The 144,179-nt window shown below is 41.4% G+C and overlaps 4 protein-coding genes across 6 annotated transcripts; 3 read left to right on the top strand and 1 right to left on the bottom strand.

The window, feature by feature from the left end:
* The first annotated feature begins 7,246 nt into the window (after positions 1-7,246).
* On the top strand, positions 7,247-41,080 carry znf804b (zinc finger protein 804B). Its single transcript, XM_082551940.1, is given in 6 exon segments — positions 7,247-7,343; positions 7,504-7,815; positions 30,342-30,479; positions 35,165-35,295; positions 36,155-39,899; positions 39,901-41,080. Coding segments are annotated over 5 exon segments (4,329 nt in total). The 5' UTR covers positions 7,247-7,343; positions 7,504-7,662; the 3' UTR covers positions 40,063-41,080.
* A 4,806-nt stretch (positions 41,081-45,886) lies between these two features.
* On the bottom strand, positions 45,887-73,974 carry LOC309717296 (uncharacterized protein). 2 transcript variants are annotated; one of them, XM_082551740.1, is made up of 11 exons: positions 73,698-73,974; positions 73,441-73,553; positions 73,174-73,320; positions 72,908-73,060; positions 71,742-71,851; positions 71,520-71,643; positions 70,383-70,475; positions 69,636-69,704; positions 63,293-63,346; positions 56,582-56,734; positions 45,887-47,759 (listed from the first exon to the last, which is right to left on the bottom strand). In XM_082551740.1, the coding sequence occupies exons 1-11, from the start codon at positions 73,885-73,887 to the stop codon at positions 47,583-47,585; spliced, it is 1,383 nt and encodes a 460-aa protein (XP_082407866.1). In that variant the 5' UTR covers positions 73,888-73,974; the 3' UTR covers positions 45,887-47,582. The 2 variants fall into 2 exon arrangements, with proteins under 2 accessions (XP_082407866.1, XP_082407867.1); XM_082551741.1 differs by having other exon boundaries at positions 73,441-73,550.
* A 175-nt stretch (positions 73,975-74,149) lies between these two features.
* On the top strand, positions 74,150-99,410 carry mindy3 (MINDY lysine 48 deubiquitinase 3). 2 transcript variants are annotated; one of them, XM_082551743.1, is made up of 16 exons: positions 74,150-74,236; positions 74,863-75,190; positions 75,501-75,580; positions 78,229-78,289; positions 78,398-78,604; positions 78,803-78,854; positions 79,533-79,647; positions 79,795-79,868; positions 79,948-80,027; positions 80,281-80,351; positions 82,614-82,694; positions 91,124-91,196; positions 94,660-94,732; positions 96,587-96,674; positions 97,537-97,608; positions 98,504-99,410. In XM_082551743.1, exons 2-16 carry the CDS (start codon positions 75,100-75,102, stop codon positions 98,651-98,653), a joined length of 1,368 nt encoding a protein of 455 aa, XP_082407869.1. In that variant the 5' UTR covers positions 74,150-74,236; positions 74,863-75,099; the 3' UTR covers positions 98,654-99,410. The 2 variants fall into 2 exon arrangements, with proteins under 2 accessions (XP_082407869.1, XP_082407868.1); XM_082551742.1 differs by lacking the exon at positions 74,150-74,236 and adding an exon at positions 74,243-74,375.
* Positions 99,411-101,376: 1,966 nt separating this feature from the next.
* On the top strand, positions 101,377-143,220 carry itga8 (integrin, alpha 8). The gene is made up of 30 exons (XM_082553081.1): positions 101,377-101,811; positions 102,087-102,217; positions 104,994-105,094; positions 105,805-105,928; positions 107,664-107,725; positions 108,180-108,225; positions 110,063-110,188; positions 111,495-111,539; positions 112,872-112,915; positions 114,284-114,340; positions 114,482-114,534; positions 114,620-114,825; positions 118,145-118,342; positions 122,590-122,635; positions 122,724-122,831; positions 128,039-128,094; positions 128,718-128,875; positions 128,996-129,127; positions 130,090-130,157; positions 130,680-130,827; positions 131,489-131,581; positions 135,273-135,352; positions 135,845-135,925; positions 138,145-138,250; positions 139,383-139,541; positions 141,073-141,189; positions 141,301-141,414; positions 141,531-141,632; positions 141,719-141,841; positions 141,929-143,220. Exons 1-30 carry the CDS (start codon positions 101,618-101,620, stop codon positions 142,016-142,018), a joined length of 3,168 nt encoding a protein of 1,055 aa, XP_082409207.1. The 5' UTR covers positions 101,377-101,617; the 3' UTR covers positions 142,019-143,220.
* Positions 143,221-144,179: the final 959 nt, after the last annotated feature.

Below are 144,179 nucleotides of genomic sequence, written 5' to 3'. Positions count from 1 at the left end.
CTCGACAAACGAGAAAGTGGAGCTCTTTGACCAAAATGAAATCTTTGATGAAAACCAAGCAGAGCACATCAGCACAAACAACTCTTACCTACTGTCGAGCACAATGGTGGAAGCTGATGATTTCTGCTTGTTTTGCAGCCATGAACTCTTCTGTATTCCAAACTATTTAAAGTCAAATGTGCAAACGTCTGTCTGACAGCTAAAAATTGGTCCATATTGCTTCAGTTTATTGCTGCCAATTCCTTCCTGCCCAATAAAGAGTCAAAGGTGATTCGTACAAATGTGGCTTTTGGGGTTACTTCTAATGAAACTATAAAAGAAACCAGACCTTAGATTAATAGTTATACTGGGGACATTTTGGGCTCTTGTTACTACTATTACTACTACTATTACCATTTTGATTCCTATGAAACCAAACATCACAGGCTCATATTTAACCATTTCCAAATTATTCAATTTAGAATAATAAAAGGAGAGCGAAATCAACATCTCTCTCTGTCTGTAGCAAAGGAAATTGGGGCCCAGAGAGAGACATCTCAAAGATATTTTTAAATATGGCCACGTTTTTGTTGTAAAGTTCAATGTGTTTCAGTCTTATTGCTGAAATTCTTAAAAGTTTTGCTTCAAGAAAAGGTGCTTCTCCTTTTCTTTGTCCAGTCTTTGTTAATCCAAAGGTTATTGATGGTCATATATCTGTGCCAGAGGATGGCCTGTCCCTGGATTTTGGAGGTTAGGTTATTATCTCCATAGCCTCCATGCTCACTTTTACGGTGAATTGAAAGGGTCTTTGCTTGAGAGTGACAGCTGCACAAAAGCCTAGAAAAAAAATAAGTAAACAAAGCAAATTCAAAAAGTATTCAGGACATTATCACCGGTAATATTGCATCAGTACATCATTATTGAGATGCCCCTAACTCTATTAATTTAAACCCTCTCCACAATTGCATGAAATGCCTAGAGCTTCGTTTAGCGGTCTGTCTGCAATTTAGATCAGAAAGTATCGGTCTATTAAGAGCATGGAGAACATCTTCTATTAAGATGTCTTTATGTTTATCTGAATTTCTTCTGGGTGCTGCAAGCGATTACCAACAACATACAGTGCGGTCAGAGCGACTCACAGATGATGGTGTGTCTCAGATAATAGCTCAGGTATGTCGTGTTCATAAACTGAGTGCGGCATTGGAAAAGAGCTTCGGCTTGCCTTGAACTGTGCAATATTTAGCTGTTAAAAGAAATCACCCTTAACCACCCCCTCTATGGAACTCTGGTCTTGTTTATACGAGTGGTACAGAAATGCTTCTGTCAGAATATTTATCTGCCTCCACACGTACACAAATTTTTTGCTCAGTATTTTCACACTGATGCCACGGTGGGTGTTTAGAGGAAACCCACTTCTGGTGTCCCACACACACAGACATACCACGGGCACACAGGCGCACACTTAACCAACACTGGATCATAATGCATTCAGAAGCAATCTCATCCGCTGTGCATAAAAGACAGCAATATGCGCCCAAAAGCTAACTGTAATATTTCAAAGGTTTATAAGGAGAGAAGAAAGCGAGGAGGGGGAAAAAAGACCCAGAGGCAGCAACAGGGGGAAATAGATACCACCACGAATTTGCCTTCTCCCTCTGCTTCTCTCTCTCTCTCTCTCTGTTTCTGTCTCACTCACTGTCTGCTACTTGCTCCAACTCCCCCACCCGCCTCCCTCCTCTCAGTATTACTGCATCATTTCCAACAGTAATGAGTGCACCAGGAGCAGGGAGAGAGCAGGGGAGAGGGGAGGTACTTCAGGGAATTAGAGTGTTTAAAATATACACATTGGCTTTCCTCTTGTGGGTGATCAGTGCAAATAGTCCCCCCCCCCCCCCCTTCCTGCACATATGCCCACTATTACCAGCAGGTAGTGAATCAGTGCACAACACCTCTGCATACTGTGCACCGTCTGATCCCCAGCATTACTGTTAACATTATTAATAACCGCAAAGAAGCTTGTTTATCAGACACCATTTTTAAGGGTTTGTATCACTGTGTTGCACTACATTATTGTTTAGGTTACACTGTTTTGCTTTCACTGGCACTATAAGACGTAGAAAATGCATTACTTAGCAGTGCTTAAGTGTGTAAGACATTAACTAAACCTTTTGCTAGAAGACAGCATGAAGGTAATTTCCTGTGTGAAATTGGTTTCTTTTTTCGTGTGTCAAGGAAAAAGTATTCCCAGGCAGTAAAGTGGTTTAAAAAAAACAAAGAAAGAAAAACACCGGTTTTAGTAATCAAATCCTTTACTTAAGTTAAAGTATGGATCTTTATTGAAAATATCTGATTACAAATAAAAGTCCTGCATGGCAAAAGAAAAAAAACACTACTCGAGTGAAAGAAAATAAGTGAAAGCAAAATGTAGTTAAAATATTAAAGCAAAAGAACTATTCTGGTGCCTGTGATTGGTACATTATTTTACTGAAATGACATCATTGGATTATTATTGGAGGAAGCATTAGTGTGTAAGCAGCCTGTTTCATTTCTAGCTGCTGGAGATAAAATTAGTTTGAGCTGCTTTATAAACAGATTTATTTATTTGTTTATTTATTTATTTATTTGAATACCAGATAAATCTAAGAAGTTGGGAGGACTAATGAGAGAGGAGAGCAGAGGCACAAAATTTGTTTTCATTTTATGGACTTTATGTCCAGTCCTTGATATTTTAATTAGATATCTGACCATTCGACCTTTTATTGAAACAAAACCATGCAAAAAGCTGAAAGGGCAAAACAAAGCAGCATTTGGTGAACCAACTCACAGACATCTGAAATGTGGCTTTCATTAACTACACACTGCTTCTTTGTACAATATCAGAAGCCAAAAAGGTGGGAAACTGAGTTTAACCATGTGTTGTTTTGTATTTTTAAAAGTTATTATAGCATCTATTATGTAAAAATGTCTATAGGGACTAAAACAGACTAATAAAAGACATGCAGATTTCTCTTAGTAGAAGGAAGAAGTAGCAAAAAAGAGTATAAATAAAAAGCACAAGTACCTCAAAACTGTACTAGAGAAACATAATTGGGTAAATTTACATTGTTACTTCCCAACTCTAGAAAGATCACACACTCTGGTTCATTCAGATTGGCATTAGACACATGTGAATGAACCAAGTGCGAATATCTGCTGGCATTTATGGTCATGCGAAAAAGAAAAGATTTCACATGACTGAGGAAAAAACGAAGGACATCCAAAGGAACTAAGGGGGTAAGTTGTTCCAGGTGCTGATAACCATTAGCTGATAATTAGCAAGTGTATCCATCTCTATAAAAGCAGAAGATTTGGCAGTTTGCTGGTCTGGACATAAGCTCACAATCATCCCAGAAGTGGATGTCTTAGCAGATTCATCCCAAGGTCAGACTGTGCAATGCTCAGAGAATCTTTTTAAAAAATAATCCAAAATCTACGTCTCTACAGGCTTCAGTTAGCGTGTTGAATGTTAAAGTTTGTGACAAGAAGACTGAACAAATATGGGTTGTTTGGAAGGGTTTCAAAAAGAAAGCATCTTCTCTCTAAAGAGAACATGGCAGCACAGCTTAGGTTTGCAAAGTTGCATCTGAAGGAAAACACAAGAACAGTGTCCTGGACCCCTGACAGTTGGTATGAGGTGCTTGTGCTGATATGCTGTCAGTGTGATAAAAGGCCAGTTTAGGACTGATTAATGTCAAACTTAGATATGTTTGGTACCAAACCAGGAAGCATATAAATTTGGGGGGTGTTTTAGGTTTTTCCTTATCCAATGTTACAAACATCCACTATGAAGGACACTTAAAAATAAAGCCTCATATCACAAATATATTTTACTTTGTTTTTCTGTGCAATCACACAACTGAGTGGATTGGTAGATAGGTATACTGGACACGTTTTGCCGTTCTGATTTTTTTCCTGTGCTGATTGCAGTATTGTTCTTGAAGACCCAGCTACATGCTGAAATGCATCGGTCAATTAAAAAACTTCAAGTGCTGATGGAACGAATGGCTGGAAAAAAGAAAAGAATTAAAGTGTTGAAATGGCCCAGTCAAAGTCCGCACCTCAACCTGATTGAAATGGGACCTTAAGAGAGCTGTGCTTAAACAAATGCCCACAAAACACAACTGAACTGGAGCAACATTGTTAAAAAAAAAAGAGCAGGCCAAAATACCTCACAGTGATGTGAGAAACTGATAAAATCATACATCATTAATGCTGCCGAAGGTGACTCTACAAGCTGCTGAATCATGGGATGCATATAGTTTTTCACAGGGCTGCAAAGACTTCTTCAAAAACTTTATTTTTCACATGACTGTATGTGTTCCTGGCGCCCAGTCAGTTTTATTGTCATTAGGGGGTTGTGTTAGTATTATGAGCAGAGGCAGCTGGAGGAGAAAATTGCGACAGCAGCATGATGTTTGAATTTAGACTGCAGAGGAGGTAAGGAACAGGTATTCTCATAGGGTTTTTTGCAGCCACATACTTACATACATGTTCAAACACTTACTGTTGACCCCAGGATGTTCAGAAAATAAATTGTTCACAGGGTTAGCCTCACAGCAGGAAATGAGATTCATTTGAATGAGCAGAAGAAACACTGCTGCGATAGGGAATGTGCATGCAAACTTGAACACTGGTGGAAAAAATTCACGATTAGCCAACACTTCAGAAATATTGCCTACATGAGCCCAAGTACATACTCCTTTAAAAAAGGAAAAAGCATAGGCAGACACAGACATGATTTATATCATATAATTATTTTACTGTCACCATGAATCACCAAGTTTATAAGAACAGACATGCACAAGACTTTATACGAAGTATTACACAAACTGAAACACGATTTCTGATAGATGTCGTTCATAAAGAGATAGAAAAATGTGAATTTAATGATTGAAAACCTTGACATAACTTAGATGCGTTATGTGCAAGCAGCCTGTAAGTCAAATCTAAAACATCTTCCATGGTTAGTGCTTAATCTGGAGACCAGAATGTGCCTCAGAGAGAATCAATAAGGTTTAATTTAAGTTTTGGTTTGGAAAGATTTTTGAATAAAAGTTGTGCCATAAAGAAGTCCCAAGGTTAGGTCTGTATCACAGAATGTATGGCCTCCCATTGCTTATTATGTTGATGCATGTATCAGATTAAAAACAGAGGTGGCCTGTTGTAACCAAAGATGAACCAAAATAGATTGTTTGCTTGTCTGCTGTTACTTAATAACACAAACAGACACCCACAGAAGCAAATCTCTGCCTGTGATACAGGCTTGCACTGGGTGGGTAAATGTAATTACCGATCTATCAGCCAGCCATGCCGCAAGCACTCAATTGACCATTATGGAGTTCCAGAGGACCAAAGAGCAGCATCACACTCTCTCGGACTATAATGAACTTAAACCAAAACCCAAGTGCATCTGAGACCAGTTCATGTAATAATGCTCACACATGTTCAGGAGGGCTGAGAAGTGCAAGAAAACTGGCCTCTAGGACTAGAAAGAAACTTATTGAAGAGGAAAATGAGTCGAGTGCAGAGCCACAACAGTTTGACAAAGAGTAAGAGGCTGCTGCGGACATAATGTTTGCAAATCAAGAGCACAAGGATCAACCACAGTTGTGTGCTACAAATATGTGGAAGCCCAGATGTCTCACAAAGAGTAGATTTTGCTGCTGCTTTTAAACTGAAAGTGAAAACGGATTTTTTGTGTTGTTCGGATTTCGTCATTACATATTTGTTGTCCTTAAAGCTTTACTTACCCCTGCGTTAATAACAGCAGCAACGGCAACAATATAAAGACTGTCAAAAGTTACACGATCAGCATCTGAATCTGTCGGTTTTATCATTTATTGCAAAGTAGAAGTTGCTTAAACTTCGTCGTGGGTGTATATTACCATCCACCCACACAGAAAACACGAAAAGCGAGCAAAGTGGACTTCACTTTTTTTAAACGCGTCCTTTGGTGTCCTCTTTAGTGTTTACCTCTAAAATCCAGAGCTGTCTGCAGCGCTCAGGGTTGATGTTGAGCACAAAAGGCACCCTAATCCCAGGCTGAATATGCATGACGCGCCGTGCACTGCTGTGGGTGTTCGCGGTTTAATTTCAGCACCGCGTTAAGGAACAGCGCCATACGCCGCTGAGACACACCGTGAGCCTCAGCTGCTGCTTGTTCCAGAGCTGCTCTTTGACGGCAACCGGCGCAGTTTGACAGGCCGAGCCGGGGAAATACGCTTTTATCTGTAATCAAATCATCAGCCCCGAGATTGCAAGTGAGAGAGATTTCCTCTCCCCACCAGACGATGCCAGGATCTTATAAAACCATGACGCTTTAACTTTCGCGCCTTCAGTGTGTGTGTGTGTGTGTGGGGGGGGGGGGGGGGGGGGGGGGGGGGGGGCATGAGAGGGAGAGATGGACGTCAACACGGGTTGCCATCGGTGGGTTTAAATCTTTAAATCACATGAAGGATATACAGTTCAAAATAGATTCTCCCATTTCCTTGTTGATGCGCACAATAAGAATTAAAGAAAAGGGAAGAGAAGCTGGAAAAAAGAGAAAGTGCGGGGGGGCTTCAGTTCGGAGTTACTCAAGCACAACATGCACTGAAGTGATCCCCGTCCATCCCAGACCCACGCGGACACGGACTGCATATTATAGTCTACAGCAGACAGAAATCCGGTCCGGTGCAGCCCCCTAGGAGAGAAAGCAGGCACACACGCACGCACATACAGATCGCGGGGGTGAGGAGGGGGAGAGAAGAAGAGAGAGTGTGTGTGTGTGTTTCTGAGAAAGAATCTGAGCCACTTCCACCTGCCTGTGCTGGAGAACGATAATAACAACTAGCTCTGCTCTGGATGGATTTACCGTCCCTCCCTCCAAGCATCGCGGAATTTCATTCACAAGACAGGTGACTGTAAACCACTCTGCCAATAAATATAGAGCAGAAGGGAGGGAGGGGGAGGTGTGTGTTGGGGGGGGGGGGGGGGAGACAGAGAGGTCAGATGTTTTCCCTTTCTTTTCTGTTGGAGGTGCGTGAAGAGAAGGCGCACCTGCGAGAGTGTCTGCTGCACTCTTCTTTACTGAGAACTCAAATTGGGGTGCCGCTGTTGCTGTTTGGCTGAGGCTGCCTGCACTTTACAGACTCGACCAGTGGACAGGGGGGGGGGGGGGGACGGGGAAGAGAGAGCGAGAGGAGGGGTGAGCGAGAGAGGGGGTGTGTGTGAAACAGAGACTGGATGGATCCCTCTCTTCCTCTGGCACTCCACAGGCGCTCATTCATTTATTTAAGCCTGGCCGACGACAGCATGCCAAACGCAGACTCCAGCATCAGAGCTCGGTCAGTAGGCTCTAGCATCCTCATCTATGAAACTGTCTCTCATTCTTTTTAGTCTTTTTGTCTCTTCTGTGTTCACGCATTTACACGAACGCGCGCATCTAAGAAGCAGGTACAGTCTTAATAAACAGCAATTCTCCTCTCTTGTCTTTTTCTCGCGCAGACAGAGACTTTCCAACAGAGGACAGCAGGAGTGAGACCCCCCTCCTCTTCTCGCACCGCTCCGACAACGTTCCTACCTGCACAGCCTCCCAGCAGGACTTGACTTGGCGCTCATCGGACACCGCCGACACCCAGGACCAACGTGGGAAAAAAAACATTTATGGGCCCCAAACCTCGCGAGGCCCCCGGGATGGCGTGCAGCGCGTGCTACTACCTGGTTATCAGCTCCACACACCTGAGTAATGGACACTTCAGGCGCGTCAAGGGAGTCTTCAGAGGACCTCTGTGTCCATCCGCAAACAGTGACTCACCGGTAGGACAGCATACAGGCTCTGACAGATTTCTCTAGATGTGTGTGGGTTTGAGCAATCAAGTTTGAAAGAGTTCAAGTGAAGTGTTTTTTTTTCCCTCTATTTTTGGAGATATGGGATTTATAACGTATGTAAAGTTAAGTGATGTCATAGGAAGTCCAAGTATAGGGAGGAAAATGTGTGTGTGTGTCCGTGTGTGTAAACTGTGGGAGAAACACTCAAGTGCCCAGCAGACCCAGCCGTGCTGTCATACGGTACTGAATAGGTGAATATTTCTGCAGAGGATGATAATTTCCTGAGCCTTAAGGAGATTTTTTGATTTTGGGGGGGGGGGGAGGCAGGAGATGTGAATATTTTAAGCTTAGGGAAAAAAATTGGTGTATCCAACCATGAAGCCATTGTCCCTCCTTGCCCCCTTCTCCCTCTCATGGCTATGGGAATTAAACGAATCAAATTACATTAGTTCTTTGAGGAGGAAATGAGTTGCCCTGACAAAAATAGGCCTAATTACCTGGGGAGTATTTGTACGTGTTTGTTTTCTCTCTCTCTGTATGTGTGTGTGTGTGTGTGTGTGTGTGTGTGTGTGTGTGTGTGTGTGTGTGTGTGTGTAAGAAAGAAAGAGAGAAAAACCAGTCTAGGCTTGTAGAGTATAGTTTCCTGACCTTTCCACGCTGCTCATGATTCCTTTGAGCCAAGAAACTGGCATTCAGTTGTAAACTGTCTTTCAGTGTATTTGAGGGTCTGTGCATGTTTGTGTGCACACCTGTATGGATAAAGGAATATGTGTAGTAGAAAGGGTTTTTAAAAAAAAAAAAAAAGAGTAAGAGTAAGAGAGCAATGAAAACAAGGCATAGAGAGAAGCAAAAGAAATGGCAGCAAATGTAAATATGTATGTGATATTTTAGACCGTGTGAATTAGGGTGGTCTCTGCATCTCCATATCTCTCGCCGTTTGTAGCCTACGTTTTGCGTTTTGTGTGTTGTACATCCAGGAGCTGCTCCAAGGGTCTCTGGTAATCACACATTATTCATGAGCTCTTAATGTGAGACGAGACAAACTGGCGGAGCTGATGACAAGTTTGATGAGAAAGGAGGAAAGGAGCAGCTGGTATGTGTGTATAAGTGCGTGAGTGTGTGTGTGTATGTGTGTGTTCATACTGAAGTCATTACCAGTCTGTCATGTTCGGCCCGCGTTCACTGTGTGATGGGAATGAGCGAACAGTGTTGAGCAGACACAGTCAGACTGGCAGAGATGGTGCAAGGAATATTCTTGCAAACTTTTAAACACACGGAAATGATTTCTGTGCGTCTGCCACACAGTTTAGATTCAGCATGCGCAGCACATGTTTCCATTTCTACAAATTAGGGCTTCTTCTGTTGTATTTGATCATTTCTCAGAACCCTCTTATCTTCTTGTAAGATCATTAAACACTCAGTCTTTATTGCTCCTGCAACAAGTTTAACCTCCTCCCAGAAATCACTCTAAATTCTCAAAGGAACTCTTACTTGAATTCATTTGAAGCTTAATGACTATTTTAGGCATGTCTATATTTTTAGACTAATGAATGCATAGGCTCCCGGGCAGCCATTCTTTTCCAAATTCGGCATGTTATGAAGAATCGTTGAACTACTTGTCACTTGTTTGGGATAAGTAATCCGTTAGAGTGTAGTATGTCTTTTAAAGATTTGTCAAACTTTCATGACACACATAGGATGAGCTTACAGTTGTTTCCCGCACACCAAAATCCGTTAGTATCCTCATCCTTAGCATTGAGAAAGTACGTGTGAAGCAGTTTAATACCAGATTATACATTGGGTGCAATTGGCCTAAGTATAAAGGATATATTGTATCCAGATATATGTTGTGTAATATCAGAGTAATTTAGAGGTTTCTGGAACAGTTCTGGTGCAGTTTTACCTTTTTCCAAGTTGTATGGAGGCGAGGAAAAACTCTAAAGAGGTCAAAGCTCCTGCAGTGGTTATGTAGTATATAGAACAACTTTACTGCGTGAATGACGCATATCACCTCCCAGGCTTCATTGGGGTTATTATGATAAAGGTTTAAAGCTAAGACATATCAGATGGTGGCAAGGATGTGTTCAAAGTTGCTAACTAATCAGTTTTATATGAATTGATGGACACGTGGGCTATGCTGAGATCTCTGCTATGTTATAAAGTAAGACTCAGAGTGAAAGTTAAAAGCAACATAATGTCTTTTACCTGCACCCAAGCACAGAGGCTCTGTCTGGGTGCCCAGTCACTCAGCAATAAAGACAAAGAGGTGCGCCTCTCTCCCCGAGCGACTGCAGAACAATATTGGAAACAGATTTGTCACGAGGTGGTTAATAAGATAAAAAAGTGGAAGTAAAATGTCATTAAAACGTGCTTTGAGAGAGCAGCACTCAAGCTGAGATTGGATACATTTCCACATTTAAGGAACAGATATCACATCACAAAATCAATAAGTAATAAACAACAACCCATTTGATTCTCTTTTCAATAAAATGCTAATAAGCTGTAGGTTTATATGTGTATATACAACAAACCTAAGCCATTATGATATTGGGAGTTTTCACCCTTTTGAAAATTCACATTAAAATAGAAACACACAGGTGCGATCCTGGCAAAATGCTACTTGATTTATACCATATGATAAAAGCAGAAACAATATGAAAACAGCAAAACTGCCATCATCATTTTATTATTCACACCTGGGATTTACCTGATGTGATACGGCATCATGGCTTCAGCATAAAAGCCCCATGATTATAAATAGTTGAACTGTTACAGTGAACCATCAAAACAGATATGACACTGAAAATTAGGAATCTCTACAGGCCACATTTCAAATCTGTAACCCTTCAAATATCATCAAAAAGAAGAAATCCCATCAAAGAAAACCATTCAAGCAAAAAACATGAGCAGCAGCTGCTCTGAAGATTCCCTTTCACCCGTAGTATACAGTAGATTCAAGCGTTCCTGACAAAAAAAAAGAAGAAAGAAAGAAAAAACATTGAATCCATAGCAGCTTACAGGCTTAACTGTAGCTGACCTCCATGTGAACAGACAGAGACAAGTAAAAATAGAAGTTAGAATTTTAATGAATACATTTTTTAGACTACAAGCTCTGTTTTTCAGGTGTTATTCATGGTACGAAGGACATCATTTACCTCCAAGGCCATGTCCAAACTAATGAACATAAATCTACATGTGGAAAGTTCAGCAAAACGCTGGCCAAGCATGTTTAGAAGGTCAAAAAAAAAACCTCGCTTTCAGATTTATCCATATTAGTTTAGACAAGGCTCGAGCCTGTCAGCATGATACAGAATCTGCGGTCGTGGTCAAGGAGTTCAAATGTGACTGCCTGCGTTAGGTGAAAGTTAGCCCTTCAGTCAGGAACCAGTGAATTGAACGCATCTCTTCAAGGTGGTTAAACATGCTGAGCAGCATCTTTTGCCCCCGTCCGTCCTGTTGTAGGGAACGCCACGCCAGGCAGAACAGCAGACGCTCTTTGATTTAGCTCAGATCAATTGACTACAAAGGATTTTACAGCTGGGATTTGTCAGGAGTAACTTCTTGTGTCTACACTTTGATAAGGCGGCATTAAGCAAACACTGGGTGCCAATCAATGCACACATTGCCCCCTTTTTTACCACAAAAAAAAGAATTGTGTTTGTTAAAATCCTTTTGTTTTGTTGCTTAGTTAGCATCCACACAGTGTAGCATGGGAGATCTAGATTGGGATTTTATTTATTACTACTTTATTGCTACCAATTAGTCACTGCGATAGGCCCCTTGGATGTTTCTAACTTTCGGATCCTGCATGTATATTAGTACTTAATCATCACTGATGAGTCACTCCTAAATCTCTTGTTAACACCTCAAAGGTTTTTTGGTTTTTTTGGTTTCGGCGTCAACATTGAGGGAGGACAGCAGGAGCGAAAAGGTGTGTGCAAAGAGGACAAAGTCATGCATGATGCTTCTCTCAGTTCCAATGGATCCAAACTGTCTTTCTCTCGCTTTCCTTTACACACACACACATACACACACATTCACGGCTATAATATTCTACTAGAAGTGGGGGTGGACTGTGTGTATGTGTGTGTATGTGCATACTTACTGTTCATCCCCTGAAGACCACTTTGATGTATATTTCACTGCCGTTGCAGGAAACAGATCACTGGCTATCCAGCACGGTGTCAAAGTGAGTGCCAATGCGGCAGTGTGTGTGTGTGTGTGTGTGTGTGTGTTTGTGACTCCACATTTGCTCCCCCCTGTTTTCATTGATTCCACAGGGAGCTGAACAGTGTTTATGTAAATGAGGTGGCATTTAAACATATGCCCCGAACAATTACCTTGAAACAACTGTTTAGCTGCACAAAAACAGTGCCGTGTTCAGAGCGAGCCAAGTGGTTAGCTTTAAATATTAAGCCATAATAAGGGGACAGAGGTGAGATGAGCCAGCCGGTTGGCTATTTAGCTTGCTAGTTTTCTCGTGGACGCTAATGCATTCCACAAGAATCTAACCCAGGGGCCTTAAATGATGATCATAATAGTAAGTGATCCAGCCTCAGTGTTAAAAGGACTCAGAAGAGAGGATCAAGGTGGTAATTGCGGTTCAGCAAATGTCAGAAAGAAAAAGAGTTAAACGTTAGCTTGAGATGAAGAAATGTCTGTGAGAAAAGCTCAAGAGCAGCTGTTGACTTGCTGTGTTGTCACAGCTGCGGAGTCAAGGCTCTCTTTGCTGCAGTCGCTCACACAAAGTCTAATGTTATTGCACACATACACGTGCACACGCACCAAGTCAGCCATTAAGTGGCATTAGAGCCGTTTGAGAGTGAGCAGGTGAGTGCTGCTGAATGTGAAAGTTCTGTATGACTGGACCATTCCTGCTGACCACTGCAAAGTGCTCCCACTGATCACCGCTAATGTCCTCCATCACAGTTTACGCTCAACACTCTGGAGAGTGTGTGTGTGTGTGTGTGTGTGTGTGTGTGTGTGTGTGTGTGTGTGTGTGTGTGTGTGTTGGAGAGAAAGGTGGATAATTGGGACAGATGGGTGAGATAGGATGAAAAGAAGGAGGAGGGCGAGCAGGAGAAAGAGACAGTTGGCATCGATTTTAACACTCTCTCAAGCCTTTATTGACATTTCATTTAGCTAATGAATTCATTAGTGCTTCATAGCATAATAACCTCTACTTGATAACCAGGATGATTCCCCAGAGGAATAGTGCTGCCTATACTCTGCTGCTTCTCTATTTTCTGGCTCTTCCAGTTTGATTCTCAGCTTTCTTCATTTTATTTTTTTTTATTAATCCACCTTAGCTTTTTTTCCTTCTACCCTGCAAGTTTCTTCCCTGTTTGTTTGGAATGCATTGTGTAGCTTGTAAATGAACCCAGCGTCTGAGGTGACATAACCTGCCAGTCTCTTAACAACAGCGCAGCGTGCCCTCAGGAATGGAGAAATGAAGGAGATGCAAGATGTTTGAGCATCCTCAGCCTTTATTTATCTGTAGGGGCCTTTGTGCTTCTACTCCTGTGTGCGCGCTAGCTTTGTGGCGCTTGTTCATTGGAGATGGAGATGATCTTTATATATTTTACTGACAAGTCTTTATTTGTGCATCTTTGACTTGCTACCTCCTGACACACACACAGATGTACACACACGCACACACAGCTTTGACTTGAATGAATTCAACGACCATTTGAACTTCCACAAAAAAAGTATTTTTCAATCACAAAACGTTTGATGATTCATCCCCGAGAGATTGTATTTTTACACATTTACAACCTTCCATTTGGACTAAAAGTTCTACCTGACCTCTTTATAATTTGGAAGAATTTATTAACTCCAGTTTGGGTCCGATGTCTATGGCTTCGAGGGCAAAGATGCCTGCAGGGCTGATTTAACCTGCAAGGGCTTTGCGTAGGAGTGTGCGAGCATATCTAGAGGGCAAAGAGTGGCTGAGCGTTTGGTAATAGTTGTGGTAAAAGAATAGCGAGGGCCTCTCGTGCTGATTTTATAGCCACAGGATGAGCAAGCATCTTTAAAGCACAGATCTTGGCATTATACGCATGTTGTGGGAAAGACACGAATTCTGTAGACTCATACGTGTCTGCTCACAGGCACAGCAGATGGCCAAGCTCTCATTCTGTATATTACCTGGGGACAGATGTTTGTCTGTGTGGTCATTAGTGATCACAGCTTCAGATAATCACCTGGAGACACACCAGCACATAAACACACACTCACGTACAATTAGTGAGTGTTTGATAATTACTGGATGTTTGATGAACCATCTGGAACAGCAGCTCAGGCGGAAATTGAAAGACACGCTCATAACAAAATCATACACACAAATACCCAAATCATAGTAATCAAACGTGTATCATTGAGCTTGTGCTAGAAAAAAAATATATATGTGAAATTGCAAAAAATAAACTAAGACAGGTGAGAGAAGAGAAGATGAAAGCATTTTTGCTTCACAGTCATTAGGATGTCACGTCTCATTCTGGGTTCGGTCTTATCCTCTTTAATTCCCTTGACATGATTTTCTCTGAAGTATAAACTTTGCTCCCCGCCCACCCTCCCTTTTTTCTTTTAAACTATAATTTGCAGCTAGCTTTTGTCTTCCCCTCTAACCATTTCTCTAGCCACTACCTTTGCTCTCAGCCCCTTCTCCCTGACACACCTCTTATATCCATCTCCTATTGCTTCTCATCTCATCTCTGAAGCCCATTCATTTTTTAGCAGGTCAAAGGTTCATCTGTTTAGGCGTTTGAATTGTGTGTGTATGCGTGTGTGTGTGAGAGAGAGAGAGACAGAGGAGGAGCGATAGGTATGCTGTGTGCGTGTTTGTGTGCATATCTGTGTACAGTATGCCTGTACGGGAGCGTGTGGGTGATGGGAGTAATATTGCAGTAGCAATATTGCTGAAAAATCCTTCAAGGGACGAAAGTGCAGAGAGGGTGCGCTTTATTTGATGGTCGGTTTCTCTGTTCTTCAATAACCTCCGTTTTACTCCTCTGCCTTTTATTCTGCCACTCTACCTGGATTCATTCTTTCATATAGGTGATGTAGCTGCAACTCGCTAAATACAGCCTGCATATTTGCATGTGCATTGCCTTACAGAAATTTGCACCTGCACTCTTGATTACCTGCGTGCGTTTTGGCTGCTGACACGGAGGCCAGGGTTAAGAGCAGCTCAGACAAATTAATTATCTCTCCTCTGAAGAAGGGATGACTCACTGAAAGAGAGGCTATGAACCAGCACCTCCCAGTTGAGCAGAAGCCCTGGAAATTCTCCCAGCTTAACGGGGACCAAGGGGCTCCTTCTGAATAAAGCAACTTGGATTTCTTTCACAGCTTGATCTTCACATCATTTTTTTTTCTCCACTTTTCATGTGCATAAGGGTGATTTATAAAAATAACTACGACTGAAAGAAATCGAGCAGGCACTTTGCATTTAGAGATCAAAGTGGCAGAGGAATTTTAATGCATATGAACAAGTTTTACTTCCCTGGATTCGTTGACATAAGATCAAGGCTTTCATGTTGTGCTTTGCTGTGCCTTGAACAGAATAGGCTGTTATGGTGCACTGCGATCTATGTGACTTATACTGGTGTACTGCTGGTACGCCAGTATAGTCACATAGATGGCTCAAAGTCATACCACATATTAAATTAACGGAGTGACTTAGATTACTGTAAAACATATGAAATTTAAAGGTTTCTCCATTGTCTAGAAAATAGGGATGTAGTGCTCTGCTATCAAGTTGCTATGATGGCACATGTACAATCGATCTAGTACAACATGGTTAGAAACCTTTACTTACTGAAAAAAGTCATTGTTGGGATCAAGGATTCAGAACGTTGAAAAGGGTATTACTGAGCTATTACCTTTCTTTTAAAGTCTCTGTGAACCTGATAAAATCATAGTACAAGCAGGGCAAAAATACATGTAGTATTATCATAACATCATATGAAAGTCCATGTGTGTTCATTCTTATGTGCTCTCATGTTTATGTATTACAGCAAATAGGACCTACTAGGACATTCTGATAGTGCAGTCGGTCATGCATCAGTAACAGTGCATCGAATTATATCAGAGTTACCTCCACCAGCAGCGTGAGCCATGATGCAGACACTAATAATTCATGCCGTTTGCTTGCGTCTTCATATCAACAGTGATGGAGCAAACAACCCGCCGTAATTATCATGAGCAGCTGTCACGGCGAGTGAGAGGAGCCGTGTGGAGGAAATGAAGGGGGATCCAAACGCAGGCAGTAGTGGAGAGGTGAAGGTGGTTTATTGAACACAAAATGAGGACAAACAGCAAATGGAGCTCGAACTAAACTATACAGGGAAACAGCTAAACTATAGCGCAGAAACCAGAACATGAACATGAAGCAGGGCGAGCAGAAGCAGACGATGGTTAACAGCAGGGTGAACACACGAGCGAGACACGGTGGTTACACAGACGGACCAGCAACTACAATGACGGAGGACACGACTTAAATACACACAGAGAAACACGGGAATTACACACAGGTGGTGGACACAGCTGGGAATAATCCGTAAGACGAGACAGAGGTAAAACTGAACACTCACATAAGACGCAGACCTTCACAATAAAACATCACACGCAGGCTCGACATAGAGAGACAGACAGGAAATGACATATGAAACTAAGCCCACATCTTAAACCCAGACAAACAGAAACATGGAACTCTCATAATAGACATCATATTCATCACCATAACACGACAAGAGAACAAGAACACAATCCCTGATGCAAACTTAAATCAAAACACAATAAACTCAAAATACAGAACCGTGACAGCAGCAGCATTCCTGCGTTTAGCAGATTGGAGATGGCAGGCGCTCAGCTTAGCATTGTGCAGAAATGCCCTGGCTGCGTGCTGCAGGGATGGCAGGATCACAGTGGTCTACGAGCAGCCTCCAGCTACGCACTAGGCCTTGGCTAACGGCTTCATGGGCAGTGTGCCTGTTTCCTCTGTCTGATTGTGCATGTATGTTTGGCATGTTTGTGTTTCAGCATTTTTGGACAAGCCGCCCCTGGGGTGGGGGGGGCTTTCTTACCCTTGCTGTGAGGTATATTCTTACCCTGTAGTACTGGATTAGTTTCAACAGTGAATGGGAAGACATGGAAACAGCAGGAGTGGAGGTGAATGGAGAGGGGAGGAGAGGAGATGAAGGGAAACCCTACAACGATGAGAAGAAATATGTTGGTGGAGTGCGTGTGTGCCTGCATGGCGTGGGTGCTCATCAGTTTCCCTAAGATTCCTCTGCCATATAACCCAGAGGCAAACTCAAACTCTGTAAGATCTATTTCTCTCTGCTTGTTTTTGTCTCCTTGTCTTTCACTCTCTCCTCTCCACTTACCTATGCATTGTTATACGATTGTTTAGCTTGAGTGCAAAACATGGTTGTCTTTCAGGAAAGGCAACACATGTTCTGTGCAGTCCATGGGATTTTGAGCATATTGTCTTTAATCACTGGGTATTGTAGGGTTGCAGCTGTTGAGTGCTATTGTCATGTACAGTATAACCTTTATGAATCTGTATTCACAGCTCAAATGAACTTGGCTCTTCAAGGTATGACACAAATGAGGTTTTTTGGGGAGGTTTTTTTGCAGAAAGCATTAAAAATTGTATGAGCCATGCCCATCAGAGAGCAAGCCAACATGTATGAACTTTGTGTATTTGGCTGTTTGTGGGTGTGTGTTTGTGTTTATGCGCAAGAGTGTGAAAAATAGCAGCGTGTGATTTATGTAAATGAGTGTCATCGGCCGAGGAGAAGGCAGAATTCCCAGGCCTGATGAGTGGCTTAATGATTCATCAGCCTGGCTGAGGCAGGCATCAATAATGGATGACAGAGTGGGTCATGCAGGATTGCTCGCCCCTTGATTAAAGTGCTCCACAGCTAAACGCCTCACTTCCTCCCTCTTCTCACCCTACCTTCTATAAGGATAAATACAGAAGTGTGCGGTACATGCACATGCACACACACACACACACACACACTTGTGCATGTGGTCACACACCTCTTCCTCAATCTCTTTCTGTACAGCTTAATGTCATCTCACCTCTCACATGCTTAATAAGCTCTCATCCCCTCCTCATCTCCACACTCTGTTTCTTTGGTCTTAATCCAATCATAGTGAGTAAAAGAGGCAGAGAAAGGGGTAGAGAGCGAGAACAAGAGGGGGGAAAGAAGAAGATGGAAAGTGCAGGAGAAAAGAAGAGAAAAGCACAAATTAGGGCTTTATGATTTGTACAGAAATGGAAACCTTCTCTCTGGAGATAAGACAGGAACATAAATGTTCCTTCTTTACCCACAACACACAGAGTGGAAGGAGCCATTCTGCCTCTGTCTCTCGCTGTAAGCTCTTTGTGGGTGTGACAGGACAAATCTCTGTCTATTAGGGGACATAAACCTCTAAACCCTGAGCTACACGGCCATACATACTAATGCAGCCGTACTGAGGGCTGGATACAAGTTAGGAATGATAGCACGGGACACCCAGAGAAAGAAATGAATGTGGCAAGCAGGATGTTGAAAGCAGAGAAGAGAGTCCTGACGGGATTTCAATCCTGGCCAGCTCCAGGTCTTAACTGCTACAAAATCATATAGCACAGCAAAACCAGCTTTCAAAAAGTTGGACTGTTGTGCATGACAGAGCAATTCACTCAGCTGGCGTGTAAGTCCCCAGACAGTCTCCAATTTCAGCCTCTGATCTGTAGTATCTCTAGCCATCCATGCACTCGCACTGTAATGTGCCAAAGAAAAGATCACTCACTTATTGGACACACTCGTGTTATCCTCTGATAGCACAAATGAGCCAACACACATACAGTGAAACACTCACCTACATGAAAACTTCAAAAGAATCCGGAAGCACAATGTCTGAAAGAAAGCAATCATTCCTCAGCGACTCTTTCCTCGCGCGTACTCGCCACTCATCTTTGCAAGTTTCTGACTTGGCGAGACTTAGTCGAGCATTAAGAGTAGTGCGTAATCTTCGATCATATTAATCCGCTCCTTTAAATCTGTCACTTCCCAAACTGATTACCTTCATCTCCTTAACTTGTCTTTCACTCTAATCTGTATCATCGCACTCTGACAGATTACAGCCCTTGTTTGATCCCTTTAACAGATCCTCCTCAATCCCCTTTGAAGCAGTCAGTCAGCTGCCTTGTCTGGAGTGTGATTGACAGCACACGAGTATAAAGAAAACGTGGGTGTGTGTGTCTGCTTTATGTTTGCAGGTCTAATAACTTAACAGTGCTGTATATCCATTTATCCATGCAGAGTCTTCAGTTGTGTCTGTAATTTAAATGTCAAGAGTGTATCGTCCATATATTTCTACTTTTTTTTCTTTCTGCTATCTGGGAGGAGAAAAAAAATTAATTTTGGAAGTGACATTTAGCAAGAGAGGAGAAAAGCCTAATAAGCCCAAGGTTTGAAAGACATATGACTGACAAGTGTTTTTAGTGCATAAAGAAGAACCAATAAGGAGGAAAAAATTTGGAGGAAGAAAAAATATAAATAAAAAAACTGACAGAAATGGTGGGTGGAGCAATCAGAGAGAAAACAGTGAAAGAATAAGAGATCATCACATCTCACCAGTCTATCCTTCTAAAGCTCTTCTGATATCATTTTCACCCCTCAGAGCAGCTTTGGAGAGAATCAAAGAGGAAAACAAGAGTTGCCAAAAAAAGAGACGGCACACAAAGCATTGACAATATACGCATTTAGAAACAGCAGAGACGACGGGTAAAGTTCAGCTCACCCACCATTGTTCTCACCATCCTTTGTCTCCCTGTAATTGGTATATGATTTTCGTTTTGATGTGCAGTGAAAGAACAGGAAGGGAATCTTTGTCTTTTTCACAGAAACAAATGCAAGTCCTTGAAGAGCACAGCGAGTAAGTGAGAGGTAGGATCATAAAAAATACATTCAAAGCCACAGTGGAGACCACAGTTTGTAGAACACCTGGGTATTCCAGGAATTTACATGCAGGCGTTCACGCTTTTGTGTTTGTGTCTCCCAAAGAGCGCAAATTGAATTCACAAAAATCCTAGAAAGCACCTATGGGTTATGTTTGTTCAAGTGGCGAAAATGTCTTAAGATGTCCTCTGCTTTTTGTGTCTGTAAGCTATGCTCTACCCGAGTGAATCAGTTTAACTCATGCCGCACAAGCCAGAGGCTAAGTTCACATTGTATTCAGGATAGTATGAACACAGAGAGATTGAGTGAGGAGGGTGGCGATGTTGAGAGGTGGACAGATTTTAAATGTGGGCACAGAATAGGATTGATCAATGGTAGAGCGCTTGAATAACTCCGTGAAAACAAGGTAGCCCTGTTGAATAGGGAGGAGAAATAGAGAGAGACAGAGGGGATGAGGGCAGGGAGGGGTGGACACATCAGCAGTGGGAGCTTTTTGGCCTTGCATTGTGATGGACAGGGAATTAAATTTTGATTGCTTGCTGAGTGATCGTTTGGTTGGGCCTTGTGACTAATCATAGATTTATGGCTTCAACAGGAGAGCACTGCAATTTGTCGATGCTACAGACTCCCTACTGTAGCCCGACACAAAAGCAGTGCAGCTATTTTGAGGCTTTTGAATAAAGTTCTTTTATTATTTTTTTTCCACTTCTTTTATGTTTGGGTGGTATTGCCTTTAAATCTATCAACAGAATATATATTCTTACAGATATGTTCAGACCAGTTTTTGCTTACAGCTGTAACATTGTTTAGAAATGTGTGAAAGCCAAACATACAGATAGACTGAAAGTATTTACATAGTAACAAATTCTAGGCTTTCTGATGTGCATTTTAATAAAACATAGACTGCAAAACTAGAATACTTGCTTCCAACTAGCTTGAAAGTCAAAATTTGCTATGGCCACTTTTATTCTTCAACACAGCCTGAACTCTCAAGCTTTTTTCATCATTTCTTTAAGTAGCTCTCAGGAATAGGTCTTCAGGCTTCTTGAAGGACTTTTAAAGCTTTTCTTTGGCTGTTTGCTGTCTTTTATTCTGCTCTTTGTCAGTATGATCCCACACTGCTTCAATTATTTTGAGGTCCGATGCCAATCATGACTGCAGGTGTTCCACTGTGTGTGTGTTTTTTATCCAGGTGTGCGTTTAGTGCAATGGCAGTGTGTTTTACATGATGCTGTCAACAATCAGGAGACTCTTTCCAGATGACATTGCATGATAGATCAAAAGCTGACAGTATTTTTTGTTGATTATTCAGTCCAGTTCTGACATATGACATAGAAACTGAACATTTAACAGTATTTCCTGAAAACCGTCTTTTGTCTGATCATTTCCTAATAACATTTACATTTACAATAATGGATTACACAGAGGTACGGAAAAGATTTCATCACAGCAGCTGTCTTTCTGAAAGAGCTGTAATTGAGTTTAAGGATATAATTCATCCACTGTTATCTTCTTCAGTGCCTTGCGCCAACACAATTCAGAGCAGCTATCTGAATGCTACTCCCACAGAGGTTGATTATCTTGTTAATATTTATACTTCTTCACTGCATACCACTTTAGATACTGTAACTCCTCTGAAAAAGAGAAGTACCTGATTTCCTAGTGTAACTCTCAAACACTCACCTTAAAGCAGATAACTCGTAAGCTGGAGAAATCATTTCTTCACAAATAAAATTCTAACCATTAGAGAAAAACTTGCTCATAATCATCTCACAGATGTAACATTATGTACAGTTAACTTCAATAATTACTTCCTCCAAACCATCAATGTGTCTTTCAGACCTCATTCCTACAAGACTGCTCAAGGAAGTCCTGCCATTAATTAATGTTTCAATCGCAAATATGATCAACCTATCTCTAATAATCGGCTATATACCACAGGCCTTCAAGTTGGCTGTAGTTAAACCTTTACTCAAAAAGCCATCTCTAGACCCAGCAGTCTTAGCTAATTATAGGCCAATCTCCAACCTTCCTTTCATATCAAAAATCCTTGAAAGAGTAGTTGTCAAACAGCTAACAGATCATCTGCAGAGGAATGGTTTATTTGAAGAGTTTCAGTCAGGTTTCAGAGCTCAGCACAGCACAGAAACAGCTTTAGTGAAGGTTACAAATGATCTTCTTATGGCCTCTGACAGTGGACTCATCTCTGTGCTTGTCCTGCTAGACTATTAGAACAATTAGAGCACGCTGTAGGTATTACAGGTACTGCACTGAAGTGGTTTAAATCATATATAATGAATAGACTTCAATTTATTCATGTAAACGGAGAGTCCTCTTCACACAATTATAGAGTTCCACAGGGTTCCATGCTAGGACCAATTCTGTTTGCATTACACATGCTTCCCTTAGGCAGTATCATCAGAAGGCATAGCATACATTTTCACCGTTATGCAGATGACACACAACTTTGTCTATCCATGAAGCCAGATAACACAAACCAATTAGTTAAACTGCAGGAATGTCTTAAAGACAAAAAGACCTGGATGACCGCTAACTTTCTGCTTCTTAATTCAGATAAAACTGAGGTTATTGTACTCGGCCCTGAAAATCTTGGAAATATGGTTCCTAGTCAGATGCTTACTCTGGATGGCATTACCTTGGTTTCCAGTAACACTGTGAGGAATCTTGGAGTTGTTTTTGACCAGGACATGTGCTTCTATATTCAACTTCAATATTCCTTCAATATTGAACAATTATGTAGGACTGCTTTCTGCCATTTGCATAATATATTCAAAATGAGAAACATCCTGTCTCAGAGTGATGCTGAAAAACTAGTTCATGCATTTATTACTTCTAGGCTGGACTACTGTAATTCATTATTATCAGGAAGTCCTAAAAAGCCTCCCATTGATCCAAAATGCAGCAAGAGTACTGAAAGGTACGAGAAACAGAGAGCGCATAATAATAATAATAATAATAATGGATACTTTATTGATCCCCATGGGGAAATTACTTGTTTTTCTCTGCATTTGACCCATTCACTCAGTGAAGCAGTGGGCAGCCCACTAAGCAGGCGCCCGGGGAGCAGTGTGTAGGGACGGTACCTTGCTCAGGGGTACCTCAGGGTAGCCGTTAAGTGGATTCGAACCGCCGACCTTCCGATCATGGGGCGACCACTTTACCTACTGAGCTATCCCTGCCCCTGCATTTCTCCTATATTGGCTTCTCTTCATTGGCTCCCTGTTAAATCCAGAATTTACAATCCTGCTCCTCCTATACAAGTCTTGAAAAATCTTACTGACCTTATACTACCCTATCCAATCACCCCATTAGAGCTCTTTGCTCTCAGACCACAGGCTTACTTGTGGTTCCTAGAGTATTTAAAAGTAGAATGGGAGGCAGAGGCTTTCGTTTTTAGGCGCGTCTTCTGTGGAACCAGCTTCTAGTTTGGATTCAGGAGACAGACACCGTCTCTACTTTTAAGATTAGGCTTAAAACTTTCCTTTTTGATAAAGTATACAGTTAGGGCTGGATCAGGTAACCCTGAATTATCCCTAGTTACATCGCAACAGGTCTAGGCTGCTGGAGGATTCCAGTGATGCACTGAGTGCTTCTTCTTCAGTCACCTTTGTCATTCACTATGTGTTTATACACCTTTCTGTATTTAACTATTTGTTATATTCATCTCATAAATAATAACATATCATTGTTGGGGTTTTCTCTGTTTTCTTTGCATTATTGTAGGGTGCCGTAAAATACTTACCCTACTTACTTACCTTACAATATAAAGCGCCTTTGTTGTCATTTTGCATTATATAAATTTCATGTGTAATTTGTCATACCTCAGCCTTTTCTCCTCGTTTCCCTTCCTTAAGAATGGGTTCATCCACCGTCCACTGAGATCATTTCTGACGGTGTCAGATGGGCCAGATGCATCTCTCAGGTCCTGTGTCAGGTCTTTAATGGATTTTTTTTTGTTTCTGAAGGACATGATTTTCAGATACTGTTTATCTGCATTAGATATTTTTTTAGGCCTCTCACTTTTTCTTTTGTCCTCCACTTCTCCAGTTTCCTCATTTTTCGTGCGTCTAGACAAAACAGAGGTTCATTGTTATTGTGAATATTACATCCAATGTGTAATTAAAACTGGAATTTTATCCTTTCCCATTTTTCCTCATTCAAAGTCCATAGAGAGACCATACAAATGTGTTGTATATATGCTATATGTGTGTAAATATTTACTGGACTGAAATAGCAACAATTAAAAATAAGAATCAGATTTAAGAGTAAACATAAATGTCCATGTCAGCTACAATGGATGCAAAGAAATTAAGGATTGAATCTATTCTTTGTTTCAGAAATGGCAACAAAGGGGGCAGGAGAAATAATCAAATAAAATCTCTCGCTATTATTTACTTATTCAGTTTGGTTTGTGCATGCAGCTCAGCTTAAAAGGTCAGAAGGAGCGGTAACAATTTGTTATACTTCACGGTACTCACTGATGATGTCATGGTGTAGAGGATTGTGCTTTAGATAGTTACAGTTTACACACACACACAAACAATGAAATATGGCACACCTGACAGAAGTTTACTGGAATACACATTGTGCTTTTATTTGCTGGAGTCTCACTTTGTGAAATATTTTAGCCTTTCTACTTTCTCTTTAACAGAAGTCGCTGGTAGTTTGAGAGATTATGAAACTCACTGGTACTAAAACATCTGTCCTTTTGGCTGTGAAAAAGCCCTAATGACCATATGTATGGTCAACACATCTGTGATTTTGGCTGTGGTTATTCCATCTACTTGTTTTGGCCATACCTCTAACTGGCAGTAACGATCTGGAGTAAACAAAGATATACAAACACACATACAAACAACATCAGACAGTTGCGCACAGACAAAAACACCGTAAAGCCTGGGCGTAGATTTTTCCACAGTAAATGGAAAAATGTTTGGGTAGCACAGAGCACGCAGGCATATTAAAGGCAGTCAAGGGAGATACATCGGGGCTGCAAATATCAGCTCATTAACGCTAAGCTATCCTGCTTGGCATGCATGTTTGTGCACAAAAATGTCTGCCACTGAGCTTTACAGGTCATTACAGTAATGAGTAATTTAGGCCTCGGGTCAACAACTGTCACCGGCTACCGAAAAAAATGCAGGAGTGTGAACGCATCTGACGGAAACACGTCACAGCTTTAGACACAGGTAGAGAGAAAAAAGAGTGGCAGATTAATGTAAATGATTTGAGAGAGCAGAGCGAAGCACAAGGCAAAAAAAAAAAAAACTTGCTGAATTATTTTTAATTTCATTTTTTTTCTGTTCATTGCCGTTGCTAAGTTAGGGTGATAATTATAGCGGAAGATAATTAAAGATTTAATTGGGCTTGATAAAACTTTTGGAATTGTTTATTGAATTGTTCTCAAAACCAGAGGTAACAATTAGAAGTTCTGTAAAGTCACATGTCTGTTTGTCATAGTTTATGCTTCTCACCTCGTCTCCTTTTCATCTCTTTACCGCTGAAACATCTAAAACCTCCAGAACAAACGAGAAGAAGAAAAAGATTTCAGCCAGTAAGAGAAAGAGAGAGAGCACTTTTGGATATCATGCTTCATATAGGCCATACACACATTCATGTGAATAACAAACAGGAGCATCAGCTGATAACATAGTGATCAGTCCTTTTATATAAGTCAATTAAAAGAACAACAGCACATTATTGAAAAATTAAAATATACTCTCTAATAGTAAGATTAAGGCATCATCACAGATGGCATGCATAAGCGAAGCGAAATTAGCAATAACGAGAAAACTGCTAATTGGCCTGTATTTTGTATGCTCTGTGTCTGCAGCTGCTCTGCGACGGTAAATTCTATAACAATAGTTTCTTCAAAGTTGGTCATACTCATCAAGTTTTTTACCATATTTTTTCCTCCACCCCCTGCAGTAGAAGTTCTCTTCAGTGGAAGTTAATATATATGAACAGAGAGAATCTGTTTCTATCAGTTCTGTGCTACAAGGCTCGCTCTCGCTCTCTCGTCGTGGATTTATTATGCATGCACGAGTGTTGTTTCGCCCTATTTTTTGGATTTCACACTGAACCGGGATTGCGATTAAAGCTCGTGTTGCAGTGCTGTTAACAATTATCACATCTGATCAGTTACATTCGAGTAGGTCCGAGCCAAAGTGCCTCATAATTTTGAGGAGATGCAAAATTTGCACTTGTTTTCCAATACTGTTCAAGTGCTCTCCACTCGGATTTGTATCTATTCCCGTTCATTTTTAAGCACACTGACGAATATACAGAGAAAGGGAGAGGCAGAAAATAAATAAAGTGAAAAAGTACATGAAATGCTTCCGAAATTTGCAGTAATACAATTACAATATTTTTATATCAACATCTCTGTGTTGGCTGTGTGTATATCTCAGGGTGTCATGTGGTAAGTGTAAACATATTGCTTTTTTATTTGGCCATTCCACTTCTTTAGTCAAATAAAAAGGTGTTTCTTATCAAATTTAGTCTACAGTTTTAACTAGTGGGGCACAAAGTAGGTGCCAGCTTCAACAAATGCCAATATCCTGACCAAATGTCCAACTGGGTTATTAACAAATAATAACTATGTACAACATAACATCAAATAGCAACTTACAATAAAGCCTATTAGAGCTCAGCACATGCTCACAATCTGAAACAGCTGGTGTTCTTAGCACACACCCTAAGCAGGGCCACCATTAGGGAGTTTTCCCACTAAAATGTCATTGCAGATTGGCGAGGGATAAAATCTGTGGTCCCCCTTTGGGCCCGGGTCCCCAAGCAGCTGTGAATAGGCACGCCTATTCACGAGACAGTGTGACTGGCTTCATCGCTCGATCCTTATCAAAAATGAATGTTTTTCCTTCGACCATGCTCCACTTGGAAACTTCCCTGGCAGTGAATTCATCATGTCCTTGGAGGAGGTCATGATCTCTCCGCATATGTCTCACCCAAACAACCACTTTTGTTTTACATTAGATCAAAGAAGTGAATGGCTCTCAAAATAATGTTACAGTATAGCTTTAATATAATACCAGCGCAAAAGCCTGTAACCGTTCTTCATTCTATCACTGAGTTGAATCTACAAGAATGTTGTTCAATATTTAATTACAACTTACAAGAAAGTGACCAGTGAGGAGGGAGAAACAATTTAGCTCGAGGGCAGCAGGCAGGGAATGAGATTTTAATTCTTTATTATAATGCATTTGATTAAATCATAACAAACTGTCACGTCAGTCACGCAGACAACAAATTGTAAACGACTACAGACTATTTCTCCCACTGTTTACCACGCCGAGCATAAAATGAAAGCTTCAAGTAAAGTGTTTTCAGCCCGAGTTTTCTTTGATTTTTCAGAATACATAACCACTCATACACTCTTACACAGACACCACATAAATTTGTTTTTTGACTCAAAATATTTGACTATCCTATTGAAATTAGCTCAAGTGGCTTTCAAAGAGTCATATTTAAGTTATAATATATTTCAGAGATATGCCACCAACTCCATTTTGTATTTTTAAAGGGTCCTAATTATTCTGCAAGAAGTTTCTCATTATGGCCTGCATGGTTTGCTGCTGTAATTCAGCTCAGTCAGTGAAGTATCCTATAGCTGTCTTTAGCTGGAAATCTTATTAATTAATTACTTGAAAACCTCATAAATTCATCCAGCTTCCTCTTTGTCCTTGACATGGTTCCACCTGAGTTCAATTCAATGTCAAGATGTAAGAGTTACATTATGACACTGATAAGCATATTATCATATGGTTCTTTGATTTATGGTGCTGTTCAGCAGTCTTGAAGGTCAACTCAGAGATGAAGAATTTAAAAAAAACAATGTAGTTACAGTTATTTAAAAATCATCTCCACAAGCCTCAGTGCAGCATGTTCACTGCTAATGAGCATTTTTTGATTTTATATACCATAGGAGTCATCAAAAAGAAAAAAAGGGGCAGTCTGAACTGTAATGATGGCAGTGAATCAGAAAAGGTGCTGCCACAGTTTAAATCTCTAGAACTCCCAGACGTTCCCAAAAGGATATTCATGTTTGGGGGCATTTTTCATGAATATATTGTATATCATTAGTTTGCAGTGCACATATTCTCAAATGCTGACAAACCACGTCTGTAAAACACTTTAAGCGTGACCTGTTCATTTCCACAGCAGCTCAAAGACATTAAACTGTGTGTCTGAAACTCTGGTCATGGTCCAAAACGACTCCTATTTGTGGCACAATTTCAGTTATAAAAAGGGATAAATTGGCACTTCTCCTACAAACTGTGGATAAGCGCAAAGAAAAAGAAAAAAAGCATGGAAGCTCACAGCTCTGCACAAACACTCACACGCATAATCATGCAAACAATCAATGTCCATTCAGGTCTGCAGATACATCAGTTGTGCTTATTCTGCAAACAGATTCATGCCAGTGAGGTAAATTGAGGTCTAGATTAATTTGGCACCAGTATATCAGGTTGACACATTATGTGTGACTGTGCATGCATAAGTGTGTGTATAAGAGGGGACTAACTATGTAGAGGTGTTTCTATAAGAGTGCCTATAGTGGAAACTTGTATGAGATGTGAACATTTAAACCAAATGAAAGCTAGCGCGCTTGATTTCAGCATTCAGAAGAAAAATGGGCAACCTCTTGCCAAGACGCTTCTGACATAAACAAATGGCCTCCGAGTTGGCCCACGCACGCACACTTAAGTGCACGTTTCGGCTATGATGCGTTCACACCTTTTCTCACGTCTTTCTATGTATATTTTTCTCGTTGTTAAAAGTAATTATCCTGACAGAGTCAGAGAGGTGAGAAGAAAGGGTTTGGGAAAGGCAAGCGCACAGAAATATACAAAACCTCTCATGTACACACATCCACTGACATTCACTTACACGGTTCCTATGTAATCTTGCATAAGCCATACAGTTGACCAATTCACAGCATTCATTATCTCAATCTTATCACACCGGCAGCGCTCAAATGAGCACTGCTCCGGGTGATTGGATCATTTTCTTGCAGTGACTTAAGCCCGCGAGGCAGATCAATACCATGCACTCTTGGAACGTCACAGGATCAATGTATATTAGTTACCTTTGTGTTGATTTTAGTATAGGAGAGTCCTACCACCCTGTCCTTCAGCCTCCCTTACCCTTCACACATACTGGATAAATTCCTGCACAGCCAGAGGAAGAGCAAGTTATTTTGCAGGTTAATGTATGTGAGTAGAGTACCTGGATGTAGCAAATAACGCTTAATGATGATTGTTACTGGCAATAATAACGCTGAGGTGCTTGTGAGAGTCTGTATGTGTGTTTGTGATGCAGGCAGGGGTTATTTCTCCTCTTGCCTGCACTCTTATCCTCCCCTTCTTTTCCTCTCACCTCTGTTCCTGTGTGCAGGCATATTACGGAAACAAATTGGGGCCAATAGACTCTGTCACTGCCTGACCTGGGACTCAAACAGAAAAAAAGAGGATGCCAGAAAGGGAGAAAAAGGCAAATAGAGAGGATGAAAGGGAGTGGGGAGTGTGAAGTGAAAGAGAAGAAGAGTGATTTGAAGGAGGAGCATAAAAAGGAGGGACGGAATAAGTGCTACAAAAGAGAGGGAGCGAGAGATAGAAGATGGACAGAAGGAAAGGAAAGAAGCAGAGAGAGAGAGAAAGAAGTGACAACCTCAAATTAAATTCCCATCATGTCAGTGTAGAACAGAATTCAATAGTGTTTATTGGCAGCCCCTAGCCTCAGGGAAATTACATTCTGAAGCAGAGCATGGCATGAATGCACACACTCCTCAACACACACACACACACACAGTCACACACAAGGAAGCAAACACATCTATTGTACACAACACTGTGCATGTATTCAGACCATAAAAAAGGCCCTCTGGCTGATGTGAGCATGCAGACAAGCGATTTACTCCCTAAGGTCCGTGTGCCATTTGCATAGCGGTTGTGTATCTGTATCTCTATCCATGTGCTATTTACCTGCATGTCTCTGTGTGTATTTGTCTGTACAAAAAGTCCAAGTTGTGCGTTTTAGATGCTTAGGGGTTTTTTTTGTTTTGGGGGGGGGGGGGGGTGTCATTTGTCAAACATCAGTTTCCTCACAGAGAGATTCAGACTATTTGCCATTTTAGCACATACACAAGTTTCTATTATAGCGGCTGTATTAAACGTGTCCCCCGGCTCAAGTTGCCATGAGCACAGGGCTTTGTCCAGCCTCCAGCAGTGGCAGCAAAGGCATCATGCATTAATGGCAAGCCGTTTAACAGTTTTATGCAGAGCACATGCGGAGGCTAATATTGCTGATTTCTCTGGGATGCAGATTTCCTCTAAATGGCTAACAATCTTCCATTCTTGATCCCCCCCCCTCCCCACTCCCTGACTCCTCTTGCTCTCTATCTCTACCTCTCTAACCCTTTATATCGCTGTCTGTTTATGCCTCTAGCTTGAGTCTTTCTCATTTCTCTTTCCCAATCCGTCCAACACGTTCACTCATTCTTTCCATCTCTTTCTCCAGGAATGCACGGAGAGGGCTTTGGGTTGCTCGGTGGAGGATCTGAAGGCTCTTTTCTACTGTGAGCTGTGTGACAAGCAGTACCTCAGACACCAGGAGTTTGACAACCACATCAACTCCTACGACCATGCACACAAACAGGTACACGAGATGCACACATACACACTGTGTAGGGACACAAAAACTAACACACGGGTTCTCTCTCTCTCTCTCTCTTTTTTCTTTTTAACCGTATTTTCTTGTAGAGTTTGGGTGTGTTAGTATTATGCGTTTTGATGGAAAGCTGCTTTACATGTCCATGTCAGTCTGCCCATTGGGCACAGTTTCTCACCAGGTAACAGTAGGAGTGTGACAACTGCATCATTTCTTACAAGCACACATACTGAGGTGCCACACTTCAACTTGAAGAAAGCACACAAGCAAACACAAACAGCCTATACGCACACACCCAGCACTCCAATTATATTTTAGATTTCCAGTTGAACAGGCTGATATAAAATTAAATAGCCCACATTGATCCAGCACAGGGTAATTGAAGTCGTAGCACCTAAAGCAAATATCCAAAGACGCTATAATAAAAACAAGATAATAATAAAAAATGAGTCTCTAGTATAAATGCTATAGTAGAGTTAATAAAGTAACTGTGGTGCTGTATATACTAGACATACACAGTAAATAAGTATTTTGCTACAACAAGTTTTATGTTTACAGATATTAATAAATGGGTCATTTTGTCTGACAATGTGCGTTATAACTTTGCAAACTGGGCATGAATCAAAAAAGGTAATATTAATGGGAATTATCGGAAAGTAAAAAGTTATTCACAAAGCCTTTCTTATTGTGTGATGGCAAATAGGGACATTGTTATGACCCAATAGAGTTGTCAGTGATCTGACAAATGTTAAGAACTTTATCCAAGCAGCATGTAAAAACCAGGGCGAAGTCCAAAATTTTCTTGTACTTTATCTTGTTTCAAAACTTCTAGATTTTCAAGCAAAAAAAAGGGTGGGGGGTCATTTATCTACCTATTGATTTTTATCTCAAAGAAGTCAGACTGTGCATTCTTTGAAATACTGTAGCTCAATAGCAATGCCAACAGATGAATACTCACTTATAGCACCTTTTGTAAATGATCACATTTCTAGTAAAAACTCTACTCGGTTTACAAAAAACACTCAATCGATTGCAATCCACACAGCACCATCACCACAGGCTAAACACGGAAAAAGTCACCAGCATCATCACTAATGGGGCAACTTTCACTGACTGACTGGCCGGCCCGCATAGCCGGAGTTTTCCCCTCGAAGCTGAGAGGTTTGCTGGATGAAGGTTTGAAGCAAAAACAGCATGTTGTTTATTTTCAGTTAACACATCAGAAGCTGTTCAAAATACATTTTTCAGATATAGTTTAGAGAAATATTTGCAGACAGTGAGGTTAAGATAACAAATATTGGAAAGTTCGGTGTTCTTGATGGTGTCTTAGTTTTGGTATGCAGCTGAGATTCTAGGTCTGTGTCTTTGGCTGGCTTTCATTGTGTTGCACATATCAGAAAATCACCGATAACAGAAGTAACAGCACACTAATTTGGTAATTTGGAATCTAATGTCTCTGTGAACCAAATAGGGAGAATGATTTAGCAGAGCATTAAAAGCAAAGCAAATCTCCTAATTTTAGAAATAAGGTGATAGTACAGTGTGTAGTATGAGTGCTTAAAAGGGTCTCCAGGAATTTCCAGGAAAATTTCAACATAGCTTCTGAGTTATTACTGCATGAAAAATAAAATGACTATTTTAAACAAATACAACACAGTATTGCAGATGTACACCAGGCTTGTAAGCCATAAATTCATGATAGAATAGTTCTTTTTTACCTCTAGGCCAAATCTCAGAGCTGTTGATTTGTATGTCACTGGTACATAAAAATGCATCTAAAATTCACTTTATTCCTCAGCTTGTACTTCCTCCAAAAAGAAAAATATTCAGTACCAAATAACACAGAGCTATTAGTCATAGCTTAAGTATGATTCCATTATTCCAGTTTGGACAAGATAAGGCCAATGGACCATTAGAAAAAGCCTCAGCAGCAGGTTTTCTTCTGCATTCTGCGTTCACATCCATTTTCATACACAACCTCCACTCTGGACTAACAAGCTGTAGGTTCTTCTGATAGCTCATTCTCCTACAGCTATCTGTTGTCTTGCCAAGGCGTACACTTGCACGCGCAAACATACAGACATGCACTTACCCGTGTACACACTCATCTTCAAATGCAGGCAATTTCTCAAACAAGCCAAGCCGCTTCCCACTTCTGAACACCCACACTATGTATCATGAAATAAACATTAAATAAGACTGTTCCTCCTCTGTCATTGTTCTTTGAAAATAAATTGAGGCAACTGCAGGCCAATGTTAATGCTTTGTTTTAGCCAGCGGCAGGCACATGAAACGAGCTGCATGAGGCACTGAGCTGACAGTAGCCACTGGCGCTGTAGGAACACACACGCGCACACACACAAGTACAGAAATGCATGTACACTCTGCCCACAGAGCAGACAACAGATGAAATTCTAGCTGAAGACAGTTTCCCTGCAGGAGTATTGGCTTTGGAGAATGGAAGCTGATTGCGTTTGCTCTGTCTTCTTTCGCTGTCATCGATTCAGGGATAAACATGTCTGAATACAGGGCTTTATCAGCATTTACTGCTGATTACAGAAATTGCTCATTACAACAGAATTACACTCCTTTTTAAATAAAAGGCAATCAGCCCATTAGCATGGCCACTCAAATGCTACCTAAGAATACATCATCCTTCATTCTAGGGCCCTAGTGGATATGAATCAACTCTGACTCAACCTGAGCACTCCTTAACACATCTAAAGGAATATTGATCGAAGCTTTGACAGACGCATTGCGCTTCACAGCACATAGCAAGGCTTGCATGTTGGAGAGCAGGAACATCATTTCCTGCAGTTGGGGACATGACATCAACTTTGAAGACAAAAGTAGCCACTTTTAAAGTTGAAGTATGTCTGTCCTGTGTATTGAGCCAAAATGGTACTGTGTGCAATATTTGATTTGTCTCTAAATATAGTTTCAGGTCTGCCTGCAGTAGGACATGGTTTAAGAGAGAACAATAACCTGGAAGAGTGCAAATGCGGCAGGAAGCAGGAAGTATTTATCCTCATATATTTCATCTATTACAGACTGCTCTCTCTCTCAGGCATTGCCACTGACATTTACAGTACAACAACTCTTTTTTTATAGCACAATGCAGTGCAACAAATTTTTCATCCTTAGGCCTGCTGGCTCCATTCACAGTTGTTCATTATGAATGCCTCCGTGCTTGAACAAGATTAATATTTCCCATAGAATACCATTGGCATCACAACGACTCAGGGCTTTTTGATGTACACTAGCATATGATTGCTCACATCTGCAGACATTCCACAAGAACTTAGATAGTGTCTTTAAGGAATACGAACCGCATGAGTGTTGATTCTATGGTATATACCTAATGCTGTCTTCAGTGAGCTGACATGGATGCTAAGCATTGAGTGATAATGTAAAAAGACACCAGCTTGTGCAAGACTCAGCTGGGATTAACCTGAAAACTGTCCGCTCCTGCACAGCATCTGGGTGTGAAAGAGAGTGACTGTATAAATAAATCTGATGCGTAAGAGCCTAATCTGATGCATGCGTGCGTGTGTGCATGTGTGTGTTTGAGTGTGACACATATTGCGTGGATGGATAAGATAATGGTATAACATAATCTAAAAATGAGTGCGGTGTAATCCTGTCGCAACTTGCACTACAGGATAAGAGTATATATTGTAAACAACAAATCTTGGATGCGTAAGCTATGGAGCAGCTGAGATTATGAGAATATGTGATTCAATAAAAAGGGGAAATAGGATGGATGGTGGTGCACAATACTGCAGCTATCCCCAAACTCCCGAGTCCCTCCTTACCCTTCAGACATGCACAGACAAAAAGAAAGACACCAGCATCCGTGCACATATACCTGCCAAGCATGGATAAAGAAGGGATTAAAGTGTGTCAGAAAATGGAAACTGGAGAGAGGCGCATGAATCATTGTTTCCCCAAGAGAACTGGTGCACCTATGGCTATAGACATATAAGTTCATATAAATACACACATGTGTAAAGCTGAACTAATTAATAATTATCCTGTAATATAATGGAGGTAAAGACCAACCAGTTTGCTTACAAAGTGCCCACAGACACACACAACACAAAAAGCAGTCTAGAAGAAAATGTCAGGCCTTTACAGCATTTAATCTTGTGCCTTTGTGTTTGGTAGTGTGTCATTCTAACATCATCAAACAAAATGTCTTCTTCCCTGTTTCATAGATTCAAAAGTACTTCTATTTGAGCTGTGATAACTAATAAACTGAATCTATGGCACACAGTAGGACTGAAGGGCGCTAACCAAAATGAAAAATGTTGCTCTAATGGTTCAGAAAGAGCAGCAGCATCATGAAACTGCCTATTCCGCTCATCTCAACCACACATGTAATCTACTATTCACTAGTTTTGGTGTTTGGTTTCAAGCTGTGTGTTGAAGGAAGGGTCCTTTCTTGAAGACTGAATGGAGTTAATTGGACATGAGGTTTGGAGGAGAACATCTGCAAACACTGCTGACTGATGTGTATGATCTGAAAGACAGCTGCCTGCAGAGAGCTTCCTAAAACTAACTCTTTCTTACTTCTCCTCTTTCTCCCACCCTTGCATCTCCCCTCTCCGTCCACATATGGATTCTGTCCCTCTCTCCATCCCTCTTTATCTCTTTATTGCCATTTCCTGCAGAGGCTGAAGGAGCTCAAGCACAGAGAGTTTGCTCGTAACGTAGCCTCAAAATCATGGAAGGACCAGCGCAAGCAGGAGAAGGCTCTTCGGCGTCTGCACCAGCTCGCACAGCTGCAACAGGAAACTCAGCGGTGAGTGGGAGGAGTGTGTATTCGTGCATGTGGCAGCATGTGTGTAATGAGACCAGGGGCAAGAGTCCTGGGGGAGGGGGTCAGAGTGCGTCACATCCAGTCAACAATTCGTAGGCTTGATGGATGCGTTCACAGATGTGAGAGCGCTCAGCTGGCTTAGCTAGGCCACAGGTCCACAGGTGAAGTAAATATATCATGAAGACACACTCTTGCTGACACTCGGAGCATCTGATTCATTTGTAGGTGGAGGACATGAGGTTTTAGTGAAAAATTAGCAGCAGAATAACCATGAGTAAATAAAATGAGCAAAGTGAATTGTGAGAGGAAACTTGCTTCCCGCCTTGCTCACCTAAAGCAATCAAAACAACTAATACAATAAGACAATACATCATGCAATAATCAACTTGATTGCAACTATTCCCTGTGCAATTAAATGTGTTTCCTATAATCAGGTAGCAATATGTGAACAGCATTACTGTGACTACCAATAGAACGCACCTTTCCTTTCCTTCTCTTCTTGCTTTCTTTCTTTTTCCTTGTTAGGTTATAAAGATAGAGTCTATACTAAAAATTTAGGTCCCTTTCCTTTTTATATACTCTGCCATCTATTAGTCTAAAACTCTATCGATTTCCATATTATTCAAACAATTAATGTTTTCATGACTGCATTAAATTTAAGAGTAAGTGTCGTAACAGCAGCTTTGAGCTGTGGTAGAAAAGTTTGCATTGTTGCATAACCTCACCCAAAAACGATGCCACAGTAAGTGGCTTTGTGTAAATCTAGAGTGATGCCAGGAAAACTTAGACAAGTATTATCAGCTAAAGTCACATATGCTTGTCCTATCACATCTCGTTGCAGAGTCCAAAGAAGGACCTATGGCCTAAGACGCACAGTCAGAGCTGTGAGTCAGAAGCGTGATAAAGATGTGACACAAAGAGACCGCAGCCCTAAGGACAGACCTGAACCCTTGTGCCAGCCCCAGCGATCCACTTCTACACAGCCCAGGACAACTACTGTCAGCTACCCGTCAGAAAATCTGTGCAACTCTGTTTCCCAAGTACCACCGGCCACTGCTCTAGCAGAATCCCCACTAGTGACTGAGACAGCCGATACAAACACTCCTGCAGTGAGCCTCCAGTCTTGCCACAGCCTGTATCCTCAGCTGCCTCTCTCTTCACAGGGGAGAGTGGGAGGCAGACTTGGAGTATCCTTCTGTTTCTCACGCAGGGGGCCTAGGCTGGAGCCTTCTGCCTCTGTTTTTTCAGACCTGGAGGAGGAGGAGAGAGAGAAGAGGGAACAAATGAAAGAAAGGATAAGGGGAATAATTGAAGATATTGACAGGGAAATTGAGGTAGCAGATGAGAGGAAACACAGCGCAAGTGAAAAAAAGGATAAGTCTGGCACTGACAGTGTCTTACCAAGCGACATGCACCCGTTCCCAAGAGAGGCCATAAAGGAGGAGGAACAGATTGAAAAAAGAGACTTCGTAAAAGAACACTTTCCTATTTCCACATCAGCACCTGATAATCAGAGTCATGATTCGCTGTTCTCAGCATCTCAGGTGACCGTATGGGGCATAGGATCAGCAGTAGCACACACGGATACCAAACACACAGAAGGCAAGTCAGAGGAAAAGCAAGAAACGGAGAGCGAGCGGGAGGCGAGTCAGGATGTGTGTGTGCTCGGGAAGGATGGCTCTACCCGTCTGAGATGGCCTGTCAGTTTGCTTAAGTTCACCAAGTCTCAACCACACATCTCCTACAGCTGCAACCCGCTCTGCTTGAACCTTCAACGGCCAGAAAAAGTCGCAGAGGATCTGAAGGACTCACAACAAAATCAGTTGTGTTCCCTTTCAGATGAATCAAAACTACGCGTACCAGCTATTCTTAAACCAGACACTCAATCGTGTTTACAAAGACAGATAAGACAAGAGTTGAGAGCACACAGGGAGAAAAAAGCTGCGGAAATTTTCAAAGCAGAGCAACATATCGATGTGGAGACAGAAGCACACCTGTTCCTAAAGAACAAAAACCTTTTATCATCAGAAAGAAGACCAGAAAAAGAACGATGCATGCTAAGTATGGAGAACTGCATGCGGGCAGCTCCCCATCCATTTGACCCCACTCATAGTGACAGCTCTGACACAAACTTCCAGAATCCTCTGGGAGGCAGATTAGAGGGTGCGAGAGGGATCAGGGAGAAAGCCATCACAGCCCTGAGCTGTAAATTAGAGTCTGTCACCCAGCCTGGCACACAGGAGATGTGCATCAGTCCATCCAGGTGTGAGTGTGGGAGTGAGACAATGTGCAAGTGTGCCAGTGCTCCACAGCCGTATGTGGGTGTCTCTGAAGTATCACACAAAAAGAGGAAAGCCAGCACAAAGAAACACAAGCTGGGGAAGAGAAAGATGGCTGAGAAGGAAAAAACTTCAGACAAGCGCCAATCAGCAAGGTGCAAAGTGAGGAGTGTTATCTCTACAGTCTCCACTGGAAGAGAGAGGAGAGGAGAAACTGGAGGGAGATGGGGAAAGAAAAGGAGGCAAAGAGAGACGAGGATGAGGAAGGTGGGGGGAGCAGGGAGCAGCTGTCTCCTGGGGAGATGTGAGGCTGAGCCAGTATCTGTCTCTGTCAGGAAGAGGAGGCCTCATAGGAGCCACAGCACTGAATGCCAGTCACAGCCAGACAGAGAGCAGGCAGAACACTCCAGCGTCTACTCCCATCTCAGCAGACACACAGCAGACCGAGACACCGAGAAGGAGGGAAAGCGAGACGGAGACGCGGCGACTTTTCCCTGGCGGTCTCACTTCTCCTTACATTCCTTCTCACCAGGATGTAACTCAAAGCTGTTTTGGGAAAGGGGTCACCATAGCAACCCCAGGAGTTTCATTGACTGCTGTTACCCTGACAACAGCTGCTGTAACAGCTCGATGAAAAAGCGAAAACTCCTCCACGGGGACAGGAAATTCATTCATAGTAAGAGGAAGAGTTTGAGGCATCGTGAATTCTGGGAGGAGAGGGGGAGGGAAGCACAAGGGCATTCAGGTGGCCGAGACAGAGGCCTGACTTCAGGTACAGAAGAGTGGGAGTGGATGAGAGGGGCCTGTCCTGGAGGTAGTGAGGAGGTGAGGTCAAGGACTGGGTGGAGCTCGAGGAGCAGAGCAGTGGAGTGGGATAAGGCTGCAAGGTTTAGCCCCAGTCCTAAGCGCTGGGGCAAAAGGCGCAGACATCTTAGCACTGAAGATGTCGACTGGGATAGATGGACATGGGGCAGCAGTGACAGCTGGGAAGACAGGGGGACACACAGGTCCACATCAGGCTCCAGGACAGGAGCTGACAGCAGAGACAGCCCGGGCGGTGCAAGGATATGTGCAGGCACCAGACGCTCAAGTTCAACACACTTCTCGAGCCCTGAGTGGTGGACAAGCAGACAGACGTACAGCTGCCAGAGTGTGATCAACACACAGGACAGCAGATGCCACAGCCCACGCTCTTGCAGCCCTTGTAGCAGCACCAACATGTCTGAGCTGAGCTGGGAGTGGAGCAGGAGTAGCACCTGCTCAGGAGTCACTATGGATGGGTTGACAGTTAGCTCCTGCAAGACGTCCTCGGGGGCTGCAGAGGCCAGTCAGCAGGCAAAAAAGCAGAGCAGCCTCACGTCTATTTCATCTGCCCTCTCCTCGAGCCCGTTCACACATTCATCTCCCAACAGATCCACTTTTTCACCGACAGTTCCAAGTGTCAACACACATAATTGTGACCGAAGTCTTTCACAGCTAAAGGATTCACAGTCTAGCCAAGGGCCCTCTGCCTCTGTCAACACGAGGGGCCCAGGCACAACCCTTTCAGCTTTATCCCCCAGTAAGTTACTGCTACAAAAACCATCTAGGTTGCTTCTGCCCCTTATAGGAAAACTACCTGCAATTCAGCGAAAGGCTCAGAAGAAAAAGGGGCTGCTTGAGAAGAGTCAGGAGAAGGAGAGAGAAGAGGAAGAGGAAGCTAAGAGTTGTGGCACAGATCCTGGAGCAACCACTAACAGTCAGAAATGCTCTCCAGTTGGGTCAAATCCCAGCAGCATGCCAAATGCCTGCCCATCACAGATTAGAACTGACGATGAACAGACAGGTGGAGAGACAGCGCCGATCAGCTTTACCGCTGAAGAGATGGACAAATATCGTCTCCTGCAAGAGCAGGCAAGAGAGCACATGCAGAAAGTCCTGGAAAACATACAAGAAAACACGGACAAAAACACGCAGGCAAACTACACACACAACCTGCAGACAGAGAACTGTGGGAATTCAGAGGAGCAATACTCATCTCCGCAGCCTCAAGCCCAGTTAATTCACACAGACACGATGCATAAGCAAGTACACCACACCCTCCAGGTCAGTCTCCCACTTCCACACGTCAACCCACAAGAGAACTTTAGTCAGCCCATAGCTCTGGGTGTCCCAAACCTCACCCCACTCGCACCATCTTCCCCTCTCTCGAATCTCCATCACATCATTTTACAGCACACAGGCCTATCCATGCCCCCTCACTCTTCCTCGACTTCCAGCTCACCCCCCTCTCCTGCCATCCACCCACAGCCAGTTCCACTTCCTCACCCCCTCACCCCTCGCCACCCTTCCCTCCCTCATCATGTTCACTTCGCCCCTTTCTCCATCTCCTCCCTGTTTCCCTCCATCCTGCTATCACATCCTCCCACCCTTCTCCTTCCCCAGTCGCCCACTTTCCACGCAACCCCAATCTCTCCACTCTCCCCAGTAGCTCTGCAACCTTTGAATCCACAGCCTATCATGGACAGATCGTGGCAAGTGAAGTTTCAACAGAAGGCGTTATGATTTTGAGAGTGGGTGCCGTGTTTATTAATCTTTCTTGGCAGCACTGGCTTGTGGGAGAGAGAAAAGAGGAATGTATGGTTTGAAGAAAGGCCTGCTATTTGAAATCGGGATGTATCAGTGCTTTTAGTAGTATCAACTCCAACTCTTATTGCACATATGCCTTCAGACACAGATACACACCGAGACACACATGCTCGTTCGCATGCATACACACAAACAGCCAAACTATTGACTGTTTTCAAATGAGAATTTGTTTCTCCATTTAGCCTTTGCTGTGTTTAAACAGACAGTGAAAGAACAGACTTTGATCCCTTGCTTTTTCCATCATTCCTCATTCACAAGCAAAATAAAGAGAAAGGTGCACCTGCTATTCAAAGACAAGCTAAGCTTGTGTCATCTTCTCTCTTTCCTTCTGAACCACAGACAGACCAGCTGCCTTTTGAAGTATCCTTCATGCCAGGGACAGAGACAGTGATAATACTCTCCCCTTATCTCCATTTCATACAGGTTATCTGAGTTAGAGAGTGACTTTCAGCTAACATAAATAACGCTCCAGTGGCCGGTGAATATGGCAAAGACATTTTAACCTTCTTGTGGACTGTATGTGCGGGTGTAAGGTAATTCTGATGACACACACTCATTCACAGCAGGAAGAACAACATCTAATTTCCATATCTGACACGTGTAAAGACCTGCTTTCTCTCTATAGTGTAAATATTCTGACAGTATATGATAATATTAGAATGATGAGAAACACCAAAATAAAATGTGAATTTAACCTTGACCAGTAGTACAATGCTTACCCCACACTCCATGGCTTCAGTGATAGACCTTTTACACAACCTTCCACGTGTGACATTAAAAACTGTTTTTTTTTCCTCCATGAAGCATTTAACAAATCAGTTTGTAAGACAGAAATGAATGAATCTGATAAGTTACAATAAAGTGTGAGTGAAAATAAATGGGCTTTCATGCTTTTTTTTTTCTCCCCGTCTCATTCTTGTTGATAAAGTCCAAATTAAGAATTAATACTGCATGGTTTTTCTGCAGTGGTTACATCTTTCATGCAAGCCTTTGTCAAAGAGTGCACATGGATGATTTTAAAATGGTACAAAATTATTAGATTTTTATTCTATCATAATGTTTTTTAGAAATGCAGCAATTTGTTGATTTGGAAAGCAGTTACTGTGTGTCCTGACCATCCCAGAGGCACGAAAGAAAAACTAATTGTGACTCTTTTGTCAGCCGTAGAAGAAGACTCGAAACATTCTGCACATCTTATTATCCTTTACAATTTTTTAAAGATCTGTTTATTCTTTAACCAAATTTCACCATCTAGCTGCTTCAAAACAACACTTTTTAAAAGTGTATATAGAAGAAAAAACTTATTTAATCACTAAAACAAGAATAAACACACACAGATGACTTTCTTACATATCTCGCCAAGGGATGCTGGTAACTGTTGCTATGTATTCAAGCCTGGTGATTGGTGATGTGTCAAAGCTGCTTGCCAAATAGTTGATCACTGCAGCGGCCGGCACTCGGGGAGCAGAACACAGAAGAGAACAGAGCGGTATCCAGATGGTCTATGGGCTTAGACTACCCAGAGCGCTTTGAGAGATTGGATTGATTTGCCCTCCGTGATATCAGTGAACACAGCCCAACACATGAGGGGGGCTTCAGCAAGGGGTGACATAAATACAGGCTCAAAAGCAATACACAAAATGTACACTTTCTGTCCTGAAGCGTTGGCTACAAATAAGTCATCTCTTGCAGAGATTCGGTAATTAGAGCATGGGTCTGCTTTCTCCTCCCTGTGACCCTTGAGCCTGTGTGTAAAGCGCGCGAATTTGGGAGAAACAGAAACCGAGAATCCCTATCTCTCTCCACAGGACCAGAGATCAAACAGACTGTGTGAAATATAGAGCAGCAATAATTAGCAGCTGTTACAGCATCAAACCTTTCTATCGCTACCTCTCCCTCTCTGACACGCACACTCACTATTACCCCATTCTTTCCCAGAGTTTAATTTGGAGACACTCAAATGTGCTGCAACTTCTGCGTCCTCAAATGCTGATAATCACAGAGATCATATAAAAGCAAACTGCTCCAGTTCATAACTCCGACTCTCTAATGGGGAAATCCATGAAAACAGTCGCACACAAAAGAACCTAAGAGGTGGAGATTGAACGCTAAACACAGCGTGTCATTTCAAAAGCCTATTTATCCATGAATAGCGAGGCAATAGCGGAATCTTCACATTATTATATCACTAGATTTTTAGGCTCCCACGCACACACTTATCCAAACTGGGGTCACATGAAAATTAGCAATCGCAATATCACTGTACTTTCTGTCAGTGACTGATTAAACCATTACCTAAGCCCCAAGATTCGCCCCCTGGTGTGTACATGTTTTGCTGCTGTGTGAGCACACACACACACACACACACACACACACACTCAGGAGTGTGAGTTGATTTATGATGGAGAGGAAGCGGTTTCTTCAGTCAATCGCTTCTGAGAATTAATGAGGAATAAAAACTAAAGCTGGCACTCGGTCAAAATACACCAGCAGTCACAGAGAGCTCACTGCTGAGGCAGGGTCGCCTCTATTGGCACTGCATTTGATTGTTAGATTGCGGGTAGGCTATAGATTGCACTGAGCAAAAAGAGCCCCTTACGGCTACTGAAATGCTCCATCGACCTAAATTGCAGTGTTGTATAAATGAGACACTTCCCCGTCTCTTGCTCGCTTCCTTTCTTTCCCTTTTTTGCGATCTCGCCTCCTACCCTTCTCTTTGATTCAACCAGGTCAGTGGGGCTGCCTTCAGCTCCCCCGGCTGTTCTCTGACTGTGCAGAAGGAAAGGCACCATTACACTTTGTCATCTCAATTCCCTTCATTCAGACCATATCTTTTACACGTTTGAATGCTGTTGTACTGCACAGACCTTTGCAGCGCAATGTGCTTTTGTGGTGTTATTATTACAGCGCCCTTCCTATTCCTCTTCCCCCCACAGTGACATTCATTAAAAGTTTTCCTTGTGCTGTAAAAGAGACTGTAATACAGTTTCTCTCCAATTTTCCCTCTTTTTACTGGATCTCTGTACACTCCTAGGTGTAGGTGTTATACTAACAGCAAGGGTATTATTCTAACTGTTTTATTCAACCACCAAATGACACTGAAGCAAAAAGGAAAATAATGTAAAGAAGAAGAAGAAGAGGGTAGAAATTCTCTTTTTCGTGAGTTGAATAGCGAGATGATCCTTTAATCACATATTTTATCATATAGGACTCTGAATTTTCTGTGATTTTGATGCATCACCTTGTTAGCTTTTGTGAGCTTTTGAACTTCCATAAAAGAGTACACTTCAAAGAGTAATCTGTCACCACTGATGCATAAGAGATACTGCTCAGACAGGTGTAATATATGGAAAGCTAAGCGGATCCAGGCTGTTTAGAGCTTTTACATCAAAAACGTTGCATTACTGTGTATAATTCTGAACCACGTAAAGCCAATTTATCATAGAGATTGCTAGTCTATTTTTTTGTGTTATTTCAATTATTTACTTTTTGCTTGGCTTTCTCGTTGAGTCAAAACTTGTTTGCGTAAGACTTGTATTATGTGGAAATGACTATGTGAATTTTGGTCTACAATGGATTTAAGGATTAGGGAAGGTGGTGGGCTAAGCGATACTCTAACATGTGGCACAGTCCCCCAAGGACATGACACTGTCAGCACATTGCTTACACTCATCTGCACACATACACACACACATATACACAGAGAGGTATAATAGGGTATAATTTAGGGGGCTGTAATAGTGAGATGTGATGCTCGGTGGTAAGACAGCATGCCTAATTCCTCGGTTATGTTATCTCTGAGAGACAGATGTTCCCACCAAAGATTACTATGCACACACACACAAACTGCGAGCGTGCAGAGATGCACAAACCCATTCAATCCTCAGACAATAGCAGCAGTGGGAAGAGTCTAAAATAGCCATATTGACCAAAAACACAGATCAATGATGAAGATGACTTTTCTGAGAGTTATTTACGAGAGTTTCTCCAGAAAACTAATGAGGAAAAAAGTTTTCCCTCAACAAATCTTACATTTAAGAGTCAAATAAATCATAACGGACATAACCTTGCGCCTCACTGAATATTTTAATGATCACACAAGTCCCACAAAGCTGTGGGGTTTGTGTGTCAATTCATCAGCGGGGTTTTCCAGGCCGTGCACACAGTTCATCTATTAGGAAACTGCTCTATAGGCGAAATGGTTTCACAGCAGAGGATAAAGGTCAATGTATTCATGGCTGTCAGGAAAACCCTTTGGTTAGATAACATCACTTGCATTACGTTGTTAATTCACAATTTGGATGCACAGCCACAGCGTTAAGAACATGATGGGGATGAAGGACGCACAGTTCCTGTCAATCCTAAAGTCAGTCGAGACGATTTTGTCCGATCGTCTTTGTCCTGCTTATCTGATTTTCTGTCGCCTCCTAGGCTCTTGCTTAGCATCCCAGAATATCCATGAGCCTCTCCAGCATCCCGAGTGCCCAAGACTCAAAAAGAGCAAAAAAACAGCAGCTTTGAAAGGGTGAACAAATTGCTTGTATACCCTAAACCAAATATGAGTGCTTAAGCGTGACTTCAAGGGGACAGTTTACATAAATGAACATGTGAATGTGCGTATAAACAGTCAAACTACCTCTCAAACTCTTTTCTCCTCTGAGCTTTGATCCCCCTCCTCCTGCTTCCGTTTAACTGGTTTCAGCATTAAGTCTCCAGATTCTGATAATTTCCCCCTTAATCCCTTCAGAGGAGCACCCTGCTTAACTCTCTAATTAAGTCAACGACACATTCACCAGCACAGGATAAGCAGCACACGCACACAGCTAGGAGTATCTAGCGATCTGATGCACGGACAACTGGTGGTTCCTGGATTGGGGAGTTTGTGTGTGTGTGAGAGAGAGAGAATGAGTGTTTGTGTGACTGTATTTCAATGATTAAGTCCCAATCAGGAGGTTGTTATGACAACACATGCATTTTTAAGCTGTTAATCCAGGATTATTCTCCCCTCCGCTCATCTCATTACCGTCGATTATTAAATAAATAAAAAAAAAAAGAAAGAAAGAAAGAAAAAACCCCACATACAAATGCACACAGACACACACCCTAATTATGGACTGGTTTCTCTGGAGATTGGAGACCTTTGCACTGTGTGTTCAAAGACATTTTTGCACACAGGTAAAAACAACTTACTGCATCTCAGACATTACCTATATACACAATGAAGCGATCACACTTCATAGATAAAAAGGTATGGCCATATATTAATAGAAGTATGATTATTACTGTATTTTTGGCACACTCAGAGACCAATTCTGGCCTTTCAGAGAGGAATTTCCAGCCAGAGCTGGAAAGAAAGCAAGCAAACAGTGAGTGTCCTTTACCGGTGATTGAATGTGTGTCCTTGTGTAGTATCTGCACACCCCTCTCTCAGCGAGAGAAAGTATTCCTGCGGTGCTGAAGCTGATGCACAGGTGAGAGAATGGCCAAGGATTTTGAGATCACCTAAGGCTTTGTGCCGACTATGGCCCACTCACACTAGGTCAGCTCAGAATAACCAGAAAGGGCTGACCGCCAGTGCTCACTCGCCCCTGGAGTCATTAATCACACCACACCACAAATGAGCCGCATGGACGGACACACACACACGCACAGAAAAAAAACACACACACAGTGGAGCTTGTTTTAATTATAAAAGGCAAATGCTAGATGACAGCATCGCTCCAGGTAGTCATTCCTCAAGGCCTGCACTGGTACATTACCATGTACCAAACATCACAGACATTGAATATTTCTGAGCAAAGCCCAGTCCACAAATAACAACACATCAGATCACATTAAGCTACGATAATCTGCTGCATATACAAATACACACACAGCATTATATCTGTAACTTTTCTCCTGAGCTGTATTTTATGCTCCTTAAACTCTAACGCGCACTATCAACTCACACTATCTGAACCCCCGCATTCCCAAACAGACCTCTCAGCTTGCAGTCGGGTCACTATCGGGATCGGGATCTCAGATAACGTTCCCATTTACCGGTTATGAAATTCTTCAAAGTGGCCGTGCAGCAGCGAAAGCCTGTGGTGTGTCATGTTTGTTAACAGGCATGGTGCATGGAGAAATACTCCGTGGAGGTTGTGCGTTGGTGAATGTCTGTCGCATGGAGCAGTCCCTCCTGCTAAAGGCATCTAGGGAGAAAAACTCGACACGCACCAAAAATATATCAAAGCGCAAAAGTCACAGCTCATACACCTACATAGAGACACGCATTCTCTATGCTAAAAAAATCTAATCAAACAGATGCTTAAAACTGAGGCAGCTAAGAGACGCCGACTGACTGCCTGCATGTTTGAAAGGCAACAAAAGGATAATACGATGTTGCAGTGTGGAAAAACTCTATCCAAATTTTTCATACATTAGCTTTCAAACATGTCATCATCTAGTTAACTGCCATGTTGTGAATGTTTCACACTTTGGGTTTTTCTGCTGTTGATAAAACTGTTCGAGCGACATAATTATCTTGCCACACACATGCACGCACGCACACAGTCACCCACTCAGATTTCAAAGCACTCTCTTCACCTTGCTGCACTCGGCTCTAAAGAAAGTGAAAAGCTTCTGTCCGTTATTGAGGTACGACAAAACATAACCCTGCCTGAGCATTTAAAAGCTAGTTTCTCCTTTCTGAAAGGGCTCAAGTCACTTTCAACAGTCAAGCTCAGAGAATCGCTTTCTGCATCAGGTAGTCAAATTCTCTTTTATGTCTTGTTGAATGAAATGAGCTCTAAAGCAGGAGAATGAAATGAAATGCACATAAACTTAACATAACAGAGCTGCATGTAAAGTTGGCATTTCGAGTAACTCTTACATGAGATGGCTCACTCTGCACTCTCAGAGGGGAACGCTCCTGCTGTCGTACTGAGGAAGAGCTGAAGTAATTAACATGCTCCCTTTGTGTTGTTGTTTGTATGTGTCGTGTATGTTCGCTTGTAGAAACCGAGCGTGGGTGCGCATAAGAGGTAAAAAAGCCTTCAAAGGTGCTCAGCTTCTGCTGCTGCTGAGATGTAAAGCTTTAAAACTCATTTCTTAATAAACTTCTGTCAAGGAGATTAAGGGAAGCATTACTCAAGTACGGACTTATTTCAGTGAAAGCATTAAACAACTGGCTGAAAGAGATTGAGGAGACTGCTGCTTTTAATGCCGCTCTTTTGTGAATATCAGTGGATTTCAGATTTAATCGTTGATAAGCAGGTGGAAGAGGAAAACCATTTAAAAAAAGGCACCTTTGAGATCTCATGAACTAGAGAGAGACATGATGGGAGAAAAGTGAAATCACAAAATACAAGCAGGGAGGTGCGGTCAGTGTTCCATGGGTGCTTCTGCATCCTCCTCTTCATCATCATCACTACAGGGTTCAAAATCTTCATCCAAGGCTGGATCTGCATCCTCTCCCTCCACCTCTCCCCCCAGCTCGCCCAGAAGCTGCTCCACGTGCTCCAACATCGGCTGGTCGTCACATCGAAGCTTATTGTACAGCTGGCAGAGCGAAAAAGACAAAAAACAAAGAATGATGCAAGCGTATAATAGAGTCGTGGGTACACTGGAAAACATGAAAATGTTGACTAGAACGTAGGTTATAAAGCAGAGATCCAAACAGAAAGTGCAAAATTATACTGTAGAGGCAACTGAAGTAATGATATGGTGAGTGAAAGGCTCTCAGCAGAAGCTTGGTCACTACTACATTCATAAGCAGGAGATTTGAGTTGAGGGAAGTAAGCAGCCCTCAGGTTTTAAGTCTCTAAGTGCCGGTTAGGACATTTGAAATATCCAAAATCATCTGCATTCTGTCAGCACAGCAGCCCACAAAACGCTGGTAAACAGTTTTTGTCTTTATTTTGGCAAATCAGCACATTTGATGCACAATCCAGCCGAGGAGGCAGAAAGACCATTTATCTTCCTCTTTCAACATGCATGCACACACAGACACGGAGAAATGTATCCTGAATCGAAGCGCATATGGTTGTGTTATAATCAGAGTTACCCCAGTGAAACACGCTGTGAGAAAGCAAGATAGAAAACTCCCGTTCTCTAAGCAGCTAGTAGATTTATCTCTGGTAAAATACTCTGCTTGTGTGTAATTGCTGAACTTAAAATGGAGCTGGGTGATAAAACTACTCGGGCTACCAATAAGGACAGCGAGCACAAGACTACGCTTCTGTGTGCAAATACATTACATAAACACGGGAGAGAGGATGCAGCGATTCATATTTTTGCTGCTCTTTCCAGAAACAAAACTAGAGAGGGGGGAAAAGGCAGTTGGTGGATTTATATAATCTAAGAATATAACTCTATTTCATCTACCAAATGCAGTTAAAACCAAGCACACAGTGTTTTATGCTCACGGACAATCAGCAGCTGAGTGCCATCATTCTTACTAAAAGTGTAACAAGGCCAGGAGAGTGAAGAAGAGTGTGTGTGACTGCTTTGCCCCAGGACCAGTCTCTAAGCAACAGCAGGTCCTGACAGGAGACATGCAGTCCCATGGGAACTCATTTGGAGCGTTAGAATGTGCAGAGTGTGTGTGTGTGTTTGTGTGTGTACTTAAGTGGATGCTGTCTCTGCAGGTTGGAGCTCCAAGGAGGTGGAGTGTGACCTAGGTCCAGGCACAGGGTCTGATGCAGAGGGGATTTGACCCTCTCAGACTCTTTAGAGCACCACACACACACACACACACACACACACACACACACACACACACACACACACACACACACACACACACACACACACACACACACACACACACACACACACACACACATATTCTGCCAGTGTCACTCTGAAATGCCTAGAGATGTTTTTCTACACCAAACAAAGTTGGGTTGGGTTTATACTAGATTTGCCTCAATACCCAGAATAATTGCACACTGCAGCCTTGGGTAATAAGTAGCGGGCAGTGGATGTCTTTCAAAAAGGAAATAATCTAGCAGATACAGTGAACATCTGCAAAGGTGCTCTATGTTCTACCATACTGAGCGTTACTTGGAAATTGTATTTATATGTAGATATACGTACTACAAATCAATAGCACATTGTGTCTGCTGGACAGGGTGCGATTATTCAACGTGATACTTTCAGCTAGCTAAACAAACCAGAGCTATTCTTTACACATTCCGCAATGAGTGCTGCTGAGATCAGCACTGCCGTCGCAAAAAAACAAGCATTTCTCATTTACAACAGCCTATGTTTTTTCTTCTCCCTTTCACGGCTCAGAGAGCTGCCTGAAGAGGGAGGGAGAATGCGGCTGATCGTATAACTTTTTCATGGTCCACTTTGCTCTACTTTCAAGCCCTAAGTCACTGCCCAAAGCACGCTTGAATAGGGACATAACGACTCAGACACACTCACATACATGCAGCATATTATACACCTGCACATACAGAGGTGTACCGACAGCGATGCGCGCTTGCTATTCCTTTTTTAAGCTGTTGTTCAGAGGTTGGTAATGTTGATCTGTCTGTCAGATGTGAATACAGCTCCATCTGATGTTTGTGGGTCCAAATATCTCAGCAATTATTAGATTATTTGCCATTACATTTAGTGCATGCATTCAAGAGGGTAATGACCAAAGACTTGGCTGTGCCCCATATTCAAAGATATATCTCAGTATCTATATAAAGGATACGTACCAAATTTTGTTCTACCAGGGTGATCATCAAAACAAAATGTAACTTCTGCCAACATATATTGGTTTATAGCAGCATACCTGCAAAAGTAATGATACTCTTCAGCCTGTTAGCATCTTTACCAACACTGACAAGTGCCTTAAGTATTTATTTTAAACTGGTTGTTTTCCATCAACTGGTCGTCACAGCGGTTCATCTGCCTCACCCCATCCCTAGCATCCTCTTCTGTCAAACCAACTCTCTACATGTCCCCTCTCACTTCATCCATAAACTTTCTCTGAGGTCTTTCTCTTTCCCTCCTGCCTGGAAGCTCCATATTTAACATCCTTTGTCCAATATATCCACTACCCCTCCCCTGCACATGTCCAAACCATCTTGCCTCGCTTACTTTGTCTTCAAACTGCTCCGCCTGAGCTGTCCCTATGATGTACTCATCTCTAATCCTGTCCCTTCTGGTCACTCCAAACTAAAATCTTGGCATCTTTAAGCTTAAACCAGTGTTATGACTAAATAGAGCCTCAAAGAGTTCAAAGTGTGGCCACATATTTTGTTATTTCATCATGGGACATTCCTGAAATGACAATTTTAATTAAAAGATGGTGAGTTGTAAATTTGATCTAATATCTTTAGAATTAACTTAAAAAAAATATCGAGTGCACATAAAATGTATTAGTATTGTATGTTATTTCTTAAGGTTCAAGAATGTTTCTGCTGTGCCTGTTGCCAGTGCATGTTCACCTGGGAACTGGAGAAAAATAAATTGAAAGTTATAATTCATCACTGAGCTCCAGGTTCTCCGACATTTAGTAACGCGATCCACTATAAATCAACATGGCAGCACTCAGTGAAGAAATTTCTGCTGAGAAGAGTTGGCAAGTTTGAGCTCATGATAACGACAGCATCAGCTCCGATCACCGGTAATAGAATTGAATGGGCCCATGAAATTTAATTCAAAACAGAATTATGTTTATTTCAAGTAAGCAACGGTGCTTTGGGAGCTGAATGAAGCCTCATTCTGTTTATGGTCATTAAATAAAACCTGCAGGGGCCTTCTGCTTGTTTTGAAATATCGAACAGTAAAGAAGAAAAAGTCAAAAATGCATTAACTCAACACTCCAATTAAGCAAAGACAAAGATGTCTGATGTGTTGTTCCTATGGTAGGAGTCAGCATAGATTAACAGGATTGTCCAGCACGAAGTGGACGAAAGTCTATTAAGCACAAACGTACCCTTCGCAGAAAATATATTTTCCTCTCATTTTTTGGTAGAAACCTTTTTTTTTAGAACTCGCACAAAAGGACAGGCTGATTACGCAGTAAAAGCCTAATCATTCCATCATTGTTCAACTTTTGCTCCACACCTGTGCTTAACTTCCACTTTCATCTCAGCCTTTATTTCATTTGGTAATACCTTCATTCTCCCAGCTTGTGTCCTGACTATTTTCCCTCAGTGCACTTTCCTTTTGCCTTCTTTCACTTACATTCTTGCCAAATGACCTTCCTGTCAAGGAGGCAGACAGGTCTTCTTACGCTCATCAAGCACTTGTACTGATGCGAGCGCACACACACACACACACATATACTATTTTGAAGAATGATGGTAAAATCTTACTCTTCTTTTAAGTTTCTCCGTGACTACAATCAAGTTATCACCATCTTTTTCTTTGCCAAAACACAGCACTCCCAAAAACATGAGAGCTATAATTAAAGTAATTGTTTCAAAACATTTTCTACCTTTTAACTTCTCTGTATCGCTGTCAGCAAAAACATCAACACACTCCGTCACCAGCAATGGTGCTTAGAGCTCATCATATCATCCACGATAACAACCCCTAATAATTTCAGACATGATGGAAAAGTGTGCAGAACAACCACATGTCAGCCTCAGATGACAATTTGCTACTTAAAAAAGAAGCTGCTTCAACAACCCCCAACATCTTTCGTGGGAACCCAGAAAACAGTTCCCATGAAGCAAACATGCTTCAAGGCAAAAATCACTGTGGATTAGAACCACACTATGAAGGACGAGGAGCTACTAGCAGCTGCAGATGCGCGACCCAAAGATAAACAACCAAGCATTGCTAGCTACTGATGAAGCTACATGGTAGTAAAGGAGGGCTTCAAGCAGCTGGTTAAAAAGATAAAACATTCCCAGGTATAAAATGTTTCTCAGTTGTATTGCATAGCTCCTGAACACTCACAAGGTTAAGTTACTTTAGTCATTGTTTTTCTAAAGCGCTACAATTTCCAGAAAAACCCATAAATTCAGCTACTTTTATGCTTACATTTAACTTGGATATAATGGTGTGTCACCACTAGGGATGGGTATCGTTTAGGTTTTATCCGATACCGGTGCCAAATCGGTACTTTTGAAATGGTGCCGGTGCTCAAACGGTGCTCAAACCGGTGCTTAAAGAATGGAGAACACAAAATTGGTCCAAAAACCTCTCATGTTCAGCTGTTTTTTGTAAAAATATAACAATGTTAGCCTTTTCTGCAGCTATGGGGCATATATGGTATCACTCTTGGCTGGAAGTAGTGCTTAAACAATGGAAAAAACACAAACTTTGTCCTAAACCTCTCATGTTTAACTGTTTTCCACTTTTTCTTTGGTCATTTTAGCCTTTTTAGCCAGGGTGAAGGGAGTATCTGCCATCAAACAAGAAGACAGCAGCATGTAGCTATGATGATGTTTGCTAGTTCACCTTACATGCATTAATGTAATAACGTGGTTAGCCTACTCACGCAGAGAAGAACGGCTGCTGCTGCCGTCATCATCCCTGCTACACTGGCAGGGCTAGCGGCCAGGACTCTCCTCTTCGTGTTTTTGGGGGATGTTGCATAACAGGCAACCCACCCGCAGTAGATGTGCTCGGTGTGAGGTCTCGCAGCAAGCTATCAAATACGGCGCATTTCTGGGCTTTTAAAAAAAACGCTATGCGTCGCCAGGTGTTTCATCGGATTTGAGGTGTTACCTCCTTTGACAGTATCACAGTATCAGCTTAAAGCACTTGTTGCAGGCTGCTGAGTTTGCATATTTTGCTATGAAGTACAGCCAGACTTTTAACCGCTTCGCCTTGGGCATTTTTAATCTGTAGCTCTGCTTTAACAGAACGTACGTACGTACCTGGCCCCGCCTACTATCCTCGGAAACGTAAAATGATTGGCTAGAATCTAAAGTGTATCACAGCTCAGGAAAAAAAAGCACCGAAATAAAGCACCGAAATGTGCGCTGCTTTTCGGTCTGGTTACTACCGTTTATGTCAGAACCGGTGCCATCATGCACCGGACACCGGTACCCATCCCTAGTCACCACTAATGCTGCTGCTGCTGGTACCTTGACTGAACAGATTCACACTTTGAATTAGGAAGCGTGCCATCAATGACAGTAGCTCATGTGAAAAGGAAGATGAAAATTGCCCTTCATTTCTTACATACACAAATGCTGGTGTCTGCAAGCATCGATAAAACTTTGATCAGTATTTTTTGCTACATCTTTAGATAAATAACCATAAATAAATACGTTTTCTTGTAATATTGTGATATAGTTTTGAGGCTGGCCCCTAATTAGAGCTCCTTTGAATGTGAAGTGATGGCCAAAAACTCACACACACACATATGCACACGCACACGCTTACAACTTAACACCTCAGTCCCCCAGTCACAGCCTTGCAGGGAAAGGCATTAAAATTACATGACAAGCACACCTTAGACCAATCCTACCCACAATCTGTGCTCATGGGATACCGTCTCAGACACTTCAAATAGTAAAGCTTTTGACCTCTGTTTGCCCTAGCTGCCTTGCAGCTTCTTTGCACACGCACACGCGCACACGCACACACACACATATATAACATTGTCCTCTGTGCATACACTGCAGATCCCTCTTCAATCGCACCCTATCTGGCTGAGACTCAAATTCCATTTCACGTCCGGTTTACTATTGATTTTACCCTCGCCACTATTCACCAGCTACACGCCCCGCACCTACACACACCCAACATCCAATCTGTTCCCTCCTCACCCCCCCATTTTTTATTTTTCTACTCCTGCTCTCCCTCCTACACTTCCTATTTGTCCTCTTGACCCATCCATTCTTGCCCATCATTCCTTTGTAGAGCCTCACAGCTGAATATAGTGCATGAGAGTGAACAAGTATCGATCAGGAAAAAAGATGAATGACAAACAATTTCTTAACAAATAATATGCATGCAAGCTGGCACACACAACTAAATTAAATGTATGCATCAACATAAGAGCACCTATGAATGCCTGAATGCTCAGTATATCATGCGCGCACACACACACAGACAAAGCCATAAAGTATGCACAGAAGTGGACCGGCGCCAAAACAAGCCATTGGGCTTTGAGGCCTCATTTCCATGTTGGAGACCATTTTAACTAGCAGACTGACTCATCGTTAATTATTAACACTCACAGTAATGCTCAGAAACAAAGCTCGGATATATTAAAAAAATGTTTTTATATCCAAGCTTTGTTTGCACATCGCGGCTACACAATGCACAGATGCACACATCTGTACATTGTGTACCAAGCTGTGGAATTAAATGTACCACGAGGGGGCTGTTTTCCCTCCACATTCCATCTCACCTTTTCAAGGTCTTTGTGCATTTACCTTTCACATTATTCTGCGCCTGTTGCTTCGCTCACTCTACAAAGAAACTGCTTTGCTGTTTACTTGTCATGCTCCGATGCCTCACCCAATTCTTTGCCAGTTTTTCACCTTTTTATTCCTTTGCATTCTTTTTTTTGTCCATGCAAAGAATGGCTTAGTACTTAAATGACCCTATTTCTCAGTTCCATTTTTTTTTCTGATTGTTTTATTTTTTCTCCCCAGTTATTAAATCTCACACACTGCACACACTTATTTTTATCCTGATAGATTCTTCCATTCTCCTGCTTGGCAGCTCCAAGTCCACCTCGCTCCCATCTCAGTTGTGGACATCACCAGTGGAAGCCTGTTAGATAGGCCCATCAATACACCGCTGGCCACAGAGACAGACGTCAATATATTGTCACTAAGCTGTCCCTACTCATCTCTAGAAGAACACGGCGGGGTAGGAGAGAAGGAAAAGGGGTGTGTAGTTGGGCGAGGAGGTGAAATGGAGAGGAAAGCAAAGAGTGGAAGAAAAAAAGAAAAAAGAAAAATCAGAGGTGGGGCCTGCCATCCGTCACTCCGTGCTGTCTGATTTACAAGCCTATTGGATTTTAGACTAACATGAATCACTGCTCCATAGAGGCATTACTCCCTGACAGAACGACAGAATGAATTAGACAGTGTGCTCGTGTGTGTGAGGGGGAATAGGAAAGAGAGTAGGGGGTATATTTACACTTCTTTGAGATTATACAAAGACATTTCCGCAGCAACAGTGAAGCTTAGCTAGGATCGTCTCACATTCGCAGTACTGCATGTACCCTTTCTATGACAACCAGCTCTCAGAAGAATTAACTATTGTGACAGTGTGCTGGATATAACCATCTGTACCCACAATTACTACTCAGAAACTACGAAAGGAAACACATAACTAGAATATAAAAATACAAACTGTATATTGGTCTGCAGCTAATCATGCGTTAATTATAGATTGATCTAAAGATTGTGTTCTTGATCTATTTGGAAGAATTTTATTTTTAATTACAGAAAAAATAGGAAGAAATGTTCATCACAATTAGTCAGACCTCAGAGTGGCATCTTCATGTTCTTTGTTTTTGCCGAACCAGAAAAACATTTCGTTAACTGTAATGTAAGACAAATAATCACCATTGAGAAGTCGGGACCATAACATATTTTGTTCCATTTTTGCATGTATACGGCCAAAAGACAATGAGGCACTGGCCATGGGATTCTGATAACTAAGATGGATAAATGTGATGTACTAGAAGTTAAAAAAAAAAGTCCTGAAAGGACATGCTTTAGTGAAGTACACACACATGTGTTACAATGGCAGTGCAGTGTCAAAGAATCATTTATTTTGAGATCACAGATAATTGACAGCTATACTGAGCTTTAGATTTAATGGCTCATATTACAACCCTGTTTGCTTTTATGTAAAATGCACATTTAAAAAAATGACTTGCATCATCAAATAGCTGAATAATTGTAGCACACAGACTTTCAACAAATGTTTAAACCTGCTGGAACACGTCTTAATTTAAGTTATGTGGTATTCCAAGCAGATTCTAAGGTGGGTTTGGAGTTCTTTACAACTCTGGTTGAATAAATGATTCAAAAGTTTAGGAACAGTGCTTGAAAAAAAAAAATGGTGGATTTCATCATCTACGCAACATAACATTAAATTATGCAGAGAATCTGAAGGAATCTTTCTAAGCAAGGGACAAGGCTAAAAATCAGTGCCGAGTTGCCTTGCTCTTCAGACCTTTAGTCAGTACTACATTAAAAACAGATGCGACCGTGTAATGAAAAACACTGCATAGACTCAGGGACACTTCTAAAAACCACTGCCAGTGAACACATGTCATCAGTGCATCATTAAAGCAGTCATCTTAACCTTTTATTAACTTTGTGTACCAAGTTTAATAAAAGGGTTTGGATAATTTCAAATGACAGCTTTCAGTTTTTATTCACTCTTTCCACTACACCCCAGCTTTTTAGCTTAGAAACATATATATGAGGTCATTATGACTGGACTACCTTCTTAGCATTAGTCAAGTATGATCTGGCAGCTTCCTTCAATGCCGTCCCCTCCTCCTTTTCCTCTTCTGTTGCTTCTCTTCCTTCCCTCTCCTGCTGCTCCTTTGCCTTTTCCAACTGGAGGTAGCACACCCAGCCAGAGAGATACCACACCTGCGAGGCAAAGCGACACAGACAGTTTATGTGTTGTGAGGTGCAAAGATTTAGAGTGACAGTCAGTTACGACAAGGGGAAAACATTTTCTGACCCTCAGAGAGAATGAAATCCAACATCCGTCTTTGACAAACGGGTTTCGCACATTTTACATGGAACCAGAAATACACAGTCTCAGACACGCACAGGCAATCAGTCACTCACATAATAATTCACCCTGACAAAATCATGACATAATGTACTCATTTACAAATGATAGCCCATAAGTGTAGCTTCCCATTAACTTCAAAATTCTTGTTTTCACAATTTTCAGTTTGTTTTCCCCCTCTCTGTAGCAAAAGATGCAATTAGTAAAATAAATACTCAACTGTAACATAATATAACATAATGAAAAAATGAATTGCCTCAGGAAAATAACATCTGGGCCTTTAAATTCATATCATGTTCACAATTTAGACTGTTGGCAGTTTTGCACTAGCCATTACATTAAATGATGGTTTTAATATGGTTTGATTCCACAAATAATTCGAGTGTTGTACCTTATTATTCCTCACAAGTATGTTTTTGTGATCCCAAACATATAGCAAAAGACTCCAAGAACTATCACACTAAAATAAGAACAAGGAGTCTCAACACTTTAGACTCTATCTGTGACTGCATGATATTTCACAAAGCAGGACGTTCTACAATCTGTTGATTTTTGTAAGCGACAATACTGAAAGGAAGAAAAGAAATCCCTAGGAATAACTATAATTGCTAGTTTAGAAGTTGTGATGATTAGGGTATCATTTACACAAACATCATAGATGTTTCTGTTTATCAAATGCTCAGAAAAGCAAGAATATACACAGATTTCCCTCAAATAAAGTAACACCGACTCCCTGCCTTTACTGTGTCGAGGCTTTTTGAGCCTAAGCATGCAATCACATCCTAAAGGTTTATTCTGAGACAGAATAAATCCTGATGTCACAGATAAACAACAGCTCTAATGCATCTAAATCATAGATAAGCTGTTCTTTAGCACAGGCTGTTATTAGGCTACCACATCCAAATACCTTCTTAGAATTAACCAGGTAATCTAGCTGCCAACTGAATGGCCCCATCTCTTTCACTTGGCTCAGTATACGATCATCACACTAGTCAAACAAACTGAGATGCATCACCTACACATTGGGAATACATGAAGAGCCACTAAATGAAGTGAACTGATAAACAAAAAACATTTGTAGTCGTGAATAAGTCACAGTCATGAGGCTTATTAAAACCCCTCCCTACCTGGGAAGTTGAGCAGGTTATCAAAAATTAGACTGTTGATGGTTCGACACCTTAGAACACACCCACACCCACACACCCACCCACACACACTTCCAAATGCATCCATCCATAAGTGTATAATAAACAAAGCACTGTACAAATTCAATAAAGACCTTTATAAGGGCGTGAATAGGAGTAGAACAATGCAACATAAATGCCATTTCATTTCTTTAAGTGTCTAAATGTTTTCACAGCATGGTATTTTTCTTGCTCATAAACTGCAAAGAGGGATTTTCTACCACTTACTACTTGCGTCTGCTTTAGAAGAAAAACATCTGTTCAGTTGTGCAATACTCATTTACTGAGTCAAGCTTTTAAATACCATACAGTTTTAAACCAATAAATATGATTGTGGATTTTTGATTTGCCCACCAGAGAATTACTAGCTCACTATCAATGTGAGAATATTCAAATATGTGCTTTAAAATATGTTTTTATCTTTTGACACAACACCAGATTAAATAAACTGCATTTTGAAGTATTACTTAATATGCTAAAACAATTATTTATCATGTATGAATCAGAGTTTTGTACCATATACACCAGACAGTTTATTAGGTACACCTTGCTATTACTATGTTACTCCACTTCACAGATTCAACAAACGTGCTGGAAACATTCTTCCAGAGATTTTTGGTCCATATCGACATGATAGGATAACACAGTTGCTCCAGATTTGTCAGCTGCACGTCCATGATGAAAATCTAATTTTCCACCACATCCCAAAGCTGGTTTACTGGATTGAGATATGGAGACTTAGGAGGCAATTGGAGCACAGCGAACTGTACGTCACTGTTCACGTCACACCACAATATCCTGGTGGAAGCAAACTGTGACATTTAAAAGATACTCATTTGGTACTAAGGGGCTGAAGTGTGCCTAGAAAATATACCCCAAAATCATTAAACCCTCACCAGCAGCCTGAACTGTTGATACCAGGCAGGATGGATCAGTGGTTTCATGTTGTTTACACCAAATTCTGACCTACGATCTAAAGGTTACAGCACAAATTGAGACTCATCAGACCGGGCAACATTTTTCCAACCTTCAGTTGTCCAATTTTGCTGCTGCAAATTGTAGCCTCGGGTTTCTGTTCTTAGCTGAGCAGCTGGTGTGGTCTTCTGCTACTGTAGCCCATCTGCTTCAATGAAGAGCATTCAGGGATGTTCTCTTCCATACCTCTGGATTAATAACTGGGTATTGAGTTATTATTCCCTTCCAGTCAGCTCGAAGCAGTGTGGCAATTCTCCTCTGAGTTCTGGCATGAACGAGGTATTTTCATCCAGAGAACTGCAGGTCATGTCTTGACCGTGTCTACATGTCCATTAAGCTGTGGCCACATGACTGGCTGATAAGATATTTCTGTTAATGAGCAGTTGAAAAGGTGTACCTAGCAAACTCACAGTATTAGAATCAGTTCACTAAGATTCGTCTCAGCTGAATATATATCAAAAAACCTAGAGCAATATTTTTAAAATAGATCATTTGCTCCACAGAGTTCAAAAAGGGAATGATATTTTTAACTGTAAGTTACTTTGCTGTAAGACACCAAAGTACCTAATTTACTTTCTTTTTCACAATAACACATTTTTGCCTCTGCATAATCTCAAACACTAACTTGTGCTTCATCCTCTACCTCTAAACACTCTCACGTTCAACTCTCAGTGAACTTGGAGGTGTGAGATCGCCTCTCATCACAGGCCAAAGATCACCCACCCACTGTTCTTCAAGCATCAAGACACAAATATTAGCTTTATTCATTATTCACTGAGAGCAGAGGCAGTAGGGACCAGCGCCCCTGCCAAATCAACCATTTAGCTAACAAACACATCAAGGCATGGCACACTGAATTCAGAATTGCCACTCAGCATGCTGAGTGGGAGGCTACCCCCTGCAGCCATACTTATCAGAACAACAGCAGCATTGGAGAAATGTAGTGTTGTTGCAGGCTCAGCGGTACGACATTTTTATCACTAAAACATTTCCCTGAATGCAGAAGTTAGAATAAAATGTGTAAATTCAAGTGAGACAGTGTAATTGGGTCACTTAAATTCAAAATTTTAACTTCAGAAATAAGAAGCCTGTCTTTAAACACTCAGAACAATGCTAGGAAATTCTGTGCAGATGGTCCACTGTGAAATATTTGCGTCTGTAGTATAGTCTGCCTGAGCATCTGCACTCAGAATTAAAACATGTGAAAGTTTGCTAATTAAGAACTTCAGAGAATCCACTGTGTCCTACTCCAACCCCAGACCGAGGCACACGTAATAAAATACATTTTGTGTGTGTCAATCAAATCGCTGGGACTATTGAAATTTCAAAGTGAAGGCACATCTCAGTTTCCATATGGTGCTACTGAAGGAAGAACAAAAGCATCATGAATCAACAGAATACCTTTGAAACAAGATTTGCAAGAAAGTAGCTCACTTGTTTTTGCAGACTTAACGTTATATAAGTAAGGTTCCAACTTTGAGATATGCAAGAGAAAGAAGAAGGAGTAGAGCGCTAACCTCTTATCTGCTGCACTTAAGAGAGAAATAAGAGAAAAAGTAAGACAAAGAGGTGAAAGAAAGGGAGAGAGAGAGAATATAATGCTTTTAAATGTGTCTGTCATACATTTCTGACATCACAGATATGACTCTAACAATGTACCCATGTTGTGATCAGACGATACACTTTCTGACCACCAGAACTGGTGACAGTACCAATATTTGATTGGCTGTGGGCATGCTCAAATTGAGTGTCACAGCAGTGCGTCTCTGAAGTGAGTTTAAAAGTTCAGCCCCCTGATGACTGCTCTCAATCTGTCAGCTGAGGGGTGTGTGGGAGGCTGAGCCTGAGGGGGAGTGGGGGAAAGAGAGAGAGAGAGACACGACCGTGCTTTTCTGTCTGACACTTAGTGGCACACCTTCGCTTTCTATTGCAGCGACAGTGGGGATTTTGAGCACACTGACAGCACAGAGCTCATACTAAAGCACAGAAAAATACTGCAATTCACTCTAATAAGTTCAGCGCCAGACTCTATGTGTGAGCACATAAGTGCTGAGATGAAGCAATGCAAATGCAGGGAGTACACAGAGCTCAGCAGAAGGAACTAAGCTCTAGATGTGTGAACCGCTATGACGTCATCCAAAGATTACTGTATTTCTGTCTTGAAGCCTTGAGGTGAGCATTTTGGTCATTGCACTCTTCGCATTTTGAAACTGAATGTGACAAGTTCTTACTATAGCCAACACAAGATACGCTCGCCCAAACTGCTTTATCATAAAGTCCAAAATTTACAAAATTCAATAATTTTGCGAACCTGGAGTCTACATTCATTTTTTTTATATACTGTCCTTCCCACTGAAATGAAAAAGAGTTGCTTTTGCTTTATACCTACCCAGCAGTTTCTACTGTATTATAAAAAGACTGTATGCAAGAGGACCAATGACTGTATATAAACATCTTATCAACTGGACTCAAAAATGACATCAAATCTTATCGCACACATACAGTAGAGAGCAAAACTCACAAGCACTCTAATCATTTTTTAGATATTTGCTAGGAAAATGGGTAACAAGTGCAGTGACTTATTGACACATATGCAAACACACATGGGAATCCTGTATACAAGGCAAAAACAGAGTTTGCGCAATTCTAACAAGCTTGAAAGTCAATATTTGGTATGACCTCCTTTAGCAACCTTTAATATTTGTTTGTCAGGTCCTTGATGTTTGCTTATTTTTTATTTCTAAATCATTTGACTTTCAGACGCTGTTCATTTCCTGCAGGTGTTGTTTTAGTCCTTTTGTTGTCTTTCTTTGCATTCTACTTGTCCAGCTTCCTTAATTTTTCTAAGGACACACTACGCACCATATCGAGAATGTTTTTCAGCTAATATCTCTTGTGAATCACCTTGCTGTTGTAAAAATGGTATGTTACGCCTGTCAAACTGCGTTATCTTTGTTATTTTTCATCGATTCGACAAAAGAAAGGGGAACAAATTATGTGTTTTTGTGACAGACTGTTAGTAATAAAGTGCCTACGGAAACAATTTAAAATTGGTTGTTTGCCAAGTTGTCTGTTATATGTATACACAACACTGGATCTTTCCCTGAGTAAAGGGGCTTTTTTATGCTTGATGATTCATAAGTGGTGTAACAAATGAAAATGAGTGAAAAAGTAGCCAATCTCCAAAGAACAATTTTGAGAGAGCACAAGAAAGCCTGGAGAACTATTGCTCTAGACCATGTTAAAAAAAATTTACCAAGAGTTTGGCTCATTGGAAACAAAATATTAAAAAAAAAAAAAGTTTTAAAATGGGCAACTCAGGATTAAGATTAAGAATCGCCAAAGTTAGTCTGGACAGACTACCCTGAAATTCAGACTCAGCTGCTTTCTTTCCCCACTTTGCCTGGCACCAGTATTATGACAGGTAAATAGTAGAATGGTAGGTATTTTTGGTTGTATTCCCTGGTCAAACTGAAATCAAGTTTTTCACATCTGCCAATTTTAAAAGACATTCGAGCGAATACGTGAGTTCAGTTGTCTCTGCAGGATTACTTACAGATGTATCAATCACATCCACACTTTGATCCATACAACACTGTTTCTGCTGTTTGCAAGTTTGTACATAGGTACACAAAAGGTATAACAAAAAAAATCTGAAGCTGTTTGCAACTGAATTTTGCTGTTTGCAGAAGCTGAAATCACAGAGTAACACCTCAGAACAGGACTTGATCTAAAATTAATAACCATTCTAGAAGCTGTCTTGACATAACCATGAAGATTGGCTAGTCTTACATTTAAGGCACATTTTAAATCAGGCAAGTTTTTGTGCTACTTTTTGATCACACCTCCAACAGGTTGGTAGCTTATGAAGTTAATCCTGCCTAAAAATCTGTGGTAATGTTATCCTTTCTACAACCAAAGCTGGTAAGCAACCTGGAAACAAGAAAAATGTGCTCACAACAACTTCCTATTCAAATCAGTTGTATTTATATAATGCCAAAAGCGCTTTGGCGACAGTAGGAAGGAAAAACTCCCTTTTATCAGGAAAAAACATCCTGCAGAACCAGGTTAAGGGAGGGGCAGATATCTGCCACGACCGGTTTGAAAGACCCCATAACAAAAGAGAAAACATGCATTTAAGCAAAACGCTACATTTTCAAGTTCAGAGAGAGAAATAATTACGATGAAAAGTAGAATAAAAAAAAAAAAGACCTTAAATTACAACAGCCGGAACAGGACTTCATCGCTTACCTGGACAACTTCGTCATCCTCTTCTAGCAGACTCTCCAACACATCTACTGCCATCTAATTTAAAGAGAGACAAACAGATAGTTACCATTTTTAAAAATGTATTAAAATTACAAACAACAATCATACTACACTCATTTTTGTCTGTAGAAATTCATCAGTACTCCCTCTATTCTCAGGTTTGACTGACAAACCAACATGCATAAAGGTAAAGACAATATTGTTGCACACAATCTAGCACATCTTCCAGTCAGCCCAATCAATCAAATGGATCAGAGGGTCTGATAAGCATCGAACAGGTCAGCAACCCATACACAGCACCGTCAATACCAACAAGACAACAGACATGATCATCAATAGATACACTTACAAGTACTTATCACACAGTCGATAGTCACTTTAGCCACCGTCTACCATTGCCTTTTTTCCCAGCATTTTGTCTTTATTGGAGACGAGCAGCAGGGAAAGACCAGAGCAGTCAATACCATATATTCATAGTAGCCCCCTCCACTCCTTAGGATACACGATAAACCTAAAGACCAACCAAACCCAGAGCCCGTATTCCCCTTCCTCTAAAGCATTTGTCTGATTTCCTCCCTGTAGTGTCCTGTGGAGGCGATGTGAGGTCTCAAAGGGGTTTAATGTTAGGTGACCTTTGTCACAGCACTGTCTGGGTCAGTTTCTGTGGGAAGTTTCCATTACAGAAATCAGACCTTGACTAAAGTAGGCTGGGTGTTTGTTTTGCTCTGTCTCCCTCCTAGTGGAACCTGTGGTTGTGGTATATGTGTGTGCATGTGTTTGTGTGTGAGGCCCCAGGTGATGATATATTGATTTTTGTCTACTTCAGGTTGGAGGCGACTGTTAGCCAATCACCCGTGGTGAAGGGCAAGAATAAAAGACACGCACAGACCTGTGCATTCACACACACACCACTTTACAGTCACACACTACAAAAAAGCCTGCACACAACAATGAGCACAACAAGCAGCACTTGTTTCTTGTTAAGGGAGTCTTATTAGCTGGAGAGCTTCCTAATTCCCCCCCTCCTGCTCGTTGGAGTTCTCTGCTCTTTTCATTAAGTCTATGCGGTTCCGGTGGCAATAAAGAGGTCTGTTGGCTGCATAGAGTAAGGGGTGTCAGGTTAATTGAGAGTATCTCATTAAGATTGTGCAAATATGCATGTCAGGGAGTCAGTTGATTGATTGCCAGACGAATTATCAGCTGAAATACCATTGTCCTTAATTAATTAATGACTGATTAAAAATACACAAACAAAAACATCTAATCCCAGCCGATGATGAATGGATTCATGTCCAGCTTCAGAATGATCTACTATCTACTTTCACTGTATCACTACAAAGTGACAGACACACAAGCTGCACACACACACACAAGCTGCACGCACGCACACAAGCTGCACGCACGCACACAAGCTGCACGCACGCACACACACACACACACACACACACACACACACACACACACACACACACACACACACACACACACACACAGTAAATCGAGCCAAGCACTGCTTGGGTATTAAACAAGTGATAGAACAGGCAGTTTTGGAGCTACAAAAATAGAACAAGAGATATCTGGGAGCCAGGATAAGTGAGCAATGATAACCATTATATCGTCTCCAACTGCACATCTTCCTAACTACACCGGTCAGCCCAGGGGCGAGTAATTAAAGATTCAGAGATTCTTAGGCCGCTTCATGCTCTAAACAACAACAAGATTAATATTCCCATGAAGATAAGGAGAAAAAGAGGCTGTACTACGAAGGAGGATGGGGGGGAGGCAGAAAATTGGACGAGAGGTTAAAAAAAAAAAAAATCTTAATAAACATTGCAAAAGTGGTTCAAGAAAAACAACAGTGCGCTACAGAGACACACAACCAATAACACATGCAAGACGATACATACATGTTGTCCTCCTTATTTTAAGGACTGTTGAAGGAACCAAAAGAAAAAAAACCCTGCATTCTGTGGAGGAACCCATTTATAATGTCCATCGTGGGCATGTGCACAGTGTGTGTGTGTGTGTGTGTGTGTGTGTGTGTGTGTGTGTGTGTGTACTCATGTATCCATTTCTGCATTTGTGTAATCTTCAGGCAATTTTGTTTAACAGAATCATTTTACTGGAGCGCACAGCAGAGACAGGAGAAAGACAAATCACTTTACAAGCAAGGGCAAGCTATATCTCACACACATGCACGCACACGCACGTAAACAGGGGCATCGAGACTTAAGTAAATAAATCCTGGGGATGTCACTGCTAACTGTACTTGCAAGCAATATAGGAAAGTACAAGCTGTACATTGTGAAATAAATATAAGAACAGAAACATTCAATAAATAAAATACAGCCAAAGAAGAGTGACAATGACAAGGTGCGTAACTACCCATCAGCTTCTGTGACGCCTCAGCTAAGAGACACTTGAATGGCTGTCAGGGGAGGGTACCTGTCTGTCTGTCTGTCTGCTGTGTGGCAAGTGAATCAGTGGTTGTGATGGGTGATCACGGTAATGTTTGTGCGCGTGTTACAGTAGGGAAAACGCTGTCACCACGCTGTTTTTTGATTTTTTAAATCAAGACTATAAAATACATCATTGACTAGCCACTTTATTAGGCACACCTGTTCAAACTGCTAGTTAATGCAAATATCTAATGAGCCAATGATATACATTGAGGCTACAGACTGTGCATCAGAATGGAAAAGAAAGGTGATTTAAGTGACTTGTAATGTTTGGTTGTTGGTGCCAGAAGTATTTTTACAAACTGCTGAACTACTAGGATTTTCCTACACAAATGTGTCTAGGCTACAGACAATGCTCCGATAAAGGAAAATATCCAGTGAGTGGCAGTTCTTTGGGAGAAAATGCCTTGTTGATGAGATATCAGACATCAGAAGAGAATAGTCAAACTGCCTCAAGCTAATAAAAAGACAACAGTAACTCAAACAACCACTTATGACACCCAAAGTATGCAGAAGAGAAACAGAAGGCCAGGCCTGGTGTCTCTCCTGTCAGTTAAGAACAGGAAACGGAAAATGTGCATAGTCTCATCAAAACTGAACAACCCAGGATTGGAAAAAACACAGCCTGGTCTGATGAGAAGATAAGATATGCTAAGATAAGTGGTGGTGTATTGTGTGGGAGATATTTTCTTGATATGCCTTGGGCCCCTGAGCCTCATTTAAATATCATAGCCTACCCAAGTATTGTTAGTGACCATGTAAATTCCTTTATGTGAACAACACGGTGTACCCCAGTGGTTTGTTGAACATGGCAATACATTCAAATGGCCTCCACAGTCAACAGCTCTCAATCCAACAGAGCACCTGTGGGATGGAACAGCAGATTCAGAGATGTCTGGTCTAAAATGTTTGCAGCACCTTGTGCAAACTATGCCATAGAAGAATAAAGCAAAATAAATTATGTATGTAAATAATATATATATTAACATAATTCCTATAAATCACTGATGCCCCCACTCCCATTCAAAGGTCAACAAACTTGAAGACTGATGTGACTATTTTAATGATATTTCCTACCATATACTACAGAGACCCTCATATTGGAAAAGATGGGCACCATATGATAGTTGGTATTTTTGCTTGATAAACAAACAAGTAAGCAACCAATCATCTCCACACTGATTGCATTAAACTGTTTAGAGTTTATTCTATAAAACATCAGGAAACCTCAGAAAACATGGTCTTCAAACTGCTTGAAAATATCAAATATATTCAGATTAAAGATTTTTAACAGCAGCAAAGTATCCCATATTAAACGCTGGAACCAAACATTAATGAAGACAAATGACAAAAACCAAATGAAAACCTAATTAATTTTCCATCAATCAAACCAATAACAAACCTGTTTAAGCACTGCAAGCGCTCTCACAAATATGGGGATATTTGACAATAAAACCAACACATTTGTCTCACTTCTCACTTCTTTTGCTTTCAAGCACCCTCGTGCGCTCTTAATCTATTTCCATTCTGGAAATCACAAACAAACTTGGCAGTTATTCAACTAATCAAAAGAGGGAGGAAAAAAAGACTCGCAAAAGCCTTTTTGGTGACTTTTTTCTCCTCTTCTAATTTAAGTGGCACAGATCCATGTTTTGCAGAAACAGTTGACTGAAGAGAAGAGCAGCAATTGTGAAACTGATGTTTTCATGAATTTATTAACACGGTGTGTTTGGTATGTTTTCTATCACATTTTTTAAAGTAAACAAGACAATCGCACAATGGAGCACAAGTACAACCAGCCTATGTCATGGTTTTCATGCTCTTATCCCTTTCTCAGTCAAATTTACTATCACATTCAGCTTTTCATGTGGCAAAGGTTTTTTATTTTTAAAGATTTCCTCCAAAAAAGAACTGAAAGCCACAGTCTTGACAAAATTTTTATTATAAAAGATAACTATGTATTTTAAAAATAAATAAACTGTAATATTTGCACATGCTCTGAGTTTGACATTATTATTGCTGACGCTTTTTAATGACAACCACCTACCCTCATAAGAAACCTTGAGTTTTAAGACGGTGGGGAGACGGGTCTATGACCTAGTAAAGTGCCCAAGAGATGTGACAGTGTCTACCCACTAAAGACAGTTTGTCTTGAAAACATCTTCCCAGTGTTTTTCAGCAAAATCTTTCTCATTTTGATGAGAATTGGTGGAGGGAGATAGAGCATAAGGCAAAGAAAGAACCCGCTCAATTTTGGTGCTGATCTGAATTTGTGGGGTGGAAAATAAGACCAGACAGTGGAGACTTCTGGGGAAGAGTGGAGACTTTGAGTAAACTTCTATTTCCCACCACTATGCACTATAATAACCACACTAACACTGCCTTATTGTGGCCTAGTTAATTTGAATTCAATCCACATAACACAAAAGTACAGACAAAGACCATGAGATGAAGTTTCTGCCAAAGAACATGGTAGTACCGCTACACCTTGTGCCATTCTAAAATTAACATTTATTTACTAGACGTTGCTGTATGCAGTTACAGAAAACAAACAAAGAAAAAAAATTATTTAATATGTTTGGGGTTATTTTTTGGCAAATATATTAATGCAAATTTCAAAGCCTTGGCCCAGCTTTGGGGACCAAACAAATTATTCAATGGGGAGAAAGAGACAATTGGTTATATTCTGGCACCATTTTCGAAAGACAGCCTTCCAACTAATAACTCTACTGGAAGTAAACAACTTTACGCAAAGTTTACAAAGAGCATAAAACTGTGCATAGATCCTTCTAAGTGAGAGATGCTAAATGTGAAAGTGAGAGAATGTGTGTGTGAGTATGTGTGACAGAGAAGTACCGGAAGCAAAGAGCTGAGAGGATCCTATCAAATCCAAGTCCCAAATCCCAGGCTGGGAGAGACAGACAGAAAATTGTTTGCCTTTACTCTACTTTCACCCTTAAATGCAATTGCCAGAAACTCCAAATAGCCCTTCACGTGTGTGTGTGTGTGTGTGTGTGTGTGTGTGTGTACACATACTTGAGCACATGGCAAAATATTTGACGTTATAAAGCAGTAGGAATGGGTGCGGTTTGTGGTTCGGGTTTCATGACACCAACAGCAGGATGAAGACAAACGACATGTCAGAAACTGTGGACCGAGACGTTGTCATTTTACTGATACACCTGACAGCCCATCTCCCGCGCACATGCACCCAAAGATATAACTGCAGCTGAGCTATTTGGGTGTGAGGAGGGGGAAGAGGAGAAAAGAAAGGGGGGGAAAAAGGACACTGTTCTCATTTCCCGTAAGTAATAACCATAAACCACCCAACAAGAGTGACTGAAAATTAATCATTGGATCACAATAGAAAGTAGCTAAACTGCTGTTGGTGTGGCGGTAATCACCGAAAATGACTTCAAGCGTTAATGACAGCGTTAGGAGTTTTAGCACTGAACTGAAGGCAGTGAGCCACTGAAATCAAGGCCATTAATACCAGAAATTCCTGAGTGATTTAGTAGAGAAGTATGCTGTTTCGAGATATGGCCGCAATTCATCAGACCACAGCTTCAATTTTTTTTATTTTTTTTTTATTTTACTCTTCCTCCCAATCCCTCCACCCTTGTGTGCCCCCCTTAGCCCTATCCCTTTTTGTAAATACCACTCTTCAATTATTGACACTAAACTCCAGAGGGGATAAAGACCAGGCATGGCCTTCCCACCTTCAGTGCTATTCACCAGAAAGGAAAGCATACAAACACACAGATGTGCGCACACGCAAAAAATGCCAGGCTGCCCTCCCACCACGAAACAAACACAGACCAACAACAACAAGGGAGTGTACGAGCACGACACAGCAAACATTTTACCTCGTACTCCTCTGACTCAATGAGCAGTTTGGCTGTGGTGATGCGAGACTCATACGGAGGGATCTCATTCTGAAGGAGAGAAAGAAAGAAGACAAAAAACAAGGACAATACAACCACCTCTGCAGTAAGTGCTTTCACAGGCATCCACAAACATAGTTCTTCTTTTGTCTGATAATAACACAATCCAATTTCAAGGTACAAAACGTTCTTCAGCTATGTGGCTGTTAATCACAGCCAAAGTGTCAGCAGGCTGTGTTCACATCAACCTGCTCCCGAAGATAAGAGTCATAAGAGTGGTGTCACTGGGATTATTGTATCAAATCATCACACCAAACCCTCTTACATCACTTTTTTTATTATTTGAATCTGCAATTTATTTTGAGCTATTCAAAGCCCATCCAGCTTTGACATTATAGCCATTTTTCCTTTATCAATTTCCACGTTGTACTTTGCTTGTTTATACTTTAAAACCCTTCCTGGTGTTGAATTTATTATTTGCTTTCTCTCTGTGCACTCTAACACAAATACATACAGGTTTGTGAAGTCTGTGCTCCACCTTTCATCTTCTATCATTCCCTCTTTATCTCTTACTTTTTTGTTTTTAATCTGTACAGCTGTCCTTATATTTGCGCATAAAGCATAGCATGCTGTGAAAATCTTGTTAGTTAAAGGGGCTTTATAAATAAACCAGGATCTTACTGGGGCTGGTGGAAGTGAGACAAATACCAGCCCACAGCTACAGCCTACCTGAATGTCTTCCCCTGCGCTGGACGAAGCTGCTCTCTGTTTAAGCGCAGGTAGCCACATTCCAACACTCTTCAACAGGTAATCTTTGCCTTCCTGAACACAGAAAAAGAGCATATAAATATAAAAAGCTTTATAAAAAATATGCATTTCATTTCTTATGCAAGGGTTAGGAGTAAGTAAGGAGTAAGGGTTAGTAATTGGAGAATGCACTCTTCACACAAATCAGTTCCTACAGACTAATCCCACTGTATAATTTACTTCCACAGACTAGCTATTGGATTTTCTACAGAAACCAAGAACCCCTGGATTAATTTGGGAACAATTTATTTTTTCTTGTTTCTTAGAAAAAATTAAAAAGAAAAAGAGACTTTGTCACAGGATGTGGAAAGGTGTGAAGTGAGACTGGAACCAGCCTGACCCCTACAGCTTACAGGTAGTATTACAGATCCTTCGCTGCTCAGTTTGGTGATATGAGTGCATGGAGAGTATGGAGAGACAGTACAGAGGTTTGAAAATGCCCATTACATATAGCTTGCAAAAAACAGTGGTAGGTGAACTGAATGTTGTTCGTTGTATCATCAGTGCATGTTGAGGATGATTGAGGCAGACAGCACTGCCAACAAATACTTCCACGTGGTAATTTAAGGCCATATTTCAATTAGATTACATTTCAAGTAAACAATAAACATGTTTAAATACTTTCAAAAAAGCCTTTGCCTTGAATGCCTTCTATTAACAGTGGTTTAAGATGCTCTTCATTTAGCAATGTCTCCCGCATGCACAAATATACATGTAATGTAAAAATACAGAAAGTTTATTTAGGATATTGTTCTAAACTCACTGTCAAATGTTACACTCAAAAGGTCCTGTGGAATGTTTTCTAAATTTAGTCCAATATGCTTTTCCCTCATCTTTTCTCTTTTTAGCAGATGACTGCATGACCTTAATGATCCGCCCAGTAATTAACATTCCTATCGGCATGACCTGTCCATCTGCTGATTAATCGCATACGATTCAGAATAATTAACTCAGCAGATTCCCGCTTTAATGTGGTGATAACTCATCTCAAGTGTGTGTGCGTGAGAGAGAGAGAGAGAGAGAGAGAGAGAGAGAGAGAGAGAGAGAGAGAGGACTGACCTGGTTTCTCTCTGTACTGAACAGGTAACTGGCCATAAGCTGTAGAGCCTCTGGGTTGTCATGGCGATACTGTAATGCTTTCTCTATGAACTCCCTGCACTTGTCGGCAGCCCCCTCCTCCATGCTACATGCACACACACACACACAGAAAAAGAAAATCTCAAAATATTACCAAAGGCAGGCCTATCAGTGTCAAGTGCATAACTCTGTGTGCTCCAGTACCAGAGGTCTGTTAAGTAAATCTCAGCGATGGAGCAGTAGGCTACACTAACATCCTTCTCTGTGGGGAGTTCGGGGTCCTCATCTGGTGGGGCAGCAGCTCCAGCCAGAGCCTGAATGAATCAAAGGGCAGACTTCTTTAGTTTCTAAAGTTCATATTACTCATTACAAATCAAAAGAGACTGAACGAGACTTATATGAAACAGAATCTAAGACAGGTTTTCTTTTTGAAATGATCAGAATAAAAAGGGACACCATCTGAATAAGCCTTTTCCTCTGAAATCATATTAACATGTCACAGCAGGAAGGAAGCAGTAACATCAGAGTTGCAAACTGCGTGAATTAAATTTATCCAATTTACTTTCAGAGTCATTGCTCTGTTCATGTTGACTCATTGTCACAGTTATTGAGTACTGACACACTTATATAGCTAGAAGTGACACTTCTAGCTAATATATTTAAGACATCTGAATGAGAGTAATAAAGAGACCTCACAATGATATTAATAAACATGGTGTCACAAAGTTAAACAACAACAATATTGAATAAGTGAATGTAAAATTGACCATTAATACATGTGCAATTAATACAATGTATCCTAACCTTTTTAACCTTATTCTTCTATTCTATTTTCCTTCCATTTGTTCTAATTTAATGTTAACATTGTAATGCATGGCACATTATTATGTCCTCTAAATGAGAAAACATTTTATCTTTGCTTTTGCAAAAAGCTTAATGAGCAATATTTTCTTTTTTAAATAAATAACTATATTTGAGGGGGAAAAAAGACAGAAGTTGTAAAACTACCATCATCTGACCATTTCCAAAACTACCATTTTACTCTTTCACATTTTCGGTGTAAAATTTGTTTTGTTTCAAAGTTGAGTTCACAGTTCATAGTTTTTAGTGCATTGTAGTGTCGATAAAGTGTTTTGTAAATATCTAAAATTAGTAATACAGGTCTGCAGTAACAGTTAAACAACAGGATGCTTATAGGTTTGACATAAATCTGTCATAACAATGCATGTCACTAAGACATGCATTGTCCAATAGCACCCTCTTGTGAAAATGAAAAAAAATCAGGAGCCTTGAACACAAAGTCATGACATCTAGTTCACTTTCCATAACCAGAGAAACAGAGAGGGGTAGTCCTATGTGTAATCACTTACTGTTGTTGTTCCTTGTTTCTCCAATGTATTCAGTAGGACTTGTATGCCTTTGGTATAGTAGTCCACAGCCTCCCGGCCTGTGTGGATTTGTCCCAGGTACATGTACTTACTGTGGCCAACATCTGGGCTAAGCTCCACAGCACGTAGAAATACGTGAGAGGGGAGTCAAGAAAGCCACAACAATCACTGCATTAGAGTAGAATGAAATTATCACAGCAGTGTAGTGAAATTACAAAATTATGGACACAAGCAGCGAGAAAGGATATTTCTTTAGCTTTCTGTGTGTCTCCTAATTCAGAGGAAACGTGTCCCAGCATGTCTAGAACTTGCAGGTTGGTGGGCTCCACATCCAGGGCTCTTCGACAGAAAAGGCTGGCCATTTCAAAGTCAAAACTGTCCATGCATTCTTCAGTCTGTACACCACAGTACATAAGGAAAGCTCAGTAGCTGATTAGAATTTAAAGAATAAAAGGATATTAAGGCAATGACATATTTGGGTCCTGCCCTTGTTGTGGATATGTAGTAAACATTACCTTCTGTAGGAGTTGCTCTACTGAGTACTTCTCCGCTGTCTTCTTCTTGGCTTTTTCTTGCATTCTTACCTTCATCCTTTCTTGAGGTGATAAACCAACAAATCCTTCATCTGCTGAGATGTCACAAGTGCACGTGTAACAATAGTTCTTATTAGAGCTGCACTCAAAACAAAACATAACAGTTCTTCCTTTCTATAAACGTGTGTACGAATTTGACGTTATACACAGTAAATAAAATGATAAACCAGTGAACTCACCCCTGTTTGGACGGTTATCTTTCCTCTTCGGTTTATTTTTCTTTTTTCCCTTAGCTTGACCACCCATTCTGAAGAAAAACGCGTCGTATATTTCTAAAATCCCTGGGCTCAAACTCCACTTTTCCCAAAGTGAGACTCTAAACACGCGTGGACAGTAAGTTAAAGTTAGCTTAAAGTATACAGTGCACATGCGCCGGATGGTGACTCTATTGCTCCTACGGAGAGGGGTAGCGGCCAAAAAAGCAAAGGTCCTGACTAAAGCTGGTAAAATGAAACGCTGAACGAGGATATTTTATATGCCTGTTGGTATGAGCCCGTTTATTTAAAAAATATTTAATTGAGAAGATTTCCGAGACTTTAATAATGATATTTTTTTTTTCTCCAAGTTGCTAAGGAGAGCTTTAGTTCGGTTAAACCACTTTCCATTTATGGGCGGGGTTCTTTAATATGATTGACAAGTCTCTAGACTATTGAGGCGACGCGCTGACGCCGCAGCCCTTGACGCATCTGGAACTTTCTGGATTTCAACCAATGGGCAAGTACGTCAATTGTACGCTCTTCTCTTTTTCCCACACAATTCCGTTGTAAATAAACGAATGACAGAGACGCGGTTGACGGTGAAATTGCTACCAGAAAATTTCATCAATACAGGATACCATTACCGGACTGTGTATTAAGGTAATTAAGGCCTCTAATATAAAGCTAACGAAAACCTACGAGTTCATGTAACGATTCTAGCCGTCGTTTTAATGTGCAAAGTAAATGAGTGACAAAGCAATGAAAAATTAGCTGCTAGTAGTGATGCTAATGCTAACTGTTGACATTACCAAACTAACTCGGTTCTTAAGATCAAAATTTGGTGCATTATTTTCTTAAATGTCTTGCAAGGTAACAACGTCGCCAAAAACAAGAAAATTGTTATCTAGTTATCAGTTTTTAATAAACGATTCTTAAATTGCCGTTAAGTAACGGGTAGATGTTTAGCTGGTTTATAACCCCGGGAAGTATAAATTAGTATTCATTTACCAAAGTAAAAAACTAGTTGGTCTTCATCGAGGATATGAAAGTAATCTGCCATTCCTAATGGACATTTTCCGCCACAGACCGAAACATGAATATGTGTTTTTCTCATAAACTGCACGGTGTCTTTTCTATCACTTGGTAGGCTTCTGTGGTTACGTTGATGTCATTCCTACCCGCCAGTGTGCTGTCAGTACTTGTAGTCAGGCTGTCGTGTACAGGCAGCTTGTGGCCAATGCCACAGGTTTCGACCTGCCCGGAAAAGTAAACTGTCAGCAGCAAGAGGAAAAAGCAAGTTGGCGTAAACAGACCTATCTTTTCTCCACCTGGCTGTTGGACTGAAGAGGGACTGACTTTGGATCATCCAACACTGAAAGCTAACATGTCAGAGTTAAATAAAGATGTGGTGGATTTGGTTTGGGGGAGACCCTCCAGTGGAGTGTCTGTCTCCATTTTCCGCAGATGGGCCCAAGGTATGATACTTTTTCTCAGTATGTTGATAAGAGTTTAAACTAATTTCCCCCAAAAGGGGTATGAAGCAATAATCCACTGTATCCAGACTTTAAGACCAAAAGACAGGAAGCAGTGATTTTGTTTGAAATTCTAGCTGAAACAAAGTTAAAATGTAAAATACTGAAAATGAAAGTATAAATACTTACCTGCCTGTTGAGGTTTACGCCCTGATTTTGTCTGTGGCCCTCAGATCTTCAGCTGGATATCCTTTTGTTTGTTTTGTTTTTGTAAGTTGTTATTGACACAAAATCTTTTTGCTGTTTATCACAGGATTTGTTTTTAGTGAAAGTGAGCTCACAGCACTGGAGCAGTTTGAAGGAGGGCCCTGTGCTGTAATTGCACCTGTCCAGGTAAGATCGTATTCAGCCTTCTGACAATTTGTCCTGCTCATTTATGATAAAATATCTGTATGCAATTATTTTGGTTAAAATTGAGATTATAATAAATGCAAACTGAACTAAATGTGCCCCAACTGTTATGTGATGACAATAAGGTTTTCTGCTTTAAAGGAGATGTGGTCTTCGTCTCAAAAATAGCTGTTTGACTTATAGTTTAAAATAATTGTATTTTATCTTACACTGGGCTGTAGTGTAGCTCTTCAGTTTATCCACATTCTATAAAACATTTTTAGCCACTTTTACCCTCCCTTGAACACAATTTTCTGTTTTAAAACACAGAGTGTTATTTAACAGTAGGTAGGGCTACTCACAGCCAGACATGTGTGGCTCACTTTAGAGCACCTGAGCGTTTAGCTAAGAGGCGTTATATGCACATATGCTGACCTCACATTTTGAAACATATTCCTTGTTTTATGTAAACATCCACCATTAAGGAAAAGTATAATAGATCCCATCATGAGGAAAAAAAGTACACTGGATTTATAAAAGAAGACAAAGTGAGACAAATATTGTGAAAAATCTAATCTTGACCATCTTGTTTTGATCAAAAATAAAATTTGTATAACTGGCCACCCCATACCAGTGTTGGGTAAGTTACTTTAAATTAGTAACTTAGTTACATTACTAGTTACTTCTATCAAAAGTAACTCAGTTACTTCAAGTTACTCGTTACTTTCAGAGTAACTAGTTACTAGGGAAAGTAACTTTGGTTTTACTCAGAATTCTCTTGTTAATGTGTTGCTTCCGTAACTGGATACCCAGCAAGTTTGCCAGTCTTCTAGCTTGCTTACTTGCCACAAGTGCACTGTGCCACCTACCAATAGAAAGGAAAAAAATAATGTGCACATTTCCACGAGAGAAATCCCATGCCTGGACCGTCGTTGACCGCCGCATGATTCTAGCCTGCTTTTTACATCCAACACAAAAACTGCAGTCGAGGTGTTTTCGATTGTACTCAGAACTCGGAAATTCTGCCTTCGGAATAGGAAGATGTAGGTAACACCAGACTGCAGATGAGCTGCATACAGGGCTGGACTGGGACAAAAAAAAAATCGTCCCGGGGAATATGACCAGCCCACCATTATAGGAAAAATCATAAAGCCTTTGAATGAAAACAAACGCTGTTGTGACAGTGATGTACACTGTTCTGATGGTATATATATATGCATCAATCTATCAATCGTTTGTTGTAAAAACTCAGATAATTATTTTTTTAAAAGCTAGACATTTTAAATGAGAATAAGAAAGAAAAGTATTTCCTTGTGCCCCCCTTTCCCCGTTAATGCCCTACATGGACCCATGGCAACACTTTGCTAGACCCGCCCCTGCACAGTTACCAGCTGTCAGCTAAGTAAAAAAAGGATCCTGGTGTTGTTTGTCTCTCAGAAACAGTTCATAACTTCCCTTCAACTCATTCATGTCACCTAAAAGGTAAACCTGTTTCTCCATCACCTGTTCAGCTCTGATGATTCAGTAAGGACGTCTCCTGGTTTCATCTTCATGTTTCCCTCTCACCACATAACCAAACTGACATCATGACCAGCAGCTTTACAGCTGTGGCTCCAGCAAACATCAGCTGTACTAGAAATTAATCTGGCGCCACCGGGCCCTCACCACCAGTAGGCAAACATGGGGTTAGTATCTTGCCCAAGGATATTTGGCATGCAGCCAGGAAGCAGCCTGGGATCGAACCACCGACCTTCTGATTAGTGGCTGACCTGCTCTGCCACCTGCGCTAAAGCCGATACGCTGATCCCTGATAAGTTTTATGATTGAAGTAGAAACAGGAGAGGAGAGAATGAGAGGAAAAAGGGGCAGCTGTGCAGCGTAAACACAGAATAACTCCAGCTTTGTGTCTTTTTCATTGTAGCTGAATTACGGGACAAACTGTTCCTTTTCACCTCAATACGAAACGCGTAATATTTTCTCTGAATACGAGACGATTCTGTTTTTTACGGGACGGTTGGCAACTCTAATAATTAACCTTATGAACAAAATAAAGTTCAACATCAGTAACATAGCACCCACCCAGCTGTATAGAAACTCTGTCATGCTAGCTAGCACGCAGTACGAAAAAGTCAGCATAACGAAAATAAACTCCACCTAAACTTGGTTTATATCTGACCCAGATGGACTGCAGGTCATAACTTCTTACCTGAAGTTCAGTTCACCTGACACTCGGACCGGCAGCCGCTTCGGGTCTCTCCTCTTGCCTCCCTTTTCCTCCATCCACCTGCTGGCATTCACCACTTGCAAATGTTATTGAATCTGTGGAAGCTCCGCGATAGCCACCACACGAAGTAACGAATAACGAGCATATTTAAATCCCAGTAACAAGTAACACGTTCCTGGTTTTGGCATAATAACTAGTTACCGTGCTCGTTACCACAATAATAACGTAGTTACTGTAACGCGTTACTTAATAATGCGTTAGTCCCAACACTGCCCCATACAAATGGTTACTTGTATAAAATGAAGTAAATATTAGTTTCTGTTAGTCTGTGATTGCTGATTTTGGACAAACAATGTCTAAGAGATAAAGCACATTGCACCATGCAATATTTCTTGCAAATTTGGTTACAGAGTTTGTTTCTTTGCAGGCTTTCCTCCTAAAAAATGTCCTCTTTAGCAGAGAGAGTTCCAACTGGAGACAAATGTCAGGTAATTTCTTAAAAAAAAAAAACTCATTCACTGAATTGCCTGGTTTTGGGTTTTTTTTTTTGTTTTGTTTTTTTTTTTTAAAGCACGTTTTATGTTTGTGTATGTTAGAGGAGGAGCAGAAAATGGCACTCTGTTCGACGCTAAGCGAAATCCTGGAGTCTGTCTGCTCCAGCACCTCTACGGGGTTCTGCCTGGTGACCTGGGCCAAAGGACAGAGCCCACACACTAGCACACAAACAATCACACAGGCACAGTCGCAAACACAGGACATGCCAGAGCCAGCAAGCAGTCAGCCACCACAGGAACAGCAACCCAGTGAGTCCTACGTCTGTCACATTTCCATAAAAGATGCACGTTGAAAATGAAACTGCAGAAGTATTTTTACTGTTTAAATGAAGACTTGTCTTAATATTTAATTGTTAAATAGAAATTTTTAATGACTAATCACTTGATCCAGTATTTTAATGTGACATGCTCTAACACTATGGTTTCTGTGTGTTTTATTGTGCCTAGCTGCTTTGGCTGCTGAGGAGCTTGGCTTTGAGCAATTTCACAGTGTTCTCCAGTAAGTGACAGTAAATGTTCTGTCCATATATAACAATTAGCTTCTTTAATTCCCATAAAATCCTGATATTAAGTAATTACTGTTGGTATTCTGGAGGGATTTGGACTTTGTAAGTCAATGTGGGACAGATGTCAATATGCATTACTGTACTAGAGAGCAGCACATTTCAACTAGATTAATCTAAGCCTGCAAGAATTGGCTTTCACATCGGTGTTACCTTTTTCACTCACTCACTGCTCACAATTTGCTGATTCAGCATTTTCACTGATTGCCTAATAAAAAAGAACTACCTTTCTCTCACACCGTCTGCCACACAAACACAAGCCAAATAAATGCAGTGGTGTGTTTGCCAGACAAATATTGAAATTTCATCAAATAGCGCACTGGCAGTTGAGACGGTAGTCAGCAAAAAGCAGTGCTAACTCACTGTGAGGAAGTGCACGCAAACCAAGACGAATAGCTTCACTACCAAACTTTCCAAGGTTGAACAAAGGAGGGAAGTGGCTCCAAACAAAAGATCAGATTATTCTTCAACCTCTCATTTATTTGATGCCTGCCCTGTTGTGAAAGGGCATCTGGGCATCACAAACTCAGTTAGTGCATTTGTCAAATTGACACCTCCTGAAGCCCAGCACATGTGTTTCATACATCATTCTTGTGTTTGTTTCCCTCCTGCAGCAAACGGACGGTCATGTCAGTGGCCCATCTCAGAGAGGAGGTGCTGTCTCTCTACCACACCTGGAGGGGGTGCTGTGGAGTCTTGCTTTTCCTTTATTCTGTCATCCTCACTAAGGTAAAGAAATGCAATACTGAAATAATTATGATGTGAATGAAACTGCTACTGAATTTTAAGACCTTGATTTTTTACATTAAATCATCGTCATTCATCAGTTTAACCAAAAATTAAATACATTAATTTCCTTTGGTTCTGTTTGTGCAGGGCATTGAAAATATAAGGAATGAGATCCAGGACACAATGGAGCCTCTCATAGATCCTGTACATGGCCATGGGAGGTAGTGAAGCAAATCTTCTTTCTTTTTTTTTTCTTCTTTTTTTTCACCCTCTTGATGCGTCTTTTCCCCTCTTTTGCAGTCAAAGCCTGGTGAACCTTCTTATAACTGGTCATGCTGTCTCTAATGTCTGGGATGGAGACAGGGAGTGCTCTGGAATGAGTAAGACTTCAATTAAGCATTGCACGGAGATGCTTAAAGACACCAAATCCGCACAAAAGAAACATCTACACATATGAGAGTTGCAGAAGTCATTTGTGGTCTAAGATTTAAACTCTGGTCACCAGACTGTCATAACTCTTAAACCTCACAGCACTGCACAAAACTAAAAATGAATACCAGTTTGACATCATTGGAATTCTTATTTTGTTGTTGTTGTTGTTTTTTTTTTTTCCTCCCCATTCTTGTCTTGCAGAACTACAGGGAATTCATAAACAGGCATGTGTTGGTTTTCTCACACTGATGGAATCACTACGCTACTGCAAGGTACAGACACAGATACACTTACATTTTCACAAAGCTTGGAAGCTCTCTAAAATGTCACAAAACATCGTTTTCAAATCAAATGAAACTTACATGTAGTTGCATGTCATTTGACTACGTGAACATCAAATTTTGAAGCCTAGAAATTGTATTGGCTTTTGAAAAATATCCGCTCTGCAACAGATTGGCCTGCAGGGGCGCTAAAGAGCCATGCTTTTGTAATGAGTCCAAATTGTGGTTTAGGATTGTCTTAGTGAAGCAAGCGAGGTCTTTCTTGAAAATCCATTTGACATTTTTATGTGGTTAGCAAGTGTAGCACTGATTCCTGCATATATTGCTAAGAAATAATGATTATTTGCCCGATGTGCAAGGCTCTGTTTGTTTACAAAGCCCTTCATGGTCTGATTCATTATTACATGTCCAACCTCTTACATCAATGCGCTGCTTCCAGGTCCCTCTGCTCAATCGATCGGATGCTTCTGACTGTCCTGCGCTCTAGATTTAAACTTGGGAGAGGTCATGCATTCACTGTGTTTCCCCCAAACTGTGGAACAGCATTCCCCTCACAGTCAAATCTGTTCCTTCATTGAGTCAAAGCTTATTTGTACTAATTGGCATTTGAGTGTCTGATTTGCCCATTGTGTCTCCTGTGCTCCTATGTTTAGCACATTCTTATCTATTCAGTTTTTTGTGCTTTATAAATGCATTTGAATTAAGTTGAGATGCCCTTACTTTATGCACCAATGCAAACACATAATGCCATACCATCATAGATGCTGAATTTTGAATTCATGCTGATAACAAGCCAGACAGTCCATTTCATTTGTTCCTCAGAGACACAATGTCCAAGATTTCCAAAAAGGAATTTTAAATGTGGATTTGTCAGGATGTTTGTTTTTCTCTGGTTGCATAGTTGAGTTTTAACTTGCATTTGTGGATACAGCTGCAAATTGTGTTTACCAGCAATAGTCTATGTCCATTTATAATAATAGTGATCAGAAAAATGTTAGTTTTCTGGTTTGTCCTTTGCGTACAGATATGTTTCCAGATTCTCTGAATCTTTTGGCCGTAGTACGAACTGTAGATGATGAAATGCCCCGAGTCTTTGGTAGTTTATGTTTGGAAACACTCTTGAATTATTTAACATTATGACCATATGGTCTCTCAACAAATGATGATGCCTTCCACATCTTTATTTCTGAAAGATTCAGCATCTCTGGGGTGCTCTTTTTATATCCAGCCATCATCCTGACTGTTTCCAGTTTCTAATCAGTTATAAAATTCTCCACAAAGTGATTGTCTAGTATTGCCCAACTTTTCCAGTCTCTTAAAGCTGCTGTCCCAATTCTGTTTTTCAAAAACCACTACAGTTTTCTACAGTTCCAGCATTAAAGATGTTTTCAATTAGCTATGGAGTTGAAATGGATTCAAATCATTCAGTTTTTTCATTTACATTTTACACAGCTTGCCAACTTTTTTCTGTAGGTTCACGAAGCATAATTTAAAAGTATAAACAAATTGTCCAGTGGTGGTCATTTGTGAGCTTTCAGAGGATTTGTGTTTGTTCAAGAAAGCTTGAATGCAAATAAAGACGCCCATTGTGAAAACTGAAAGGAGGACTACAAATACAAATAAAGACACAAACACTTGTTGTTAGTTGTAATTCTGACATTTCAAACTGTGAACCATAGGCCAAAGTTTGTACTCCCAGGGGAAAATATGTTTGGAAGGAACAGTTATTTTTGGAAAACGTGTACTGAAAGGCTGACCAATCACAACGAAAACGTATAAAAATGCTTGTACCACAAAATAATTCAGCTGGCTTGAAAAACAGGAATGCTCATTTATCAATATAAGCAAGCCAAAAATAGCTGAAGTTGAGATATGGAGCCTGTGAACAGGTAAAGTGAGTAAGCAGCTGTAATAGGTTAATGGCAAGTAGATGGTTGCCAATGTAACTAAAGAGCTCTTAAGATCGCCGTTACAAAGCAGCGCATTTATATGCTATTCATGGCGGTTTAAGTTATCATTGTCATTTTACAGCATTTCATTATGCATATTATTGTCGAGGGTTTTAGAGAAATAACATGCCGCTGTTATTTAAATATTAATGTTGAATGGAAAATCTGCATGTTACATTTCAAGCAATTACTGATTCATGATGAAATTTACTGAAATAGACACTCACAGGTTATGCATTCCTTTTCTGTGTGTGTGTGTGTGTGTGTGTGTGTGTGTGTGTGTGTGTGTGTGTGTGTGTTGCAGGTCGGGGCGTTCCTCAAGTCTCCAAAGTTCCCTATTTGGATCCTTGGCAGTGAAACTCACCTCTCTGTATTTTTCACCAAGGCAAGTTCAATACACACATCCATTGGAGAGGTAGCATATAATTCACACACAGAGACATACAATGTGTAACATAAGCCAGTGTTCTCAGCAGGTTAGAAAAACCAGAATATGGAAGGTGCTTTAAAATAGTGCAGATCAGATATCAATGTGGGGGGAAAACCAGAGGCAGAGAGGGAGGGGGGGAGAAAAATGAGTACAGAAGATAGTCATATATGGCCGGTGCTCTTTCTTGGCTTTTCACCTAACAAGTATGGGGGAAAAAATGCTCAGTTCCCAAAGATGAACTTAACAAATACTGGCACACAGACATGGTCTGCATTCTCGCTCCTTCTCACTTCTCAAACACAAACACACAAAGTTTTAATTTATCAACCATCTGTGATCAACTAAACAATATGTGGTTTATTTTAAAGTATTGCAAGCATGCAAACTGCTGAGTTTGTGCTCCAGCAAGAGTCTGCACTTCTAACCACCTTCACTGTCAGGTTAAATCCATCAGTATGGATCACAGATTTTTCTCTTCTGGCACAAGTTTTTTTTATACAGCGTTGTCACGAGAGCTTTAAAGCCTCTGAAACAACAATCAGAAGTAGCTCCCAGTGCATGTACGATTTTTCCATTGCATTTCAGGAAATGTCAGTAAGTAAGTAAGCAAATGGAACACAACTGATTATTGGCAGTGGTTTGGTATGAGATTTTTACTGTGAGCCAAGATGCCAAAATAATCTGAATGACACTAAAAACAAGATAGTGAGATAAAACTTTGCCCCAAACAGCACAAAGAATGTTGGTCTAAGTATTTAATCCAGTGTCTGTTTTGTTAGTACTTGGGAAATAATAGTTATTTTAATGTTAATAATCCCAGATGTCAATGCACTCCCACATACTCTTGTATCTCAAATAATTAGGATATTATGAAAATATATTTTTGGTAGTTTGGTTAAAAAATATAGACTTATATTCTATATTAATTGCATGTAAAACTCTCTGATATCTGAAGTCCAGTATCCCAGATTATTAGAATATTTTAAGTTTGAGAAAATTGCCAATCAAGCAGTATAAAAGCTTGTCCAGTCTTCTCTCTCAGAGAAGCCTGGTTACTTCACAGCTGTTCAGATGGCGATTATCAACACCCTTCTAAGGACAGTAAGGCACAGAAGGTCATTGCTGAAAAGGCTGGCTGTTTTAAGAGTCACGTTTCAAAGCAAGCCGACTACAAGGGAAAAGTATGGTAGGAAAAGGTGTACCCTAACCTTGTCGAGAAAAGTCCATTCAAGAACTGGTGAGAGCTCCACAAAGAGCTGACTGAGGTTGATCTCTTCTGGAAAGGAGCAGCAACTGTCACATTCCTAATATTAAACCGCTCAGACACAGTATCAGAAACATCTTACCAGGTTTAAAAAGAAATAAAACTGGAAAAAATTCCACAGTGGTTCAAAGTTCTCTTTTTAGATGAAAGTACATTTTGCTTTTCATTTGAAAATCAAGGTCCTGGAGTCTGAAGGAACAGTGGCAAGGATGGATATGTCACTTGCTGATGTTAACAGTTGTTACTTTTCTTTTTTTTTATCACATCCAAGTCAACACAGCCAACTGCCGGGAGATTTTTAGAGCACTTCATGCTTCCATTGGCTGACAAATCTTATAGAGATGTCAATTTCCTTTTCCAACAGGACTTAGCACCTGGCCACAGTCCCAAAACTGCTACCATGCTGCTGATCATGTTATTATTGTCTGTGATTGGCCAGCCAAATCAGCTGACCTGAACCCAAATGAGAACCTATGGAACATTGTAAAGAGGAAGATGAGATGCACTAGTATATTACTGTAGCACTGTGTGAGATTGCTTTACAAGTTGAGGCGCTCTGGAGATTTGTGTTCTGTAACACACTATACTGATTCAGTCCTGATATACCAGAGGGGCTCTAATTGTGGCCAAACATGTTATTGGAAATCTGAGGGGAGGAAAAAGAAATCTTTGGTTTTTGGGAGTATGAATGAATTATTGTCCCATTTTTACTTGTATCAACTTGCATCTGAGTTATACACTCAAGCCTTCTCCATTAGTGAACATGTAATTTAATATGCTGCTTTAGCTTGTGAATTAAAGCTGGAAGTTTCAGTTGTAGCAAATCGATTATCTCTGCTGTTGTGAAAATTGCACCAGAAGGGGGGAAAAATTCCCAAGTAATCATCTCCATCATAACGCTACCCTGCTAATATATCATTGATTAAAAGCTCAGTTACGAGAATAATCTCATGCCCACTATGTGAGTGGATTGTATTTTGCCTCCGCTATGACCTAAAGTCGTCATGCGTGAACAGATGACTTACCAATTTCTACAATTCCCCCAGCACTAGTGACATATTCGCATATACACACACATTCCAGAGCACATGAAACCTAATCCTGATTAGCATTAGTTGTGTGTGTGTGTGTGTTGCTTTAGGTGGATGGCTTCTTGAAGGAAATATGACTCCCATGTTCTCATCTGGATGTATTTGTACCTCTAGACACTGGAAACACACTTGAACACACTCATTCATGTATGCACATGTACTGAGGAACATAGGCTAGTTGTACACTATGCCAACAGTAATGAGCTCTACAACTTTGAGCTTGAGGTCAGGAAGGCAGATGTGGGGCCTCATTCAGTGTGACCTTGTCCTACTGTGAAGTGAATCTGTGTTTCGAGAATACTTTTCTGGGCTTTATGGTACAAAAATAAACGTGCCTGGTTATGTAGCTTTTAGCTCCGATATAGAACCATCGCCACAAAAACAGAAAACCTGATCCCCGCCTCTGATGTGTCAGTGGCTCCTTCTTTCTGTCACTGGGGACGGGTGTGTATTCCCCTGAGTGGTTGTCAGTGTGACTGTGGCTTTCAGGCCATCGGCTTAATGCCATTAGTGTTTTGTTTTGTTTTTTTATCTAATCTGCCTACACAAAGACCATCCTGCCAATTTTGATCTGTACCCACAATACCTCCTGCACTCTGTTCTCAGTTGTATTAATGTGTGTGTGCATGTGAAAGAGAGAGAGTCTGAGTGTGTATAATGGCATGTAATGGGATCTGTTTCTGGACGAGAGTTTTTTGAGACGCCGGAAAAAGGACAGAAAGCAAAGAAGTGGAGAGATGGGTGACAGATGAGACGTATCATATAGTATGTTTTTTAAAAAACAAAAAAAGATTCTTCCATCCTTCCTTTTCCTTCTTTCTTTGAAGTAGCTGAAGCTTGGTCTATTGCCCAAGTGAAGGACTCCCCAGCGCACCTTAGCCAGTCTCTTCAGATTGTTGATCCCTCATGGGAAGGAAAGAGGAGGAAAGGAAGGATGCACTTTAAAGAGCAGTGTGGTGGTCACTCAGGAAAGGAGGTGGGGGTAGCCCCCCTGTGACATTTCTCATCGCTCTTTACTCTGCCCTCACTGAGTGATGAGGTTCACAGGCTGTATCTGCGCTTCTCCGGGGAGTTATGTGTGTACAGTAGTTGTGCTCTGGGTCAGTGATTTACTAGGAGAGCGAGCAGCCGCTATGGCGCTCTGTGTCCCATAAGACTCCAGCTTCTGTCTGCAAAGACAGAGGATGTCTTTCAGGGACTGGTAAGGAGGAAGAAGCTGTGTGCAGACACAGTTAGCTTTAATTCATTGGTGTTTTACTGCTACTGGAATATGGCTTAAATCTTCAACATAAAATATTCCAAACTTAAGGTGCATTTGCCATCCCTTTTCAAATATCTTGTCTGCAGCTCACAGTATTCTTCAGTGTAATGTGTAACATATTATTTCAACTCGTGTGTTTGATGTAATAAAGTAAATTGCAAATCATTACTCAATCAGTGCATGTTTGCAAAACGACATATGTATTGCGTTCTTAAAGAATTAATATTTAAAACAACAACAGGAAAATAATCTGCGGGGCCTTTATGAAATTTGTTTGGTCATCTACGATTAATTTCTGGTCTCCATATGATCAGTGGGCGCGGGCCACACGCAAACACAAACTAACAAAGCGGTGTACATTAACAGTCATTAATAATCTGTGACAGGTCAGACCAAAGGTCTTTGTAGTAGGATAAAAGTCTATCTTTGTCACTGTATGTGTGCATTATTCTTCCTTTTCCCTCAGGTGCTGCTCTTTGTTATAAGACGCATCATTACACTGTATAACTATTCTCTGGTGTCTCCTTTCTTTTCTGGTGAGACACGTTTTTGCCCATCTAAGACAGTTTCATAAATCACTGCTTATCCTGCTTTGTCACACCTGAAACTGCACTCACTCATTATGTAGCAAGAGAGACACGGAGCTTCTGTTCTTCTCTGTACTTGTGATCACACAGGCTAGTTAAGATGAACTAAAGGGGCACATACAGTCTACATAACAAGCCCTCACTCACAGACTCTCTTCTCAGCCTGTCATGTAGTGAGTCTGTCGTTACCTGCTAGGAACAAGATGGGAGACACTGCCCAAGACCTCTGCTTTGTTGTTTTGAAACTGATCTCCACAGACGCACTCTATGGCCACTCAAAGCCTCTCAGCAACACAATAGCTCTTTGGATGGACCGGTGAGAAAGAGAGTAATTCTAGTAAAGTGCTATGTCTACCTGTCTTACCTGAAGTAGCTACATGCATGTGGAGATAAAGGCTGAAAGGTGGAAAGAAAATGGAACAAAAGTTAAGGGAGGGAGGGGAGGAAATACTCCAAAACTGGAGTACCTATTTAGCACAGAAAAGGGTAAGTGAGGGGGGGCGAGCTGGGCAGGGAGAAAGAATGAAAGGGGAAGAAGGAAGGACATGAGACGTCAACCTAAGAGAGCCTCTCAGCCTGGTGAGCACAGTGCAGCATGAAAGCAGATGGATAGAGGTGACGTTGAAGACAGTAGTCAGCAAACATTTCTTGAACATAACACAAATAATAAAGATCAGCCGAGCATTGTACTTTATCTAACATGTTGCAGTAAATCTTGAGCTGCTGTTCTTAAGCTAGGGAGGAAAAATAATGTTTGTTTGTTTTTAACTGTGTTGATAAAATACAAAATTAGATTGTTTATGGTTGATCTCATTAGATATTCACTCATTTCTCGTACTCTTACGGCATTGGGTACGGAGGTGGCAATCGCAAAATCCAACAGGCATTACTTCCTAAAATTGGGTTGTGCTCATCAGATAACAATAGTACACAAAACACTCCTTCATCCAGTTTAATGTTTGTTCTTAGGGTTTTTCTTGCTGTATGTGTTTGCTTTCATGACTTTTTAAAAAGAAATTAGTATTTTCATCTGAAAAGAATAAGAACATCATCACCTGTTACATGAAATCAAAGGTTGCAAGTAAACCTAAATAATTAGTATTCGTCTATCATCATCTTAATAGCTACTGCACAAGTAGGTCTGTGATCTTAAATATTTTGTTGGCTAAAGTAAGACTTCCTCTCTGTGTAACATGAGTTAATTACCTAAAATACGCATAATTACAAATTTTATTTCCTATCTGTAATTTGTTTTGTCTAACAATGTTCTTGATCTAATAAAAAGACATTTGCTGAAAAGGACGGTTGATTAAAAGACAAACGCACATTCCTGAATTCTTACTCGGATCCTCTTTCCGGTCTCTTAAAATTTTTTGGCAAGGACCGTAAATGTATTCCAGTTTTACTTGGAGCAAATGTTCTACATTACATTGTATATTTAAGTCCTTGTGATTGCATGACTGTAGTTCCTGCTTTGTTCCTTTAGAGAAGCTTGTTTTCGCTCCCTTGCTGAGGTCACGGGTTTGCACAGAAAAGGTTGCACTGCAGAGATTGGAATGTGCTCCTTCACAAACAGCGTTTGCATCTCAGACCTGGCTTTGGTGCTGCAGTGTATCATTGCACTGGTTCTCTGCATTAGCATTGTACCAAATGAATTTCATCACAGGATGCAATTTATTTGTTGCACTGACACTACCTCTTGCATAGACGCTCGCACATACACACTGACATGAACTGTTACTCAATTAGTTTGAGTGGAATGAAATTGTGAGGCACACAACATACATGCACACACTTCCCTGCAGAGTTTGTTAGCTCCATGACATGTTTTCCAACTCAGCAGCGTCTTCCCCAGGCCTCTAATAAAACACAGATCAAAGATGGCCAAGCAGACCTATCATTGCACACACAGTCATGTAGGCTTTGCTGTCATTTTATGTGCCTGTGCATGGTCTTGACGCTCACATGAGTCATTGTCTTTATTAGTCCCTTTCTTGTGCTCATATTGGTGTGAGTCTGTGTGTAATGGTCGGCCATAATGATATGTTTTGTTTAGTGTGTTGATGACCACTTAGTAGTGTTTGTGTCTTCGTTGGAACGCAATCTGTAAATGTTAGATTATCAGGTGAACATTGCAAACGGACTCTCAGTTCACGAGGCTTATTCGACCTCTATATGTAGCCTTAAATTAATTAAGCCCCGTGTCTTTCAAATGAGGATTATTCTCTCAGTTGGGGTAGAAGGTTTAATTACATTTTATCAAAACAGTTCATGTTTCATGATACGGACGTTTGTTCAACTCCTTCTGAACTTTTTTCAGCACTTGATTCCTCTGGGAATTGTTCAATCTTGGAAGTGAAGCATAGACGCATCTAACTAATGAAAAATCTTCTGTCAGATTTATGGAGCCTGTAATGTTAACACATCAGGCCTCTGCTGTACTCTGTCACAGAAAAGTGTGTGAGCGTACGTTTGCTGGTGTGACTGTTTTTCTTTGCATCTGAAGAGCCTGCAGCTGGGAGTCATCTCTTCTTGGACGTGTCTCCCTAACCCCCCCCCCCCCCCCCCAAAAAAAAGCCTCCTCTCTCCTTAAATAAGCCCCGAATACAGTAATAAGTGGACCATGAAACCCAAGCAGCTTGTGTGGATCAGAGGCTCAAGCTTTAATAAAGGCTGGCTAAAGGAGATGTGGAGGGTTCATTTGCTCTCCCAAAACATTATGTGTTTGTCCAGTGATTCATTGTCATAAGTACAGTCTTGTAAAGAAGAACAGTGAGAACCCTCCGACTCTTGTCTTCACGTTTTGAACAAGTATTTCATCTTTACCTTCTCTTCTCTTAAAAATATTCCCTCCATCTCCCGTGAGCTTTTTTTTTTTTCTTAAACTCTTTTTAGTGTTTACACATGAAAAATATTTATAGGGCACTTTAACATTTACCTTCGCTCTCCTTATCACTGATTGCTTTCAGTGTTGCTTATCAGACACTTTGGTTATTCGACTCTAAAACCTGTATAATCTTGACAAGATCTGACACCAAGTTTGAAAATATCAAATAATACCTAAATGCAAGATAAGATAAGTCAGGACGTTTCTTTTCATTTTGGGGGGGAGTGTCCAACAAGATCTATCGCAGGCCTCTGGGGTTAAAGTGCTGTATTAAGGGTTTGGTATGTTTTAAACAAACTTGATTTTCAAACACATCATCCAACAGCGTCCAGAGGCAAAATTGTTTATACTCCAAATGGGTAAAAAACCTTGCGGTCATGTCCTCCTTGTGGGTCAAAATACTTTCCTGATTTTACTATTGGAACTCAGTTGTGTGCAAAAAAAGGGGTCTAAACCTTTATCACCCCTGAAGATTTTAGTTCATGCTTTCATATTTTTAGTTTTGGGAAGTAAGACAAAATGTCAATTACAAAGTCAGGAAATGGAATGCAGTGGGAGGAAGAATTTCAGAGTCTAACAGTCTGATAAGTTGTGGGGGGGTTTTTTTGTTTTATTTTTTTATTCCCAATTTCCTCAGTATAGAAAGAGTAATGAAGGCTTTGCATAAGCATGCTGTACGATGTATCAACCACTTATAGATGGATAAACACAACTCTTCACATCTGCTGCGCCTGTCAGCGTTGCTCTCTCCAAACTTTACCAACATACAAACATTGCAGAGCTCGTCATAAATCACAAGCTAGATATTTAAGACTTGATTTCCTGACACTGTGTTTGGAGTGAAAACAAGCCATCTAACTTTATCAGCAAATCAGTTAATAACCCAATGAACTCTGGTGATTGCACAGGCCCCTTAGGTTCCACACATACATGCTTAATGTACCAACAGTGAATCACAAACCTACTGCTATGAGTGGTGCTCTGTATTGGCTGCATGTTTAGAATATAGAGTGGGTTTGGTGCATTAGTATTGCTCAACTTGGGCAGGACCAATTGAAATCTGCTCTTAGTAGAGATATAGATAAAGAAAAAGATAGCGATATATAGACGATCATCTGAAATGACAGAAATATGACCTAACTCTTCTCCTTCTCTCTCCTCACTCTGCATACAAATATTGGATGTGTGTGTGGTCACTTTAGGGTTAAACCTCTTCACGTTCTAGTGCACACGTGTTTTTTACTTGCTCTTGTCTTTAATGTCTTGTCTCTTTGTCCCTACTGTCTCCAAATAGGAGATGTCACTGGTTGGTCCAGAGTCTCCATCAGAACAGGCAAGGAGGGTTTTCCAGTCATTTGATCCTGAAGGTAACGGAAAATCAAGTGTTTGCATTTAAGATGTACTACTGATAGCTCTGTTTAAGCTTTGACTGATACCAGTTTTAAATTAGTAGTCCTCACTACAGAAGGAGAAGAAGAGACTCTGCATGACTCTTCTATATGTAAGGCAGCATCAGGCTTTACTTAAGGAACAAGGCCAAGGAAAAAAAGTAAAATGGGCATTTTTTTTTTAAACTTTTCAATGTTTTTTAATGCCTAATTTACTTGCACTTATTTCATTTGAGAGCAGTTTGATAAAACACAAGAGACTTTCAACTATGTTTGCAATAGTTTCTTCCTCTGCTCCCTGCTTCACCAAGTCTGTGAATGTGTCTATTTCACTATCCGCAGACCAGGCATGGGTGAAGTTTAAAAAGCTTTGCAGCAAAAGTCTAAACTTGACCAAATAAAATAAATAATTAAAAAAAAAAAACTAAAATAACTGGAGGAGAGAAACCAAAAAGGATTTCACCATCAAAGACTACAGTGCAAAAAAAAAAACACTAACAGAATTTGTTCTAGCAGTAAAAGTGAAATGCATCCAGGCCACTCACCCTTTGTTGTTAGCTCTCTCCATGCTATATAAGTTCTGTTTGCAAAATGTAAGAGTTTATGGGCGCACTGCTGCTGATGGCTGACATACTAAACTGAGAATAACACAGACTTGAATTTAAGAGGTCGGCTCCCTGCCCTGAACACCTGAACCAGCACTGAGGCTGTTATCCAGTATTGATCCAGTAATACACTAAGTATTGATTGGCTTGCCTCAGTTTGATTCATATACAGTCCACATGTTATTCACCTTCTGTCTGTCACCAGCTGTGCACAGGTTTTGATTGAGCACTTTACTTTATTTGCTTATTAATACACCAGTTATATGTAACCTGGCACACGGATGTACTTTAGTTATTCCGAACTTTCACTAACACAGCTACACACACAAACTGAGAAAAAGACATCCTGGCCCAACTGTCTTTTCCTTCCTTCTCCCTGCTTGCAGATGCAGTCATAACCTCTTTTCTTTGTTGTTCTCATCACCATTATTTTCTTCTGCAAAGAGAACAAGGGTCCCTGTCCCTCCTCTGATCTTCATTGTTGTTGTTTAGGTTAGTGAGATCAGCTCAGCTAACAGCTGAGTCAACCATCCTGCTTCTTCCCCCTCTCTTCCTCATTTTCTTAAACCTTTCTTGTCACTTCCAAGTCACTGTGTAAAAAGACCACAGGAAAGACACAGAGAGAGTGGGACAATGACAGCAGAGGCAGCAGGTTGTCATGTCAGTAGAAATGAAAATGTTGTGTGTAATTTTCATTCACGCAGCTTCAGGATTATATTGTTAGATATTTATGTTCACTCAGAGAAGAGAAACATGCAATGAAACATTTAGTGTTAACATCTGCCGTGCAGTGTTTTTCCTTCTGCTTGAATACAAGAGAGTGAAGTGAGCAGTAAAGAGATGTCAGGAGTCGTACACAGGACGTGAGCATGAACTATTTTATTATTAAAGTGTGCAGCTGGGAACCAGTTACAACACATATTTATGTTTTCCTATTTTCAAAGGAACTGTGCTGTTCTTCATTGCTGTAAGCTGCATTATTCACGATATGTGCCGAGGTCTTTCTGTATTTTGTATAGGGGCGGGTATCTCTAAATGATATCCAGATATTTATGACGATCTAGGAAAACAAAAGTACTATCCGTACTTGCAGGCAGCAGCATTTATTTATTTATTTTTTTTAACAATTAATAACTGTCATTGATGACACGCTTTCTGATTTTGAAGGTGCCAGCGCTATAGTGCAGTGGTGTTATAACAGCGTAAATTATATATAAGCCCAAAAATAGCCTTGGTAGTATTTTACCTGGAAACTCTAAATGGAAAGTACATAATAACTGATTAACACTTAACAATAACAAAACTTTCCTGTGTAACACTTCAAGAGCTGTGCAAGGTGGTCACATAAAAATATTTTCTACCTGGGATACTGACTCCTGAATCTTGGATTGAGGGATTTTAACCAGCTGCTTAAAACGCTGCTTTTCCACGATCTGACCGCATCAGTAATTTCCATCCACCGTTTGCTCTTCCTGTCATATGGCGTGCAGCTAATGAGTGCTCCAGCAAAGCTCGGTGGAGTCATTTGTTTACATCTGGGTCTCGCATCACCAGCTGCTAGTGTCTCCTCTTTTGTAGCCTGGTTGTTCTCAACAGTGTTTTTTTGCCTCAAATGGTGAAGCGAGTGTTGTTTCTAGCTTTTGGCAGGAACACTTGTCGTGCATATTTTTCAAAGCATTGTGCTTTTGTTGGAGGTTGTTGAAGTAGCTCCCTTTTCAGGTCAATTGTCATAGGATGTTGACACGTGGCTGGCTGCTGAAATTATATCTCCAAATTACATTTGCTTATATCACGTTTTTACGTTGAGGATATGATATAGCGCAGCTTTAATGTGGTGTGATGTGATGTTACCGCATGATTAAATCCTACCAGCTGACAACAAGCTTGCAGGCTCCAACAGCTTTTACAACAAATATGTAAACACAACCATCGTCTGCACTTTCCTTGTTCTTCATTTGTCTCTTCCTGTTGCACAGAATACCACTTTGCTTGTTGTCAAATCCGCTTCTGCTATCATCTGCCAGGACATTCTGCATGCCATATGGTCTTTTCTCCCAAACACTTGTTCAAACAAACACATGCGTGGGCTCCAGTAGTTGGACCCACAATCTTATAGGGATACGTATACACACATGAAGGAAGAATGCACTGTACAGATGAGTGCTGCGTAACAGGGCCATAAATCTGTCTGTGTCGCATGTACGGTCAACACAGCCCCTTGTGTTGTGGAAAAATGGCGCCAGAAACATTCACACGCACGACAGTGATTCACAAGAACTACAAACTCAGTAACCCACTGCACTTTTTTTTAAAAAAACATTTGTTTGCCATTGTCCCTGCTGTCTGCCCTCTGCTCGCTGTCACACCATCAGCTGCCACTCTAAGAAAATATCTCTCCGTCTTGGTAGAACGAGATTGAGTTTTTGAGAGCGAACTAGCAGCACACTTGTCAGTTAGTGTTCTTTCGATCGCATTTGGGGTTTATGTGTATATCTAAACACGAGACCGCACAGGCTCACATGCTGATGTTTAAATGACATAAAACTGCACGGCCAGACAGCAGCGGACAGAAACACATGTTAGTGTTTAAAGCTTCTCCTCTCAGGTAAAGCGATCATCACGCTTAAGGAATGTAGGTCAGAGAGAAAAGGCAAGGTGTCTGTGTGAAATGTGTGTCAGATGAGTTCATTGCCCAGGCTTGTGATGTAAATAGTTCTTATGCCACATGTGTGTAGGTGAAGGCTTTGCCTTGTTTTTTAATTCAAGTTTGTATCTTATGTTTTGTCTAAAGTCAGCACCCTTTCTTTATGTCTCTTTCTCTCGCTCCCTCTCTGTAGATAATGGTTTCATCCCAGAGTCTCTGCTGGAGGATGTGATGAAAGCTCTTGACCTTGTCTCAGAGCCTGAATAGTAAGTGCTTGCATGTTCAACGCTTTATGTTTGTGTGTGCATGTTTGTGTGTGTGTCCGTCTCCATGTGGCACCTGTAGAGCTTCTTAGATTCTACCTCCAAAGTCACTGGCAGGCCAGGTCAGCACCTCCTTGCTCATGTTTCACTACCAGGCTGCTATAAAGCAAGACCAGAGAGAGCCCGCTATAAAGGCTGGGGAAGAAAGAGTCAGAAATTGAGGCTTACGGGGAGATCGTTAACTGCAGGAAGAAAGACTGAGAGATCGAGGAAACACTTTAAAGTGCCGCTTCAAACAGAAGCACGTTCTCCTCTGAGGAACAGTAAGCCTTAATGCTGTAGTTACTGGACTTGCCAAGTAACCGGACCAATAATCTGGTCTACAGACCCCCAGATGGCCGATACATCACAACAAAACACAGCAAACTGACGGGAGACTCCCAGTGCTAACAGGAGAGTCTCATTCCTTACCACACAACAAGATCTCACCGGGATTCCTATGTTAAAAATAGCATCTTGATTACATCAGTATTTAATAGCAGTATCGAGACTTTAGGAAGTAAACATCGTCATTGAGAGCAGTGAAAGTTTTTTGTTTCCATCTATCCTGTGACCTTTGACAGTCAGCAGCTCTAAGACTTTTGTTATGTTTGGCAAATTATTATTTCTTGAGATTTTAAACACATGGATACATTTCTATATAATTTGATTTTGATTCTATAAGTACTAATAGAAATGTACTTATAGACTGTTTTGGTGAACATGTGGATTCCATGTGGATTCACTTTCTGTATGTCTGGAAATTAAGTAATCAGCTGTGATGCATAATGGGAACCAAAAAGTGAGGTGAAATGTTATTATAGGGTGAGAAGAATATAAACGAGTCTCCTTATTGCGATCTACAAGCACTTAGATGGCATTGTTGCACCCTTACTATGTTTTGAGCAAATCCAGCATATCCAGTGCAAGAAATTCACTGACGAACAATTCAAGTAGTCTACATTTTGATATTTAGGTGTAATCTTAATCAAATATTACCAATCTTGCTAATCTACTGTCTTTGTGCAATTCCTAAACAAACAAACATGATCTGAGAAGAAATTAATGTGGCATACTCAGTGTGTGCAGATTAATCTCAAAGTCCAGTCAGTTTTTAAGTGATGTAAGTCATGCAGCATTTACTGATATAACCCACCAAAAACAACTGACCCTGCTGAGCCCCATCAACACAACTTTTTCATAGTGGGATTTTTATTTCTTTTTATTGATTCCTCTCATCGTGTTTTTCTTTCCTCCATACAAAAGGTGCAGAAGGTCAGCTAGAAGCTGTTAGTATTTCAGAGGGTTGCTCAGTGACACTGAGTCTTACTCTGCGTGCTCCTGCTGCATGTACAGTTGGTAACAAATCGGCAGATGAAGAAATAATCGTTCTTTTCCTTCTGTGTCTGCGTATACTCCTCACTTTTCTCCTCACTGCCTTAAAAGGGCAATCTGATCAGATTTTTTTTCTATCACAGTGGAATAATAATAACACTGATCTAACACATAGGAATGTCTGGACAGAGGTGTATTTAGTTGTACCACAGTATTCACGAAAATATGCACGCGCTTTCCCAAAACATGCATCATGAATCCACACTGAGTGATGAGGTGATTGTAAATTTGGATCAACTTTCATACACAAATCTTGTTTCCTTTGTGCTGATAGTTCCTTTCTCCTGAAACTTGTTTTTATCTGTTTTGTTGGGGCATTTTATGCTGGGTTTTGTTTTTGGTCTGTTTTTGTCTGTAAGTCTGTTTTCGTCTGCTCACTGTATGTTTACTCCCCCTTTTTTTTTAATCTCTTCTCCTTCTCAGTGTGACTCTGGTTAAGAGTAAGCTGGATCCAGAGAACTTGGGCATAATTCTTCTGGGCCCATTCCTGTTGGAGTTTTTCCCTGATCAGGTATGTGTGCGTGCATGAAGATGGAGGTCAACTACAGCTTCTACAATACAGCCCCTGCATGATAAATGCCTTCCATCCGTTATACAATCCATATCACAGTTAAAACATATGGAGGAGGCCTTGTGCCCAAACACATATGGGTGACACTTAGGTCTGTTTTCAAAGAATATGTGGAGTGCTGCTTTAGCATTATGCCAATAACATTCCTGTGGTGTCTCATGTGAAATGCATGTGTGCCTGTGTGTGCTCACCATCATATGATGCTGCTTGCCGAGAAGTTTTAAGAAAGAGCAGTAAGATGCTTTTATGAGGCCGGGCGAATGAGGAAGACGGGGAGGTGGGGGAGATAGAGGGGAACTGTGTTAAAGTGATCAGGGCTTTAGGGACTCGCCAGAAGAATGGCCCCGAGCCGCAAAAAAATTATACTACCATTAGCCAACTGGACACACACACACATGCAGACACACGTGGGATTGGGGCGAGGGTTAGAGTTTCATATATACCGTATAAACACGAGAAGCTGGACACGCTCTCAAAAAACACACCCAATTAGCTTTCTGCACCTTCAAGAAAAGTCATTGGAAGTGTTTTGGCTCACTGTCATTGTTTTGATCATTTTTTTTGTAGCGTAGGCTGTTTTGTGGTAATTTGGAGTTACGCACGCATTTCTGTTTAACGCCTGGGATTTAACATTAAGCTTCGGTTGCAGCCAGAGATGTGACAGTTTGACTTTTGCTTTTCAGCTGGCAAAGGTTCTGCCTCTGTGGGTCTCTGCCTCCATCTCAGTGAGAAAAGATTGCTCAGAGAGTCTTCAACAACACAGCATGTTTTTCACCCCGTTCACTCTGTGCCTGTTTTTCAGGATTCAGGAATCCCAGACTCATTTCCCGTCTACCACTACAATGGTCTTAAACAGTCAAACCACAAAGAGAGGGTAAGACACTCAGGGTTTTCACGGTAACTAATGGCACTGGTTCCCTTTTCATATTCTCTGTCTCTCTCCCAATTACCTCCGCTCCTTTTCCCGTCATCATTCATACATACATGCGCACACATACACACAGCTGGTGGCAGCCGGCCACTCCAAAATAAACAGTAGCTGTTGCGAGCCTAATAGCCTGTCCGTCCATCCAAAGAAAACCCTGGCTTAGCCTCACGTTTCTCTGAGCCATTTCAACACGAAGGCCACTGTCAGCAGGCTTTCTGTGATAAATGGTCAAACACAGGCTTGTTAAGCAGGATTAGTTTGATGGATGATTATCAGCAGATGCCATTGGTGGCTTTGCACAAACCTGGCAGTCAAAAATATCAGTTTCTTCATCTGTCACGTTTCCTGGTGTGTAAAATTGCTAATTTTTTTCCCATACCGCTACCTGAAATTGTAGGAATGGCACCATGTGTGCCCACACAAAAGTGCACACCTACTCACATAAGAGGTAGGTTGTGATGGCATTTCCATTCCTATAGCTCCAAATGGGAATAACAGGCCTGCTGACTGTGTGCCTGTGTCTCTGTGTAAGACTGCTGTGTACTTGCATCCCTTCTGCTGACACCCTCAGAGGAACAGTCAGAATTGAAGTACACTGATTTGCATTTAGGGCGGTTAGCGCCATCGTCTCACAACAAGAACGTCTTTGGTTCAAATCCCAACAGGGGCCTTTTCTGTGTAGAGATTGCATATTTTCCATGTCTGTATGGGCTCTCTCCAAGTACTTTGGCTTCTTCCCTCAGCCCAAAGACATGCATGAGGTTAGGTTAATTGGTCATTCAAGAGATGTTGGGGGGAGGATATTTGCTGTGTATTAACCTGCATTTATGTGCACTCTCAGGTCGAGTACGTGGAGGGGACTGCTTTGGTGCTTGGTTTTGAGGACCCCATGGTGCGGACGGATGACACTCCAGTGAAGCGCTGCCTACAGACCAAGTGGCCATACATCGAGCTCTTGTGGACTACCGATCGCTCTCCGTCATTAAACTAGCACTGACACAACAAGCAGCGTGGTCCTGTGTATGCAGATGGACCACTACTGTGTCACAGCACGCCTCTCTGCACAATGACCCCAAAAAGGTCGGCAGGCTACAAAACTGAAACACATGCAACACAGATGAATGAGAACAAGGAAAACAAAAAAAGACACAAATGCACTCAAGCGATACATGTTCATGGACTAAACATTAAAGCCAGAGATCCACTCTGTCATTCTCACATTCCACACAAACTCACCTCTACACTTCATGCTATTGTCTGTACACCAGTGCTTGTAACTGACACTGAAGATGTTTATGATGTGATTATTTAAAACAAAAAGAGTGACTGTTTATTTTTACAGGTCTGCTCTGTGCCGACACCTGTGCTACAGCTTGGTAGTAAACCGTTAGCATACTAGTTTGATTCGACTGGAGCATGTCATCAAATCAAATGCTGAATCGCATGTAGAGCCAGTCGACTGTGAAACACTACTGTTAACCCAGCTATAGGACTGTTCAAGGGAAAACCTACCAAAGCCTTCCACATAAGAGAACACAGAGACGGACTGCTTAGAGTTTACAGCGTAAAAGGGACCAACCCGGACGCAGAGATATGACAGGAGGTTTTCCGTGTTTTAACCAAGACGGAGCTGGTTTAGGTGCTCTGTGTGAGTGCTTCATGCACTACACTTGGATGTTGGACATGTGCTCATGTATTTATTACCAACACTCAAAAATTGTGAAATAAACACCTTTTTTTTTTGTTGACATGCTGTGTGGTTTGGTAACTTAAAATCCTAGAAATTCCCTTCTTAAGTATCCTGTCATGACCAAACACGGGACAACATAAGGTGTCGGATATCCCAGCTCGGTCAGGACCTTAACCACTAAATTGCACGAACGAATGTTTTGTGTTCCCCAGAGACTCTAAATCTACAAGACACTGATGGTCACTTAAGTACCTTCCTATAAACAGGAGAGGAAAAAAAATGCATGTTTCTGTTTGCTCAAAATTGTCCCAGTTGAAGACAAACGAGACAGTCTGTACTCGGTCTTGTATGTCCTCACACTTTGGTCCCTCATAATTCAAAACAAGTGGTGAATGTTTGCAGAGTGAAAATTTGTACCATTTTAGCTACTTAGTCTCGATTCGGGGTTATGACAGCAGCATTTGTAGCTCAGCACACATGTATTTGTGTGTTTATATGTGGATGCAGAACGCTTGTTCCTCTCTCCGTCTATGCACAGGAGATGTGTAATATTACCTGGGTGTGTCTCTAATGGAGAAGGGATGTGGTTATAATCCGACATAACGCTCATTTTAAAAGTCTTATGGTGAGGTTTTACAGAGAGAAGAGAAATGAAGTCAAAGTGTTTAAAACATAAACCACCACTGTTCTCGTGCAGTCATCAATCCACAGTGACCTGCAGTAAATCTCTGATCAGGACACACTGGCAGATTGACAGGAAGTAACACGAACTGTATGCGAAGTAATGGTTCCACGTTTGGAAATAGGACGTCTGTGATCATTTTATTGGAGGCAAGGCAGTGGACAAAATGATTACGGATGGAAATGTGCACACCGGATACTCAAACTGAACTCTAAACCTGGAGAATGATGGCGTTACACAGACTGCAAAAAGCGCAGGACGTCTGGTGTCTCTTCACTCCATCATCCTTCTCGCCATGTCGTCCTGCGAGCGAAACTAAAAGAAACACATCTGCGCCTGCTTCTGTCTGCTCATGTTTTCAATTCTTTATTTCCTCTGTTCGTCTTAGATTTACTTTGAAACAGCTGAGAAAGAACAGAGACATTCCCTAAACCCATTTTCTCTCTGTCACAAACGGGCAGACACACAAACCTTTCACTCCTCTACAAAAAGGGAAAAGGGGGATGAGAGATGTGCAGACAAAGTCGAACAAGTCTGTGATAATAAAGTAAAATGAAGCAGAGGACACAGGTACACAGGCAGGGTTTGTACAGGTGTGGAAGTTTTCTTTTTATCTGTTAGGTGACGGTTACATCTTCTCACCTTTGCGGGGGGGGGGGGGGGGGGGGTGAGAAAAAACGCTTCACTTTTGCGCTGCTTCACTGTGTTTTTACAACCCTGCGAGCCTGCCAGGGGAACTTAATTTATCACTAACGTCCCATAAAGCTTGGTTTAATTAAAACAAACTCCCCATGATAATAAGAGGCAGTTTGCGGGTTTGTGTCTTTTTGTTTCCTTCCTTTTATTTTCAATTAAAAAAAAAGGCTCTGATGTGTGCTGAGCTAAATATATTCTACTGCGTGGTCTGTCACCTCTTCAAAAGTTTTTTTTGAAGGGGGGTGTTTTTTCTAAGATATGCAGCCTAACAAAACTAGCACATACCTCGATTTTTCTTTTCTTTTTCCCCTGCAAGTCGACATAATAATTACTGACATAATTACAAGTGATTATTCTCCACGGAAGGAAACGCAGCCCTGTTTAACGGCATGGTTAGCCCGTAAAAGTAGGCTCTAATGTGCTTTAATTTACCAGTCTCTTTGCGTTTGCGTGCGCACTGGCCATATCTGCGCGTGCTCGGCCCAGTGTTTAATATTAGTTATTGTTTCGGGATGTCTTAGAAAAGCTCCTGTACTTTAAAGGGAGCGGTGACGCGCCAGTCTCTTCTGCGCGCTCAGATGTAGGGTTTTTTTTTTTGGGGGGGGGGGGGGGGGGGGGGTTGCCTTGTCATGTGTGGGGGGTAAAGTTTTGTGCGGAAGGCGGGGGCGCGGCTGTGTAGTGTGGAGGCTCTGGGCAGACTGGTGGTTTCAGGGTGTCAAGAGTCAGTTCTGGGCGAGCGCAGCAGAGTGCATGAAGGAAACCGGGAGCAGGGAGAGTTGGCGGGCTTAAACTCTGGACTGTGCGAGCAAACCTCACCTGCATCTTGGAATCTCTCTCACCCCCTGTCTCACTTTTTGGGAATAGTGGGAAGCTTGCTGTTCCTTGGGATGGAGCGTGGATGGGACGGTGTTTCATATGCTGGGATGTGTATTCTGGGTGTTCTGTCCGTGCTCTCGTCGGCGCTAAACGGAGTTTGGGGGTTTAACTTTTACGCAGAGCATCCCACAGTTTATAGGGGACCCGATGGAAGTTACTTCGGTTATGCTGTGGACTTCTACCAAGCTACCGCCGACAGCAACACGTGAGTGGCAACATCAGGGCTGAAGCTGTCCTGCAGAAGTTCTTCTTAAACTGTACCTGTACAAATTCAACACATTGCCTAACACTAATACTAATAAAATAATAAAGAAAAAGAGTGATAGGGGGAATAATGAAAATCCATGAGCGTCATTATCTGTCTTACCTCTGACAGATTAAGGAAAACAGAGTAAAAGGACCTGCCATGTATGAGAGTTTATGCATTGTTTGAAGAGTACATTGTCTTGCATATGTCTTGGTTTTTCTTTTGCCTATTAGGATCAGTGTGCTGGTTGGGGCTCCCAAAGCCAACACCTCCCAGCCCGGCATCGTAGAGGCTGGAGCCGTTTATTACTGCCCCTGGCCTGGGCTGCCTGAGAGCTGCAGACAGATACCCTTTGACAACTCCAGTGAGTTACCTGAAGCCTGTTTTCTCTCTGTCTTTCTCACTGACCTGAATAAACATGAGGTAGACTGCTGGTTTCTTTGCAGTAAATAGAAAGGATTACCCGTTTGAGCTGGACAAACCGTGAACCTGTCACAGTCATTGTTTCATGAGTTCTCATATAAGTGTTTTATTTAATACCAGAGATGAAATTGAACCATCATTTATTTCACTTGTAATAATTCCTTTTAGAATCATAGGTGGCCCCAGATGTTACTGGAATTGAAACCACTGTTTTATGACCTGTGTGTGTCTGTTTAAGTTGGCGCAAGTGTTATTGGATGAAAAGAGAGAGAGATGAGACATGTGGGTCTCATCAGCTTCCTGTAACAATAAAAAAAAGGAAAAAAAAGTATGGCAGGTTTGCTGGTGGATTTCTTCATCATGTTGATTATGGTATCCAGTATATTATCAACAGTGGTGTCCAATCAACTTTTGTTGGTGGGTCTAATGTTTCTGACACACGCTTCTCTATCTGAGTTGGCATGTGTGTGTGTGAGAGAGAGAGAAAGAGGGAGCGAGAGAGGAGGGGGTAAACTGAATGCACATGGGAATTTAGTTTCCCTTCGGAAGAAAGGGGGATTGGGCGAGGTCTGCTTTTTATTAGATCTTGAAAATGTAACCGTCTCCTTTCCCTCCCCTCCATCAGTCTGTCCTTCTCTCTCTCTCTCTCTCTCTTTCTCTCTCTCTCTCTCTCTCTCTCTCTCTCTCTCTCTCTCTCTCTCTCTCTCACTCTCTCTCTCTCTCTCTCACCTATTACAAGGACTTCTAACATCTTTGTGATGACCACAAAAAGTGAAGTGGTGAAGCAACTGGCTTATCAGTGCAGTGATAGGAGTAACTCTACTCTCTTGTAGTGTTATGGGCAGATCTAACATATCCAACAGGATCCAGAGAAAGATGTACATATATATAAACAGCAGATTGTAACTGAATTAACATAAAAACCTTCAATCCATAAGAAAAAACCTTTGAAGATGAAGCTGCAGTTGGAAGCCATACTGCTGCAGAGATCGTATATCTGTCATATTATTATACCACAGTGTGACTATGACTGGATAATTTATCAACAAGCAGCTGATGCGGAAATAGCTGATAGCTGATCAGCTGATAAAAGCACTGCTTCAGTGTTCTGCCTGAACTACAGCAAGGCTCCATGAAGATAAAGACTGAGATGTTTTGTTTTCTCTAAAGTTAATTACAGTTATTTTTCACCGAGGGGGGTTTAGTTTTAATTTGAAGTGTTTTGGGGGTTAATTTCAGGTTTGAGGGACAGAGGCATAAACTTAGTGGAACAAATTTGTGTGTGAAGTCATGTGTGCATCTTTCCACTACAATGGGGGGTTATGCACAAGTTGATTGATGACCGTGGCCACTGTGGATATTTCTAGAGTTACAGCAGACCCATTCTTACAGGTATAAACCAGACTAGGTAGGAGGCACATGCATACACACACTGATGCACACTGTACAAAGTATCCGGAGCAGAGTGCTGAGCATCTGTGTGCACTTGACTGGTTAATGTCCATATATCAACTTCACGTGCGTCTGATTATGCGTGTGCATGGTTTCAGTGACATTATGCAGATGTGTCAAGTCATGCCAGTGAAGTGAAGTGAACAGGAGAGGGGATGATATGCTATCACAGATTAATGATCGATTGGATGTCCGTGTGAGTTAAGAAGTCTGGAAAGTAAAGCTGAATACTCCACTGCTTCACGTCTGCTCTGCTGATGCATTGCTACTCAGTTTACCAGAAAAATGATGTTTTTATTTAGAAACACTTAAAAATGATGAATATTTTTGAAATTCTATTTTCCTTTTCCAAGAAGAGATGTAGCTAATGTTCACAATCGCACAAAATACATGCACATCTGAAAGCAACACCTCGCATAACCCGATCGTGGTTTTATGCTGTGAAGTTAATCATTCAATACCCTCATCCACTATTACTCAGGCTTTGGGAATAAAAGTGGCACTGATACTTAATTGAACCTGTATTGCCAACACTGCAATGTTAATGATTACAATCCTTTTTAAAAATACACACACACACACACACACACACACACACACACACACACACACACACACACACACACTCTCATATATATATATATATAATCTACATTATATATAATCTACATTATATATAATCTAAAATCAATCTTGACTTTAGCTGGCAAACTTGTACTGTACATCTGGTTGTCTGTAATTTTAGTGTGTGCTTGCTAAAAGAAGGTGTTTAATGAAGAGAGGTCTGCACTGCATGGTTGGACTTTATTAACACTGAAAACTACCTACAACAGAGCGAAAACAAACATGTACACACACTAAACGCCAAGTCGACACATAATTGTAATCTCAATGGGGAACCATGTCCATGTGCGCTTTGTGGGGAGGGGGTGGGGGCGCTATGTATCTGTGTAGGGTCAGAATGAGTCTCTTAAGTCTTGTTATTTTTTATGAGCTTTAACTTAAAAACGAAGTCTCTGTAGTTCGACAAATGTCTGTTTGTGGGGGACAGATGTTGTTCTGATGTGTGTTATTGGTCTGTTTATGATGTTGCTGTTTGTTCTTTATTGTATCTAGGGCAAATGTTTTCTGTGCTCACAAGCAGAGCTACAGGCAGCCTCAATGGTCAATATCTCAATATCGCTTTTACTGCCATCCATTATACATTATATCTTTTCTGTACTCTTACGGTACCCTTTATGTCTTTATTTTTTTTCTCTCTCCAGATAACAGAATGATTAAGGTAAATGGTACCAGAGAGCCTCTGGAGTTTAAGTCGCACCAGTGGTTTGGAGCATCGGTCAGAGCACACAGAGGCGAAGTGGTGGTGAGTGGAAATAAAGTCAGATATTATCTGAATCGTTTAACTTATCCCACACAGATTTTCCCCCTACATTCCCCTCTTTTCTAAAGAAAACTGATGAAATCTTAACTGATTTCAGATCAAGAGGGAAGGCGCACCAGCAAGTAGCTCTTCATGGTGACCATATTATAATAAGTCGTAAGTTAATAAGAATATCTAGGGTGATTAACTGGTGTCAGGGGATTCAGGTACAAGGGCACTACAATTTCATGCAAAAGCTGCAAGATTTTTTCATAAATGGAAATGACAAAGTTCCATGTAATGGCGTAAGAGCAAGCATTCCTCAGAAATATATCACACTCTGTCTGGTGAAAAGAAATTGTCACCATCAGGGTGGGAGTACAAGACACCGCCTTTGCAGACTTCCTGTGGCCAATTTCTCCATCATACCTTCCAACATAACTGTTAAACAAATCCAGGTGATTTGAGGAGTTTGGCACTCGCGCGGTGTCACACAGTTTTTGGTTTTTTGTGTATTGTTGCGACGCTGCTGCAGAGCACTTTGTTCTTAAATGTATTTCCTGTAACTGTAATGTCCTTTCTGTTGTGGTTGTATTTATCTGGCAGTTGCACTGACAGAAAGGGAACTTCCAAATGGATAATAAACAAAACTAACTATGGCCGTCATTTGTTTTTAAAACCGGAATCAAAGTGGGGGTTTTTTCATTGGGCAGGCATGCGCTCCTCTGTACCACTGGCGGACAGTGAAGATGAGTGGGGAGAAAGACCCAGTCGGGACCTGTTATGTAGCCGTCCAGAACTTCAGCGCCTACGCAGAGTACTCGCCATGCAGGACCAGTGAGTCACTCTGCAGCCCTGTCTGGAAATGTTTCCATCAACCTGTTGTTCCTTTCATCCTCTCCTCCCTTTGTTTTCTGCCTCTGCTATCAGGATAAACAGAAAATTAACCACGTCGCGTCGACCAGTAAGACACCACGATATCACATGACGTATACAAAGTGCATATTTTTCATTTTAGTGGACAGGAAAAAGCTGATGTTCACTAAAATTTCATAAAAACTTGCATTCATCATCTGTGATGTTGTTGCACCTACAGATAGCATTTGGTTTAGTTTTGGTTTTGAGATATATGCCTGAGATTTCCAGCACGTATATAAAATGAGCTGCTCGGAGCAAGAGTAATCCTCAGTTTCTCTCCCGTGACCATCACAGTCAGGATTACAAAGATATCTGAAAACCCAGACGAACAAAACAAAAACCGTGTGCGTGGCGAGGTCCGGGTAGGGAAGGTATGGAATTGTGCTTCCAGAATAAATCACTTTCTCTGATGTTTTACAAGTTGCCACAGTAACCTGAAAATATATCCGTCACTAACAGTTTATCAGACTCTCTCTGTGGCCCTCTTCTTTCTGTCATCAGTTCTGTAAATGGAATTTATGGGATTTTCTTTTTTTCATTCTCACTTCCTTCCTGTGATCTCTCTCCCCCTGTGCAGCGATATGAGCCGGCATTAAAATTTGATAAGGAGAAATGAAGGCTATCAGGTGGCACATCATAAACAGCAGAGAAAACCTAGCCTTTGTTGTCCACACATACACAGACATTCATACTTGTGCTCCCTCTGGTCGTTGGTTCAAAGCCGTAAACTCAGCTCTTCCTGAGGAGGGAACGACTGTGCCCTGTTTTACAGGGGAAGTATTTCTGCGTCGTGTTTCTAAGCTTTTTCTTTTTAGTTTTCTTTATCTTAACATGTATGTGCAACCATTCAAGCGCACTTATAAACAATGTGTTAGGCTGTAACACATTGTTTATAAGTGCGCTTGTGTAGTTCCGCATCATTAAAGGTCACTCCAGGGGGCCACTGAGATGGAGAACAATTTATGATTGGCACATGTTTTGTGTGTTCATGCGCTGTTAGATGAAGTAATTTAAACAGAAACACACACATCAGTGGTTTTACATTTTTATGTATGCCGTAAGTGCTTGATTATCTTAATTATCTAAATATTTATTTTGACAGTAGGTTGTAGTTACATGGTTTCATCTATTAGAAGCTATGATTTTGGCACAGTTGAATACCAGGAAATTGTCTCAAGACAAAAAAAAGTACCAATTAATTGTTGCATTGTTGGAATTTTGTCAGACCATTCAACATTAATACAGCAGAATCACAAATTCCCTCTTTTTTAATTCTACTTAATCCCTGTGAAGACTTGTGCCCTGCATTATTCCCAATGAGACGGTAAAATGCGGTTTGTTCAAAAAACCCAAAAAACACTCCTACTAGAGCTGCACTGTGTGTAGGTCTGCGTGCGTTCCACTCCACATGCATTTATCAGTATTTTTCTTGCAAACTTGATGACGAGGCCCCTTTGTGCTTAAGAAAGTCAGTGGAGAACCATGAACTGTTCTTCCCTCCTGTGTGGGTGAGACCTAATTGCCCTCTCGCTCTCTCTTCAATCTCAGGTAGTTTCTATGTGCAAGCCAAAAGTACTGCCCTAAAATAAGTAAGATATTCCTTTGAGCGCTTCTGTTGTTTCAGTTTTTGCATGTGTGTTCATGTTGCTTGCAGATGATCCAGACCCAGAGGGACAGGGATTCTGCCAGGCTGGTTTCAGTGTGGATTTCACCAAGGTATAGACTGGAGCGGCAGTTACCCTTTATTACCCAAAAACCTCCTGCACACAATTTGTCGCTTCTCAGAGTTCACGCAGAGAAGACTCCCATCAAAATTTATGGGTAATGGGAAGATCAGAGAGCATTTGTCCCTAGAGAAGCCTCCACGCCCGATGTGACCCATCGCCTCGTAACACAATAGACCAGGCACACATAAACACACTAACATATACACACGCATTCTTTCACTGTATAGTCAGTATGAACCTTGACCTTTCACTCATGGTCCGGCCTTACCCTCCTTACGTACAGGAAGCTGTCATTCTCTTCAAGATGTCAGAAGGCAGCGGGAATCATATGGGCACATTCACACAGCTATACACATTTTATAAACCTCTAGTCACACTTGCACAATTTATTTAATAACAATTCCTCCAATATGACTAAGCCTACTTAATTGTATTTATTCCAGGAAGGAAAGCTGGTGGTAGGAGGACCTGGAAGCTTTTACTGGCAAGGTAACTGAAACAGCAGTGTGTAAACCTTTGTTTGCTCTCTCTCTTGCAGTGATTTCATCAGTGGGACAGTGTTCAAATCAGAGAAAAGAATGGAGATGAGTTTAGCAGTCGGGACAGCCCACCTACACACATATGCACACTGGACACACTTTCCAAATCTTACCGAAGCGAAGGTGGAAAAAAAATGCGTCCCTTTCTCTGCAACCCTTTTATATTCGCTTTTCCTTTCCTCCTTTTTTTTTTTTTACTTAATGCGTCGCTCTGTCTGAAACGGTGTAACAGGAAGTTGGTGTTTGGGCTCTGTAATGAGCTGATCAGGGGGTAATGGAGTGGAGGACCTGCCCCTCTGCTCCTCAGAGGAGCTTGGGGAGCTCTGAGGGGAGAGGAAGAACCTCAAGCCGAGGCAGCAGAGTTGAGAAGGACAAAGGAAAGGGGTGGCAGAGAGAGAGAGCAGACAGGACGGCCTGAGTGATAGAGCCCGGCGATGGAGATGACAGAGAGAGAAGTGATGGAGTATGTTGATGAGAGTCAGACACAGAGCAAAGAAGCAGAACGATTTATCTCCTTGATAAAGTCAGAGCTGAGGTCAGTCAGATTGCTGGATATGCATGGGTAGTCTAAGCAGAGGGATGAAGTGTCTTAATAGGTGTAGACACAGCTTGAGTGTGTCATAGTTAAGCTGGGGAAGTGTAGCGGTACTCCCCCTGCTCCAGGTGTTACAGCGCGTGTGTGTGTGTGTTATCCAACATTGTGCAGCTGCTTGCAAGGAGAAAGGACACAATTATTCATCACTTGAACAAACTCATTTCTCTTTGCTTTCTTTGTAACCTAATGATCTTTGACCTCTGAGGCACATCAGCAGCTTAAAAAAAAAGAATAACGTAAGACATAATGTGTTTTTCAAAAAAGAGAGAAAGGAAATAGATTCATTTTTTTATTCAGAGATACAATGATTACTTATTGTTAAATAATGAATGCTGTGGCATAAAGGACTGCACTAGACAGACATCATACACACCCTAATGGACTGCTCTCTCTCTCTCGCCGTGCCCTCAGCACTGGCACGGCAGCCTGCCTCCAGTTAAAACACTTCCTCCAAATGTTTATAAAAGCACTCAGCCTGGATTTTATGGCCTCTAATATACAACAATTATCTTCAGCCTTCAGCTTGATTCATCCTCCAACAAACTCACATAAAGCCTTGTTATCGCTGAGTGAAAAATAACTCGAAATTAGCAGCACTGATTTATGCATCTCTGTTAACAGTTTATCTCCTCAATCAGGTTGTAGTTTAATAATGAGTCGACACGGTGATATGAGATAAAGCCGGCACAGTGTGTGAGAGAGGGAGGATGAAGGGCTGCGAGAGGAGCTGAGGGGAGGGTTAAGAGGGCACATTTCCCTCCCCATCAGTACACACACATTAAGGAGGATTTATGGAAGGCTGAAGGCGGCCAGAGATAAAATCATTTGTTTGTCTGACCTCTTGTTCTACAGCAGAGGAAGGGTGTTGTTTGTGTGCGCACACCTATAATTCAGAAACCTTGTGATGGAGAGGGCAGCATTCTTCTTGGGAGTTTTTAAAGGCGTATTGGCCAAACGTATCAGCTTTTTGTTCTGCAAGAACTAAGATGTGTAAGTGTTTCTGCCTCTGAGAGGATTGTGCGCTGTCTGTGTCTTTCATGTGGAGCGAGCCGTCCAGCTCCAGCAGTTATCTGCAACAGTGGACAGCAGGGCTCCCTACACGGAGTCTGAGCTTAAACCGCTGCCTATAAACAGATGTGGCTTTCAGATTGATTGTTTTTCTCCATCCGTGTGTGTGTGTGTGTGTTTGCAGGTCAGGTGATGACAGCAGGGATAGCCGAGATACTGAATGGCTATTCGTTAAAGGCAGTGCTGAGACAGGTTTCAGGAGAGAAACACACAAGAGCTGCTGAAGACACACACGACGACAGCTACCTTGGTAACATGCATTAACAAACACACACCCAAACTTACATTCAGGTCTATAATTATTTAGACAGTTTTTGTAATTGTTGCCTCTGTACACCACCAAAGTGGATTTTTAAATCAAACAATCAAGATTTAATTAAAGTTTAGAGTTTCAGCTTTAATTCCAGGGGTTTAACAAAAGTTTACTATTCATTCTTTAAGAGTTACGGCCATTTTTATACACAGTCCCCCATTTGCAGAGGCTCAAATGTAGCTGGACAGCTGACTGACAAGCAGGTGAGGTTGTTCTCACATCATTTTAAGTTAAACAGAAATTAAACGCAAATTGTTAAGCTTTCTTTTTTATCTTTTCAATGAAACTCTTAATATGAGGTCCAAAGAGATACAAGTAAAGGAGGCCATCATTCGTCTAAAAAGGAAAATAAACCTATCAAACAGATAGCAAACGCCCTAAGAGAGTGGCCAAATCCACAGTCTGGTACATTCTTAAAAAGGAGTGCACTGGTCAGCTCAGCAACACCTTGAGGCTTGAATGACCGCAGAGGTAAACATACTGCAGGATTCTTTGTTTGGTTAAGAAAAAGCCCTTCAAACACATCACTAAAGCAAAAACATTGTGTATTTCTGATACTTTGCAATAAAAAAGACTTTCATGATGGAAAGTCAAGAGGCTTTGCAACATAGTGCAAACCACTCTTTACACTCAAGGACAAGAAGATCCGATTTGACTGTCAGATGACATTTAAAAGACGCTGAACATTTTCAAAGCAAGACGAAGGAGAGAAACAGCTCATGATCAGAATCCTACCACATCACCCGTGAAACATAGTGGAGGCAATACTATGTTATGGGCATGTATGGCTGCCAGTGGAAGTGGGTCACTATTGCTCATTGATATAACCACTGATAGAAGCATCATTATAAAATGTGAGGTGTGGGGGCTGTGCTCTCTGCTCTGAGACAAATCCAGCGAAACTGATTGGATGAGGATACTAAAATGTGCAAAAGTGACCCAGGAGTTTGTCATGGCAGAGAAATGGGATATTCTTCAGTGGCCAAGTCAGTCACATAATCTCAACCCTACAGAGTGTGTGGTTCATTCTGTACTTCAGGCAGTCATTGACTGCAAACGATTTTCATTGAAGTATTAAAAAACCTTCATGTTTTAAATTAGTTCATTTTCCCTGTTACATTTGAGCCTCTGGAAATGTCGGAATACTTATGGACCCAACTTTATGAACAAATCATAACACAATTGATAATATTAGACAACTGCAATTGAATTATAACCACATGTGCAACTGATTTCTCCGTAGGTTACTCTGTGGCAGTGGGAGAGTTTACGGGAGACTCAGAACAAGGTGAGAAATGCAAGAATTCATTAGATTCGAGGAACCTCCTGAGAACATCGGCAGTCTCTCCTGCAGCGCCGTCTAAAACGTTGCATGTTTGCGCTTTCTCTGAGCGATAGAGAGTGGACAGCTGTGTGACTTTGCCTTTGTCTGAACTTAGCGGCAGTAATTAAAACTGTCTCTGTACGTCTGGGTCATGACCCTGAGTGGACAGGACTTCAAGGACTACTGATAAAGGGCTTTCCTGTCCTCCATTTGGAGTGATTAGAATGATTATTGGCAGACTCTGCAAACCTCTTCATGTCTAGAGTGGGTCCAGAATCACGTCTGGATTTGAAATATTAGGTGAAAAAGCGCTCAGGCATGCACATATTTGTGTTTTATAAAGGATTTGCAGGTGGGGGAAAGTGCCTTTGAATTTATCTTCAGCTTTTCAAATGTGTGCTTTTTAGAGCCAGAATAAATTCATAGAAGTTATGAGTACTAGAAATGTACAAATCCTTTCATTTTTTAAGTATTGTACCGCGTAGATACACTCTGGTATATAATCGTGGCTTCTCTTTAGGTGCTGCTAAAGTTCTTTTTGATGCCATAACTTTGTGTGTGTTTCAAACGGGACAATTTCAACCAAAACTAAAAGAAAACAAAATGTTTCCAGCCACAGTGTCACCACATCACTTTTTAAACCAATTTTTTTTACTTCCTCTTTAAACAGCGTCACCACACGGTTTCACGTTAGCTTTATACACCCCCCCTCCCCAGTGTCGCTTTGCTAATCAGCATTTAGTGGGATTTTTACGGGACAACCTTGTGTTTACATACCCCCATACCAACCCTGCAAAGGCCCTGAACCGCCTAAAGCGCAACACATGTCAGAGAGTCTTAAAGAGAGCCTAAAGAGGTTACACATGCCTGCTGATGCACTGTGTTGTGGTGCAAAGTTTGTTGTGGTCTTGTTCCCTAAACCCTCTTCAGACTGGAGAACTGGTTGTAACTGGGAGCTCTGAGTGAAGATGAAGCTGAGAATTACTGGTTAATAGGCCCGCGGTTCAGCCTGTTGAGTAGAGCCAGAAGGCAGGAAGTGGGGACTCTGTCTTCTCGCTCTGGGTGGGACCCTCAGATCGTCACTTTAAGTTCACAACACTGCACTCATCAATCAATACACACGCAGAGCCCGAGCATCCAATCACTTACTTTGTTCTCTGCGACACTTGGCTGTGAGGTCGGTGGGGGTTTCAGGCTTTTGAGACAAACCTCTGTCACTTTTTTCCCCACTGTCTTTTCCGCTGTGCATCTTTCTCGCACCAATTTGACTCTTTGCTTTATTTTTATGTTTTCCAGAGCTGTTAGCTGGAGTCCCAAGAGGAGCGCAGAACTTTGGATATGTGAGTATGGACGGACAAGCCAGTTAGAAGATCGCAGTTTCATTTAGAAACAACCAACTGAGAGACAAAAGAAAAATGAAACAGTGGGAAGTCCAGCAAATATAGATGCTTATTTAAAGTATGTTAAATATTTGAATAAGAAGAAATATCATATGCTGTAGCCTTCACAGTCACCAGATCTTGAATCAACTTATTGCATATGTGGGATTTTTGACGCTTTACTCCACCATGACCAAACACTTTTCAAAGAAATATCTTCGAGAAGAGTGATGTTCATTCAGTTGAGTGCCAGTGACTTGTCGACAGATATCTTAGATATAATTGGCGGCTCGGTAGCCTAATAAGACATTTCATGCAGATGTTTCCTTTAATTTGTCTTGCATCTGTATTCCATCTGCATGTAAACTTTTATTGTGAAGATGTGTGAAAAACCTGCACTCAGACACAAACATGCAACATGAAGTCTTTGAAATTTGTCTGCTGACACAGAAATCTACTTATGTTTGCGCGTATGCCAGTAAACTTTAGTTTGCCTCTTTTTCTTGTATGGGAACTTGTCCCCTGGGCTCACTGTGTCAATCCTCCGTAATGACACACAGCTTCTGCTGCATATGAAGGCCAGTGGCCCCACGTAACCCCGCTAGCCCTCTTTGACACACAAATACACAAACACACGACCTGTGACAGTGTGTTCCTCATCCCGACGTTGTAGTTGCTGCAAGACTGTCCCTTGGTGTACAGACTGGATGCCACAGAGTAGGAGGATGTAGCTGGTAATTGGTGCAGTAGATGGAGTGATGCAGGTAGACCTGACAGTGGAGTAGCTGTCAGTCCTGATCAGAATCTCTCTGCAACATATTTGACAACTGACAGCAAAGGAAAATGAAATCTCAAGTTGTTGATTTAATATTTCTTTTTACACGTCCTCATCCGTCTGTGTTCATAAGTCTATCCCTCTTTAGTACGTCTCTGAGACATGTGTGATTGGGTCAGCTTGTATCCTCCACATGTGAGGGTGTGTGTGTGTCTGTGCATGTGTGTGTATGTGTTGCCTCCGGCTCCCTCCATGTGGTTGTTATTTCAGTTCTTATGAAGGAATTCTCAGCCTTCCCCCCCTTTCCTCCATCTCTCCCTGCAACCAGGGTTAAAAGGGGGGGGGGGGATGAGGGGAAAATGGTAAAAGCACAAAGAGGATGGTGGTGGGGGCGGGGGGGTGTTCGGTTAAATAAAACAGTTTTTTTATGCGGTTTCTGACTTTTTTCCAACATTCTTTATGTGCCTGTTTGTCAGACTGCTCCGCCGTGTTTACTGCTCGTACACTAGGGGGACAAAGCTCGGTGCCTTATTAGTCATGTCTGCTTGCTTTAGGTGGCGATGATCAACTCCACCAACATGACGTTCATCCAGAACTTCACAGGGGAACAGGTAGGGCCATCAACACATCACAGTCTCAGACTATCACATATACGAAGCAGCGTATTTGAAATTAGTATTAGATGAAAGTCATGCAGCTTTGTCGGGGTTTGGTTAAAGTGCTGTAGCCTTCCTTCCTTGTCTGTCCATCAGATGGCCTCCTATTTTGGCTACTCTGTGGCTGTAACTGACTTAAATGGAGATGAGTAAGTAGAAAACATCTCGGTCTCTCCAGATGCTTACACTTTCTATTCTATGTATGATCACTAATTCTTCACCCTGCCCTCCCAGGACAGATGACGTGCTGGTTGGAGCACCCCTTTTCATGGAAAGAGAGACGGAGAGCAAACCCAAGGAGGTGGGCAGGGTATACCTGTACCTCCAGCTGGCTCCACTCACTTTTTCTGAACCTGTCGCTCTCACCGGCACCTACACTTTTGGACGCTTCGGCACAGCTATCGCACCGCTAGGAGATGTCAACCAAGATGGATACAATGGTAGGTCTGAGCCTTTCCAAGTAAAGGAGAAAGGGGAAAAAAAGATAAATTGACATGGATTAACTTAATCAGAAAAATGAAAAGATACAAGTAGAGCTATAGAAGGGGACAGATATGGAGAAGGGAAAATTTGTTTGATTATATTTTTCCTAAACCTGAATGAACCTTCTTTTATGGGCCAATATTTTCAGGTTAACGTGATAAAAGAACAAATCTTTTTTTCTGTTCCTGTGCTGTTTGCATGGTTATGTCACTGGCTGAGGAAATGCTATCAGATGCTGCTGTGTGAGAAAACCTAAAGTTCTCCTGCCAATCAGGAAGTGTAGTGATGAAAGGTTGTCCGTGTGAGTGGTGTCTTCCTGTGACGATCCGCCAAAGGTCATGTGTCTATGTGTGTCTGAGTTATTTTTAGCTCACCAGATGTGCCCTGAGATAAAAATCATCTGGGAGTTTTTGTCCTGCAGCCCGGAGTTCATTCCTCTTCGATGTGTTTGTTTTATCCCCATATTGATTGTACAAATACAGCCACACACACACAAATGCACACCATGTAGCCTGGAGCCCAAATGTTCTGCAAAACTAAGGCTTGTTGATTGCAGCTATAAAAAAATTGAATGAATGAAGGCGCATCTAAGCCTCCCATCACATCAATCCCGCTGAATTGTCCTTTATTTATTTATGGAGAGCATGTGTTAATGAGCCTACCACGCCTTTACAGTCATTAACCATTAGATCAATAACCACTGGATCAATACTGATGGTTTTTCAGACTAGAAATGTAAATAACATCTGCTCTCTGTTAGCGTGCAACAGTCTCTGAGGGGCACTGATGTGACCTAAGATCTGCCTCCTGAAGTGCCATGGAGACAAAGTACTTACTGAGAGTTAATCTATTGAGTGCACATCCACGTCTGTGCACGATTTCATTATTCAGTATTATAGTGTAGAATCTCAAAGGAGGGACTGTGATCAAGGCTTTCAGCGGCTTTTCTTTGCTAATGTCAAACCCAAACCGTGGACCATACCTGTGCCCTCGTGTGTCCGTGTATAATCAGAAACAGACCGGTTTCTTTCTCTCCGATGAGCTCTTCCACATCATGATCATCACTCCATTTCCAAGATTCTTCTTAAAAGTGGAACCATACCCATTTTGTCTCATCTCCGTGGCTTTACTTGCTGTCAACTGTCAACACATTGCAATTTAGCTAATTTCATTTTCCATGTGGTTTCTTTTGTTTTTCATTTTTATCGGCCAACGCTGTCAGTATTTTTCACAAAGTGTCGGGCTGTTTTTGTCTGAGAAACAGTTCTGTAGTTTTGGTCTCAGTGATCACAGTGGGTGTTCAGTGGGTGTTCTTGATGCTCTTCTTTTTGCTGCACATTCTGAGATGTTGTTGAGCAATGCCCATGAGTGACTTTCACATTATGTGAAGACTTTTTAAAAAAAATTTCTTAACTCAGCTATTCAGTTATGTACACATACCCACACATAGACATACAGACTCTCACACAGGCTCATATATACACTTGCACACACACATGGTTGCATTTATCGTCTCTACCCCACAATCTGCTTCATGTGGAACTAGTTGTTTAGACTGAGAGAGGGGGGGTCCGGAGACAAACAGGATATCTCGAGGTGCTTGGACAGCTACAGTGCTAATGGGTACTTTAATACAGGATGGTGTGACACAGAAATTTAGAGGTAAAACAATAAACTCAAATCTGCTTCTACTTCATCTGCACAGGAGCTTACTGTATCCGAATGCTTATATCTCTTTCTTTGCATTTAGATCCCCCTTTCCTTTACAGATACTTACTTCATTAGTCACACCTTGCTAGTACCGAGTTGGTTCTTTTTGCCTTCAGATCTACCTTAAATCTTCATGGCATAAATTCGACAGTCTGCTTAAAACATTCCTCAGAGGTTTTGGTCCATATTGACATAATTGTATCACATAGTTGCTGCAGATTTGTCAAGTACGTGGTGCAAATCTGCCATTTCACCACATCCCAAAGGTGTTATATTGAGATTTGGCAAGATGCTTTCATGTCTATGCTTTCATGTTGTTTACAGCAGTTTTTGTAGTGGAAATCGAGACTCGTCAGACCAGGCGACGTTGTTCCAGTCTTCTATTGTCCGGTGTTGGTGAACGTGCTAACTGTAGCCTTAGTTTCCTGTTCTTAGCTGATGGAAGTGGCACCTGGTGTGGTCTTCTGCTGCTGTAGCCCATATGCTTCAAGGTTCAAAATGCTGTGCATTCAGAAATGCTCTTGTGCATACCTTGGTTGTAACGAGTGGGCATTTGAATTGCTGTTTCCTTCCTATCAGCGCGAAGTAGCCTGGCAACTCTCCTCTCACCTCTGACATAAACAAGGCATGTTTATGTCAGAGTGTGGGAAAATCTCAGTATATCAGCACTTTCTGAAATACTCAGCCAACCATCCTAACCAGTGCTAACATCCATACTATGTTCAGAGTCACTTAAATCACCTTTATTCTCCATTCTGATCACTCTCAGTCTGAACTTCAGCAAATTGTCTTGACCATGTCTACACCTAAATGCATTGCGATTGGCTGAGTGTATATATCTACATGTCTGAAGATATTTCTAAAGGAAAGGTTAATATTTTGGTGAACGATGTGCTGATTTGCTTTCCTCTTGAGAGTTAAATCAGAAAATATGTTCCAGAGTAACAAAATACAACTACCTACTTTTTACACGTTACACTTAGAGTACAATATTTCATCCAAGACATTAACCGCTAAATGCAACAAGCTGTTTATGCACTGTTTTAGAAGTTTAAAGCATACGGTGGTAATGACTCCAATTTAGAGAGGCAGGTTTGTTTACATTTAGCCAGGTTAACTGCTATGCTCCGGTTTTCATCTGGCCTCTCACCCAGTGACAGCTAAGATAGGCTCCATCCCTGCCATAACCCTAAGCAGATAAGAAAACGAGTTAATATTCTTTTCCTCTGTTTCCATGACTTGGTACCTTGTTCCATTTCCTATTTAAACAAATATTTCCCATGCTGAGCATAACATAAACAGTGTTTATAGAGATAAGGATAGATAAAGCTGAGCCAAGATTAAAAATAAATTTGTAAAAAAAAAAGTAGAAAAACAAACAAAAAAAGACGTAAGTAAATGGCCTAGCTGCCATGATCGCTCAGTTTATGACGGTCAAGCTCTTTTCCTTTCCTCTTTCCATTTCCTTGTACCTGTATAATTTCCTCTGCTCCCGTCTCAAAGGGACTTTAACCCTGTTGATGTCTAAACCATGCATATGTGTGTGTGTGTGTTGTCATCCTTCAGACGTGGCAGTGGGCTGTCCGTTCGGAGGTGAGGAGCGTGGAGGGAGAGTATTGATCTTTAATGGCAACAAAGACATATCCACACAAGGTATGACGCTCAGCCAGGAGCTGAGGGCGGCCCACGCCCCAAGTGACAGTTTGCCTGGATTTGGATTCACTCTGAGAGGAGGCCAAGATGTGGACAACAATCAGTACCCTGGTAAATACTCAACAAATCGGCCCGTCTCTACTCAGCTCCCCGCGTTATAATCAAGATTCTCTCTCAGGCTCGCATTCTTTCGCTTCTCGACTTTCCTTCCAGCTCCTCTCATTACAGCCTTCCTCCTCTTCATTCTTAACCTCCACATTTCACCGTTCCCCCATGCACCCCTCCACTACCATCTCCATGTTCTCCCCATTTTTGCTTTCCTCCTTTTCTCTGGTAAAGTCATCAGAAGCGGGTATAGGGATTTGTGCCATGAACTTCTGCCGCATCCATTCTTTAGAGATTTACAGTACTCGAGTAGGAGAGAAGACATGAGAGTGGGAGAAAAAAAAGAAGCACAATAACACATTCTCCTCATGTTCAGTCTGCCAGACCTACAAGCCTCTGTGTATAACCTCAAAACTGTGAGCAGACAAAGCAGCATTCAATCAACTTACATGCAGCAACTCCCTAGCCTTTTTTGGCACCTTCTTACTATACCACACACCTTCACCTTATGTCTTCTGAAAATAATGTCAAAACTAAACTGGAACACACAGAGAAGGGGCCATTTGGAGGTTTTTGTAGAACACACAAGTTTCTAGTCCACGAAAAAGATTTGAAACAAAGCAGGTCTGTAAAACCACGCTTTTACTACCTCATTTTCTCCCCAATTTGGAGCCATCCGGCTCTCAGCATTAATTTTGCTTAAAGCTTCCACAGATTGGGCTGAAAATGAGAATTTGTTTAGTTTCACCTTTTGTCTTTGCCCCCTCCTACTCCCTCTTTGGCGGTTTCCCTTTTCATTCTGCTGCAATAACAGATTTCTTCATTCCACAAACAGGATACAAAGGGAAATAATAACGCGCAAGTTCACATGCATGGCTTGTGATCAGTTTCACTGGCAGCTAGCAGAGTGTATGTTGAGCACGGGCCAGGCTCCAGGTCATAGTTAGACCTGCGCAGACCCACTGCAAATCAGAGATCAGAATTAAAAACAGTGTACAATAAATACACACACAGGAGTTACAGGTTAAAACTGGCGGAGGCCCTTTGGGAGGAGCACGCAGAGAAGAAACTCATGGGTGGCACAGCTTTCTGCCAACACACACACAAACGTATAAACACGCGCGCACACAGACGTGCAGGGCTCGTGTCGTCTGTCATTAGAGAGCTTGCTGACGGAAGTGAGGCACACACACACGCACACGTTGTGTCATTGGCAGGCTAGTAAAGTCACACTGTTCAAAGGAGCCTGAGACGTTTGATCAGCATTATGAGAGGACTGCAAAGGCGTCTGGGAGGCCTGCTACAGCTGCCATGCGCTCTCATTGTGATTAAATGTCATTAGTCGACCACAGGAAGATGGATGATGACTGTGCTCCAGTTTTATGGATTTTTATCTTTAAGAATCATTTCAGATATTTGTCTTTGGATTTCAGATCAAGCAGCGTGGAACTAAACGAAAGGTAGATAGGACAAAACCTGAAAAAGCAGGCGGTACAGGGATCAAAATAACACACACAGCTCACTGCTTCAAATCAAGCTTCATTAAATCACAGACATATCTGATTTTGTGCAAAACGGCCGGGGTCAGTTGTGTATCACATTGCCTTCAAATGCAATTTTGGTTTCATTTAACAGGTTAAAGGCCAAAAACCCACAATGTTTACCCGACAGTCGCTCTCGCTGAAAGACTTTTTGATTCGTGTTTATTTGGTTGGAAAGTGCAAAATTGATTAAAGGCCTCCAAATCAACTCTAATATTTGGCGCCCATTTTTATTCTCATTTCATGCATGATACAGGGCCTTGGTACAGCCACTCAGTCTAGCACAGGTTAACCTTCCTTCTAAGTAACTTTCCTCTGATTGGCTGCCCCTCTCAGGGTTTTTTGAACAGCAGGTGGGTGGCGCGTCAGTGCCTGAGATCACCGTATTAAGGATTTAACCTCTCAGTGACACCTCACGGAGCCTAGAAAGTAGCAAAAACTGCCTGAAACAGAGCATTTAGAGTAATCTGAGCTTTTGGCACACCGGGATTACTATCTCTGACGTGTTTAATATAAACCACCTCTCAGCACTGGGTATATATGACAAAATAAATAAAAGCACTAAGTGTGTAATAGGTGCAATTTAAACAAAACCTGCCATACTATGCAATCTAGAAATAATCCAGGCAATTATCCTGCTCTGTGGTGTAAAAATAGTGTTTCAAATGTGTGTAATGGCTGGCAATTTATTGAATTGTCCTAAAACACCACACATGAATCCAAGAATGAGGAAAACCTCTCTCTGAAAAACTACCTCTTTTTCCACTGAGAGCCACTGATCTTTGGCATTTCATCATCGTGTCCGATCCCCCGCAGCTTTCAGGGCATACATCCACTGACAGCTTGACAGTCTGTCTAAACTCTGGATGGAGGTTGTGTTTTCATAGCCCAGGATGGACACCATCAGCTAGCAGCTCAATTACCGAAATCATACCTGCACCTAGAGATGCCCTCGTTGAGTGATGCAGCCTGCTCGTGTGTGGCTATGGCTCAGTGGGTCTCTGTACACACACCAACCTCAAATCAACAGTGGTGGGCAAGCTTTCCTGTGTATACGGAAATGGAAATGACATGGAAAAGGAAAGTAGGCCGTTGGTTGATTTAGCTCCGGATGAAGCCATGTGCAAACTTAAACTCTTAACCCTGAAGGCACCCTATCCTCAAATAAGCCTCATGTCATGCGTCTTTTTTAGCAAATGCAAGCATTAAAATAAAACAGCCAGCTGATGACATGAGTGGAGTTACATTTTCCAGGTTACATAACTGCTACAGTTGGATGGGCTCTCCCTCTCACCTCCTTCTCTGTTTCTGCTAAAAAACACACCTTCTTCTGATGGCTTTCACAGATTGTGATTTAAAAGCCAAACATCATCCTTTTCTGTCTACACCTCACCTTCTTCTGCTTTTCCCCCTCCGTTCCCAAACTCCAAAATACCAACATCTTCACATCCGTCCTCATTGTAGCATTTTTAGTATAACACACACACACTTACATAGTGACATAGCACACCCCAGGAGAAAAGAGACAAGGCCTAAATGTTTAATGCTGTGGTGTCAGGGGGACTCTGCGACTGCAGCCAAAGGCAGAAACAGATGTGCCTCACTCAGATTCAATTAGTCCCTTTCTTCTTAAATACACAGGAGAGGAGTGGCACAGCAAATGACAAGCGAGGGTTACAAGACTACACTTCCACTTGCTTCCATCCGTTGTCCTCATGCAGCAGGTTACCACAACACGAAGGGGCTGGTAGTTGATATTAGTGCTGAAATAGTCAGCTGATTAATGATGCTATCAGCACAAAACTGATTAAGTGTCTCTCGCTGTTTGTCTTTACAGTTTTGTTATGATATATCAAAGAAATTCTAGATGGAATCTGAGATGCTGCAATTTTTCCACCGTGGAGATTTGAACTTTTGCCCTTATACCCAACCATGGAGACTAAATTATTTAAAGGCCCAACATTAATAAACTAATCATAAGAATAATAAGAGATTAATTAATAATGAAAATAGTCATTTTCTGTAGCCCCCGTGGCCTCTCGCTGTGCAGTCTCTCTCAACATCACACGGCTTAGGTTTCTGCTGCATCTGGCAGCGGTGGCTTGCATCCATTAAGTGCCTCTCTTCAGTTTCACATTGTTTTAATCAGCTCTCGTGTGTGTGTGTGTGTATATGTGAGTCCGTGTCGGCGTGCGGCTTTCATTGGTATGTGTCCCCCGACCGCAGCCATTAAATACCGGCTCCATTTTAAACTTTGAGAGCCAATTAAAAGTGTGTGTTCATCACAAATCCCATGAAAACAAATAAAAATCACATATAGATGAAATCTGGTGCTGCTTGCAATTAGGAGTCGTTGCTACGCGGGCTGTTGGGAAATGTTGCTGTTTAGCGAAATGTGATTGTGAGCTTTCTAATGGCCCTGGAATGCAGCGTGGGGTCCCTGTCTGACAGCACAAACACACAGGGAAAGCACACGCATGACACAGTCGTGCAAACGCTGTTTGTGAATTTAGTCTGAAGAGGGTCATGTGTGAAAGGCAAAGCAACACGATATCAGAATATCAATTCTATATGACAGTCTGCGTGTGTGTGTAGCTGATTTGTGTGTAGTTGATTTGAGAAGTCTGTGTCTGATGAAGATTGCTGGAGACCTTGAAATCAGTCCCATCTGTGGCATTCTTTGAAGCTCTCTGCTGCTCTCTCACTACGCAGATCTGATCGTGGGGGCTTTTGGCGTGGGCAAGGTGTCAGTGTACAGGTAAACACAAAAAAATGTGCAAGACTCCCAAGTTTTGGGATTTTGGATCGTGTTACAGGTATGCATCTGTTTGTTTGTGTATGTGCAGGTCACAAGCTGTGGTATCTGTGGAAGCTGAAATGATCCTGACCCCCAAAATCCTTAATCCCGACGACCGACAGTGTCACCTGCCTCAGATGAATATCATGGTTACCTGGTAATTACAGTCTCTCCGATTCATAACCATGTATTAATATAACATAGCCTGGTCAAAGTAAAGTCACACATTCATATTTTGATGGACCACCTTCAGGTGATGACGGCACGCATTCACGATGGCATCGTCTCGATAAGCTTCTGCACTGTTACAATAATATTCTCCACTCTTTCACAACCTGAGCCTGATGAATCTCGGCATTATCATATACAGATGTGGCCCTGCCATCAGGGAAGAAGAATCTGTTGATGGAAAAACCCGATGAGTCTGTATATTCAGATAGTTAAACTGACTCCACTGCCCCACAGGCTTGTATGACAGGCACTAGACGGGGCAAAGTTGTGTGTGAACACAATCCCTGAATAGTGCTCATAGGTGTGGTTACAAAAGTTATGCAGTTTCTTTTTTATTTGTTTGTTTGTTTTTCTTTCTTTTTTTTACTAACACTGGATTTTTTGCCAAAATCCAGTGTTAGTAAATCTGGCCTCAGGCGTGATGGGTGTATCACTCCATCTCTCTTCCTACCCCGGTGCACCCATCACTCTGGAACAGGGTAAATCTGGACTCCTTTTTCCATTGCTCCAGAGTCCAATCTTTATGCTTCCTGGCACATTGAAACTTTTTTTAAATTAACATTACTGATAAGTGTTTTTCTTAAGGCTACACAGCTGTTTAGTCCCAAACTCCATGAGCCGTCTTTACATTGTGCATGTGGAAATGTTTTTACCTTCACTGTTAAACATGAACGTTCTACTGTTGATTTCTTTACAGTCTGATTTTCCCAGCATAAATGATCCCTGATCACAGTCAAGATTTTTTCCATCTACATTTCTAATTTGAAGGTGGTTGGCCGTTTAGTTGCCAGCCGAAATGTTTTAATCACTGCAGTAATTATCCAATAGAAGGCTCTTACCTGTTGGTTTAGTTAAATCCAGGTGGTGACCTTTGTTTTTTGGCCAGGCAGTGTATTAACTGTGATTGAAAGCACCAGTATATTAACTTCTTCAGCTGCCCTCTCCTTACCGATAGACATAAACGTTACACATTTTTTGAAACCAGTACTACTCTGACCAGATGCTGACTCCTTGAGCTTGAAGGAGGTTAGTCAAAAACCTCCTTCATCCACTTCTAATTTCACTGCCATTGTTTACTTTCAATCTGACTTTTGGAAACGGACCTATTTATACATCTTAACTGGATATTTATTGTTGTACCAATGTTTTCATGCAGCACTCTTGGCAGGGTCCCTCTTGAAAAAGAGATTTTGATCTCAGTCAGATTTTTTTTCAAGGTTAAATAAACAAAATCAAAGAAAAACAGAAATCTACAAGAGTACAATAAAAGAATGTGCATCATTACAGAAATCTATATTCTGACTCTGCTGCACATTTTGCAATTAAACAGGCGAATCCTTTCCCACAGAATAAAACGTTGATTTCCTTTTGTTTTGTGAGATGTTTCTCTAGCTCGTCACCACAGTCTACAGTTTGTTGTAATTTTTTCCAGCTGGGTCACTCTGCCGCTTCCGTTTGGCATGGCATGGTGAGAAAAAGGCGGTCGAATCCGCACCTACGGTCGAGTTAAAAATGAAGAGTGACAGCTCTTAGTACCTAAATTAGACACTTTTCCAGCGTTAACGCCTTTGGTCAGTTGTAAATTATATCGCAGTTTGGAAAAACGGACCTTGCGTGTGTTTGTGTGTGCGCAGATGTGTGAGTGCATGTGCAGGTGAATGAAAGTTAAAGGGATCAAAGTCTTAAGCAAACATAAGACTAATGAGGCCCACTGCTGCTCTGAACCTCAGATCTGTAAAAGAAATAATCCTGCTCGTACTGTATCCTAATATGCTGTGCAGTATAAAGTTTCCCATTTTACAAATTACACCCTCACTGACGCATGTGACAAATATTTCACCTCTGCGCTCTAGATGTCTGCCATCGGCCAAAGTCCGTTTGTCAGTGTCTCTGCTGCAATAACACAGCAGCCCACTGAAAAAGCCCACTCATATGACCCGGAGCCTTAGATTTACGGGGCTCTGCAATTAATCTGAAACGGCATAATTCTGTTTTGATTATATTATTGTTGGTGGGGGTGAGCACGCTGGCTTTGAACGGTCTGGGGGTGAGTTTAGTTGAGGGGAGCCAGTCTAAAGGCTCCTGCGGCTTCGCTTCAGTCTATTGTTGGTCCTGACTTTTTGGGACAGGAACTGCTGTAGGACTGTTTGGACGGAGAAGTGGGCTCGGCTTTATGCCATCGCGGTGTCTGCGTAGTGGTGTGTGAATATTGGCAGTGAGAGAAAAAAGAAAGGGGTTTGGGCTGGATTGACATAGAGCCTTATACTGTGGAGTATTGTCAAAACAAAACTCAGCCTATTTAAATAAACCGCTATAAAATTATGGTCCAAGGTATGGAATCAAATAGGACTTTGGACATATGCAAACACGCAGTGATTCAAACAGCAGCAATAGAATTAAAGGCTGTTTGAGTCTCTTGTGTTTCAGAGACATTTCCCTGCAATTTGAACTAGAAAGGAGCATAAAGGGTGAAATCTCCAGCCTGTGCTTCATACATCTCCATTACATTTCAGTCACATAGTTAAGTATCTGATTTCCTAAAAAATAATTACCCAGCGGTCTTTGACTCTGAAGGTGGTACAACAACACTGAGTGTTTGTCTGAAGTGCTTCCACTGTCTTCTAAAATATTCTGTCTGCTCCAGGATCAAAAGAATAAAACATTTGTACTTTTCCCCCCTCAAATACAAACAGACATGGTAGCTTTAGATGAAACAGGTTCTTGCACAACAGGAACTGAAATTAAAGCATACGTCGATTATGTTTACATGTTTTTTAAATAAGATGCTTGTTCTTTATTTGTCATTTCCAGCTTCCTTGATTAGGTTGTTGTTACTTGGAAGAGGTTAGAGACGTTCAACCAGTATTTTCTTATCCAGTTTTTAAATGTGAGGGAAATGAGCTTTTTAACTGTGGGTTCTCTTAGCTTGACAGATCAGTTAGAGGAGACGAAAAGGCAAAGTTTAAAAGGAAACCCACTCACTTCTTTGGTGGTAAGTGGGGAAATCTTTGTTGATGTTACGCTCACACGAGGGAAAACAATGACAAAATGATTGTGACTTTGTGCAAACTCATTCATCGCCTTTCCAATGGTTGCTTCGATGGTGGTTACCAGATCTGTGACCACTCACAGTCAGCCATAAGGTGAAGTCTGCTCTCAGTCTGCAACTGAATGGGGTCCAGTTGGAAATCACACGTAGTCTGTTTTTGATAATAGTCAATGTGATGAATCTGTTGCTGCTTATCGCAGATCTTTGCCATCTACAGACACAGAAATTCACATTAAACAGAAATTCATATATGGACAGAACCTCACAAATTTGAAACAGAAATTCTGAAATCCTCCCACAAATAGTGACATCTCACTTTGTGACGTCTGTAATTGCCTTGCAATCAAAAGTGTTGGCTGCAGCTACTTGCAATCGGCCTGTGATAGCAAAAACATTTGGTGCGATCACCGGACAGCCACCGATTTTCCTAGACACAAAGAGGATGTGATCCTATTTTTACTCTGGTGTGACTGAGCCTTGACATGTTTTCCCTATGAACCCAAGAGGCAACGGCATGTTCTGTTCATAGCTTGTTTGTGAGGCCAAAAACAATTTGTCCCAAGCTTAAACAGCCCTTTTAAAGATTAGCTGGTAATTATTTTTTCAGAAAATCTCATGCTCAGCTCTCTGATTTCAATGTAGTGGTTAAGATGCGGCACAAACTGGCGCTGGGAAAAGAGGATGAAGAAGTAGAGGAAAGAGAAAAAGGCGACTGGTCTGTAGCAAGTTTTAGGGCCTGTTATTTTAGAAAAGAACTGCGCAACATGTTATCCAGTCGTCTTGGAAATGTAAGTGTTTATATATGAACCAAATGGCTACACTCAAGGCCAGGGTCAAGAGAAACACTCATAAAAAGAGGGGCGGCGACAACAGAAACCATTAACCCCCCCCCCCCCTCTCCAATTGTATGTCATAATGGTCTGGGGGAGGGGGGTTTCCGACACTGTGCAACCTCAGAAGCAGCTCTGATGCAGAATATCAGTTAATTTCAACTATTTTGTGACTTATTTAAGGCTAGAGGAGGAAAGTTCTATACAGTAACAGCTAAATAAAGAGCCGGGGCTGTCGGCAGTAAACTAGGGGTCATTTCTGTGTTGCGTGCACTTAAGTTTGGCATACAGTGCTTATTAACATCACACTCGAGCATACCCTCGAACACCGCACACATGCAACACATATTTACTACGTGTGAAACTACCTGAAGAGGTTATAATGACTCAGGGGAGCATTTTTTAACAAAAGAGAACCTGCACTTTGTCATACACACACACGCAAACTAACATCTGCATCACACTTGAAGAAAAACCAGCTCATCATCATTGTGTCATCTAATTGGGAACCTAATTATTAGCAAACACAGGAATCTGCAACAGCTGCATTCTGCTTGTTAGTGAACTGAAACCAAAGAAATAATGATCATATGAAGCACTGTAATTCCCTCACACTGGCTCACACTTGCTGAGTCGTCAGTGTAAGAGGAGCATTGCATCCACAAGCTTCCCCAGATTAGTGGTTATTAACAGCACAGGCCTTCCTGTGTGAGAGTTCCTGTCCTTGATTAAAGTGGCGATAACGCACATGCACGCTCAGAAAAAACACTTGCACATAGGGTAATACCCACATAAATTGAGGAAATGCAGAAGTGTTTCCCAGTCTCCCATATCTGTGTGTCTAATGGGCAGGGGGCACTGTGGTAATTCCCCGTGCCCCGTGGAGTGCAGGAAGGAAGAAGTGCCTTGTTTGTGGGTTGTTGTTTTTTTTTAGTCATTCTGATTTTTTTTTAACATTTATACAAATGTCATGAGAATGTGTGGAGAACACATGCAGCAAATAAATGAATAAATAATAAAAATTAAATTAAAATGAAACTTCTAGCTAGGATCTTTGGAAAAGCCATGTTAAAAAAATCCTTTCTCTTTAACAGCACTTGGGAAATCCCTTAAAAAAAAAAACCCTGACATTTCCAGTAGTGTGCACCAGTTTGCGTTCTCTTACACACAAATTAACTAGAACTACCATCGGAACACATGTGAGACTCAAATTTGTTACCTCTTGTCTCTTTTTCCAATTTTCCTTTCTCGTAGCCTCAAAGTGGATGTTTGTGCAGCCGTGAGTGGTGTGGGCATCCCCAGCTCTGTAGGTAAGCAGCTGTGCAGTAGCTGAAATCGGCTCTGCTGTACATACTGTATCATTATTAGAGTTTCCTGCTGGGAATCTTCTGCTCTTATACACCAATCAGAGTGGAGAACAAAGGTGGGTGTGAGGAGCAATAGATGAGATAGAAGACACACAAACACGCAAATGCAAATAGGACTTTATCCCATATCTAATGGAAAGTCACATCGAACCCAGACCCTTTAGAGCATGGCTGTGAAACATAAGGCCCAACAAAGACTTCAGTCCACAGTGGAAAAATATGAATTAATAAAAACTGTATGTTCTCTTTGTACAGGGCACCCTGGGCAATCTGCTAACAGATTTTTTCCTGTAATTTTATTTATTTATTATAAAGAAAACACCCACTGTTGAAGTTGCAGTTCTTTTACTTACAATAAGAAATTTTCAGGAATTAAATATTTAGTTAAATGTCTTTCACTGCTTTGCCCTACTTAAGATCAAAGTGGGCTGAATGTGGCCCGTGATGTCAAATGAGTTTGACATCTCCGCTTTAGGTTCAACAGTTAAGTAGTGTCGGATTGGCTGAATCGTCTACCTGTTAACTCAAATTTAATCTCTACTTATTTATTATTATCTTCTGTGCAGACCTGAGAGCGGAGCTGCAGCTCGATTGGCTCAAAGGCTCCAGGGGTGGAGTGAAGAGAGTGCTTTTCTTGGACACCGAGCAGCCTCAGCGCATGGGACTCCTGAGGCTGGGTCACAGTCGCCCACGTGCATGCCTGAGCTACACAATTTACCTCAGAGTGAGCAAATCAAACCGTGCACACGAACACACATACAAGAAATAGTTAATGAGCTTTGTAAGTGAGGTTGTGAATGACTGACAGCACGTTTCTCTCATTCTCATTCACACTTTATTCCAGGAGGAGGATGAGTTCAGGGACAAGCTGAGCCCCATCTCACTCGCTCTCAACTACAGCCTGGCTCCAGCTACTCTTGACCAAAGTCTTCCACCTGTCCTTAACCACTACAGCAGCACCTTCCTCCAAGAGCATGTAAGCATACATGTTGTATGTACATATAAACACATAATGCTGTACAGTACAGTGTACACGGCACATCAAAGAAGGATTTCTCCTTAGTTGGCCCTGTTTAATGGATTCTTTGGGGGAGCTTTTCTTTATCAGAAGAAAGGAGGCTTTAGGTTGTTGAAGACCTATGGAACAAATTTGTGATTTGTGACACTGGGCTGTAAAAATTGAACTAACTCAACTTCGCTAAGCCCAAAAGAGATCCAGAATCGACCTGAGATCATATTTTATTCAGTCATTGCTTGATTTAAAATGCTTGTCTTGGACACAAAAAGACTGACTCCCAAATATAAACCATCTGATTCACCTAAAATCAACTTGGAGTCTATCATTTCCCGGGATGGGACAGCGCAGTTTACCTTTGCAGATGAAACTGTTATAATCTAGAGTTTGGAGCAGTATATTTACTTAATAAAAATAGCAAAAAACTAAGAAAGGCCCTGATGTACGCTAAGATCCAGCTCTAGGCCATTTTCAGACTTGTTATGATGGAAGAATATGCACTCGATTGGTTTCGCTCCCATGTGTGAATTGAGTTAATATAAACATTAAGAAGCTTTTCAGCACTGAACTATGTTCACTGGAAACATGGATCATATGAGGTCATGGTGAAAAGAGGAGCACTGCCCATATTGTTTATCGTTTTTAATAAGAAGGATTTATTTTATTGTTTCCATTAAAATTAGCTCGCTCAGTTACACTTCCTTAAATTTTTGGACGTTAAGTGTCGTAATAAAACAAAACAGCAACAAACCGAGGACTATCATAGTAGCCGCAGAGAGACAGAAGTCAGATCTCTGCCCAAATCAGGCAGCAACACAACAAACCAAAGGCCTGTGTGAATGTGTATATGTTATATATATAGAGCACCTGCATCCTTCCGTGTCCTCATCTCACTCCTCTCTTTGTGCCCCTCTTCCTCTCAGGCTTACATCCTCCTCGACTGCGGCGACGACAATATTTGTATCCCGGACCTCCAGCTCTCTGCCAGCATGTAAGACGCGGCGGCACCCTTTGACCTGAACTTCTAAACACCCAACACTTCAGACAGCCAAACGCAGGCACCCACGCACACACAGCGAAACCAAAGCAACTGTGTCTGTTATTCCTCACACAATGCGCCAAGTTTACACTAAAGTTGCTCACATTATGGCCCCGTTTACCACGGAGCGTGTGTTTGTGAGTGTGCTCGTGTGCATGTTGCATATGTGAATTAACCTATTCTCCACAGTGCTTCCAGCTGTTCGATATCTCCATGGCAGCATTATGCAAACATCCTGTCAGCATTTACTGACTGATTAACACACACACGCGTGTGCTGGTGGGGTTATTGTTGGGGTCGGAGGTACTGCATTCTTTGCAGCTGATGAGATTGCACATGTCCAGTCCCGAAAATTATTAACTAGAATTTACAGGGGAAAAAAACACATTTGTTTTTTTATATTTAATTACAGCAAAGTGCTTTATTTCCTGCCTCTGCTTTTTTCTCTTCCTGCAATAAAACGCACAAACACAGGGACCGCACAGAGGTGGTGATTGCAGATGACAACCTGGTCATGTTGACCATCACTGCGGTGAACCGAGGAGAGGGAGCCTACGAGACAGAGCTCTACGCATTGCTACCGCCTGAAGCTGACTACATCGGAGTAGAGCGCAGGGTGGAGGTAAATACTCACGCACACTCTTTTACACACATTGCACACAGATTTGTCTGACATCAATTATCCCAGTTTAATGTTAAGGGCCAGAAGGGTGGATGCTGAAAATAGATAAGACCAAAACTGTTGTCTCATCATCATTGAAGCCAAGTTCAAAAACTGGGAAGTGGGCTATTTGAGGCTTCAGTTACAGTCCGGCATCGCATCCTGTTGTGTCTTTGTGGTTTGTGTTTGTTAGACATGATTAAGGCAAGGCTATCAGCCGGGTATGCTCTACTGGCAACAGCTCAAAAGCCCCTATTATGATTTACAAGCTGCATTAGTGACCACGGAAATGGATAGGGTCAACTTCTGTGTGCATATGTGTGTTTACGTCTGCGTGTGTGTGTGTTTGCACGTGTGTGCGCTAATGAGTGTGTAATGGGGCTGTTTGATTGATGACATTGTTACTGTCAGAGCATTCATCACTCTTCCTCTCCTGTCCTCCCCCCTGCCTCTCTCCTTCTCTTTTTCACCCTTCTCACTCCCATCCCCCTTTGATGGTGTTATACTTGCCTCCCTTTGTCTTTTCGCTCACCACTTGACTCTCACTGCTCTCTATTTGTCACTTTCATTCACTGTTCTTGTCCCACTCTTACTGTCTTTCCGTACCTTGGATCTCCTCTAGTCTCTCTCTCAGTTAAACTGTGAGTACAAGTTGATCAATGAGTCCAGGATGGTGGTGTGTGACCTCGGGAACCCGATGGTGGCCGAGACGGAGGTGAGTTCTCGCACGTAAGCGCAAACGCACACACAAACGTTTCAACAACACCCACGCTAAGAAGGCGCAACTGTTAGGCCTCAGGTTTAATTCGCCCTGATTGATGCTTTCCAGTGATTGCTGATGTTCACCTTGACCTCCATTCCACACAGTCTGATTCACAGGGCTAGGCTTTGCATTCAGTCCAAGCGTGCATGTGTAGTAATAATCCATTTAGGTCGTGCGTGGCTGACACGTGCAGGAAGCCAAGGCTTTGTAAAGTAAAGAGCGGTCCCATGTTACATGAAATTCTACCACTCAGATACACAGAGATGTGCTACAAAGCATGACATGTGTGTGAATGTGGGCTTTTGTTGTTTTTTTAAAGGCGTCAAGGCTGGCAGAGAGGTGCATTTGCTCTTTGGAGGTGACACATAGCATTCTGATAAATCAATTATGCGGTCATGTTTCACTGTTGGGGGAGGAGAGCATAACAAGAGCGTGTAAAAGGACAAGGCATGCATACACGTGTGTGTGTGTGTGTGTGTGTGTGTGTGTGTGTGTGTGTGTGTGTGTGTGTGTGTGTGTGTGTGTGTGCATGCGCAGCTCTCCAGCTATCCAGATGTTTCCCATATTGAACTCTGCGCTTGCCCCATTGAACGTTCAGGAATCCATGAGCTGATGCAGAACATACCTCCATGTCCCCCGTACAGATTCTGGTTGTATTGTGCAGCTAAATAGTTCTCATCACTGGTGGTCAACCCTCTGCTGCATGAACAGAGCGATGAGTTAAGGGTACACGCCTGAAGGGAAGCAGTTTTTTTGGCTTTGGTATTTGCATTCATCTGCCTGCCTGCATCTCTGTCATCATTCTTCCTCTACTGGTCAGAATCTTAGTTTCAGTCATTTATCAATCAGTGGAGTCCTACTTTGAAGATGTGTTTTTTGTTAGTGTTTCACAAAATTGCAGTGCTTAAATTACTGATTCCAGCAAAATATAAATGAAAAATACTAAATTAATTGATTGCAAATTTTTGTTATAGGAGAAATGCAGTTATACACATATCATATTTATAGTAGCTGGAGGCTACTGGAGAGCATTAATGGAATGAGTAATGGCTGCACACAGTTTCCAAACCACAAAGTGATCTAACATAAGTATCAGTTCTAGCCACATCACATCAGAAATACAGATTTTATTTATAATGGCAATAAAAAAACTCTCCCCACCCTAGCACCGTTGAATCCAGACTGATTTCAGGTTTAAAACACCCAGATGTATTCAGCTAACCGCTTTTGTTGCTCACATATATAAGGCAAAGGAAGAAATCTGAATCTTACATTTCACTTTAGTGGTTCCCTCTTCTTTTGCACTACTTTTAGTTTCTGTTGCTCTCTTGCTTCATCTTTTTTTGTGACTACTCTGACACTGTGGCTCTTTTTCTTTTCCAAAGTAGAGTTTCTGCAGCTTCTCGGTTTGTTCCACCATTTGGAAAAGAAGTCGCCAGTTCCACATTTGAATAAATACATTTGTTTTTCAAACAAACACACAGAAGTCTTAATCTCTTAATTCAGGTGTTTTCAGTCTCATTGCCACAGTTGTACAAAAACATCTAGCCATGCAGTCGGTTTGCAAACATTTTGAAAGAGTGGCTCGTTCTAAAGAGCACACTGAAATCAAGCATGATGCTGTAATGGGATGTGACTGTTCAAACGCGTCAGTACATGAGATTTCGTCCCTCCTAGATATTCCATGATCATCTGTAAGTGGTTTTATGTGGTGAATGAATCCTCCCTTAGTTGTGCTGCAATAGACGTAGGCTGTCGGGGGATTCCCATGATGCATTGAGTTTTTCCCTTTCCAGTCACCTTCCTCACTCACTATGTGTTAACAGACCTCTCTGCATTGAATCATATCTGTTATTAATCTCTGTCTTTCTTCCACTGCATGTCTTTATCCTGTCTTCTTTCTCTCACCCCAACCGGTAGCAGCAGATGGCCCCGCCCCTCCCTGAGCCTGGTTCTGCCAGAGGTTGCTTCCTGTTAAAAGGGAGTTTTTCCTTCCCACTGTTGCCAAAGTGCTTGCTCATAGGGGGTCATATGATTGTTGGATTTTTCTCTGTATCTATTATTGTACGATCTACTGTGCAATATAAAGCGCCTTGAGGCAACTGTTGTTGTGATTTGGCGCTATATAAATAAAATGAAATTGAATTGAATTGTTATTGCAAAGTGGAACCATTTAGGAACCACAGCAACTCAACCCCAAAGTGGCAGACCACGTAAAGTTACAAACTGAGGTTTCCTAGTGCTGCGGCGCACAGTGTGTAAAAATCACCAACTTTCTGCTGACTCAGTAACAGCTCCAAACCTCTGACGTTAACATCAGCACACAAAATGTGAGCCGGGAGCTTCATGGTATTTAACCAAGCAGCTCTTGTAGCAATGATGAGTAGTAATGTGTACTTTTGTTCAGGTAGTGTAGTTTAGAGTCAGGTGTGCAGGGAAAAAGAGAGGAGTGTGAGTTCAACGTGATCCATGATCTTGATTTGAAATCACTTTTAATCCTCCAGCTGGTTGCTCAAAGTTTGCACTTTCATCCGTCTTTAAACACGGTCGCTGTGGTCAGTTGAAATTTTAATAATAGTAACCACCTTGTGATGCTGACAAGAAGTATTACATTGTCAGCGGAAAACCCTTTAAACCACTTCATTGGCATAAACCACTTCTCACTCTGTCGTTCCAAAGAATCATTGTTCTGTTAAATTATGAGCTAAACACACTGCGCGAAGCGTTGTGGCTGCCAAACACAGGAGCCGAGTATTTTAGCCAAGCTGCAGTTTTTGGAATACACAGTGCGCTGACGTAAGGCAGAGAATATAACAAAGATGCATTGCTTTGAGAAGGTTTAGGCGGATGTTTTGAAGATTTTCTGCACCATGAAAGCACAACCCATTTTCTAACCGACCTAAATTCAAGCTGACCACAGCGACTGAAGGACAGTACTGCAAACATTAACTCCCAGCTTTCAACCACAGAGTTCCAGGTGCCCTAAAGACAAATTTTAAGCTTCACCCTCTCTGAAACGGGAGGTAAAAGTGATGACTTCTCTCCAAATGGTTTGTTCTCACTTGGTGCCTGTCTCTGTAGAGCTTCTCTGCCTTGCTCATCTCTCACATGTGTATCCATAAAGATAACTTGACTTTGTAGTCCCACACTCCACCATCACTCCCCCTCTCCTCCCCCAGGTCTCCCTCTTGAAGTGCACGTCTGCATGCTGTCATTTTCCTCTCTGATCCATGTGCTTGACCTGTTGTTCAGCAGAACTCACATACCCGTGCACACACATGCGCACGCTGCCATGCCGTCGATGATGAACTAATTCCTGTATGTGTTTCGAGTTAGTCCAGAGAATTTAAACTGAGGAGACACAAGAAACCTAACTGTGGCTTTTATGTGTCTGTGTGTCTGTAGTCTGGCTTTTTTCTGATTTAAGAATCTCGCGCGCTATCAACACACACAACTTTGATAATCTGCCTTTGAGAACCCAGAAACTGATCTAGTTAATGTGACTTTTTATGTACAGATGGATTTTATTTCTCTGTCATCTTTCTTTAACAGCCCCTGCCCCAACACCCATTCTTTCTGTCATGTTTTTGATCAGTTCTCCCTGTTTTTTGTGTGTTTTTTTACATGCTCCTGCCCTCACCAGCTGTCTGTTGGCTTGAGGTTTTCAGTCCAAAGGCTAGAAGATGCTGGACCAAAAATCAGCTTTGAACTACAGATCCACAGGTGACACACCCACCAGCAGTCATGCTCAACCCCCCCCCCCCCCCCCCCCCCCAACCATCGTCACTGTTTCTGTCTCTTTCATACATGCACAAAGAGCTGTTTGTGTTTCATCTGATACATGTAAATACGTTTCGTGTCTGTCCCGATCATGTTGCTGTCTGTGGTTTGATGAAACTAACCGCAGACGCAGAAAAATACAGATGGCCCCGAGGAGCTCCAGACATGAGACAAGCTCTACACAAGATGCCCACTGTGTGCTTAATAGCGTTATTTTCAATATCTCACATCGCTAGATGCAGATGTTTGACTTTTGCAATCCCCCTGCTAGGGGAATTCTTGTCAGAGTCATCTGAACCTGAAAATCCGGCTTTATTATGAGTTCATCTTGAGTTTTGGTTCTGTTTGCACTGTATCAAAGCCTCACTGGAAATAATAAAATCAGTTTGTTCTTTTTATAGTTCTTTTATTTTAACCGTATGAATGTCTCCACAGCTCCAACAAAGATAACTCCGACAGCAACCTGGTCAGTTTGAATCTGTCTGTCACCGCCCAAGCTCAGCTTGATTTACGTGGGTGAGTCAACCATTGCTTAAGTCTCTGAGACACGGTCGCCGAATGCTTTGTTGCCTTGAAACAAAGCATTATTCTAATTATCCTAAAGATAATTTGTTAATATGACAATCTTGTTTCAGGCTAAACTTCTTTATTTTTATTGTAGGATATTATTAAAATGCTTGAATTTGTGCTCCCTGTTCATCTGCAGATAGAAACAAAGAGCATAAAAACACATCTCTAGTCATAAATCTAAGCTAATCACGTGCACATGGAAAACCTTGGAGCCGCTGGCATGTTCATGGATTCCCGTATGCCTGCTGATGCACACAAGCGCACACACCACACACACACACACACACACACACACACACACACACCCACACACACACACACACACACACACACTTCAAAGCTTGGAGCCTTACTTGTTGTTGTTTGGGTGTGGTCAGCCGTACACACAAACACAGCGGGACCTGGTATAAGCAAGACGAGGGCATGCTCCTATGTTTGCACTGTAAAAATGTCCCTGCTCAGATGAACATTTAAAATTTAGCAATTCACATTTTAATTCTCTGTTATTAGTGGGGGTGGTGTTTGCTTCAGTCTGATGCGATGTCTACTTTAATCCTGGAATTAAGTAAGATATTTTAATTAAGCTCATCATGGAGAGCTGCTGTTTGCTAAACTGGCTCAGTTATGTCCACTTAGCTGCAAACATTATGCCCACAGTGGGGAATGTAAACATTTTTGCCCACTTAGCTTAGACTACCATGAAATTATCAGAATGTCATCATCAAGAGGCAATTATAGCCCACAGTACTGACAATTCCACACCAGAAAAATCTTCAAACATTTTACTATTTCATATATATATATATATATATATATATATATATATATATGTATATATATATATATATATATATACATATATATATATATATATATATATACATAACTGCACTAACAATGCCACTTCATTAGGTACATCTTTGCCTCCAAAGCTGCTCTAATTCTTTATGGCATGGATTCAACAAAGTGCTGGAAACATCCCTCAGAGGTTTTCGTCCATATTAACTCGATAGGATCACATAGTTGCTGCAGATTTGTTAGCTGCACATCCGTGATGGGAATCTCCCGTTCCACCAAATCCCAGAGGTGCTCTGTTGGATTGAGATTTGGTGACTGTGTCGGCCATTTGAGTACAATGAGCTCATTGTCATCTTCAAGAAACCATCTGACATGATTTGAGCTTTATGACGGTGTGTTATCCTGCTGGAAGCAGCCAACAGAAGATGGGTACATTGTGATCATAAAATACAGGCTGTAGTACTGTGTTTACTCAGTACTACAGGGCCAAAAGTGTGCCAAGAAAATATCCTCCACACTATTACACCAGCACCACTAGTAGCCCAAACCACAACAATTCAGGATGGATCTAAATTTTTAAATTGTTTACAACGAATTCTGACTCCACCATCTGAGTGTTGCAGCAGAAATCGAAACTCATAAGACCAGACAACACTTTTCCAGTCTTCTTTTATCCAATTTTGGTGAGTCTACGCGAATTGTAGACAGGAGTGGGACCTGGTGTGGTCTTGTGGTTCAAGGTTCATGTGCATTCAAAGATGCTCTTGTGCAAAGCTTGGTTGCCACAAGTGGTTATTTGAGTTACTGTTGCCTTCCTATCAGCTTCAAGGAGTCTGGCTGTTTTCTGACCTTTGACATCAGCAAAGCTCACTGGATGTTTTCTCATTTTGGACCTTTCTCTGTAACCTTAGAGATGGTTGTGTGGGAAAATCTGGCACCAACAAACATGCCACATTCAAAGTTGCATAAATCTCCTGATCCTTAGTTTCAGCTTCACCGAATCGACTTGGCTATGTCTGCATGTCTAAATGTGCTGAATTGCAGCACATGTGGGGTTGCCTGTTTAGATATTTGTGCTAACAAGCTGTTGAACAAGTGAACCTAATGAAGTGGCCAGTGAGTATATGTTAAAACTAAGGTAGTTAGTATTGGGGATATTTTAAATGGTCTGTTTTTGTCATATTTAGAAATAAGAAAAATACAAATTTAGAAAGTTCCTGTTGCCTTTAAACACAATATTTCTAATAAAAACTGAAAAGTATTAAATCAGGATTTATATGTGCAAATGCACTTAGAAAAAGTCCAAACCTATCCATGTGTACATGCATTATTATCACCACACTGTTTCTCTTCCCTCTTCTTTCCAGGGTGTCTCATCCCTCTCAGGTGGTGCTGCCATTCCCAAACTGGGAACCGAAAGAGAAGCCCATTAAAGAGGATGATGTTGGACCACAAGTCACACACATCTATGAGGTAAATTCCCTCCCTTACACTGAAACACAGCTGGGCAGTCTAATCAGCTGTGAGGAAATGAACAGGATGAATTTGTAGATGAAGAGATTGAGAAATGGAAAGGTGAGCTATTTTGTGTTTATCGTGCTGTTCAGAAAGTCTCGTCTTGGATGAAAAGAGCGGAAAGTAGGTGTGGAAACTTGTGTATTAGGCCACATCAAAGGGTAGGGGCTCTGCAAGATGAAGGACACAGTAAAACCAGTAGCTCTATAAAGAATTAAACTCTGGCTGATCGAAGGTCTCCAGCTGAAGAGCAATTACTGCTGCAAAGGCAGGAAAAAGCAAGACAGCGGGAACCAGGAGCAACGAGAAAACAAGGCGAGCAGGGAGCATGGATGCAAACATTCTTAACTGGGGTCATAGTGTAATAAATAATAATTATTAAGAGGAAAAACAAGGTCAAACAGGATAGTGGGGGGGGTGGCAGACAGGCCGGCGACACTTAACAATAGGGGCATGTGCATACGTGCATCTGTCTCCTATACATGTGATTTCTTTTTATTTTAAATAGATGGCAGCTTCATTGAACCGGAGCGCTGCGGTGTCTGGTCTGTCCCGCAGCTGATAATGATTTTCATTTGCCGTACTTTTCCCAGTGGGCAGCTGCTTCTAGTTAGAGAGGACAGAGGGTTTTTTTTCTTTTCCTCTTGCAGAATTCCTGCCCTGCAGCAACAGGATCATGTCCTGTTTGGATGACTTGCTTCAGTGTTAATGACCGTGTGCATATGTGAGGACATATATATATATATATATATGTGTGTGTGTGTGTGAGAGAGCAATAGACAAAGAAAGGGGCGAGTACAAAAGAGGGTTTATTGAATTGATGGTTCATTTAAGCTCATAATTCAGTCATCCTAAATTAGATATGGAATGATGAAGCTGGTGATGGTGTAGGTTTTATTTGTCTTGTATTTCAATCCCAAGAGACTCGAGGCTGCATTAGTATTATCTTCATTATTATGAAAACACAGGTGGCCCGTTTCATCATCCCACAGTTATGATAACCTGATTAGAGCTTTGGCCGCTTGAGACCGAGGCCGGAGAATACTGACAAGTCTCGCTGTTTTTTCTGCCGCCTCGCTCTCACCCGCAGCTCCATAACTCCGGTCCCAGCAGCATCGGGGAGGCTGAGCTTCACGTTGGCTGGCCGTCTCGCTTCCGCGATGAGAACCTGCTGTATGCCATGGAGATTAAAACTGACGGACCAGTGAGCTGCCGGACAAACACCAGCCTTAACCCGCATGGTTTAGAGGTAACATGAAATATACAGTGCGCAATACAAGTATGCAGCCAAAAAACAATCTCAAGAATGACATGTGGGTGTTTTGCTTTTAATAAGAATGAGTCTGTTTGCACATTGTGCATTTCTAACTGATCATTTACAGCACCTACTCATACAAACCGGCTTAGGTACATTTTTTTATTCATACCATTAGTTATATCTTTTTCTATCCCTTAATGGCACCATTTATGCCATTCACTCTTATTGCCGTTATTCTTGTGTTCTTTGTGTGTTTTTTTCCCCCAATAGGCTCCATACAAGTAAGATGGATTGTTATGTTTACAAGCAGAAATGAGAGCTGGAATCATTTCCAGTATCTATGATATCACGCGTAGGATAATTGGAAAAGAAAACATGGAGTTATTTGAAAATATGAATGTGTAATCATCTATGAAAACAGCAGCATGTGTCAGATCCTCTGAGGAGACTGATTACAGTAGTTACTTCTTTCACCTGACTGCGAAGTGTTATACCAAGATCGCACAAGCAAAGAGATTCACATAATGTTCTCCAAATTCCTTCTATGTAATTGGCGTCTCAACATCCGTGTTACTTACAGTCGGTAAATCAGTTATCCGTGCATCTGTGGCTTGTTTTCTGAGTGCCATCTCTGGGGCAGAGATGCTAATCACTGAGCTGCAGGAAGATAAAGGCATACCTGTTGTTGCTATCCTTTGCTTTCTTAGCTGATGTAAGAGTCATAGTAGTTTCATGTCCTGCACAACTGGTCCAGTTTTTAAAATGTTTAAATGTAATTATACAGTGAAGACAAACACCTAGAGGAGAAACCATTCTGGCTCTTTATCTGTAATCTCAGAGTTGTGACTTCAAGAGTCTCAGGTTGTTCGCTCGTGTCTGCTTTTCGCTGTTCTCAGCTTCATGGTATGACCAGGAAATTAAATCGTTTTCAACCCTTCAAAAGATCAGCGATGAGATTTCTTAACATTTTGCTTTTTTTATTCCTCTGCTGGAGGTTTTGCGTAATATTATTATGTCTTCTAAAACATCTTAGAAAATCCTAAAAAAGGCCGCAGTGAAACAACGAGTTTTAATAAGGTGTCTGGACTGACAGAATACACTAACACATGTTAGAGTACGATTAAATTGGCACTATAAACTGTAAGCACTGAAACAGACAGGGCAAGTTAATTTACAAGGTACCTTTCATACAAAAAGGCAGACAATTTTAGTTATGTAGCGCCAAGTTGCCTCAAGGCGCTTTATATTGTAAGGCAAAGACCGTACAATAATACAGACAAAACAGAGAAAATCCTAACAATCATATGGCACCCCGTGAGTAAGTGCTTTGGTGAGTGTGGGAAGAAAAAACTCCCTTTTAACAGGAAGAAACCTCCAGCAGAACCAGGCTCAGGAAGGGACAGCCATCTGCCGGGACCAGTTGGAGAATCATATATCAAATTTTCTTTTCTTTCAAATGTAAAATGATCATTTTTACTTGCTTGAACAATAAGCATTGATAACATTTCCCTGTTTGTTTCAGATCTCCACTCTCCAGGACACACCAGAATTACTGGGCTTCCTGAGGAACACCAGCAGTCCTCCTCACCGCCACAAACGATCTATCAGCACCGCTCAGGATTACAGCAATAAAACCTTGGTGAGCCAACTGTAAAGTCTCTAAAGAAAACAAACTAAGCCAAATGTTCATTAGCCATTCACAGGTGTTTGATATATTTCTTCTCCCTCCACCAACCCTCTCCTTATGCAGAACTGCACTAATGTCTCCTGTCTGAAGATAATGTGTGTGGTCGGCCGGTTGGATCGCGGGCAGAGTGCTGTGGTAAAGATCCGATCGCGACTCTGGGCGCACACTTTCCTGCAGGTCAGTTGATTTTTTTGTGTTAACTTTTTGTTTTACTTTAATCGCTCAACTCACTCAGCAGGAAGGTCTGATATGTAACACGCCACCTTTAAAATAATAACTTTTTTATCTTAAAGCGGCGTAATGACCCCTACATTCTCAACTCTACCGTGTCCTTTGCGGTCACATCGATGCCTTATCGCATCCAACCCGCCACGCTGCCTCAGCACAGAAGCGCGGTATGATAAAAAGCAATAAAAATGAGTCTTTATGCCAAGCTTCGAGAAATAAGGAAAAATTTATAGACAGTTTTTTTTCCCTGCAGATGGGGACTCTGGTGTTATGGGGGACTCCTGATGTATCATTCGCTGTTCCACTCTGGGTCATCATCTTGGCCATATTGCTGGGGCTGCTGGTCCTGGCCATCCTGACATTAGCCATGTGGAAGGTACATACATCATCCACTATCCTCAGAACTCCTTGTGGTAGTTTCATTATTAAAAACTCTACTAACTGGCTAATGTGATTCCCTCAGTGTGGTTTCTTTGACCGGGCGCGGCCACCTGCCGATGATGACATCTCTGACCAGGAGAAACTGACGTCTGATCAAACAGGTGATGCATAAGACGTGACAGCTGCTGGTTGTAAGACAGCGGTTTAGGAGGGATGCGCACCTTCTGAATGACTTAAATCAGATCTGGGATCTGTATTAGTCGGGACCGACATTCCTTGGCTCGAGGTCTCTCTGTGAATCAACCGAACTGAAAGGACAAACCGAAAACTGCAGCTCCACACAGACTGGGACCAAAGCAAAGTTGGACCAGCACACTTAACAAGCTCCATCACACACACATGTCTTTTGTTTATAGATTGCGATGAAGCACCAGAACTGAAGACAGACTGGACTTTGTTACCAAAACAATGCTTTAAATGTGTTACTGCACATTTTTGTTTGAGTAACAGAGAAAGAGACTTTAGATCTATGCACAAGTGCTGTTGTGAGTGTGTGTATGTGTAAGTCGGTGTGTGTGCAGGTACTGTACATACGTGTCTAATAGGTGTCACTTGTGTCATTCAGTTATTGATGTCTATCACCACCAGATTTAATTTATCCAAGTTCACACCCACACACACATGAGATGCAGCCACATGCATAAACAGAAAAGGCACAAAGTTGAATTGTATATTTATGAATGTATGTGCAATAATTTGAGAGTTGTGTGATACTTAAGCTTGTTTACACTGGCATTATTTTTATTAGAGCTTAACGTTTCCATTGTTTGTGTGCATACTGTAATTGATTAATTGTGATATTATTGTTGCTGAATGGAGCGTTTCTTTAGACTGATTTAAGCCAACACGTAACAATCAAAAAGAGAGGAACAAAGCGATACCAGTAAGAACAAAATAACTTATTATTTTCTTATAGTGAGTATAGAATTTATCTTCGAGGAACAGGCCGCATATTCACGGCTGAAGCGCTGTCCTGATAATTAAAGTTTTGTCTGTCATGTTGGATGTTTAAAAAAAAAATAGCGGTTGACAAGACTTCAAAAACTTGCTGCAAAGCCACAGTCCGTATCAGAAACGCAACGCAGTCCGAGACAGAGATGGTGTACATTACTGCGTGCACTGTGTATTACTTAACAGTACATTTAATGTTTGTTAATTATCTGTATCCTGCACAGACATGGAGAACAAAGCAGTGAGAACATCAGCATTTCCCTCAATTAAAAACTAAAAGTTAACGTGTACGTTTGAGCTGCTTCCGATTTTTGTATCGCCTGGGAAGTTTTATTAGAATAAAGTGTTGCTTGATTACTGATTGATTGCTGAACTTCACATTGCCGTGTCCGCTTACAAGTTAAAGAAATAGTAAATGTATTTTCTGCAAAGTGCACAGAAAACCAGTAAAGAACTTTTTGTACATGATAGACTGTGTACAATAGCTTTGTGCCTTGTCAGGGGAGCAAGGTTAACGAGTTCATTTTCCAATATGACAGCCTCTGCAGTTCTTTACAAAGTTTTAAAGAAGTTTTGCACCCAAGGATAATAAATAAATTGGGTATTTCAGTCTGTGTTTAAGTCTACTGTCTCCAAATCAGAGGAAGGACTCTTGCTCCCCCAGGTGGTGGAGTGTAGAAGTGTCTGTGCAAAGAAACTATGTTATCTAAGGAAACACAGTGCCATCTCGTGCCGTGCATTTGCCATACACTTTCTGCATAGAGGATAATGATGGCATGTAAAGGGCTTTATAGTTCATCCATCCATTTTTTTAATACTCCGTTTATCCAATTCAACAGGGCGCATATAGACATTTGTTCTCACTCACGTTAACACCTACTATCAGTTTAGAATTGCTAATTAACCAAATGCATGCAAGTCTTTGGTCTGTGGGAGGAAGCCAGAGTACCTTAAGACAGCCCACAAAAGTGCGGGGAGAACATGCAAGCAACTCCCTCTTTATAGTTAATTTACAGTTATTTACAACACTCTGTGTCAGAGGTGTCCAACATAAGGTCCAGGGGCCTGCGGGGTGGCTTTGGTAAAAGTGGAGGAAGGCATAAACTTTGGATATTTAAATGTATTTTCATACATTTTGCATCGTCCTTTCTGAAGACCTCACCTATGGCCTCTCATACTGAACCAAGTAAATAAGTAATAAATAAACAATTAAATTATAGAAAGTTTCTGTTTTGTTCCTTTATCTAATATAGAAATGTGTGTTTTTACAGTGGCTTTAAAAAAATAAATTTCTGTCATTTTCCATGTTTATTTCTTACAGT

This window comes from Aulonocara stuartgranti, assembly GCF_965226115.1.
Source record: "Aulonocara stuartgranti genome assembly, chromosome: 11".
In the NCBI taxonomy this organism is placed as follows: domain Eukaryota; kingdom Metazoa; phylum Chordata; class Actinopteri; order Cichliformes; family Cichlidae; genus Aulonocara; species Aulonocara stuartgranti.
Note: the sequence above shows the minus strand (reverse complement) of the source record. Positions and strands in the feature narration are given on the sequence as shown.

Bases quoted from the DNA above. Each gene is read 5' to 3' on its own strand.
- LOC309717296 (XM_082551740.1), bottom strand. From the start codon at position 73,887: ATGTGCACTGTATACTTTAAGCTAACTTTAACTTACTGTCCACGCGTG. The intron at 71,852-72,907 runs GTAAGTGATTAC...TGATTCATTCAG, and splicing joins AGAAACAAGGAACAACAACA to GCTCTGGCTGGAGCTGCTGC. The intron at 69,705-70,382 runs GTAGGCTGTAGC...TCTCTCCTTCAG, and splicing joins GCGCAGGGGAAGACATTCAG to AATGAGATCCCTCCGTATGA.
- mindy3 (XM_082551743.1), top strand. From the start codon at position 75,100: ATGTCAGAGTTAAATAAAGATGTGGTGGATTTGGTTTGGGGGAGACCC. The intron at 78,605-78,802 runs GTGAGTCCTACG...TATTGTGCCTAG, and splicing joins ACCACAGGAACAGCAACCCA to CTGCTTTGGCTGCTGAGGAG. The intron at 80,028-80,280 runs GTAAGACTTCAA...CTTGTCTTGCAG, and splicing joins CAGGGAGTGCTCTGGAATGA to AACTACAGGGAATTCATAAA.
- itga8 (XM_082553081.1), top strand. From the start codon at position 101,618: ATGGAGCGTGGATGGGACGGTGTTTCATATGCTGGGATGTGTATTCTG. The intron at 128,876-128,995 runs GTGAGCAAATCA...ACTTTATTCCAG, and splicing joins GCTACACAATTTACCTCAGA to GAGGAGGATGAGTTCAGGGA. The intron at 141,633-141,718 runs GTATGATAAAAA...TTTTCCCTGCAG, and splicing joins TGCCTCAGCACAGAAGCGCG to ATGGGGACTCTGGTGTTATG.